The 120,740-nt window shown below is 28.7% G+C and overlaps 13 protein-coding genes across 24 annotated transcripts; 5 read left to right on the forward strand and 8 right to left on the reverse strand.

Moving 5' to 3' along the window:
- Positions 1-771: 771 nt before the first annotated feature.
- On the reverse strand, positions 772-3,811 carry LOC130666352 (putative odorant receptor 92a). The gene is made up of 5 exons (XM_057467246.1): positions 3,453-3,811; positions 2,971-3,369; positions 2,702-2,906; positions 1,013-1,168; positions 772-936 (listed from the first exon to the last, which is right to left on the reverse strand). Exons 1-5 carry the CDS (start codon positions 3,809-3,811, stop codon positions 886-888), a joined length of 1,170 nt encoding a protein of 389 aa, XP_057323229.1. The 3' UTR covers positions 772-885.
- A 1,999-nt stretch (positions 3,812-5,810) lies between these two features.
- On the reverse strand, positions 5,811-8,874 carry LOC130669487 (odorant receptor 46a-like). The gene is made up of 5 exons (XM_057472426.1): positions 8,516-8,874; positions 8,034-8,432; positions 7,765-7,969; positions 6,574-6,729; positions 5,811-6,497 (listed from the first exon to the last, which is right to left on the reverse strand). The coding sequence occupies exons 1-5, from the start codon at positions 8,872-8,874 to the stop codon at positions 6,450-6,452; spliced, it is 1,167 nt and encodes a 388-aa protein (XP_057328409.1). The 3' UTR covers positions 5,811-6,449.
- Positions 8,875-10,026: 1,152 nt separating this feature from the next.
- LOC130669476 (odorant receptor 46a-like) lies at positions 10,027-13,299 on the reverse strand. The gene is made up of 5 exons (XM_057472418.1): positions 12,941-13,299; positions 12,459-12,857; positions 10,981-11,185; positions 10,386-10,541; positions 10,027-10,302 (listed from the first exon to the last, which is right to left on the reverse strand). Exons 1-5 carry the CDS (start codon positions 13,297-13,299, stop codon positions 10,255-10,257), a joined length of 1,167 nt encoding a protein of 388 aa, XP_057328401.1. The 3' UTR covers positions 10,027-10,254.
- A 1,018-nt stretch (positions 13,300-14,317) lies between these two features.
- LOC130669465 (odorant receptor 46a-like) lies at positions 14,318-17,634 on the reverse strand. 2 transcript variants are annotated; one of them, XM_057472405.1, is made up of 5 exons: positions 17,091-17,634; positions 16,591-16,989; positions 16,321-16,525; positions 14,665-14,820; positions 14,318-14,579 (listed from the first exon to the last, which is right to left on the reverse strand). In XM_057472405.1, the coding sequence occupies exons 1-5, from the start codon at positions 17,429-17,431 to the stop codon at positions 14,532-14,534; spliced, it is 1,149 nt and encodes a 382-aa protein (XP_057328388.1). In that variant the 5' UTR covers positions 17,432-17,634; the 3' UTR covers positions 14,318-14,531. The 2 variants fall into 2 exon arrangements, with proteins under 2 accessions (XP_057328388.1, XP_057328380.1); XM_057472397.1 differs by having other exon boundaries at positions 17,073-17,634.
- A 4,171-nt stretch (positions 17,635-21,805) lies between these two features.
- LOC130669494 (odorant receptor 46a-like) lies at positions 21,806-27,227 on the reverse strand. Its single transcript, XM_057472437.1, has 4 exons — positions 26,837-27,227; positions 26,355-26,753; positions 23,056-23,260; positions 21,806-21,943 (listed from the first exon to the last, which is right to left on the reverse strand). Exons 1-4 carry the CDS (start codon positions 27,193-27,195, stop codon positions 21,881-21,883), a joined length of 1,026 nt encoding a protein of 341 aa, XP_057328420.1. The 5' UTR covers positions 27,196-27,227; the 3' UTR covers positions 21,806-21,880.
- Positions 27,228-28,598: 1,371 nt separating this feature from the next.
- Positions 28,599-47,299, reverse strand: LOC130662913 (uncharacterized). Its single transcript, XM_057461885.1, has 16 exons — positions 46,894-47,299; positions 46,412-46,810; positions 46,142-46,346; positions 44,636-44,791; positions 44,508-44,554; positions 44,169-44,185; positions 41,155-41,518; positions 40,673-41,071; positions 40,403-40,607; positions 38,343-38,498; positions 38,211-38,256; positions 31,616-31,994; positions 31,134-31,532; positions 30,864-31,068; positions 29,239-29,394; positions 28,599-29,154 (listed from the first exon to the last, which is right to left on the reverse strand). The coding sequence occupies exons 1-16, from the start codon at positions 47,250-47,252 to the stop codon at positions 29,107-29,109; spliced, it is 3,540 nt and encodes a 1,179-aa protein (XP_057317868.1). The 5' UTR covers positions 47,253-47,299; the 3' UTR covers positions 28,599-29,106.
- A 1,600-nt stretch (positions 47,300-48,899) lies between these two features.
- LOC130669459 (odorant receptor 46a-like) lies at positions 48,900-51,775 on the reverse strand. The gene is made up of 5 exons (XM_057472384.1): positions 51,284-51,775; positions 50,804-51,202; positions 50,536-50,740; positions 49,301-49,456; positions 48,900-49,218 (listed from the first exon to the last, which is right to left on the reverse strand). The coding sequence occupies exons 1-5, from the start codon at positions 51,640-51,642 to the stop codon at positions 49,171-49,173; spliced, it is 1,167 nt and encodes a 388-aa protein (XP_057328367.1). The 5' UTR covers positions 51,643-51,775; the 3' UTR covers positions 48,900-49,170.
- Positions 51,776-57,030: 5,255 nt separating this feature from the next.
- LOC130667492 (uncharacterized) lies at positions 57,031-60,088 on the forward strand. 2 transcript variants are annotated; one of them, XM_057469111.1, is made up of 3 exons: positions 57,031-57,274; positions 57,352-57,850; positions 57,931-60,088. In XM_057469111.1, exons 1-3 carry the CDS (start codon positions 57,161-57,163, stop codon positions 59,283-59,285), a joined length of 1,968 nt encoding a protein of 655 aa, XP_057325094.1. In that variant the 5' UTR covers positions 57,031-57,160; the 3' UTR covers positions 59,286-60,088. The 2 variants fall into 2 exon arrangements, with proteins under 2 accessions (XP_057325094.1, XP_057325104.1); XM_057469121.1 differs by having other exon boundaries at positions 57,154-57,274; positions 57,632-57,850.
- Positions 60,089-62,185: 2,097 nt separating this feature from the next.
- Positions 62,186-65,983, forward strand: LOC130666200 (uncharacterized). The gene is made up of 3 exons (XM_057467012.1): positions 62,186-62,798; positions 62,872-63,370; positions 63,451-65,983. The coding sequence occupies exons 1-3, from the start codon at positions 62,685-62,687 to the stop codon at positions 64,806-64,808; spliced, it is 1,971 nt and encodes a 656-aa protein (XP_057322995.1). The 5' UTR covers positions 62,186-62,684; the 3' UTR covers positions 64,809-65,983.
- Positions 65,984-71,722: 5,739 nt separating this feature from the next.
- On the forward strand, positions 71,723-75,478 carry LOC130664505 (putative ankyrin repeat protein RF_0381). The gene is made up of 3 exons (XM_057464451.1): positions 71,723-71,854; positions 71,917-72,335; positions 72,399-75,478. Exon 3 carries the CDS (start codon positions 72,405-72,407, stop codon positions 75,207-75,209), a length of 2,805 nt encoding a protein of 934 aa, XP_057320434.1. The 5' UTR covers positions 71,723-71,854; positions 71,917-72,335; positions 72,399-72,404; the 3' UTR covers positions 75,210-75,478.
- A 352-nt stretch (positions 75,479-75,830) lies between these two features.
- Positions 75,831-84,627, forward strand: LOC130664514 (cytoplasmic dynein 2 intermediate chain 2-like). Its single transcript, XM_057464463.1, has 9 exons — positions 75,831-76,232; positions 76,828-76,912; positions 77,990-78,208; positions 78,292-78,526; positions 79,533-79,734; positions 79,936-80,135; positions 80,891-81,033; positions 81,108-81,298; positions 84,492-84,627. Exons 1-9 carry the CDS (start codon positions 76,174-76,176, stop codon positions 84,565-84,567), a joined length of 1,410 nt encoding a protein of 469 aa, XP_057320446.1. The 5' UTR covers positions 75,831-76,173; the 3' UTR covers positions 84,568-84,627.
- A 6,058-nt stretch (positions 84,628-90,685) lies between these two features.
- Positions 90,686-95,586, reverse strand: LOC130678325 (proline-rich nuclear receptor coactivator 2-like). 4 transcript variants are annotated; one of them, XM_057485503.1, is made up of 4 exons: positions 94,803-95,545; positions 94,598-94,723; positions 94,339-94,470; positions 90,686-91,868 (listed from the first exon to the last, which is right to left on the reverse strand). In XM_057485503.1, exon 4 carries the CDS (start codon positions 91,785-91,787, stop codon positions 91,320-91,322), a length of 468 nt encoding a protein of 155 aa, XP_057341486.1. In that variant the 5' UTR covers positions 91,788-91,868; positions 94,339-94,470; positions 94,598-94,723; positions 94,803-95,545; the 3' UTR covers positions 90,686-91,319. The 4 variants fall into 4 exon arrangements, 3 of the variants coding, with proteins under 3 accessions (XP_057341486.1, XP_057341485.1, XP_057341484.1); XR_008991788.1 differs by lacking the exon at positions 90,686-91,868 and adding an exon at positions 93,935-94,222 and having other exon boundaries at positions 94,339-94,723; positions 94,803-95,586; XM_057485502.1 differs by lacking the exons at positions 94,598-94,723; positions 94,803-95,545 and having other exon boundaries at positions 94,339-94,488.
- Positions 95,587-97,602: 2,016 nt separating this feature from the next.
- LOC130678327 (E3 ubiquitin-protein ligase RNF38-like) lies at positions 97,603-118,091 on the forward strand. 7 transcript variants are annotated; one of them, XM_057485511.1, is made up of 7 exons: positions 97,603-98,412; positions 100,802-100,857; positions 107,886-108,111; positions 108,931-110,046; positions 111,079-111,443; positions 111,586-111,892; positions 115,111-118,091. In XM_057485511.1, exons 2-7 carry the CDS (start codon positions 100,829-100,831, stop codon positions 115,213-115,215), a joined length of 2,148 nt encoding a protein of 715 aa, XP_057341494.1. In that variant the 5' UTR covers positions 97,603-98,412; positions 100,802-100,828; the 3' UTR covers positions 115,216-118,091. The 7 variants fall into 7 exon arrangements, with proteins under 7 accessions (XP_057341494.1, XP_057341493.1, XP_057341487.1 ...); XM_057485510.1 differs by lacking the exon at positions 100,802-100,857 and adding an exon at positions 104,081-104,538 and having other exon boundaries at positions 107,886-107,919; XM_057485504.1 differs by lacking the exon at positions 100,802-100,857 and adding an exon at positions 104,081-104,538 and having other exon boundaries at positions 115,111-118,090.
- The last annotated feature ends 2,649 nt before the right edge of the window (positions 118,092-120,740 follow it).

Below are 120,740 nucleotides of genomic sequence, written 5' to 3' on the forward strand. Positions count from 1 at the left end.
ATCTAGATTATACTCAGTTTCGTCCCAGATGTCACTCAGTAACATCTCAAATTATACAGCGCTAGATTATACTGGTTTTCATCCTAGATCAGTACTATCTGAGATTTAACTGCCATTTTTTTTCTAGAGCTTGCGTATCTAGTGTACTGAATGCGCATGCGCTAGGAAAAATGACTGAGTTGTAACTGAGTTAAATCTCAGATAGTACTGAGTATAATCTGAGATGGTACTGAGTATAATCCAGATGTATGTGGTTACCATCTAGGATGAAAACCATAATAATGTAGCGCTGTATAATTAAAGATGTTACTGAGTAACATCTGGAATGACACTGAGTATAATCTAGATGCAACTCAGTATAATCCAGAATATACTGGGTACTATCTAAATTTTTTTTTTACCTCAGATATAACTGAGTATAATCTGAGATGGTAGCCAGTATCATCTCGTTCTTTCCGTGTACTAAGAATGCTAGTGTTCTTAGGGTCCGTTCATAAAATACGTCACACAAAATTTTACCTTTTTAGACCCCCCTCCCCCCCTCGTCACACTATGACACATTTTCTGCGACCCTCCCTATCAATACTACGTCACAAATGACAGATTCCCTTCCATTATGACGGAAATATATACGTAGAAATATTTATTTATTTACAAATATGAAACGAATGACTTTCTATCGTAACAAATAAATATGAAAAATTTTTTGAAGGGTTAATACACTGAGCTACATACTTTTCCATGGCAGTATTTTCTTTCAGTGTATTTTTAATGTTTTATTATTGTCATTAATTAATTAACAGAATTTTTTTTTGCTCGGTTTATAGTTTATTCATTATAAATATATATAAATTCTATTAACTATCTGATATATTTGATGAATTGCTATTCTTTTTGATGAAGAAGATTGTACGCCGAGTAAGAAAATTTAATGAGCTGAAGGATAAAATTATGAAATTATATTGATAATTGTCGAAATAATTATTTTATTAACAAAAAAAAAAATACTAACCTTAGTGAATGAGTCTAAGGAAAGTTCAATCAAGTAACCACTGGTAAATTTTATTGGTAAAATAGACTGAGTTTTCATAAATAATAAATCTTTTTTAGTTTTATTTGTCAAAACTTGCCAATTCATTTTATAAATTGCTGAACTTATTCCTGAACTCTTTAAAGAATTAGCTTTATGATTATTATAAATATATATGTAGGGAGGGGGGGCCAGGGCACGGTGCCGCGACTATTAAACCGTGGACAGTTCAACCTAGCGACATTTCAACCGACAAAAAATCCCTGATCAAATATCCGAAGACATTTAATCCGATAGACAAAATATCCCCGGACTAAATATTTAAGAGACAAAAAATCCGTGACAAAATATCCTGTCGATAATCTTATTCAGAAAAATATATTTTAAGTGAAAAAATAATTTATAGTTTTCGATAAACGGGTACTGTACCATTCCAAACATATGTGTTTACCTATTTCCAAAATAATACCCTCCCAAAATCTTTGAAAAAAGGGCACAGTACGATTTCAAGCATATGTGTTGACCTATTTCCAACTGGTTTCGTTCCTGGCGATACCAACATGGTCTGGGTTCGATTCCCAGTTCGAGCTATCTATATTTTTCTCAATTTATCTATAAATTGTCTTATTGAAAAGGTTAATTGTAAGTTTAGGTTTCACTATATTTAAAAAACAATATGATACTGTACATGTTAAAATTTAAAGTTTTCGTTTAAATGTTTGAATATTGTTTGGTTTCATCGTTTTCAGTTGAAATGTCGCTAGGTTAAACTGTCGTTTGGTTGAAGTGTCCACGGTTGAAGTGTCGTTCGGTTGAACTGTCTTCGGTTTAAATGTTACAGAACCCCAGAGCACGATCGACCTCCTCAAAAATTCCGCCAGAAAAAATAATTTTTTTTTTTCACCGTCATATTTTCATGAGTTTGATATATTTTTTTCACCAAGTTTCAAAGCGATAAGAGTTATTCGGGGCACGACGGACCCCCTAAATAATTAAAAAAAAATTCCATAACTTAGATTTATGAGTTCGATATAATTTACAAGTTTCCTCTTTAATAAAAATATTTTTTTGGTTAAAAAAGAAAATTTTTTTCGTTCAATTATTTTTAAGAGGTTGTCCGTCTTGCCCGAAAAAAACTATTTTTTTTTCTTAAAATTATGATGAATATTTTAGAGATAATTAAAAAAAATTTGTACCCGCACAGAAAAAAAGGTTGACTTGGCCCAAGATAATTTTTGTCTTCATTTTTTTATTAACTCTGTAAAGAATCAGCTTCATGATTATTATAAATATATATGTATGAGAGACCAGGGCAAGACGGACCCCCTAAAAAATTAGGAAAAAAATTTTTTCCATAATCTATATATATGAGTTTGATGTAATTTACAAGTTTCCTCTTCAATGAAAATATATTTTTTGTTAAAAAAGAAATTTTTTTGTTTAATCATTTTCGCGAAGATGTCCGTCGTTCCCTGAAAAAAATTATTTTTTTTTTTTCAATCGTTTCGAGCAATCGTTAAATATCAACATTGAGACTTGACCTTGTTATCTCTAATGTTTTATGGAGTCATAAAGAAATTTTGACGGTGTCCGAGTCAAAAATAAAAATTGATTTACACTTGGTCGTCTTAAATATTTTATTAAAAGTATATTTTAAAATAAATGTTTAACCTCTATTATTACTTCGTTGCCATACCAGCAGAACAAGAAAATTTGTGTTAACATGCACCCTAGATAAACGACGATAAATATAAACTCAGGGCTCATGACAGCCAATTTTGTTAGTAGTTGAATGCACAGACAAAGTATCAAAGAACTTGAAAGATATTGCAAGAATATTATTGGGGCAAATAAATCATTAGATTCTTGCGAAAATCTGTATCAGAAAAAAGCAGTTCATAAAACAATTATACTAATAATTGAGTTGGAATAAACTTAACTGTAAAATAATCCAGTGATGATGAATGCATTGTTTGATAAATTTATGTTCGCACTCTCTTATTGTGCAAACCGATCCATTAATTTTATTATTGAGTTTTTCTCTATTAATTATTTCAACAAAATTCTCTAGACGATTTTTCAAAATTTGTAACTGACTGCAATTTTGTAACAAAACGCCGTAAACAACCGTGTCAAACGAAAATCCAATCATTGCGACATAACAATGAGCGATGTTTTGATGAAAATATGCAACCCAAAATCCGGTGCTGTTGTCATGTCGATAAGGGAACCAGCCATTGAAAGGAAGCGTTTTTGTGGGAATATTTTCTAAAATCGAAGCACCTGTGACAGCAAATACTGCACCACATACCAAACCTCCATACTTCTTGACGATGTTTCTATGGTTAAACAAAAATACCTTGAACAGAGATATTAATTTTAAAAAGTAATACTTTAGGTAAGTAGAAAAAATAATACAAACTTTGCTTTTTTATCGTACTTGAATTGTATCTTAGCTTCTTTAGCGCATCGTACTCTGCAAATATTTATGTCTAATAGATTAATGATTTTTATTATTTCATTACGTTTCATTGTAACAAGAGCTAGTTTCGAACAGACGACAATTAATGTAAATGACATTGACATATTATGAACAATATCTTCGATATTTGACGTGTAAAATAAATCTATTATACAAGACATGCAAAAAGTGACTAATGTTACGGCGACTGTGAAAGTATACATATTATATAACTTTCCTTTTATGCTTGTACCCCACTTGAGTGGTTTCCACCCGCCGAAGTACTCGAGTATCATGAAACTATAGGGAAGAATTTTCATGTTGACTCGACGAAAATTTATTTAATAATGAGGGGTAGTGTTACTGGAGGTATATAACTTACAGAAATATATAATAAAATATCAAGGGATAGAGAAAGTTACGGCAAAACGTTTATGAAAATTACTATCTAGAGAAAATGTCATATGTCTATGAATAAATAATGACTTTCTATGCGTAGTAGATACAACCGGTTTTCTATTCCTTCCAACCCTTTTTCTATTTCGACTTTTGTTCTTAGAATAAGAACCGAACATTGCTACCCCGTAATCATAGACAGTGCAGTAGAGAGATCGATGCGTGGTATAGATGATACTTATTATAATGATAGCTTCCGACATTCGCCGAATTCAGTTTTTGTCTTCGACGTACGACAATATTTAACTCTATCATTTTATTGACTTTCATTTCCAGAATTTGACTTCCAAGGGTTTGTATTTATTTTGTTACCGTGGAGACAAAGTTAAATTTATATTATCTATGTATGACACTCATGTATATATTCAGTGTAAGCTCGGATATATTAGATGAAATATAAAATAAATTTCGCAGAGTTTATTCTTATCGAATGTTTTTATGTGTAATATTGTAGCACCACGTACATTTATTGAATAAGATTCAGCATTGAAAGGTCATTAAGTGTTTAACCATCGCTGAGTGTCATCAATAGTAAAAAATTAATGAAATTTGTTCTACAGAAAAAGTTGGCGGTCCAAATATTATATTTTGAAAAACAAAAAGTTATATATTTTATTTGGGTTTTCAAAACTCGGATATCAATTAAGTGCCATCGTTTAAAAATACAATCATCGCCAGCATTATCATCTACAGACTTTAATTCATAGTGTTTTTTCGCTCGATAATAATTGTGCGATATTATAAATAATTAAATAAAATTAGTAATATTATTTTTTATAATTTCACCTAACACACCACGTGTAGGGAGCGAGGTCTCACATTAGATTATAATCTCGACTAACTTCCACAAGTATATGAATCTATAGTCTAGTCGCAAAGAAAAAAACAATATTAATTTAAAACATAACTCGTTTAAATTTTTAAACTGAAAAAGAAAAAAAGACAAGAATCACTTCTTATTAGTATAAACAAACTTAAACAGAATAAAATAAAATAAATATTTAAAATATAATATTTTAAATGAATATTTAAATATTTAATTGATATTTTAAATATTTAAATATTTTTAATAAAATTAATAATAGATTGATTTTTCAGCCACTTATAATATAGCGCGAAAATGTGATAAAAATACTGTCAGCCTTCTGTAGCTTACGACTGGGTTAAGAATGTTTTTTAATCATCGGCAAACCATCGATAATCATTGATCGGTCTACCATCGGCTGGATGACTGGCCGATTGTCTAACCAGTGTCTTTGTTACGAAATCCATGGGCCGGTTATCGAATATTACTGGCTCATTAATGTAATTCGATCATTGGCCAACCAAGGTTACCTCTTGATCGGCCAACCATTGGCTGAATGACTGGCCAAGTGTATCACTGGCGATTTCGATACAAGATCCATAGGCTACTCGTCAACCATTAATGGCCCAAGACTGGTATTTTGATCATCGACCAATGATTGCAAGCCATTAATAGGCATCATCGGCATTGTATGCCTGGTGGTTCCTACACGGGTACTTATTCATTTTTCGGCTGATTGTCTATGCCTGGGGCAAATTTGGCCACTAAAAATATTTGAAAATAATATTTTTTTTTTATTTGATAAATTTTTTAAATAAAGCAAAGTTATATCCATAATCTAAAAAATTAAAAAACACGTTTTTTTGGATAAAAATAATGATAAATTAGAAATGTAGATTTGTTTTTTTTTATTAAATAACAATTAGTACTTCATTAATCTATATAATTTCTAACATTAAACAACAGAGCAATGACATTACCTATAATTTATCATAATTCGTTAAGAACGTAACGAAAATAAAATTTTTAAATGGAATATTAAATTACATGAAGCGTGTAATAAATTAATTCTTACAGTATTCACAAATATACTCATCGGAATAATATTCATCTGCACAGGAATCATGAGACCATTTCTTACAATTTTTACATTGAATCCGCGATTCCTTAGATTCGGAATAAAGTCCACTGCAATAAAGGCAGTTAAAATCTTCAGTTTTAACTTTGAAACAATTTGTTTTATGTTTTAGACATTATTTTATTTTTGCTAAATCCAGGTGTTTTCTACTTTATTTTGGCGGCAATTTTAAATTCAAATTCAATTATATTGCAATAGTTGTGAAAAAATCATTAAAATCAAATTTTTTTTAGTAAGTGTGGGAACGATTTATTACACCTTACGAAATTTTTTTTGAATAATATAAAAGTAGATGTAGTTGTCAAGAGAAAGAAATACATTCTTAACGTTGAAAACAATTTTACGAAACCAAAAAAAAAATTTTTTTCTTAAAGTTTCGGTAAAATATCCGTGAAATTTTTCAAGATAGGACAAAAGTAAACTGATTTGATAGTTGAATGCCACAAAAGTAATAACCGGTTTAGGGGGGCCGTTTCGCCCCTCTGCCCTCCCGTATGTTTATTTCATTATTAATATCTATAAATATTATTAACTATCTGACATATTTGACAAATTGTTATTATTTTTGATGAAGAAGATTGTACGCCGAGTAAGAAAATTTAATGAGCTGAAGGATAAAATTATGAAATTATATTGATAATTGTCGAAATAATTATTTTGTTAACAAAAAAAAAAATACTAACCTTAGTGAATGAGTCTAAGGAAAGTTCGATCAAGTAACCACTGGTAAATTTTATTGGTAAAATAGACTGAGTTTTCATAAATAATAAATCTTTTTTAGTTTTATTTGTCAAAACTTGCCAATTCATTTTATAAATTGCTGAACTTACTCCTGAACTCTGTAAAGAATTAGCTTTATGATTATTATAAATATATATGTAGGAGAGACCAGGGCACGACGGACCCCCTCAAAACATTCCGCCAAAAAAAAAAAAAAATTTTTGTTTGTCATCGTCATATTTTCATGAGTTTGATATATTTTTCCCACCAAGTTTCAAAGTGATACGAAATACTCGGGGCAAGATGGACCCTCAAATAAATCGGAAAAATTTTTTTTCCATAATCTCGACCTATGAGTTTGATGTAATTTACAAGTTTCCTCTTCAATAAAACTATTTTTTTTGTTTAATCATTTTCGGGAAGATGTCAGCCGTGCCCTGGAAAAAATAATTTTTTTTTTTTCTTAAAATTATCATGACTTTGTTAGAGATAATTAAAAAAAATTTGTACCCAGTGCTCAAAAGCCGCAAATATCAATATCGGCTTAGGAGGGCCGTCGTGCTCCGGTCTCCCTACATTAGGGTGGTAATGTTTTTTCAACTTTTTTTTTTATCAAGAAGTTCGCGTGAAAAAATTTTTGACTGAAGTATTTGAAAAGTTCTCTCCAAGCTTTAAGTCAATCAAAAATTCAGGAGAGGTCGTTCAAGAATATTCAAACTTTTGAAAATCAACAAAAACTCACTTCTTTTTTTTTCAAAATCTTTGGTTCCTCACTAGTATCTTTTCTAAACTTATCGTAGAAAAAGAAAATTTGGAAAATACAATACTAAAATATTAATACAAAAGATCACTCAATATTTTTTAAATGAAATTAGTCGAATTTTCCGATCGTATCGAGCGGCTTTTAAATATCAATATCAAGACTTGATCTTGTTATCGCGAATGTTTTACAGAGTCATAAAGAAATTTTGACGGTGCCCAGGTCAAAAATAAAACTTGATTTAGATTTGGTCGTCTTAAATCGTGACTAAGTAAACCAGTTGAGTATTTTTTGCAAAATTGCGTGCGAAAATTTCATCCAAAATGTAAAATTTTAGAAAATTTTGTAGTCCAATAAATATTTTATTAAAAATATATTTTCATAAATGTTTAACCTCTATTATTACTTCGTTGCCATACCAGCAGAACAAGTAAATTTGTGTTAACATGCACCCTAAATAAACGACGATAAATATAAACTCAGGGCTCATGACAGCCAATTTTGTTAGCAGTTGAACGCACAGACAAAGTATCAAAGAACTTGAAAGATATTGCAAGAATATTATTGGAGCAAATAAATCATTAGATTCTTGCGAAAATCTGTATCAGAAAAAAGCAGTTCATAAAACAATTATACTAATAATTGAGTTGGAATAAACTTAACTGTAAAATGATCCAGTGATGATGAATGCATTGTTTGATAAATTTATGTTCACACTCTCTTATTGTGCAAACCGATCCATTAATTTTATTATTGAGTTTTTCTTCATCAATTATTTCAACAAAATTCTCTAAGCGATTTTTCAAAATTTTTAATTGACTACAATTTTGTAACAATACACCGTAAACAACAGTGTCAAATGAAAATCCAATCATGGAGGTAACAGGCAGTGTGATTATTTGATGGAAATATGCGAACCAAAATCCAGTACTGTTGTCATGTTGATAAGGGAACCAGCCATTGAAAGGAAGCGTTTTAGTGGGAATATTTTCTAAAATCGAAGCACCTATAATAGCAAATACTGCACAACATACCAAACTTCCATACTTCTTGACGAGATTTCTACAGTAAAACAAAAAAACCTTGAACAGAGACATTAATTACAAAGAGTAAAATTTTAGACAAGTAGAAAAAATAATACAAACTTTGCTTTTTCATCATACTTTAATTGTATGGTAGCTTCTGTAGCGCATCTTACTCTGCAAATATTTATGTCTAATAGTTTAATGATTCCTACTAGTTTATTACGTTTCACTTTAAGAAGAGCCAGTTTCGAACAGACAAGAATTAGTGTAAATGACCATGACATATTATGAACAATATCTTCGATATTTGATGTGTAAAATAAATCTATTACACAAGATATACAAAAAGTGCTCATTGCTAAGGTAATTGTAAGTGTATATATATCGTATAACTTTCCCTTTATACTTGTGCTCCACTCGAGTGGTTTCCAACCGCCGAAGTACTCGAGTATCATGAAACTGTAGGAAAGAGTTTTCATGTTGACTCGACGAAAATTTGTTTTATAGTGAGGGGTAGTGTTACTGGAGGTATATAACTTACAGAAATATATAATAAAATATCAAGGGATAGAGAAAGTTACGGCAAAACGTTTATGAAAATTACTATCTAGAGAAAATGTCATATGTCTATGAATAAATAATGACTTTCTATGCGTAGTAGATACAACCGGTTTCCTATTCCTTCCAACCCTTTTTCTATTTCGACTTTTGTTCTTAGAATAAGAATTGAATATTGCTACCTCGTAATCATAGACAGTGCAGTAGAGAGATCGATGCGTGGTATAGATGATACTTATTATAATGATAGCTTCCGACATTCGCCGAATTCAGTTTTTGTCTTCGACGTACGACAATATTTAACTCTATCATTTTATTGACTTTCATTTCCAGAATTTGACTTCCAAGGGTTTGTATTTATTTTGTTACCGTGGAGACAAAGTTAAATTTATATTATCTATGCATGACACTCATGTATATATTTAGTGTAGACTCGGATATATTGGATGAAATATACAATAAATTTCGCAGAGTTTATTCTTACCGAATGTCTTGATGTGTAATATTGTAGCAACACTTACATTTATTGAATAAGATTCAGCATTGAAAGGTCATCAAGTGTTTAACTATCGCTGAGTGTCATCAATAGTAAAAAATAAATGAAATTTGTTCTACAGAAAAAGTTGGTGGTTCAAATATTATATTCTGAAGAACGAAAAGTCATATATTTTATTTGGGTTTTCAAAACTCGAATATCTTTTGCGTGCCAACGTTTAAAATGTTCAGAATCGTCAATAATTTTTTTTTTTTCAAATGACATGGTTGTGTTTATATTTGTGCGTCAAGTATAGACATATATTATAAATCATTTTTTTAGTTTAATGTATCTTATTTTCCCGCCTTCTATTTCTCGTCTATACAAGTCTGCAGGTTTATATCTTTTCGAAATTCTATAACAGTAAGTAAAAGTCGAAAATTTTTTTTCCGGTTTGAATACTTTTACCTATTGACATTACGTGCGTGTCACTTTTCGTATATTGACTCCTACTTTCATTATTGTAAAAACTGTATATTTCTATGTTTCATAGAATCCATCACCTGTTCAATAAAGAGGCAGCATAAAATTAACGGCTTTTTATTATTCGATTGAAACATAAATTACAAAATATAAATTTACAGAACATGTCTTTCAAACTACATATTTTTTTTTTCAAACTTCCGCTGTATTTTGTCGCGGTACTTTATAAGTTAATGAACTATTTAGGTCCACCTTTTGATTTATTAGTTTTGGTGCGACGTATAATCGCAACTAGTTATTACTAACATGATTTACAGTTTATAAACTACAGTTTAAATTTTAACTATTTTTGATGAAGAAGATTGTACGCCGAGTATGAAAATTTAATGAGCTAAAGAATAAAAAATATTGAATAAATAAATTACATTATTGAAAAAACTAATTAATTTAATACAAAGAAAAGAAAACACAAACTTTAGTAAAGGAATCTAACGAAAGTTCTATTAAATGACCACTGGTAAATCTAATTGGAAAAATAGCCCGGGTTTTTATTATCAGCAAATCTTTTTGACTTCTAGTTGTCAGAACTTGCCAATCCATATTGTAAATTGCTAAAGGTATTCCTGAACTCTGAAAATAATTGTCTTAATTAATAATACAATAATTACATTTTATATTTGTCAACACGCGAAATAAATTTAAAAATAGTTGGTTGCTTTTTTAAAATTAGCGGATTTCCCAACACTCCCGTACAAAAAAAATTGTTGAAAAAAGGTTAAAAAAGTGTTGACTATTCTAAACTTCAAAACGTGACACAATGACGAACTTTTTTTAGAATAGTCAACACTTTTTTTACCTTTTTTTTTAACAATTTTTTATACACGGGCTGATTTTGAGTTTAATTTTTACAATAGAAAAAATAAATATATTTTCAGTAACAGTCTTGACTTTAAAGTACAGATTTATTTTGATCTAGAATTTTTTGAATTTCCTTTGAAACGAAATGAATTTCCGCAATTTACGAAAGGAAGATTTTGATTAGTAAACATAAAAATGTCGAATTTTATACCTCTAGCGCTACTTCATTGCCATACCAACAAAATAAAAATATTTGCACTAACATACATCCAAGATATATAACCATAAATATAAACTCAGAACTCATAAAAACAAGCTTCGTTGATGATTGAACGCTTAGACAAAGTACCAGAGAACTAAAAGAGTATTGCATAAATATTATTGGGGCAAATAAATCATTGGACTGTTGTGAAAATCTGTAATGAAAAATAAAATGTTCTTAAGTAGTATATTGAGTGACAAGGGATGAAGCAAAATATGAACGCTGACTAGGGTAAAGGTGTCTGATATCACCCGTGCCAGCATTCATTATGAATGATAACATTTTTCATAAGATCTGTATGAAACTTTGAGTTTCAATGATCGAGACCGGTTGGCACAACTCAATTTCAGGTTAATAATGTGGGAAGTTGTTGGCGTATGTTTAAATCACGAATCACAATCAAGACGAATTTTATTTGTTTCTACTTTTAAACTGTCTGTTATTTTGACATTTAAAATACTCTAGTACACGGAGAAAAAAAAACCAATAATTTTTCCTATGTTAGCATACTTACTATTACTATGTGGACATTAGGGTGGGTCAAAAAAATCAACTATTTTTTTTTTACAAGTGACACGGAAAAATGGGTTGCTAGACACCTTAAAAAAATTCTCACCAAATATGAACTCTTAATTTCAATAGGAAGATGGCCCTCACCGCAGTTTTTTATTTTTTTCTCAGTCCAATAGAAAAAAATTCATACCTCATCATTAATTGATTGTACAGAAAAATGTTTGAGAAAAATTTTGTGGAAAATTTAATGCTCTACAAAAAAGGTATCTTATATTTTTCCCGTAAACCTCATCATTTAAATGATATTGAAGATTTAAGTTTGATTATTTTAAGACAAATTTCATTTTTGTTTATGAATTTTATTACTCGACCATAAATGACTATTATAAAATGCGCAATATTAATTTTTGTAGGAAATGAACTGCTCTATAAAAATGGTGTCTTATTTTTTTGCGATTAAATTAAGCCTTCAAAAGATATTTATCATCCAACTTTCATGTGTACCGATTTTAAGAGTTTTTGATTAGATATTCGAAAAATATCAATTTAATTTATGAATTTCATACAAATTTCATTTAAGATACAGATTTACATAAAACTTTCTAAAGAAAATGCCACTAGAAATATAATTAAAGAGTCTGTAGCTTGTAACAATTAATTAGCATGCCGATAAAGTTAAAACACTTATGAATTTACTTAAGCGGGCAGAAATAAAAATTTCTTCAATCCTTCAAGATGACAGCAGTTTCGTTCATTCCGCTAATATATTGACTTCTTGATTTAAGCATACGTCACAATTCGCGTCACAGTATTACCCCAAATTTCGAGTGGCAAAATGAGCATTGAAAGTATATAAGTTCCAGACCTGATGTTATGAAAACAAATGTTATTAGAATCATTAAAATAAACTCAACTGTAAAATAATCCAGTGATGATGAATGCATTGTTTGATTAATTTATGTTCACACTCTCTTGTTGTGCAAGTTAATCCATTTGTTTTGTTATTTAGTTTTTCTTCATTAATTATTTTAACAAAATTCTCTAGACGATTTTTTAAAGTTTTCAATTGGCTGCAATTTCGTATGAAAACACCGTAAACAGCAGTGTCGAAGGAAACTCCAACCATAGAGGTGAAAGAGAGTGCGATTATTTGATGTAAATATGCGACCCAAAATCCAGTACTGTTGGTATGACGATAAGGGAACCAGCCATTGATCGGGAGAGTTTTTGTTGGAATATTATTAAAAATTGAAGCACTGTTTATAACAAATAGTGCAAGAAATGCCAATCCTCCAAACTTTTTAACGATATTTCTATGGTTAAACAAGAATACCTTAAACAGAGACATGAATTGTGAAAAGTAGTATTTTAAATAAATATAAAAAATAATACAAACTCTTCTATTTTTGCGTACTTCAACTGTATGTTTGCTTCTTCAGCACATCTAACTCTGCAGATATTTAGGTCGAATAATTGTAAGACATTAATTATTTCATTACGCTTCACATTAAAAAGAATCAGTTTTAAACAGCCGATTATGAATGTTAATGACATTGACATATTTTTAATAATGTCTTCAAAATTTGTTGTGTAAAATAAATCTATTATACAAGACATGCAAAAAGTGACCAATGTTGAGGTGACTGTTAGTGTATATATATCATATAACTTTCCTTTTATACTTGTGCTCCACTCGAGTGGTTTCCACCCACCTGCGAACTTGAGTATCATGAAACTGTAGGGAAGAGTTTTCATGATGACTCGACGAAAATTTATTTAACAATGAGGGGTAGTGTTACTGGAGGTTTATAACTTACAGAAATAGAGAATAAAATATCAAGGAATAGAGAAAGTTACAGCTAAACGTTTAAGAAAATTACTATCTAGAGAAAATGTCATATGTCTATGAATAAATAATGACTTTCTATGCGTAGTAGATACAACCGGTTTCCTATTCCTTCCAACCCTTTTTCTATTGCGACTTTTGTTCTCGAAATAAGAACCGAATATTTCTACCCCGTAATCAGAGACAGTATAGCAGAGAGATCGATGCGTGGTATAGATGATATTTATTATAATGATAGCTTTCGACATTCGACGTATTCAGTTTTTGTCTCCGACGCACGACAATATTTAACTCTATCATTTTATTGACTTTTATTTCCAGAATTTGACTTCCAAGGGTTTGTATTTATTTTGTTACCGTGGAGACAAAGTTAAATTTATATTGTCCATGTACGACACTCATGTATATATTCAGGGTAAGCTCGTATATATCAAATGAAATGTAAGTTTCGCAGAGTTTATTCTTATAGAATGTCTTCTAGTGTAATATTATATCACTAGATACATTTAGTATATAAGATTCAGTATTGCAACGTAACCGAGTGTTAAGCCATCAATGAGTGTCATTAACGGTAAGAAATTCTCGAAATTTGTTCTACAGAAAAATTTTTCGGTTCAAATATTAGTTTTTGAGAAACAAAAAGTTTATCTATTTCATTCAGGTTTTAAAAACTTGAAATTTTTTCCATCTTTCTTTTTTAACGTCATATATTTTTGAAAGATGGTTTATATCTTTTCGAAATTCTATGACGGTAAGTAAGAGTCCAAAATTTTTTCCCGATGTTGATACTTCTATCCGTTGACATAACGTGATTGCCGCCATTTGTATATTGACTTTTATGTGGAATATTGTAATAACCGAATATTTCAATGTTCCGTAGAACCCATCACCTATTCAATAAGGATGCTTGTGTATATTCAACTGGTTTTTTATTATAAGATCTTGAATTGAGTAACAAAATGTAAAATTACATAGAGTTTCTGTCGGATTACATGTTTTTGTTTTTTTTTACAATTTCATTAGATTTCGTCGTGGTGGTTTATAAATTGATGAAAGAGTTAGGTCCATCTTTTGATTTATTAGTTTTCTTGCGAGGTATATTGACGAAGAGTCACTACTGATATATAATTTCTCATTTAAATTACTTTTGATGGAGAAGATTGAATGCAGAGTAAGAAAATTTAATGAGCTAAAGAACGAAAAATATGGAATAAATAAATTATATTATCTACAGAAACGAGTAATTTAATAACAACAACAAAAAATACACAAACTTTAGTGAATGAATCCAATGAAAGTTCAATTAAGTAACCGCTGGTAAATCTAATTGGTAAACTAGCCCGGGTTTTCATTATCAACAAATCTTTTTGACTTCTAGTTGTCAAAACTTGCCAATCCATATTGTATATTGCAAAATGTATCCCTGAACTCTGAAATAATTGTCTTAGTTAATAATAATATAATTATATTTCATAGTTTTTAACGCTCGAAATGAATTTAAAAATAATTGATTGCTTTCTAAAAATTAGTGGATTTCCAAACACTGACTTGGCGTTTAATTTTTATAGTAAGAAAAATATTTGAATTTTTGTAGCAGTCTTGGCTTCAAATTTCAGATTTATCTTAATCTAGAAATTTTTTAATTTCTTCAAAGCATTGAAATGATCCCGAGTCGAAATTTAGAGCCCATTTAGAGCCTTCTAAAGTCGGACCTATTTCGGACTTGGAGGCTCTAAATAGAGTCTGTTTCCATGTTAAATTAGGTCCGATTTTGGTCCCTGAGGTGCTACAAATTTCCGTTTTCAGCACTTGCGAGCTTAATCTAGGACCTGATGAAAATTAAAATTAGGGCCTGTAAGCCCTAGTTTATTGTAATAATAATAATATTAATAATTATAATATTAATAATAATACTCATATTGTTAATATCGTTAGCATTATTAATATCGTGATTAATAATAATCTATGTTACTCTGGATTTTATTTGCACTTACAATGCTTAAAATAATTTCAATTAAAATTATCAAAATATACAGCATATGCTGTTAATAGTTTAATTTTTTATAATGAATTACAAAAAATCATAACTTCAATTAAAGAAATGAATTATTATTAGTACTTATTATAATTGAAATAATATTATTTCTCTTTGTGTGATGCAGTTTTTATTCTAAAATTATTATTATTAACAATTAAACTATGGTCATATATTTTGAAATTTCAATTGAAAGTTCCCTAATCATCATAAATGCGAATTAAATCTACAGTGACATAATGTAAAAATCTATATATCTCTGAAGAAAATTATCGGTCAAAATTTAGAATTTGAACAAATAACGTTAAGTATATAGAACAGTAAAACTTATTACACCATGCTTTTATATAAAAATTGGCAATCAACATTTAATAACAGTTCCTATAAACAGTAAGGAACGTAAGTAATTATAATATTTATGCGGAGTGATTAAAATTTTGTTAATAAATGCAATTTTATTTTTATATGGTAAATAAATTAAACTAAAATTTTCCTTATTAAAAAGGTTTACAATTTAATTAACCACCTGCTTATCTAACTATTGTTATTAATAAATTTCGTTATATATCAATAAAATAAGGCTTACAATTAATTGTAATTAATTTTTAATTTTTCTTATCATCATAAATTATTAAATTATAATGAATCGAAATTTATTACGGGACTAATATTGTCGGACTTGAAGGCTCAAAATCGGACTTCTCAGTGAATGTTAGGACCTCTGGGTTCAAAGTCAGAGCTACAGGACTACAGGGCTCTAAATCGGATCTATTTCGGGCTAGAGGGGCCTAATATATAGGCTCTAAATTTCGACTCGGGGAATTTCCGAAATATAGAAAAGAGCGTTTTTATTAAATCCAAAGTTTTTGATTAGTGAAAATATTGAATTGTATACCTCTCGTGTTACTTCATTGCCATACCAACAGAATAGAAATATTTCCGATAACATACATCCAAGATAGAGAATCATAGATACGAACTCAGGACTCATGAAGACAAGCTTTGTTGATGATTGAACGCTCAGGCAAAGCACCAAAGAACTAGATGAGTATTGCATAAATATTACCAGGGCAAATAACTCATTGGATTGTTGGGAAAACCTGTATGAGAAACAAAAAGATGTTCATGAAACAATTTTAAGTAATTTTATGAAAATAAACTTAACTGTAAAATAATCCAGTGATGATGAATGCATTGCTTAATAAAATTACGTTCACGCTCTCTTATTGTGAGAACCGATCCATTACTTTTGTTATTTAGTTTCTCTCCATTAATTATTTCCACGAAATTCTCTAGTCGATTTTTCAAAATTTCCAATTGACAACAATTTCGTAAGAAGACACCGAAAACAGCGCAGTCAAACGAGAATAAAATCATAGGGGCAACAGAAAATACGATTATTTGATGTGAATATGCGACCCAAAATCCAGTACTGTTGGTATGGCGATAAGGGAACCAGCCACTGATCAGAAGAGTTTTTGTTGGAATATCATTGAATATTGACGCACCGTTTATAGCAAATACTGCAATACACACCATACCTCCAAACTTTTTCACGAGATTTCTATGGTTAAACAAGAATACCTTGAATAGAGACGTAGATTGTAAAAAGTAATATTTTAAATAAATTTAAAAATTAATACAAACTCTTCTTTTTTAGCGTACTTCAATTGTATGTGGGCTTCTTCAGCAGATCTGACTCTGCAAATATTCACGACCAATAATTGTAAGACATTTATTATTTCATTACGCTTCACATTAAAAAGAATCAGTTTCGAACAGCTGACTATAAATGATAATGACATTGACATATTTTGAACAATATCTTCAAAATTTTCTGTATGAAATAATTCTATAACACAAGACATGCAAAAAGTGACCATTGTTAAGGTGATTGTCAATGCATACATATCATATAACTTTCCTTTTATACTTGTGTTCCACTTGAGTGGTTTCCATCCGCCGAAGTACTCGAGTATCATGAAACTATAGGGAAGTGCTTTCATGTTGACTCGACGAAAATTTATTTAACAATGAGGGGTAGTGTTACTGGAGGTTCATAACTTACAGAAATAGATAATAAAATATCAAGGGATAGAGAAAGTTACGGCAAAACGTTTAAGAAAATTACTATCTAGAGAAAATGTCATATGTCTATGAATAAATAATGACTTTCTATGCGTAGTAAATACAACCGGTTTCCTATTCCTTCCAACCCTTTTTCTATTTCGACTTTTGTTCTAAGAATAAGAACCGAATGTTGCTGACCCGTAATCATAGACAGTGTAGTAGAGAGATCGATGCGTGGTATAGATGATACTTATTATAATGATAGCTTCCGACATTCGCCGAATTCTGTTTTTGTCTTCGACGTACGACAATATTTAACTCTATCATTTTATTGACTTTCATTTCCAGAATTTGACTTCCAAGGGTTTGTATTTATTTTGTTACCGTGGAGACAAAGTTAAATTTATATTATCCATGTATGACACTCTTGTATAGATTCAGTGTGAGGCTTGATATATTGGAAGAAATATAAATTTTGCAGAGTTTATTCTTATAAGATCGGTATACCGAATGTCTTCTTGTGTAATATTGAATTATCATATACATTTAGTTTTTAATATTCAGCATTAAAAGGGAACCAAGTGTTTAACCATCGATGAGTGTCATCAATAGTAAATAATTAATGAACTTTGTTCATCAGAAATGTGGTGATTGAAATGTTTAATTGAAATAAACAAATCGTTATTTATTTTTTTCAGGCTTGTAAAAGTCGAAATTCCATCAACTTTTGACATACAAATGATTTTGTTACCGTAGAAAATTTAATTTACATTATCCATGCATGACTCATACATATTTATTCAGTGTAAGCTCTGATAGATTGGAAGAAATGTAAATTTTGCAGAGTTTATTCTTATCGAATGTCTTCTTGAGTAATGTTGTCTCACCCTATACATTTTGTATATATAAAGTTCAGTTTTGCAAGGTAAGCAATTTTTGACCTGATGAAAAATAAGTTTGTTTAATTATATATAATTATATATGATTCTATATATAATCAGATCTGGAAATCGGCCAGATTTGATCATATATAATTATACATAATCATTAGGGTGTCCGTTATTTACCAACTTGATTTTTTTTTGAGCAACGCCTCCTAAATTTTTCGTTTATAAGCTAAAAAAAATTATCAGATCCATATAAGCCCTTAATATTCATATTAAACCGTGCCCCAAAGACAATAAATTTCCCATTTGAATAACATGGGGTTTTGATGCGTTTTACATTTAATTTTTTTTCTCCTAAGCAAGTTAATATACAGAGACGAGAGATACATAATTTTGTAGGAAATTAAACGCTCTACAAAAAAGGCCTCTTATAATTTTTCGATAAATTTACTGGTTTAAAAGTTATTCAAGGATAAAGTTAAAGTTATAGTAATTTATTTGATTTTTTTCCTGTGACCGCAAAATTATCATTATTTAAATAAATTTATTTTCCCCGTTTTATATTTTACGAGGCTGTAGTTACTAAACTTTAAGAGTTTCGACAAATTGTTTGAGAATAAAAATTGTAGGACATAAAATTTCCTACAAAATTGTTCTTTACATTTTTTATCCATTATCAATAGTTGGGGCGCTAGATGAGATTTAGTGTTATTTTTACGAAATTTTGATCGAAGAAGCGATTTGTGTAGAAATTTCATCGAGTTACAGATTCGACTCAAAGGACCTTTTTTGTAGCAAATTTAGTCCTCTACAAAAGCCTATAAGTCCAAATGCAAAAAAAAATTTTTAATCCGGTGAGCGGAAGGAAAAAGTTATAAAAAATTATTTTTCAATGTTATTTAAATGGAAAAAATAAAAAATGGATCAGCAACGGGTTAAAATCGGAATTAAGAGCTGCCATGCGGCTCAAAATTTTTGTTTTTCCACCGACTACAAGATTTTCAGGTGGGAATTAATAAAAAAAAATGTTGCTCTAAAATGAAGCACCCTAATAATTATATATAATCATTTATACTCATATGTAATTAGATAATATCATTTTTCATCAGGAAACCATCGACGAGTATCATTAATAGACAATAATTAATGAAATCCGCTCTACAGAAAGTTGGCGGTTCAAATATTAAATTTTGAAAAACCAAATGTTACCTATTTTGTTAAAATTATTACGATTTATATCCTTTTTTTTATATGTAATACACTGAGAGAACAATTTATTCGAACCAAATGACATATTTGAATGGACCCAATTAGTGTTTATTTGAGACAAAGATATGGCTCATTTGAATGAAATAATGATTTGTTTATAGTTAACACATCTGCATTGAGATGGTAGCATTGTAGCGCCACCAGCCGTAGTGGAATTTTTTTCAACCAAGATTTGTTAACTATAACCAAATATATATTTGAATGAAATGAATGATTTTGTTCAGTTGAATAAATCTATTCATTTGGCTCAAATAAATTGTTCTCTCAGTGTAGGAAAAAGTTCACAGTTTTTCGGATCCTTGTGTGTGTGTTGACCCACGACCTGTTCAATAAGGAAGCTTGTCTACACATTTAACGGTTTTTTTATTATAAGGTTTTGAGTTAAGTAGCAAAATGTAAAATTATAGAACATTACTGTCAGATTACATTCTGTTAATTTTTTGACAATTTCATTGGATTTTGTCGTTGTAGTTTATAAGTTGATGAAAGATTTAGGTCCATCTTTTGATTTAGGGAAGCGCGGGGTCGCCCCGGTCAGCGGGTCGCCCCGGTCACCCAAATTTTGAAAAGTCTATCATATAATAGATTTTGAATTTAATTTTATTTTACACTCTCATTGAATTAGAGGTAATTAATTAGCCCTAATGTTAAAAATTAATTACTTATTAATAATAATTAATAAAAAAAAAATTGATCGACTTTTGATCTAAAAATCAAGGACATTATCATAAGGTTTTTTTATATATTTTTCAAGAAAAAAAGAGCTTACAATTGATATGTATATAATCTACAGACATTTTTTAATCCATTTTAATTTTTATAAAAGTATAATTTTCAATCCTTTTTTTTTTAAATTCAGTTTACCCAGACAGCATTAAAGTCAGAATGACTGCTTTACGACGTATTTTTGAAGGAGTCTTCAAGAAGTCTTATAATGACTTCTTAAAGGTGTCATTTTTAAGAACTCTAAATTAAGAGTTCTTGAAGACTTCATAAATAAGACGTCAGTTTTGTGACGTCTAAATGTATTCTTTTTTTAACTTTTTTGAAGTCAAAATGAAGTCAAAATTAGGAACTCCTTAAGACGTCATGGTAAGTTCATTCTGAAGTCTTATTTGCGGAGTCAGAAAAAAGAACTCTTCGAGAACTCTTTGAGAACTTTTAAAGATGTCTTACTGAGTTCGCTAGGTGGCGCATTCGACATCTTGAGAACTTCTTAAAGACTTCTTTAACGTGTTTTTAAGACGTCCAAATCATAAATAGGAACTCATTCAGAACTCATCAAGACGTCATTTTGCTATCTGGGATATTTTTTCAAAAATTAGTTGAGGTCGTACCGATCAAACAACGGTCAATTCATTCACTTGTTTTTTCGACTGACAATTCGTGTGTTTGTTTAGTAAAAATATTAACCAATATCTTATTTAATAAGCAATTAATGAATTAAGGTAAGCTTTTTTAAAATTTAATCTAAAAATTTTTTTGTTCATCAGGGGCATTTTCTTCTACAACATCGTAACATTTTTGTTACAATATTAATGAACAAATAAATAAATTATAGATGCCTCGTAAGCGAGTACGGAAAAAAGAAAAAAAATTAAATGTTGTTAATTATTAATTTTACAATTTTTTTCTTTACTTCTTAAGTTTCAGTTGACCAAATAAAATTTTAATTTGATGAAATTTCAGCAATACGAATTTAGATTCTTAATTTTTGATTTGAAATTAACAGTGACCGCGATGATCCACCAAATGACCGAGTCGCCCCGGTCAAACTTACAATTTTTTTAATTCATCAAATATTTCTATTTACTTTTATACTTTCATTTTTAAGTATGCCTTTGGTTCTCTAGATTCTATAGAATAAGATAACGTCCGTTTTACGATCTAATAAGGACAATTCGAAAAATTTTGAAGGTTTATTTCTTAGGTGACCGGGGCGACCCCACGCTCCCCTATATTGACGAAGAGCCGTTACTAAGGTATGATTTCTTATTTAAACTATTTTTGATGAAGAAGATTGTACGTCGAGTAAGAAAATTTAATGAGCTAAAGAACAAAAAATATGAAATAATTAAATTATATTATCAACAGAAACGAGTAATTTAATAACAAGAACAACAAAAATATACAAACTTTAGTGAATGAATCTAATGAAAGTTCAATTAAGTGACCGCTGGTAAATCTAATTGGTAAACTAGCCCGGGTTTTCATTATCAACAAATCTTTTTAACTCCTAGTTGTTAGAACTTGCCAATCCATATTGTAAATTGCGAAATGTATTCCTGAACTCTGAAATAATTGTCCTAGTTAATAATAATGTAATTATATTTCATATTTCTTAACGCTCGAAATAAATTTAAACATAATTGGTTGCTTTCTATAAATTAGCGGATTTCCAAACACTGACTTGGCGTTTAATTTTTATAATAAGAAAAATAATTGGATTTTTGTAGCAGTCTTGGCGAGTCGAAATATTAAAACCCCATCTGATGAGCCTTGTAGAGCCTGAACCTTTTGATGTGGGCATTTACTGACTCGATTTGAAAACTTTTTTCAACCTAACTCGCCTGAAATTCGGGTAAGGAGAAGTAAACTAGGGTTTAGTTCAAAGTTTAATACTCTGTTTCATTCTAGTACGTCTTAAAAAAGTTCGAAAAAGAATGAACCAGGGTTTAATTTGAAATTCAAGACTCTGTTTCAACCTAAACTAGTCGAACCTGTAAATTTTTGTTTAGGATGAAAATGGGATTAAAACTTAGAAACTATTTTTCTTGTAGTAATGATAAGAAACTAAAATTTAAAAAAAAATACAAGAAATTAATAAATAAAAGATAATAGAATAACTGAATAATGACTTTAATGATTGAGTTAATAGAAATTCGAAAGTACATAAAATATTTCATTTTCCAAGTCAAAAATGTTGATTGGCTTGATTACACTGATATTGTGATAAATTATATGTAAAATTGTTAAGAGTGACAAGTATGATGAAAATTTTACTCAAATTCTTTTGAATCAATTGGTTTTAATCAAAACCCTTTCTCAACCTAACTCGCCTGGAAACGAACATGAGTAGGGCCAAAAGGGAGTTTAAATTTAAAATCTCTTTCAACCTAACTCGTCTGAAAACGAATGTATGTAGGCGCTTCTGGACTGAAATAGGGTTTAATTTCAATACACGGAAAAAAAAATAGGTGCTGCAACAGGATTTTATCCTGTCGCTCCCACAGGACTGCGCCCTGTTGCGGCACCTATTTTTTTTTTCCGTGTGGAGGACTCGGGATTATTTTGATCTCGAAATTTTTTAATTTCTTTAAAGCATTGAAATGAATTTTCGAAATATATAAGGGGGATTTATTAAATCCAAAGTTTTCGATTAGTAAAAATATTGAATTGCATACCTCTATTATTATTTCGTTGCCATACCAACAGAATAAATATATTTGCGATAACATACATCCAAGATAAAGAATCATAAATATGAACTCCGGGCTCATAAAAACAAGCTTCGTTGATGATTGAACGCTCAGACAAAGTACCAAACAACTAAAAGAGTATTGCATGAATATTATCGGCGCAAATAAATCATTGGACTGTTGTGAAAACCTGTGTTAAAAGGAAAATGTTCATCAGCAGTATATTGAGTGACAAGCGATGAAGCAAAATATAAATGGCGACTGGGTAAAGTTGTCTGACTTTACTCGTGCCTGCATTCATATTTTTTGCAGTCTTCATCACCCGTAGTATTTATTTAAAATATCTTCCACATGAAACTTAAAGTTTCAATGATTGAGACCGGTCAGTGCAACTTAATTTCAGGTTCATCATGTAGGAAGTTATCAATGTTCTAACACCGAATGGCAATCAAGACGAATTTCATTTATTTATACATAAAAGCGGTCTTTTATTTTGACATATGACGTACTTTCATAGCATTGTCTTAAGCATTGTCAAATTACTTGACGAAACTCCTTCAGCAAATTTCTGGACGAAAATTCAAACAACCCCTGAAGAAAATGGATATCGAAAGTAATCTTTCTGCGGAGTTCGTCGTCTTACAAGAACGGTTATCAGATAATTTCGTCCAAGCTTTTCTCTGAAATAAAGGCCCTAAGCGCAAAATAAAGACACGGACCCAATGCTTTACTCTATGAACTAGCGAAGTGCTCTTCAATTTTTTGATAACTTCCATTTGTTTACGAGAAAAACTTAGACAAAGTTTCCATTTACTGTACAAGTGCAACAAAGATAGTACCGTCAATCCACTTGAGTGCAAATGAAGAAACAAATGAAAACACGTCTTAAGATTCTTTCTAAAGATTTACATGGAAAAATCAATATAGTAGTGGCAACTCTCTGGAATAGTAAGGTAAGTGACCCCTCTATCGGCCGGTTAAGCGTATTTTTTTTTTTTCGAATTAAGAATTAAAATATAAAAAACCAATTCATGTATAAAACAGTGATAGAACAAAGCTTATACATTTAACTTCAAATTAAAAAAAAATATATGCAAAAATATTTATAAGAAATTAAATAATAAATGAAAATAACTTCAATTCCTGATGTCCCCTCTATCGGCTTGCCTAGACCCCCTTATCGGCCACCTTTTAGATAAAATTTTAGCTGATCGGATGTATATAATTTATTTACATCTATTCTAAATATTTATATTTATTTTGAAATATAACTTCATCAATTTGTTCATTTATTTTGACATTAACAAATTAAATTGACTATTTTGCATATAAATGCTGATAACCTCAAAAAAAAATCGGTCTGTCAGTTGACCCTGCGGGCCAGCCCCAAAACTTCCCGCTGTTTTCGAGCTCGCTGAGCTCGAAAACATTATTGTGAATATATTTTCGAGCTCTTCGAGCTCGCAATTACTTTTGTATGCCATTTTTTTGTAAAAAACCATTTTTTAGCATTTCTTTCTTCCACGATATCTCGCGAACGAATTAACCGATTTTGATGGTTGAGGTGGCAATCGACGTGTTTTATCAAGTTCTAAAGCTGGTCGAATTTTGAAATTGATTTATTCAGCCGTTTTTGAGAAATTTCAAAAAAACCAAGGAAAAAATTTTTTTTGAATTCTTTCGTCAACGGTTTCTCTTGAACGAATAAACCGATTTTGATGGTTGAGGTGGCATTCGACGCGGCTTATAGAGTTTTAGAGCTGATTAGATTTTGGAATAAATCCATCGAGCAAATTAAAAGTTATCCAAATAAAACATTTTCGAAAAAATTTTATTTTTGAAATATCTCTGAACGCACCCTACCGATTAAGTTCAAATTTCTACGGCCTCAAGACATTAACAAGCCGCGTCGAATGACACCTCAACGATCAAAATCGGTTCATCCGTTCAAGAGTTATGAATATTTACATACATACATACGTACGTACGTACGTACGTACACACATACATACACTCGGACATCATCGTGAAATTAGTCAGGATAGCTTCCTAGGACCTCGAAACGTCGACATCTGATGGAAATTCGATTTTCGTAAATCGGACCGAAACCAATAACTTCCCGAATTTTTGAAAATTTACAATTTTCTTAGCGGGAAGTTAAAAAAAACTAAGGTGGCCGATAATGCATACAGAGGTAATTTTCTTGTATCTATGTTCTGCCACCCTATTTTTAATATAAATTAGGCAAAAATCATAAAATTTTCAACTCCTAAAATTACTATGAAACAAGCTAATAAGATTACAAAAAAAAAACGGACTTTTATTGTTATTTTTAATTAGTAATCGGTTATTGAAAAAACAAGAATACTTAACCTACCTGATAAGAAATCACCAGAAATCGCATCTGACGCGCTACTATTTTTTTTTTAATTATAAAATGAATTTTTACAATAATCAAAGTATGTTTAATCTAAACTAGTCTAGTTTTGCTTTTTTTAAAAAAACTATTTACGCATGAATGCGTACTTATTGTGGAAATATATCGATTTTTCGACTAAGTGGCCGATAAAGGGGGCCTGGCCGATAGAGGGGCCACTTACCTTACTTAGTACTTTTTGTAAAAAAAAAAATTTCAGAAAGTACTGTATGCTATTTAGACTGTATCCGCTACTGTCTAGGATAGTACTGACTACTATCCAGAGAGTGAACCCTGTAACCCTTTCCCCAAGGTTACTAGAATAGTTCTAGTAACCTTGCCTTTCCCGAAAGTGTGTATCGAAATGTATCAGTGTGAGCTCTATTACTATGGAGGTAGCGCCAATCAGAGTTCGTTGTTAAGGCTGTGTAAGTAACGGTTTAATCGTAGTAGTGCATGCATGCGCCCCCTTCTACTATTTTTTTCTGCCCCTTCTCAACAGGCTAGCGCTCTCTCGCTTTAAGACGAAGACGTACGATTCAAATTGAGAGTAGGGACTCAAGGTCAACCGGGAAAGGGTTAAAAATCCGATAGATTCTTATAGCTGAATGTATAAGGCCCTATACTTAACTATAGCACTTCCCACAGAACTCATTCATTCTTATAAAATCTCTATAGAAATTGATGAGAATCTATTGGACTCTATGAGTTTTTCTGAACAGAGAATTCACGATTTGTCACGGTATTAGCCTAGTTTCGCTTCACCCAAATTTTGACTAAAGGAATGAGCATTGAAAGTTTTAGTTTCAGAGCAGATGTTTGAAAACAATTGTTATTATGTTATTAATTTTATTAAAATAAACTCAACTGTAAAATTATCCAGTGATGATGAACGCATTGTTTGATAAGTTTATGTTCGCACTCTCTTCTTGTGCAAACCGAGCCATTAATTTTATTATTAAGTTTTTCTTCTTCAATCATTTCAACAAAGTTCTCTAGACGATTTTTCAAAATTTTTAATTGACAGCAATTCTGTATCATAGTACCATAAATAACCGAGTCAAAGGAAAATCCAATCATTGCTGTAAAAAAATGTGCAATAATTTGATGAAAATATGCGATCCAAAATCCAGTACTGTTGGTATGGTGATAAGGGAACCATCCACTAATCGGAAGCGTTTTTGTTGGAATATTATTGAATATTGAAGCACTAGTTATGACAAATACTGCAATAAACACCATACCTCCGTATTGGTTGATGATATTTCTATGGTCAAACAAAAAGACCTTGAACAGAGACATTAATTTCAAAAAGTAATATTTTAGGAAAGTAGAAAAAATCATACAAACTTCGCTTTTTGATCATACGTGAATTTAATGTTAGCTTCTCTAGCGCATCTTACTCTGCAGACATTTATGTCCAATAGTGCAATGATATTTATTATTTCATTACGTTTTACTTTAAGAAGAGCTAGTTTCGAACAGACTACTATTAATGTAAAGGACATTGACGTATTATGAACAATATCTTCGAAATTTTCCGTGTAAAATAAATCTATTATACAAGACATACAAAATGTGCTTATTGCTAAGGTAATTGTAAGTGTATATATATCATATAACTTTCCTTTTATACTTGTGCTCCACTCGAGTGGTTTCCATCCGCCCAAGTACTCGAGTATCGTGAAACTGTAGAGAAGAGTTTTCATGTTGACTCGACGAATATTTGTTTAACAGTGAGGGGTAGTGTTACTAGGGGTTCATAACTTACAGAAATATATAATAAAATATCAAGGGATAGAGAAAGTTACGGCTAAACGTTTATGAAAATTACTATCTAAAGAAAATGTCATATGTCTATGAATAAATAATGACTTTCTATGCGTAGTAGATACAACCGGTTTCCTATTCCTTCCAACCCTTTTTCTATTGCGACTTTTGTTCTTAAAATAAGAAACGAATATTTCTACCCCGTAATCAGAGACAGTATAGCAGAAAGATCGATGCGTGGTATAGATGATATTTATTATAATGATAGCTTTCGACATTCGACGTATTCAGTTTTTGTCTCCGACACACGACAATATTTAACTCTATCATTTTATTGACTTTCATTTCCAGAATTTGACTTCCAAGGGTTTGTATTTATTTTGTTACCGTGGAGACAAAGTTAAATTTATATTATCCATGTATGACACTCATGTACATATTCAGGATAAGCTCGTATATATCAGATGAAATGTAAGTTTTGCAGAGTTTATTCGTACAGAATGTCTTCTAGTGTAATATTATAATACCATATACATTTAGTATATAAGATTCAGTATTGCAACGTAACCGAGTGTTTAGCCATCAATGAGTGTCATTAACAGTAGAAAATTCTCGAAATTTGTTCTACAGAAAAAGTTGGCGGTTCAAATATTAGTTTTTGAATAATGAAAAGTTTATCTACTTTATTGAGGTTTTAAAAATTTGAAATCTTTTCCAGTGTCATCCTCTATGATACATTTTACTTTCTGAACATCAATCAGTGAAAAGTATTTCAATCAGTGAATATTCATTGCACAAATAGACCCAAGATTTGCCGGACTTTTCGATGATCTATTTTAAGAGAGCTTAGATATATGTTAACTATTCTATGGTGATTCTGTAACTACGCAATACTTTAAGTAGTAATACAACAATTTGCTACAGAAAATGAGAGTGTGTTCCACCCTCCCCTATCTCATTTTGCCTGGCCTTTACTTCTCTTCTATACATGTCTACAGTTATTACATATTTATGAAACTCTCCGATTGTGAGTGATTTTAAAATTTTTTTCCTGAATTTAATACTTTTACCTATTGACATTACGTGCGTGCCACTTTTCGTATATTGACTCAAATGTGTATTATTGTTAAATCTGAATATATCTATGTTACATAGAATCTTTCACCTCGATCAGGAGGCTGTCTACATTCAACGACTTTTTTATTATACGATTTCGAATTAAATTTCGTTAATGACTGAATGCTGACTGTATTTTATAGATGCAAGTTCAAGTAATTTAACAAGAAGACGAATTGCTTTTTATAACACAATATATTTCTTGTCTTTAAAGTACATACCAATTTTTAGGCAAAACATATAATCAAACATGTTTGAGAGATTCCATATTTTTTCTTCCTGGAGAACTTCTATTAGATTTTGTCATGGTAGTTTATAAGTTACCCTAACGGACCCAAATTACGGTAATCCACCGTAAAATACTGTACTCCACTGTAAATTACGGTAATTCAGTGATCCACCCGAATTTTTACGGTAGATTTACCGTATTTTGCGGTAAATTTGCGGTAAAAATGCCACAGAATACGGTAAGTTACCGTAAAATTCGGGAGATTTGCCGTAATTTACGGCAAACCCACCGAAATTAACCCATTTACTGTAAATCTACCGTAGCTTGCCGTAAATTACGGTAAATCTGCCCGTATTCTACGGAAGATTCACAGTCATTTACGGTAAATCAGGTCTGCTAGGGTAATGAAAACTTTAGGTTCATATCTTGATTAATTAACTTTTAATCGATGTGTTGCTAAATACTAATACCTAATGTAATACTGATAATTTTTTTATAATTTAAACTATTTTTGATGAAGAAGATTGTACGCCGAGTAAGAAAATTTAACGAGCTAAAGAACAAAAAATATGAAATAATTAAATTATATTATCAACAGAGATGATTAACTTAATAAAACAAAAAAAAAAACACAAACTTTAGTGAACGAATCTAAAGAAAGTTCTATTAAGTGTCCACTGGTGAATCTAATTGGTAAAATAGCCCGGGTCTTCATTATCAACAAATCTTTTTGACTTCTAGTTGTCAGAACTTGCCAATCCATATTGTATATTGCTAAAGGTATTCCTGAACTCTGAAATAATTGTCTTAGTTAATAATAAAATAATTATGTTTCATATTTCTTAACCCGTATGAAAATAACATATATGGTCAAAATATATGATAAATATCAGAAAATATATGTGGCCAATTTAACTAAATTTTCTAATATATTTTTTTTTATGTTAAAAAACATGATATTCATCATATACGAGTCCGTATATGTTTAGCATATATAAAATATATATGTCAATCATATACAAAAAATACATTTTTATCATATATGAAAATATACATTCTTGTCATATCCCGATGAAAAAAGATTTTATACAATTGTATAAAATTATATACAAAAAATTGCCCGATTTAATTGTATACAACTGTATAAAAATTGTATACAGTTTTATACAAATTATATACAATTCTATACAAATTGTATACAATCCTATATAATTATATACAATTCTATATAATTGCGATATGTAGAATTGTATGTAATTATATAGAATTGTATACGATTTGTATAGAATTGTATACAATTTCTATACAAATTGTATACAATTGGATCGGGCCATTTTTTCTATCCAATTATATATAGTCTATATATAATTACATATAGTCTATATATAATTGTATAAAATCTTTTTTTATCGGGATACGAAAACTATATATTCATCATACAAAAAAATATATATTTCTATCATATACGAAAAATATATTCTGATTATATATAAAAACATATATTTATATTGTGTATGGAAAAAAAAATTATTTATTCGTATGACCAACTCCAATTAAATTAGATCTAAATTTTAATATACTCTTTAAATTGCAGTCAAAATTTTCAAAATTAGTTAATTTTATACGAATATATAATATACTCATATACATATACATACACCGAATAAAATATATGCTTAAATATAACAAAGAAAATATATGGTGCCATACAAATATAAATTATATGCTACCATATATTTCAGTTCATATAAAAATTTTATATTTTGTAAATATAAAAGGAAATATATCAATACAACATATTATGAGGTAAATGTAAATGTATATATAGCTTAATATAAACAACATATAAGTTACATATATGGAATACATATATTTAATACTGTATATAATTTCATATTAAATCGGCCAAAATCTCTATATGATTTTTTATAATATATCATAAATTTTTTTGATGTAAACATATATGATTTCATATATTTTAACCATATATTATTTTTTCATATGGGAACGCTCGAAATAAATTTAAAAATAATTGGTTGCTTTCTAAAAATTAGCAGATTTCCAAACACTGACTTGGCGTTCAATTTTTATGACAAGAAAAATATTTGAATTTTTGTAGCAGTCTTGGCTTCAAATTTCAGATTTATTTTGATCTCGAAATTTTTAAATTTCTTTAAAGCATTGAAATTAATTTTCGAAATATAGAAAGTAGAGTTTTTATTAAATCCAAAGTTTTTGATTAGAACAATTTGAATTGTATACCTCTTGTGTCACTTCATTGCTGTACCAACAGAATAAAAATATTTCCGATAACATACATCCAAGATAAAGAATCATAGAAATAAACTCAGGACTCATAAAAACAAGCTTCGTTGATGTTTGAACGCTCAGACAAAGTATCAGAGAACTAAAGGAGTATTGAATGAATATTATCGGGCCAAATAAATCATTGGACTGTTCTGAAAAACTTTATTTAAAAGGAAAAATAGTTAATGAAACAATTCCAAGTAATATTGCTTAAATATACTCAACTGTAAAATAATCCAGTGATGATGAATGCATTGCTTAATAAGACGACGTTCGCTGTCTCTTCTTGTGAAAACCAATCCATCAGTTTTGTTATTTAGTTTCTCTCCATTAATAATTTCTACGAAATTCTCTAGGCGATTTTTCAAAATTTTCAATTGACAACAATTTCGTAAGAAAACACCGTAAATAGCGGAGTCAAACGAGAATCCAAGCATAGAGGTAAAAGAAAGTGCGATTATTTGATGAAAATATGCGACCCAAAATCCAGTACTGTTGGTATGGTGATAAGGGAACCAGCTATTGATCGGAAGTGTTCTTGTCGGAATATTATTGAGTACCGAAGCACTATGTATAACGCATACTGCAACACACACTGAACCTCCGTACTTTTTGACGAGATCCCTATGGTTAAACAAGAATACCTTGAACAGAGACATGAATTGTGAAAAGTAATATTTTAAATAAATTCGAAAAATAATACATACTCTTCTATTTTTGTGTACTTCGATTGTATGTTTGCTTCTTCAGCACATCTGACTTCGCAAATATTCACGTCCAATAATTGTAAGACATTAATTATTTCATTACGCTTCACATTTAAGAAAATAAGTTTCGAACAGCCGATTATAAATGTTAATGACATTGACATATTTTGAACAATATCTTCGAAATTTGTTGTGTAAAATAAATATATTATACAAGACATGCTAAAAGTGACCAATGCTAAGGTAATTATAAGTGTATATATATCATATAACTTTCCCTTTATACTTGTGCTCCACTTGAGTGGTTTCCATCCACCGAAGTACTCGAGTATCATGAAACTGTAGGGAAGAGTTTTCATGTTGACTCGACGAAAATTTATTTAACAATGAGGGGTAGTGTTACTGGAGGTTCATAACTTACAGAAATAGATAATAAAATATCAAGGGATAGAGAAAGTTACAGCTAACGTTTATCAAAATTACTATCTAGCGAAAATGTCATATGTCTATGAATAAATAATGACTTTCTATGCGTAGTAGATACAACCGGTTTCCTATTCCTTCCAACCCTTTTTCTATTGCGACTTTTGTTCTCGAAATAAGAACCGAATATTTCTACCCCGTAATCAGAGACAGTATAGCAGAGAGATCGATGCGTGGTATAGATGATATTTATTATAATGATAGCTTTCGACATTTGACGTATTCAGTTTTTGTCTCCGATACACGACAATATTTAACTCTATCATTTTATTGACTTTCCTTTCCAGAATTTGACTTCCAAGAGTTTGTATTTATTTTGTTACCGTGGAGACAAAGTTAAATTTATATTATCTATGAATGACACTCATGTATATTCAGTGTATGCTCGGATATATTGGATGAAATATACAATAAATTTCGTAGAGTTTATTCTTATTGAATGTCTTTATGTGTAATATTGTATCAACATACCCATTCGGTATATGAGATTCATTCGAGTGTCAACGTTTAATAATGTTATCATTTTTTTTTAAATGTCATACTATTGTGTTTTTATTTGCGCGTGTCTAAGACACACATCAGAGTTATCTATTAACTACTCTATAATACTTTTGTGGTCAGAATTTTTTTTTAGTTTTAATGCAACTTATTTTTCCCGCCTTCCATTTCTCTTCTCCACATGTCGACAGGTTTTTATACTTTCGAAACTCTATGACAGTAAAAAAGAGTCTAAAATTTTTTTTCTGAATTAACCCTTGAAATCCTACTGTAAAGTAAATTCATCTATAGTTATCGCTAATTAAATTTTTTTAATTTAGCCCAACATATCAGGCTTGGTCAGACATAGACAGGCATAATTATGTTGAATCAATTTATACCGTCAGACATGATCATGTCGGTTTATGGTTAGTCAGACGAATAATTTGAAAAATTCGATTCGATTTGATACAAATAGTTTGTTAGTTCGAACTATTCGCGCACCCCTAGGGTGAACGTTTGAAAGTGACTGGTCGCTAGTTCCCGCATGGAAAATGGAAATATATATAAATGGAAAATATATGCAAACATATATGTGTTATATATGTCAAAAATATAAAAATATATGTTACTTATATGAAATATATATTCTGACATATTTTTTTTTTGTCGAATCGAGTCGAATAGTTAGATTCGATTCGATATTCGAATCGAATATCGAATAGTTCGAAGCATTCGAAAGATTCGAATAGTTCGAAAGATTCGAATAGTTCGAAAGATTCGAATAGTTCGAAAGATTCGAATAGTTCGAAAGATTCGAATAGTTCGAAAGGTTCGAATAGTTGGAAAGGTTCGAATAGTTCGAGAGGTTCGAATAGTTGGAAAGGTTCGAATAGTTCGAGAGGTTCGAATAATTCGAAAGATTCGAATAGTTCGAAAGATTTGAATAGTTTCGAAACTTTACTGAATCTTCGGTAAATAGGGGAGCCTGGGGCACGAATGCCCCCCTCATGCGGGGTAAACGGGACCACTCGAAAAAAAATTTTTTTTTTCGTTTTCCGTCAAGTTAATTTTTTTTAGTGGTCCGTTTTACCCTACATATCACATATTGGCCTAAAATATGATAAAAACATTACAGAGGTCATAACTTGACGGAAAATAAAAAAAAATTTTTTACCTAATTTTTGAGGGGAGCATTCGTGTCCCAGGCCCCCCTATTTACCGAAGATTCGGTAAAGTTTCGAAACTATTCAAATCTTTCGAACTATTCGAACCTTTCAAACTATTCGAACCTTTCGAACTATTCGAACCTTTCCAACTATTCGAACCTCTCGAACTATTCGAACCTCTCGAACTATTCGAACCTTTCGAACTATTCGAACATTTCGAATCTTCGAGGCAAATCTCGAATCGAATTTTTCGATTCGATTCGTCTCGAATAATTCGAACTTTCGAGTATTCGCACACCCCTACTAAATATGTTTACTTATATAGCCACATATATATCTCCATTTATATAGCATTTATTTATAATATATAAATTATATATTTTTAATTTTATGTAAGCATATATATGTTTTCATCTACGCATACATTTGTCTGAAAATTTAGTTGACATATTTTTTTTTTGCCCACATATATGTTATATAGGTGACATATATGTTGCATATAATTTTCACGTATATATTTTCCCATGCGAGCTAGCTCCGTTACATTAATCAATCGTCCAACTGCGTCAACAAATTGGCATCAAGTCTTTCCATACTCTGACGTCAGTTTGCAACCATGTGACTATTGGGAACAAGACCAAAAATTCAGATCTATTTGTTGAAATGGGAAAAAATCTTAATTTTTCCAATTTTAACCAATGAAGCTGTCGGTAGAAATTGGCAGATGCATATACATTCAAATTTTTAAGTGATGAAATAACTTATTTAAGATTTTTGTAACATGAATTTATTTTTAACTATCATCTGTCGATACACAACTGATTTATCTTTAGGAATTTGATACAAGATATTATATTGCGTGACAAGGCTGAAATAAGTCGATTTAAAATGAGGGTCAAGTTAAAGTTGAAAGCCCGTGAGCTGACATCACCCGACTCTGAAATTATATTTTCTCCTATGCCACGCACTATATTTTTCATATCACCTGCATTGATACTGGATCGTTCAAATGTCTAGAGCCAGTCGCACTAGGTTAATTTCTGACTGATAGCGTGGCAAAAAAATTATACTGTATTTTGAATATGTGAATTCAAGTAATTTAACAAGAAAACAAATCGCTTCTTTACAACTTTTGCCTTTTAAGTACAATATTCGAGCGTCCTATGGCATGAGTAAAATAGCCCATCCTATCGAAAATTGACTAAACTATAGAACGGCGCATAATGAACCGGATGTTCGACTTTCCAGCATGACTTTCCTGCGCTGAGAAATAATTAGCCATAGGAAGTATATACGAATCACTGAGCAATCATAGTTCATTTTAGAAAGAAAAAGATAGTGGAAGCCTTGTCTCTGTATACTCCTAAAATTGTCCCAACAAAAGAGTATTGCTCTGGTGTTTTTGGTTTTTACTCCCACCCTGAGTGTTTTATGTAGTAAATGTTCTCCTAATTGTCCTTCTGCATGTGTAGTTTAAAAATAACCGGACGTGGGAGCAATTTCCGAGGTTCATTCTGTCTTTGAGAGAAGATTACTGCTTTATTTTTTCACTCACGCAGGCGCATTGCAATAATATGTTTGTTATTCTTAATCAGACCAAAATGGTAACCTGTGATTTGTACCTTCTTCGAGTTTCATTGTTGGACTGGCAGAACAGACATTGGAACTTCAAGTTCCAACGCAGATGGTATAAATATATATATGAGATTCAGGAAAATACTACACTGTTAAAAATTTCTATTGTAATTTTACAAAAATTGTATTGGAAGCTAATAGGCAAAACATTTAGCCATAATTCAAGTTAGGTATTGTAATTATACAAAACATTTCCTACTGTATTTGCTTTGGAATATTACAAAGTAATCATAGTAATATTACAAAACTTTTTACAAGGGTTAGTCTACTAATTTTACATTGTGAGTTTTGTAATTTTACAAAACATATGAAGCTCTGTTAGATTAATGATATTGTAAAACAGTTTTGTTATTTCACAAAACATCTAGATGCTTTCTTTAAAGTAATTTTACAATATCATTTTGTAATTTTACACACATTTTTTAATCAGCCAGATTTGTAAAATTACAATATCTCTCTTTGATTTTACAAAACATCTAAATGCTTTCTTTGAAGTAATTTTACAATATAGTATTGTAATTTTACAAACATTGAACATGACCAGATTTTATTTAATTAAAAAATAAAAAGCAGATTGATTTATTTTTTTCATTTTTTGTTTAACCATTTTGGCGATGCTGGGATTATTAGGTATGCGAATAATTGAATTTCTAATTGTATGAGAAATTCTTAATTCAGAGAAAAAACGCTATACACTTATTAACGACCGCACACGAATTAGTGGGATTCGAACCCGGGACCCTACAAACGAAAGACCGACGCTTTAACGACTAGGCTACGCAACCGACAGTGACTACCGAGTTTAGTGATACACTACATAAGACTTCTTTTATTTTTTTAGAAGTTTTTATTAACATTTTTGATTTCAAAATGTAGTCTGAGTCAAAAAGAAAAACATTTCAATACGATTCATGGAACTAATTGTAGAGAAAAGTATTATTATTACTAAATATATTTAAAAAAACTTGAGTATCACATTTTTATGTTTGTAATTCTTTAATTATTAATATTATTATTATCGATGTTTTTTTTTTATTTACTTACTTATTAACAAATTTTTTTTTCATCATATAAAAAAGTTTATGTAGAAACAATTCTTATTCATTGATACTCAGTCTTCAAATTATGTAGCTATCATAAATTTCTTTATTCAACAATAATTTTAATACTAACCAATTTAGCTTCTGTAGCAGAATTTGTTCAGGGTCACTTTTATTCGTAAAATATCGAAGATAAGTTGATTCAATAAAACAAAGCAGACTGGATCATATTGTAATGAAGTAAATGAACGCAGACTACCGGCATCCCATGCCAAAAAAAATATAAGTACATTTTGGATATATCCGCATATACAAACACGTTTGTTCTTAGAGGATCCGATTTGTCCCTACCCTTTTACCCTATTGAAGCGAGGCACAAGAAAAAGTACAATTTTTTTTTTTTTTTTTTTCATTAAGTTTTCTATTTATCACCTGAAAGAACAAAAGTGAAGAAAAAAATTTTTTCTTTTATCATGATTTTTTTCATATTTTTTAAAAATTCTGAAAAAACAAAATTGGGAAAACAAATTTCAAAAAAAATTTTTTTCTTTTTTAGTAATGGATGTCCATCTATAAGTTCAAAATGGATAAGAACAAATTTTTTTCGTTTCTGTACACGTTTAACCCTCTTTTTTTGACTATCCGTATCGTATAGTAACATTACAACTCGATCGTGTTCAATAAATAAAAATGTATGGTAAAATTACAATACACTCGGTAATTCTATGATAAAATTCGCAAAAATAAAATTGAGCTTTGTAAAATTTTAATGATTTGATTGTAATATTAATTACAACATTCTGTTGCAATTTTACTAAGAATTGTAGAAAATTGAAGTACAAGTTTTTTTGTAAATTTCAAACGCTTTTAATTTAAAATCAACGTCCTGTTTTGTAAAATTACAACTCGTGTCCATTAAACAAACATTTATGGTAAAATTACAATACACTCTGTAATTCTATGATAAAATTTGTAAAAAAAGAATTAAGGTTTGTAAAATTTTAATGGTTTCATTGTAATATTAGTTACAATATATTGTTGTAATTTTACTAAGAACTATATAACATTGAATTACAAATATCTTTTGAAAATTTTAAACGCTTTTATTTTAAAATCAAGGTCCTGTTTTGTAAAATTACAACTCGTGTATAATAAATGAAAATTTAGGGCGAAATTACAAGACACTCTGTAATTCTACGGTGAAATTTGTAAAAAAAGAATTAAGGTTTGTAAAATTTCAATGATTTCATTGTAATATTAATTACAATATTTTGTTGTAATTTTACTGCAAATTGTAGAAAATTGAATTACAAATATCTTTTGTAAATTTTAAACGCATTTTATTTAAAATCAAAGTACTGTTTTGAAAATTACAACTCGTGTACAATTTATACACAAAGATAGTAAAATTACAACTCATTTTAGTAGTTTTCCTAACGCATCATGGAAAATTACTCAAATTGTTTTATAATCTTGTATTGACATACATTGATTTGTATTTTTACCACACCACTGCTTTGTAAAAATATTGTAATTTTACAAAAATTTTTAACAGTGTATACTCAACCAATACTTTGACCTACAAGCAAAACATAAAATTAAATATGTCTAAGAGAGTCTATACTTTAGATTTTTGGAGAAATACCATTAGATTTTGTCGTAGTAGTTCATAAGTTAATAAAATTTGAGGTTTATATCTTGATCAATTTACTTTCAAACGAAGTCTGTTGCTAAAAAGTGATAACTAACATACTACTTATAATTTCTTCATAATTAAAACTTATTGAATACTTCTTTGATGAAGAAGATTGTACGCAGAGTAAGAAAATTTAACGAGCTAAAGAACAAAAAGTATGAAATAAGAAATTATATTATCGACAGAAATGATGAATTTAATGAGATAAAAAAAAAAAAAACACGAACGTTAGTGAATGAATCTAAAGAAAGTTCAACTAAGTAACCACTGGTCAATCTAATTGGTAAAATAGCCCGAGTTTTCATTATTAACAAATCTTTTTGACTTCTAGATGTCAAAACTTGCCAGTCCATATTGCAAATTGCTAAATGTATATCTGAACTCTGAAAATAATTGTCTTAGTTAATAATAAAATAATTATATTTCATGTTTCTTAGCACTCAATATAAATTTAAACATAATTGGTACACGGAAAAAAAATTCGACGAAAAATTCCAATATTACTATCGTAATCCTAGACTATACTTTTATTATCTGTAACTTTCAAATATATGATACGAAAATTTACAGTTTGTAAAAGATTTTTTACTATTCACTATCGTAATTTTATTAAGAGCTTGTTGTATAAAATTCAATAAGAAATATGACAATGTTACTATCGTAAATAGTAAAAGAATAAAAAATGAGATTTAATTATAATATTTATTCTTTTATTCTTCCTCTTAATTTACAGTGCTGCCTCTATGTTTTTACAATACAAGTCACAAAAATTACGATAGTTGAATTGTAAATTTTTTGACATGGTATAGTATATGCCATCTGAAGGGTTTCCGTATGAAAGACAAATGTCACAATACCATGATGTGATGCTTGTGTGAGTATATATATATATATACAAATGATGACATCTACTTTGTCTGTATTATTTGTGGTTCAACTATATATATTTATAAATCAGTTTATCTTTATCCACAGTGTAGTGCAGAAATAGAGGTTATTTTTCATGACGTTTTTCGGACAATTGTAAATAAGAAATTTAAAAAAAAAACTGTGCTTTCTTCATTACAAACCTACATAGATTCTGGAATATAATAATTTGGTGGTGTAAGTATAATTTATACTATTCAATTTTTATTAAACTGAATATTCTGTGGGTATTAAAATTATTTATCTGGACATGAAGTTTATTTTTATAAACAATTTAGTAGTATTATGTGGTCATAGGATAAATGATTCTAAATGAATGAAAATTTATTTTTTCTAATAAATTCAATTCTCCTAATTTTCTTACAGGATATTCTTCATTTGTCGACAATAACCTCAAATTATGGACATTTAAAGTTTCTTTATGGATACTGAAGTTAGCAGACGCCTAATAATTTTTGGATTTTTTTAAAAATGATAAATTATAGAAAAAAAGTATTCGAAAAAATTGCACCTATGGTTTTTTTTAATTTTCTACATGTGCGTATTTTGAATACAACGAAATGAGTTATTTATTCAAAAGGAAAAAATTATAATACTTTTGGAATCTGATGTAATATTATAACTTATAAAGTTAAAATAATTAATAATAAATTTTATATATACCGAAAAAATATATTCGAAAAAATATTAAATAAATATTTTATTATTACTACTTCAACATGTTTTATTTTTATTTCAAGATTGTATTTTCCTTCTCAATTTAACTGTTAAAAAAAAAAAAAAATTCCAAATGATAAATTTTTCTTTTCTATTAATTATAAGTTCTACTTTCTTAAGAAAATATATTTTACTCCATTGACTTCTAATTATTATTTTATATTTAAAGAAATTCTACATTACCGACTCATTCATTTTACGATAGTTGTATTAGAATTTATGTTGACGCAAATTGTATAATTTACTCTATAGTATCTGATTTTTTCTTTCAGGTAGTAGTATAAATTATAAAATAAAAATTACGATAGTCTATTGTAAAAATTATTATTGAAAACTTATAGTCCAGCGTTACAATACTATATAATGAAAATTACGATAGTTAAATCGTAAAAAATCCGTGAATTTTTTTTCCGTGTAGCTTTCTAAACAGTAGCGGATTTCCAAACCCGGAATAGCTGTTTAATTTTTATAATAAAAAAAAAAAATGAATTTTTGTAGCACTCTTGACTTCAAAGTTCAGATTCATTTTGATTTAGAAATTTTTACTTTCCCATAAACCGTCGAAATGAATTCCCGAAATATATAATGGAGGATTTTCATTAAAATTAAAATTCATGATTAGTAAAATTGTGGAATTTGATACCTCTAGTGTTACTTCATTGCCATACCAACAAAATAAAAATATTTGCAACAATATGCATCCAAGATATATGACCATAAATATAAACTCAGGACTCATAAAAACAAGCTTCGTTGATGATTGAACGGTCAGACAAATTACCAAAGAATTAAAAGAGTATTGGATAAATATTATCGGGGCAAATAAATCATTGGACTGTTGGGAAAACCTGTATTAGAAAAAAAAAGATTTTCATGAAACAATCATAAGGAATTTTATAAAAATATACTCAACTGTAAAATAATCCAGTGATGATGAATGCATTGCTTAATAAGATGACGTTCGCTGTCTCTTATTGTGAAAACCAATTGACTAGTTTTATTATTTAGTTTTCCTCCATTAAGTATTTCCACAAAATTCTCTAGACGACTTTTCAAAATTTGCAACTGACTACAACTTCGTAAGAAAACACCGTACACAACGGTGTCAAATGCGAATGCAATTATGGCGGTTACAGTAATCGCGATCGTTTGGTGAAAATATGCGACCCAAAATCCTTTACTGTTGGTTTGGCGATAAGGGTACCAGCTATTGATCGGAAGTGTTCTTGTCGGAATATTATTGAGTACCGAAGCACTTTGTATTAGGAATACTGCCATACACACTGAACCTCCGTACTTTTTGACGAGATCCCTATGGTTAAACAAGAATACCTTGAACAGAGACATGAATTGTGAAAAGTAATATTGTCGATAAATTAGAAGAACAAAACAAACTTTTCTTTTTTATCGTACTTTAATTGAATGTTAGCTTCTTCAGCGCATCTCACTCTGCAAATATTTGTGTCGAATAATTGTAAGACATTTATTATTTCATTACGCTTCACACTAAGAAGAAACAGTTTCAAACAGCCGATGATAATTGTTAATGACATTGACATATTTTGAACAATGTCCTCGAAATTTGTAGTGTCAAATAAATCTATTAAACAAGACATGCAAAAAGTAACCATTGTTAAGTTGATAGTCAATGCATATATATCATAAAACTTTCCCTTTATACTTGTGCTCCACGTGATTGGTTTCCACCCGCCGAAGTACTCGAGTATCATGAAACTGTAGGGAAGAATTTTCATGTTGACTCGACGAAAATTTATTTAACAATGAAGGGTAGTGTTACTGGAGGTTTATAACTTACAGAAATAGATAATAAAATATCAAGGGATAGAGAAAGTTACGGCATAACGTTTATGAAAATTACTATCTAAAGAAAATGTCATATGTCTATGAATAAATAATGACTTTCTATGCGTAGTAGATACAACCGGTTTCCTATTCCTTCCAACCCTTTTTCTATTGCGACTTTTGTTCTCGAAATAAGAACTGAATATTTCTACCCCGTAATCAGAGACAGTATAGCAGAGAGATCGATGCGTGGTATAGATGATACTTATTATAATGATAGCTTTCGACATTTGACATATTCAGTTTTTGTCTCCGACGCACGACAATATTTAACTCTATCATTTTATTGACTTTCATTTCCAGAATTTGACTTCCAAGGGTTTGTATTTATTTTGTTACCGTGGAGACAAAGTTAAATTTATATTATCCATGTATGACACTCTTGTATATATTCAGGGTAAGCTCGGATATATTGAATGAAATATACAATAAGTTTCGCAGAGTTTATTCTTATTGAATGTCTTCTTGTGTAATATTGTATCAACATATGCATTTGGTATGTGAGATTCATTCGAGCGTCAACGTTTGGAAGTGTTAAGAATTGTTATCATTTTTCTTTGCAAATGGCATATTAGTGTGTGTATGTGTGCGTGTCTAAGTGGGGCAGAGCGGCCTCCATGGGGCAGAGCGGCCCCCCTGAAATTTTGACCAAAAAAAAAATTTTTTTTTTTTCGACTAATTACTATAAATCCGATATGTTCGCGCATTTTTACCCCTACGCATGACATTTGGGGCAAAATGGACAAGCCCAAAATTTTGAAAAAGTGATTTTTTCATATTTTTATCGTCAAATTAAAAAAAAATTATTATAATTCTACATTTCTAGCCCTACGCATAACACCTGGGGCAAAATGGACCAGCCGAAACTTTCGAAAAAATTATTTTTTCATATTTTTCGGCCGTTTCTTTATGTAAGAGGCAAATTTGGTCACTAAAAATTTATAAAAATTAAATTTTTTTTTTTAGTTGATAAATTTTTGAAATAAAGTAAAATTATAGAATTGATTTTTTTTTTTATTAAATAACAATTAGTAATTAAGGTAATCGAGAGTGAACGATTTTTTACGCTTTAAAAAATTTTTTTCGAGTAATATAAAACCAAAAATAGTTGTCAAGAGAAAGAAATACATTCTTAATAATGAAAACAATTTAAAAAAAAAAAAAACGAAAAAAAAAATTTTTTTTATCACTTTTTGAAGGGGGGCCGCTCTGCCCCACAAACAAAAAAAAAATTTTTCAGATTTTTGGCAAAATGTCCATAAATTTGTTCAAAATAGGACAAAAGTAAAGTGATCTTATGGTTGCAAGCCACAAAAAATAATAATTGGCTTAGGGGGGCCGCTCTGCCCCACCCTCCCCTATATTTAACAAAATTCCAAATCTTTAAGTGATTTTCAACATTCTGTAACTCGAAGGGAACCGATCTCACAGTGAAAACAAGAAAAGCAAATAGTAGCTTTAGTGGGTTTCCAAAATTTATAATCAGGTTATCGTACAACAGCGAGACAGTTTAGTGTCACCTCGTTGTCGCCCAGGTGACGTCAGTTTAGCAGCAAAAATTGTAAAACCGAAAGTTGCTGTTAGTTGCATTCCCGTAGGCACCCACTGTGACGATTCTCGTCATCATTGTTGAATGTTAACGATAACCAGTAGATAGCGTCTATACGAATATATACAAGCGTGCAGGAGTAAAAATGACGGCAGACAGGCAGCGAATTTCGCTTTCCAATTTTTACTAGCCATCTGACGTCCTTTTTTTTGTTTTTTCTTAAGGTATATATTGTTAGCCCTCGGACCCATCCTATATTCGGCCGCCTGAGTCACGTTCAAATTCAAATTCAAATCAAATTCACTTTTTAAACCAGATAGAATTCACTTTTTGAACCAGGTCGAATTCACAGGTCAGCGACAGGACGTATCTTAGGACCGAAAACCTCACACTTTTTGTGTGAAAAATTGTTTCGGCAAACCCACTGGGATTCGAACCCACCCCTAGTCAGTGATCAAAGTTCGAGAGACTTATGTCTTATACCTTATACTGTTCAACTCAAAAATGTTGAGTAATGAAATAATTTATTTGATATTTTTGTAACATGTATTTATTTTTAACTATCATCTGTCGATACACAACTGAGTAATCTTTATGAATTTGATATAAGATATTATACTGTGTGACAAGGGATGAAATAAGACGATTTCAGTTGAGGGTCAGGTTGAAATTGAAAGCCCATGGGCTGACATCACCCGGAGTCTGAAATCGTAGTTACTTCTGTGCCACGCACTATATTGTTCATATCACATGCATTGATACTGCGGGACGTTCGAATGTCTAGAGCCTGTCGCATCAGGCTAATTTCTGATCGATAGCGCGGCATATAAATTATACTGTATTTTGAATATGTGAATTCAAGTAATTTGAACCGGTAAAGGAGCTTGTTAATAATCTAATCAATTACTAATTAGAGGTTCACAACAAATAGATACAAGTTTTGACGGGAATGAAATAAAATCAGAAACTATTTTAGCGGTCAGAAATTAATGAGTACCTTTCTTAGGGAAAAAACTGATTAGTTTATACCCGCTAAATTGCATTGGTTTAAAATTGGCTTTTTTGACTGCCAAAACAGGCACAGAAACTCAATATTTTGATGCCAATTTTATAAATATATATTGGGATGGTCAGGTGAACAGGGTATTGAAGTTAAATACTCGACCAATACTTTAATATATTTTTGTTATGTGGTAATTCCATTAGACTTCGTCATTGTAGTTTATAACTCAATAGAATTTTGGGATCATCTCTTGATTTTCTTAACTTTTGAATGTAAAGTACTGCTAAATTCTGATGAATAATATAATACTGATAATTTTTTTATAATTTAAACTATTTTTGATGAAGAAGATTGTACGCTGAGTAAGAAAATTTAATGAGCTAAACAACAAAATTTTTCATAAATTAATTACACTATTGAGGAAAGTAGTTGATTTAATATAAAGAAAAAAGAACACAAACTTTAGTGAAGGAATCTAATGAAAGTTCTATTAACTGACCGCTGGTAAATCTAATTGGTAAAATAGCCCGGGTCTTCATTATCAACAAATCTTTTTGACTTCTAGTAGTCAGAACTTGCCAATCCATGTTGTAAATTGCTAAATGTATTCCTGAACTCTGAAAATAATCGTCTTAGTTAATAATAAAATAATTATATTTCATATTTTTCAACGCACGAAATGAACTTAAACAACGTTGGTTGCTTTCTAAATACTAGCGAATTTCCAAACCCGCCCGAGTCGAAATTAAAAAGATGATTTGAGCCTCCAAATCCTACACGAGGGTAAGGAGGTTCAAATCGTCCTTTTATAATATGAATATCCATACATCAAAGAGGTGATTTGAACCTAAACTTGGTAACTTTGTCCACTTTTACCAAGTTTAGGTTTAAATCATCTTTTTAAAAATGTAAAATAAGCCTCCAGAGCCTAAATTTATAGACCGAGAAAGTCTCTCATCGGATCGCGTACAATTGGTAAAGAAACAGAAGAGAAAAGTGGGCCACTAATTAAAAATGGCCGCCTTGATCGAAGAAAATTTGAAATTTAAAAATGACAAAAATAATGTTTTAGGAATAAACGTTTTGTCGTACGATTAAAAACAATGAAATCTAAAATATTAATAATAATAGCTAAAGTTATACGAATAGGCGTTCGAATAGAATAGTACTAAGTCATTCGAAATTCGAATTGAATAATTAGAACCTTTAAGTTTTTAGTATATGATTAATTAATCATTTTATGTGAACAATAAATACGAAGGATGTGCTGGATAACGGAAACTGTCAAAGAAATTGAAAAAACCGCTGAAAAATAATCTGCTGCCGCCGGGATTCGAAACCAAGACCTAACGAATATGAAGTATAACCACTGCCACATTGCTACTCGGACGCTCACGATTAGTTGGAAATATCTTTATCTAGTTAGAACGCAGCTATTGTAACAATAATATCATGCTAAAGAATTGAGCTCATTCGAAATTACATATTAAAAGTATGCTAGGCCTTGGAAGGTTAAATCATCATTTTAAAAAGTTGATTTAGTCCTTTATACGCTTCGTTTAGGGCATTGAGGACTTAAACAGCATTTTAAAATATATGATAGGCCATGGAGGGTTAAAATACCATTTTAAAAAGGTGATTTACTCCTTCATACGCTACTTCTATTAGGACATTGAGGACTTAAATACCATATTACATTCAGCGGCAAGTCAAAGATCAAAAGAACTGAGGCTTCGGAGGTTCAAACTACTTTTTTAATTTTGACTCGGGCAGAATAGCTGTTTAATTTTTATAATAAAAATAAAAAAATTAATTTTTGTAGCACTCGTGACTTCAAAGTTAAGATTTATTTTGATTTAGAAATTTTTACTTTCTCATAAACCGTCGAAATGAATTCCCGAAATATATAAAAGAGGATTTTCATTGAAATTGAATTTCGTGATTAGTAAAAGTATAGAATTTGATACCTCTCGTGTTACTTCATTGCCATACCAACAAAATAAAAATATTTGCAACAACATACATCCAAGATATATGACCATAAATATAAACTCAGGACTCATAAAAACAAGCTTCGTTGATGATTGAAGGATCAGACAAAGTATCAGAGAACTAAAAGAGTATTGGATAAATATTATCGGGGCAAATAAATCATTGGACTGTTGGGAGAACCTGTATTAGAAAAAAAAATATTTTCATGAAACAATCATAAGGAATTTTATAATAATATACTCAACTGTAAAATAATCCAGTGATGATGAATGCATTGCTTAATAAGATGACGTTCACTCTCTCTTATTGTGCAAATCGATCCATTAGTTGTGTTATTTAGTTTCCCTTCATTAAGTATTTCCACAAAATTCTCTAGACGATTTTTTAAAATTTGCAACTGACTACAATTTCGTAAAAAAACACCGTACACAACTGTGTCAAATGAGAATGCAATCATGGAGGTTACAGAAAGCGCGATCATTTGGTGAAAATATGCGACCCAAAATCCACTACTGTTGGTATGGCGATAAGGGAACCAGCCACTGATCGGAAGTGTTTTTGTCGGAATATTATTGAGTACCGAAGCACTGTTTATAATAACTACTGCAATACACACTGAACCTCCATACTTTTTGACGAGATCCCTATGGTCAAACAAGAATACCTTGAACAGAGATATTAATTTTAAAAAGTAATACTTTAGGTAAGTAGAAAAAATAATACAAACTTTGCTTTTTTATCGTACTTTAATTGAATGTTAGCTTCTTCAGCGCATGTCACTCTGCAAATATTTGTGTCGAATAATTGTAAGACATCTAATATTTCATTACGCTTCACATTAAGAAGAATCAGTTTCGAACAGCCGATTATAAATGTTAATGACATCGACATATTTTGAACAGTATCCTCGAAATTTGTAGTGTGAAATAAATCTATTATACAAGATATGCAAAAAGTAACCAATGTTAAGGCGATTGTTAAAGTATATATATTATATAACGTTCCTTTTCTACTGGTGCTCCACTCGAGTGGTTTCCACCCGCCGAAGTACTCGAGTATCATGAAACTATAGGGAAGAATTTTCATGTTGACTCGACGAAAATTTATTTAACAATGAGGGGTAGTGTTACTGGAGGTTTATAACTTACAGAAATAGATAATAAAATATCAAGGGATAGAGAAAGTTACGGCTAAACGTTTATGAAAATTACTATCTAGAGAAAATGTCATATGTCTATGAATAAATAATGACTTTCTATGCGTAGTAGATACAACCGGTTCCCTATTTCCTCTGAACCCTTTTACTATTGCGACTTTTGTTCTTAAAATAAGGACCGAATATTTATACCCCGTAATCAGAGACAGTATAGCAGAAAGATCGATGCGTGGTATAGATGATACTTATTATAATGATAGCTTCCGACATTTGACATATCCAGTTTTTGTCTCCGACGCACGACAATATTTAACTCTATCATTTCATTGACTTTCATTTCCAGAATTTGACTTTAAGGGTTTGTATTTATTTTGTTACCGTGGAGACAAAGTTAAATTTATATTATACATGTATGACACTCATCCATATATTCAGGGTAAGCTCTGATATATTGGCTGAAATGTATAATAAGTTTCGCAGAGTTTATTCCTATCGAATGTCTTTTTGTGTTCTATTGTATCGTTATCCACATTTAGTGTATAAAATTTAGCATTAAAAGGTAACTAAGTGTTCCAACATCGATAAGTGTCACAAAGATCAACAGTTAATTAAATGCGTTCATCAGAAAATTAGCGGTTTTATTTCCTTTCAGTCTTGTGAAACTCGAATTTTCATTAATTGTCAACGTACAGCCGAAGTTTATTTAAGCAGTCGTTAGAGACTGTAGGGGAAATACAAGATTTAGGCTCCCCCATCTAAGTTCTTCGCTCGCTTCTGATCTGTGTCAACTACTTATGTGAATCGTGACATTAGCTAGTTTTTCCTCATTAATCTATAAATTGTAGTATTGAGAAGGTTCGCGTGTTTAAATTTCCACTATATTTAAAAATTGGTCTATAACTTATTGAGCCACACCGTCTATTGTACGGTAATCCACCAATTTTATATAGTGGAAGTCTAAACATGCAAACCTTCTCAATAAGACAATTTATAGATAAATTGAGAAAAATATAGATAGCCCGAACTGGGAATCGAACCCAGACCAATTCGGTATCGCGCCGAATGCTCTACCAGTTGAGCTATCCGGCACTGTACTTATATTCCGTTCAATTTGATCTATAACTTATTGAGTCACACCGTCCATCGTACTGTAATATACCAATTTTATATCGTGGAACCTAAACACGCGAACCTTCTCAATAAGACAATTTATAGATTAATTGAGAAAAATATAGATAGCCCGGACTGGGCTAGTTATTCATAGTTTTCCAAATGAATTTTCTATACAGGAATCCAGATTTCCATACTTTTTTCTATGGATGACTATATAAATACATACTTTTCAATGTTGATTCCCATGGATTCTTGTGTAAATCCATACTTCCCTGTACTCTTTCTCTTCATGATCGCTCTGGATCTGCATGTAATGTGCTGCAATTCGTTCTTTAGTTTAAATAATATTATCAACAAAAAATTTAAGAAACACCTTCTTTAACTTTCTTTTCAGATATTTTGTATTAACGCTCTGATATGAGTCAGAACTCATTTAAATCTTAATTTTGATCACTTACATTAATTTTTGTCTGAAAACACTGACTTTATTCATAATAATAATAATAATAATTTTTCCGAGCTCTTTGAGCTTAAAAACAGCAGGAAGTTCTGGGGCTAGCCCGCAGGGCCAACCCATTTCCAGATCTCTTTTCGCGATTCCATTATTTTAGAGTTAGACGTAATTGTATTTTAATTAAAACAATTTAATATTAATCTTTTCATCTCTTCAATTTTGTGCGCAGTGTACAAACTACTAAATACTAACTTAAAATTTATAATTTACTGGAATTTAAACTATTTTTGATGAAGAAGATTGTACGCCGAGTAAGAAAATTTAATGAGCTAGAGGGCACAAAAGATGAAATAATAAATTGTATTGTTAAGAGAAATGATTTAATTATCAAAACAAATAAATTACACAAACTTTAGTGAATGAATCTAATGAAAGTTCTATCAAATGACCACTGGTATATTTAATTGATAAAATAGCCCGGGTTTTTATTATCAACAAATCTTTTTGACTTCTAGTTGTCAAAACTTGCCAATTCATATTGTAAATTGCAAAATGTATTCCTGAACTCTGAAAATAATTGTCTTAGTTAAGAATAAAATAATTATATTTCATATTTTGGAACACACGAAATGAACTTAAACAAAATTGGTTGCTTTCTAAACACTAGCGAATTTACAAACCCGGAATAGCTATTTAATTTTTATAATAAAAAAAATAAATGAATTTTTCATGATACCAGCATCGAAACTCGAAGTTTCAGTGTCTCTACAGCCTGTCGAAACAAGCTAATTTCAACCCGATGCTGCAAAGAACTGCTAGCGAATTCGTAATTCGAAAATACCTTCATACAGCGGGCAGAAACATGCGTGTTTCTTTCCTTGGGAAGAAACAATTGTTTCTGCCCGGTGTCAGTTATATTTAATGTTCATTTGCAGCCTTATTACAATCATTTGTTTACTTGTCAATTCAGTTTACTCATTTCATTTTTTAAGTGACAGTTTTAATTAACCAAATAAAATTACTAAAAAATGAGTGAAAATAATATTTTTGTCTTATTTACTATTTAATAAGTGACTGTAAATCACATATTTCTTATTCTCTAACAGTTCTCCACATCATTGGCTTGAAATTAACTTCACGGAGAGAAATGTCAAGTAAATATGCCTACGGAAGCATAGTAATTATTACATTACTCTATAGTTTGTACAAGCAGTCACATAAGAGCGACGTGACACAAACTATAGAGTAATGTAATTATTACTATGCTGCATAGGCATATTTACTTGACATTTCTCTCCGTGTTGTTTCTTACTGGCTGCTGACACTGGAACTTGAAGTTCCGATGCAGGTAATCATGAAAAAATATAGTGTGTGACTCAGGATAAAACACGATTTCAGACTGCAGTTGATGTCAGCCCTCGCCTGTGGCTCGGGGAGCCAACCGCACCCTAGTCTGAAATCGTCTTGTTTTATCCCTTGTCACACAATATACTATTTGTAGCACTCTTGATTTCAAAGTTAACATTTATTTTAATTTAGAAATTTTGACTTTCCCATAAACCGTCGAAATGAATTCCCGAAATATATAATGGAGGATTTTCATTAAAATTAAATTTCGTGATAAGTAAAAATATAGAATTGTATACCTCTAGCGCTACTTCATTGCCATACCAACAAAATAAAAATATTTGCGATAACATACATCCAAGGTATATGACCATAAATATAAACTCAGGACTCATAAAAACAAGCTTCGTTGATGATTGAACGCTTAGACAAAGTATCAGAGAACTCAAAAAATATTGCATAAATATCATCGGAGCAAATAAATCATTAGATCGTTGAGAAAATCTGTTTAAAAAAACACAAAGTTCATGAGGAAATTCTAAGTAATATTATTAAAATATACTCAACTGTAAAATAATCCAGTGATGATGAATGCATTGCTTAATAAGATGACGTTCACTCTCTCTTATTGTGCAAACCGATCCATTAGTTTTGTTATTCAATTTTTCTTCATTAATTATTTCAACAAAATTCTCTAGGCGATTTTTTAAAATTTGTAATTGACTGCAATTTTGTAACAAAACACCATAAACAACAGTGTCAAACGAAAATCCAATCATTGCCACATAAAAATGTGCGATACTTTGATGACAATATGCGACCCAAAATCCGGTGCTGTCGTTATGTCGATAAGGGAACCAGCCATTGAAAGGAAGCGTTTTAGCGGAAGTATTGTCTAATACTGAAGCACAGGTTATTGCAACAACTGCACCTGACACCAAACCTCCATACTTTTTGACGAGACTTCTATACTAAAACAAAGTCACCTTTAACAGAGATAGATTATGAAAAGCAATTCTTTAGGTGAATTTAAAAAATAATACAAACTCCACTTTTTTATCAAATTTCAATTGTATGTTAGCTTCATTAGCGCATCTGGCTTTACATATATTGAGGTCCAATAACTTAATGACGTTTTTTAATTCATTATATCTCCACTTGAGAAAAACCAATTTGAAAAAGTTAACTATGAAAGTAAATGACACTGCCATATCATGAACAATATCTTCAAAATTTGTTGTGTAAAATAAATCTAACATACAAGATATACTGAAAGTGCCCATTGTTAAGGCGACCATTAGTGTATACATATCATATAACTTTCCTTTTATGCTTCTGTTCCACTCGAGTGGTTTCCACCCGCCGAAGAACTCGAGTACAATGAAACTGTAGGACAGAGTTTTCATGTTGACTCGACGAAAATTTATTTAACAGTGAGGGGTAGTGTTACTGGGGGTTCATAACTTACAGAAATAGATAATACAATATCAAGAGATAGACAAAGTTACGGCTAAACGTTTATGAAAATTACTATCTAAAGAAAATGTCATATGTCTATGAATAAATAATGACTTTCTATGCGTAGTAGATACAACCGGTTTCCTATTCCTTCCAACCCTTTTTCTATTTCGACTTTTGTTCTTAGAATGAGAACCGAACATTGCTACCCCGTTATCATATATAGTGTAGTAGAGAGATCGATGCGTGGTATAGATGATACTTATTATAATGATAGCTTTCGACATTCGCCGAATTCAGTTTTTGTCTTCGACGTACGACAATATTTGACTCTATCATTTTATTGACTTTCATTTCCAGAATTTGACTTCCAAGGGTTTGTATTTATTCTGTTACCGTGGAGACAAAGTTAAATTTATATTATCTATGCATGACACTCATGTATATATTCAGTGTAGGCTCGGATATATTGTATGAAATATACAATAAATTTCGCAGAGTTTATTCTTATCGAATGTCTTTATGTGTAATATTGTAGAACCACATCGAAAGGTAACCAAGTATTTAACCATCGATAAGTCTGATCAGTAGTAAATTACACTGTCCAATATAAGGTACTAACATCAAAGTTTGAGCTCTTAATAGTAATATTAACAACTACTTCATCGCAATTTTCAATTTTCCATTTAAATAACACGGGAAATATTTGTTTTGAAGTTTGGAATTTCATCACTCACCAGTGAATCAGTGTATCGGAAAATTTATAGTCTATTTTAGTATTACTTGGCTCATCTTAAAATGTTATCGGACCTTTTTTGTAGATCATTCATAACAGGGCTATGCTGCTACTCTGGTCGTCCACATTTAAGGGCGCCACTGGAAGTAATAACGGCCTCCCAGAGCCGGATCTTAGATCGTCAGGGTCGTTGTAAAATTGATTTGTAAGAGAAGGAAGAGGAAGGATAATTTATAATTAATTCATTTATTTCACTTTTAACAATTTTAACCTTTATTTATTTAACCTTGACAATATTTTATACCTTTATTTTATAAAGCTTATAAACCTTATTACCTTATGAACCTACTACCTAACGTCAACTACCTTTGACGAATATACACACTTAATATAAGCCAACTACAGTTGGCTATAACACACACACACTCACACTAAGTTCCCTGGACTTATAATACACACACACGCGCGACTTTTCATAATATTTTCCCGCGCGGTCTCCTGGACCCTCTACGCGACTTTTACAACAAATTCACGCGGTCACCTTCACCCTACGTGATAAAACCTTATTTACTTATCCATAAATTTCATAATTACACTATCTACACTCACACACTTTACAATATAAAATTTCATCACACCTATTTTCTGATTTAAATTAATTCCCATATAATTAATTACCACATTTAAAATCACTAATCAATTAACAACAACTACTTTCTTATAAACATTGACCTTCCTTCATCAACAATTTTGTTAAGCTGGTTTTAGGATTTATTTTACCGCTTAACATTTTATTCCATATATCCAATACTCAAACTCGAACACGTTTTACTTAACCACACATTCAACGTTTGTATTTTATTAATTGATTTTTATTTAAATTTATTTAACTTAATTATAATTAATTTATCCTATTATTAATGACTAGATAATTTTGACTAGATCGCAATTGCTTTTCCGGCGAATGCTTTACACAACCTGCCTGGTATTACGGCTTTCCCGTCTGGGTTATTTTACAGAATACTTTTTGTGATTTACGTTGAATTCTTTCCGTCGCTCATCCAGTAATAGTTGTCCTGGTCCGTGTAGTTGTCCTGGTTCGTGTATTGTCTCGTAGTTGCTTGGTCCTCCCAGCTCTATCTTCCCGGTTCTAACTTTGGGCGTCTGGATGTTTGCCTGATCCTACTGACTCTGTCCCTGGGAGCGCCTGGGTCGTTACCCAGTCTTGTCGACTCTGTCCCGTTTTCCTGCTGTCTTCTAGTTTTATTAATTCCGCTCGATTAATTTCGGCCATGATCGGAAAACTCCTCCCATAGTTGATTATGACTGGGCCTAGCGTGAGAGTATTTTCAATTAGCGCGCCCAGCGACAAATCGAAAAACTTAATTGAATGCTCATTTAGGGTAAGGTAGGTGATCATCAGTGACAAATCACGACTTTGGTCGATAAAGTAACCCAATTTACCCCGTTACACATTTCATTTTCTACAAGTTATCTCGTTTCAAATTTCCGAAATTTTTGTAATTTTACTAATGAGACTTATCGATAAATAAATAATACTTGGCTACCTTTTAATGTGGTGCTACAATATTACACAAAAAGACATTCGATGAGAGTGACCTCTGCAAAACTTATGATGTTTTTTCATCAAAATGTCATTGTTGGGTTATTGATATTTAATTGTTGTTCTTAGCATTTCATTGTTCATAGTTTTGATAGCTCAAATGAAAATCGTAAATTTTACAAACTGAAATTAATTGTGTTAAACTTAAAGTTATTATCTATACCTTCTAAAATCTGTAAAATAATTTTTTTCGAAGATGAGTTTTATTATTATACCAAAATATAAGAAACAAAGGTTAAATTAATTACATGTTGAACTTTAAACTCGAATAACTTTTAAAGGAGTAGACTTAGAGAAAAAACATAAGAGACAATTTATTAGAGCGTTCAATTTCCTTCAAAAATATGTATCTCTCACCCCGACATGTTAATTCCAAAATGAGTTGCAAAATTCCAAAGTTAAAAAATTTTTTTTTCCATGTTATTTAAACGTAAAATAGAAATTTGCGACACTGATAGAAGGACTTAGTTGCATTTAATAAGATTTGGTTGTATTTACTAAAAGATTTAGTAACGAACCTTGCAATACTAAATATTTGGTTACAGGTACCAAATTATTTTGTAAAGCTCATTTATTTCCACCAAATAAATATTTAGTAGTATTTAAGAAATGATTTATTGGTGCACAATAAATCATTTATTAGGATTGAAGAACTAATTCTTTTAACTTATTTTAGCGCATAATTTAATTGTTCCAATTAAAATAAATTAAAATGATAATAATGAATAATTTTAAGTGAAAATATACAGTATTATAAAGAAATTCACCTCATTTTATTATAATTTTTTATTTAAGAGAAATAACAAATTTTTAGTTTAATAAGTTTTAATTATACAAATAACACACATAATTTTAATATACATAAGTTAAAAATTTTAAATTAAACTTCGATGAGAAATGAAATATAAGCCATTTAGTAGTAAATGAGTTTGTAACGGTTTGATATATTTTTATTTTGTCTATGTATTAAAAATACTATATGTTAAAAATAAAGATTTTAAGAGCTCCTCCATAATTTGAAATAATTCACGTGAAATCAATTGAAAATTAATGTTTTTAAAATCACTAAATTGATTTGGAAATCACAACACTAACTCCGATTGAGACGAAACGTACTATACTGTGAAAGCGGTGATGTATTCACACATATACGCTACACTCATATTTCCCACAAATACATACGTAGTTTTCAATCCCAAATAAGCCATCTACCGACAAAACTTACCAAAAAAATATTTAGTACCGATTACCAAATATTTAGTTGGTGGAAACGAATATTTATTTTACCATAATAAGATTTAATTGAGACAAAAAAATGATTTATTAAATTATAATAAATTATATTCATGGGCATAAAATATTTTATTCTCCCAAATAAGTGATTAAAAATTTTGTTACTAAATCCATTTAGTACTCAGTATTAAATCCTTCTATCAGTGTAGTCATGATTTCACAAATATAAACTATTATTGCCACGAGAAAGAAAAAAATTTAGAAATAAAAATCCGAATTTCGATTATTTTTGATATTTTCAAAATTCGTGAGCGACCTCTTGAAAATTTTTTATGGAGCTGATTTTTGGAGAGGCTTCTCAAAACATCGTAAACCAACAAATTTTCATGGGAGATTGAAATAAAAAAATAGTCGGTTTTTTTGCACCACCCTAATATATAGCTATGAAAATTAAAGCTTATTTAAAGAGCTTTCAGATGCATTTTGAAAAAATTCGATAAGTTGTCACATTTAATAGTTATTGAAGAAAGAGTCAGTATAAATATGAATTTTTGACATTTTGAAAATTTTTAAATCCCATAACTTCTAAACTAATTGACCGATTTTGCTCATCTTCGAATTTGATCTCGGAAATCGTCTACAGAAAATGTGTGCTGAGTTTCATTGAGATCAGTTAAGAATTGTGGACGCAATCGTCGTGACACGCCTATCATATAAATATATAAATATAATATATATATAAACTTTTGAACCATATTTATTTCCTGACTCAGCTCGCTGAGCTGAGTCGAGAGGCAGCAAAATGTTTCGAAAATTCCGTCATGAAGACAAATTCAATAGTTAGATTTCTATGAAATCTACTAAAAAGCGGCAGAGGCAGCGATTCGCTTCGCGTGTGGCTCGGCAATCATCAAGTTAAGTAGCATCAAGCATATGTTTGCTACTTGGTTGGGTCATTGAGTGACCGCTTAGCCGCCCGTTGAGCTTGAGTCAAGGTTTCTGTGTGCTATGCGCGGGTTGAAGATCCAAGGATCAATAAAATTCATATTTACGTACTGGAATGGGTTTTCTCTGTGGTTTCCCTATACCGCAACACTCCCACCGCAAGGTGAGATGTAGAGTATCACGTAATGATGCAATACAGAAGCACAAATGGTCCACAGCCGCGCGGTAAAGGAAGAGAATAGAAGAAGACAGCAGTTGCGATAAAAGGCACAAGTATAAAAGGCCTATATAGAAGGCTGTACACTGCAGCAATTAATAATAATAATCTAAAGATATAAAAATTAAACAACTTAAATATTAGAAGGTTTTAAAACTGGAAACATGAAGGATCCATTATAATTATTTAAGATATCTAAGACTGAAGCTGAATAATTTCTAGTAAAATAATTGAAAAATATTTTTCATTAGAAAATTTAAGTATCATAATATGTCGGGCAGTATAAAAAATTTTTTAATTAAAATAAGTAGCAAATAATTATTTATTTATAATGTTTGCTTTGTATGGTTGCTCTGGTGATGACAACAAATGACCGTGGAATAGAAAGGGTTGCATATGATTAGAACACGTATATTGTGAATTTCCTGAAAATAAATTCCTAGCGAATGATATTCTAGAAAAATGATCACATGCAAGCTTCTCGATGTATATTGGATATTTACCAATATATGACGTGGCTTTTTTTTCACCAAGGTAGATACTTACGTGTGTAATGATCAGTTGCAATTGTCGCACCAAAGCATAAACACGCATTCGAAAGCTTTATTAGTTATATCGATTTAAATTTTATCGGCATAAACTGATATTTTATATTTATTTTTTGAATAAAATAAGAAATACGAAAACTCTATTTTTTACAATTTAACAATTATGTGGATTGCAAAAATTATTTTTTTATTATTTATTTTCAATACGTGTGGTGATAATCTGTTGTCGCAGAGCATATTCTCTCAACATCGAACTTCTGTCGTTCAGATTCAAGTGGTAACTACTTTTATTTTTTTACTTGGTTTAAAATTACATAAATAAAAAATTAAAGAAGTTAAATAACATTTCAACAGGTGGAACTGATGAAATTATGTTTTTCTGAGAAATTGAATCCAGTAATTGTAACTCAAAATTTGAATGATATAATTAATCAGAAATCATGGGATCCTTTGAGTTCAAACGCTATAATAATTAATGACGATTTTAATCCAAAAATAATTCAGGCATTTTATCCTGCTTACCCCACATACGTCTTATCAACTGAATCACCAGAAAAACTTCGGATAATTTTGAACAAATTGAAGGATTTACCTGTCTGGAATGTAATTTCTTCTTTTTTTATTATTGATCTAGATGCTGCAGAAAACAATTGCAAAGATTCATCTAAAATGCTCCAAGTACTTTGGGAAGATGATTTGATTAACTCATTCTATGTGTGCCAGAATAATAGTGAAGTATTTTTGTACACTTACAATCCTTACACCAACCGAGCACCTGAGCCCTGGAGAAGAGTCAGAAATGCCGATAATCCTGACAAATACTGGACACTGTTTAGACAGTCGCTATCTATTGGTAATTTAATAAACACAATCAATAATTATCTTTCTTATTCCATCGAAATTAATATCGGTGTTAACATATTTATTGTGCAGATGAAGGAATATGTAGCAGTCTTCAATTTGATAAGACGAAATCCCTCGATGGATATCCAGTCAAAGCAGTGGCCTATCCTATCCGCAACCCATCTATGAGCCAGCAGAAAAATAAGACACAACCATTGAAAAGCATAAAAGATAATGTATCAAATATAAGTTATTTATTTTTTGATAGTTTATTCGAAGCTATAAATGCCACACCGATAATCAATTTTGACGAGGCCGGTGATTTAGTTAATAATACAGCCGTAGGATGTTTGCAAGCATTGATTAACGGTACACACGATATCGCGTTAAATTTACGTCAAATAGATGAAGATTCTTACGAGAATATTGACACTATTAGATTATATTATCAACAAGGTTTTATATTATCTACGAAAAATTATCCAATGCGTTTAACTAAGGCTTCATTAGGTGATTTGATATACATAAGTAATGAAGTTATTGTTGCTTTAGTACTAGTACTCTCAGCTACATTTATCATTACGGTGTTTAGTATAGATAGTGTCGGTTATCGAAACTATGTACGAGGTTTTCTGGATATTTTAAGATTGATATTGGGTTTCGGAATTGAGGCACCATTAGAGAGGGCATCAGCGCGTATGATATTCGTCGTTGCCATTTTAGCAACGTATTCAATAATTCCAGAATTACAGAGCCAAATATCCGCTATTTTGTGTTATTCGGTCGGAAAGTCTTATATAGAAAATTTCAACGATACCCGTCAAATAAAAAATGCACTTAAAGTCATCTATTATCCTAACGTTTTATCAAAAGATATGGAAAATTATATATTATCGCTAAATAAAAGTAAAAAATACAATGAATTTTGGTTCCGTGAAATGAACGTCAGCAACAAATTTTGCGATTATTATCTTAATGCTAGTAGTATTAATGTTTGCGTTGATACTGTTGAGAATCAAGTGGAAGCTTTATATAGATATCAATATATGCGTGTTGTCCAAAAAACTGTTTATGATAAGTATTATTCGTACTGGACGCGACGGAATTGGGCGCTTAAAAATAGAATTGATGACGTCGCTCTAAGATTACGGGAATCTGGTATCATAAACTATTGGGATAAACGGGTATTGTATGACAAACTCAATAAACACAAAACAATCATAAAACCTTGGATACTAGAGTATAATCAATTGAATTCTAAATCCTTCTTTCTACTTTATTGGTTAGTTTATTACCTCTTGATGGCTTCTTTGATTGTTTTTATTCTGGAAATAATTGTTTATAAGTGTCAACACGAATATCGAAGAATGTTGAGACGGTGGGAAAGTACTCAACTCATTAGGAAGCCTCCTGAAGTCGATATAGAAATTCAAGAAATTGAATAATAATTTATTATTGTATCGTTATTATCAATTTCTTGCGTTTATTTCAAAAGTTACCAATCAAACAGATTAATCAAAATTTTCCAAATGGGACCGATGTTAAAAAATTTTAAATACCTATATTTTGACACTGTTCTTGCTATATCGTTAATTTAAAAAATAATAATAAGAAATGTTAGTAATTAGAATTGAATTCTCGTCATCGCATGAATAAATTAATTGCAACCTCCAATTATTTGATTCAACATTCAAAAAGTAAAATCACCGCAGATAACAGTTTTCCACCCGTACAGTTATGTAAAAGACCTAGTACTATTTGGAAAAATTTATTATACAGTTTAGAAAATTTTACTATAATAGAATTAAATTGATTGAAATTTAATTTATATTAGTCTTTTATCATTTTATTATTATTATTGTTATTATCTATGTTACCTATATTATGTTGCTGTCAATTTTATAATTTAAAAATCACTTGACTTAACCGAGATTTGAACCCTGACCTCCCGCGTACGAATTCTCCCCCCAGTCTGTCGCTCCGATGTCTTCTTTGAACGAAAGTCTTCGAACTTGTAATACATATTGGTATATCCTATCTCTACTAATGTTCAGTTTTATCGATCTGCTCTGGAAACATTACAAACCTAATACTATACTATTCTCCTGAACTTCAGAAATTACTGAACAGATTGTAATTTTTACATATTCTCTGTATTTAATGCATATTTTTAGTAAATTTTAATATTTTTACAGAATAAAAATCATTGAAGCCGCGTAAAAAAAATTATATATAATTATATGTGAAGAATGGCTCAATATAATTATATAGGGGAGGGTGGGGCAGAGCGGCCCCCCTAAGCCAATTATTATTTTTTGTGGCTTTCAACCATAAGATCACTTTGCTTTTGTCTTATTTCGAACAAATTTATAGATATTTTGCCAAAATTCTGAAAAAAAAAATTTTTTTTGTGAGGCAGAGCGGCCCCCCTCCAAAAAGTGATAAAAAAATTTTTTTTTTTCGTTTTTTTTTTTTTTTAAATTGTTTTCATCATTAAGAATGTATTTCTTTCTTTTGACAACTATTTTTGGTTTTATATTACTCGAAAAAAATTTTTTAAAGCGTAAAAAATCGTTCACTCTCGATTACCTTAATTACTAATTGTTATTTAATAAAAAAAAAATCAATTCTATAATTTTACTTTATTTCAAAAATTTATCTACTAAAAAAAAAAAATTTAATTTTTATAAATTTTTAGTGACCAAATTTGCCTCTTACATAAAGAAACGGCCGAAAAATATGAAAAAATAATTTTTTCGGAAGTTTCGGCTGGTCCATTTTGCCCCGAATGTCATGCGTAGGGGTAAAAATGTGCAAACATATCGGATTTATAGTAATTAGTCGAAAAAAAAAAATTTTTTTTTTTGATCAAAATTTCAGGGGGGGCCGCTCTGCCCCACCCTCCCCTATAATAACTTATGTGAACGTTTTGGACAGTTTTTAGGGATTGAAAAAAAATTAAAAGGACCCTTTTCCTTTTAGAATACATCTATTTTATAGCTTATTTCTATAAAATGGTATGATTATATACATAATTATATGTAGTTGTAGATACGTCATCAAAATAATTGTATTTAACCACATAAAGTAACATCCCTGATTAAACAAAACGATTTGTGACAATTAAAACTGTTCTAATCGTTTCAAATCATCAAGAATCGTCAATTGATGATTAGAGGATTAAAAACGATTAAATTTTTAATCGTTTTAAATCGTTTTTAATCTTCGTGCAGGACCAGAAATTGCTATATATTATTATACGATTAAAGATGATTCATGAAGATTTGAAATTTTAATCGTTAATAATCGTTTTTAATCGTAAAATGATGAATCATCTTTTGACGATATGAGACGATTGAATGTGAAACACCACGACGATTATAACGATTGTAGACGATTAATGATGATTAAATTTTTAATCGTGTTTAATCTCCACAAATCATTTTGTTTAATCAGGGATATTATAACCTATAATTGTATGTAATTACATACACTTTTATATGATTACATACAATCATATATACATTATTATTATATATACATTAAAAAAAAAACCATTATATATATTTTTGTAAAATTACATTTTTCGAATAATTCAGAAATTCGAATTATTCGATTCTAAATTCGAATTAAACATATTAATTAAATTCGAGCCTGATTCGCACATCCCTAATGAATATATACAATTAGATATGAATTACATATAAATATATGTAATTTCGTATAATTTTTTTTATCCAGGAATCGTATAATGAAATGCATTACTCAACGTGACGTAATAATTTAATATTTATTTTATAAAAATTGCTGTTCTATTAATCAATACTAAGAATGAATTAATAATAAAAGTAATCATATAGAAATTTTGTAGGTAATCATATCGTAATAATTAGCATTTTGTGATTTTTACGCTGCATTTAGCAACAAATAGTTAATGTAATGCATTTATTGATGTGCACTAGTATTTCTTAACAAAATAGATGAAATAATATAATTTTTTCGAGATTGGTTTTTTCCGTGTGCGTTCGCGATAGAAATGCATTCTTGGAATGACCGCCACCGATGAAATAATCTAATGATTCATATGCATCTCATTTATGATATTCTTATAGATATGTACTTCTGTTGACAATATATTTATAGACATTGAATAATTAAATAATTTTCTGGTTAGAAAAAGTTAGGTCATGTGACCGAATTAGTACTCAAATTAAATTTTGACCTCTTCTGACAGTGAGTATTTTTGAATCTTTGGCTTCGTTTATTCTAAAAGTAATAATTTATGATATTTGTGAGTGTCTATAACATTGATAACTGTTTGCTTGAATAAAGATATTTACAAAACTAATTTTTTTTCTTGATGAAATTTACTTAATTCAAACCCTTCCTGAAGGTCTTGTTCATTTACAGAGATAGAGACTTTAATTTGTTAAATTAAGGATTAGAATAGTAAATATTGATTTATAGTGTTTACTATTTGCGGTTGCTCTGGTAATGAAATCAAATAACTGAAAGAGAAAGGGTGTGGATCCGAAACGGTTGTTGTGCAATTTTCCGACAGTTCCTGGCGAATGATATTCTAGAAAAATAATCACATGCAAGCTTTTCGATTTTCGATTAAAAATGACCTATATATGACGTGGCTTTTTTCACCGGGGCGAATAATTACAGGTGCTATGATCAGTTGCGATTCTCGCAGCAAAACATTAACATATACCCGGCAGCTTTAATTATTACGGATATTAGAATTCAAACAGTATTCATCGATAATTTATTTTTAAAATTATTCATTTTTTTAATAAAATAAAAAATAAGAAAACTCAATTTTTTACGATCTAATAATTATGTGGATTGCAAAAATTATTTTATTATTATTGATTTTCAATACCTGCGGCGGTAATCTATTGTCACAACGTATACTGTCTCAACATCGAACTTCTGATGTACAGAATCAAGTGGTAAGTATATTTTTTTTATTAGCTTTAAGAATATATGAATAAAAATTAAAGAAGTATAATTATATTCCAACAGGTGGAATTGATGAAATTATGTTTTTCTGATAAATTAAATCCAGTAATTATAACTCAAAACTTGAATGATATAATTAATCAAAAATCATGGGATCCTTTGAGTTCAAACGCTATAATGATTAATGACGATTTTGATCCGAAAATAATTCAAGCATTTTATCCTGCTTACCCTACATACGTCTTATCAACTGAATCACCGGAAAAACTTCGGAAAATTTTGAACAAACTAAAAGATTTACCTGTCTGGAATATAATTTCTTCTTTTTTTATTATTGAATCAGATGCTGCAGAAAACAATTGCCAAGATTCATCTAAAATGCTCCAAGTACTTTGGGAAGATGATTTGATTAACTCATTCTATGTGTGCCAGAAGAATAGTGAAGTATTTTTGTACACTTACAATCCTTACACCAACCGAGCACCTGAGCCCTGGAGAAGAGTCAGAAATGCCGATAATTCTGACAAATACTGGACACTGTTTAGACAGTCGCTATCTATTGGTAATTTAATAAACACAATCAATAATTATCTTTTTTATTCAATCGAAATTAACGTCTGTGTTAACATATTTATTGTGCAGATGAAGGAATTTGTAGCAGTCTTCAATTTGATAAGACGAAATCCCTCGATGGATATCCAGTCAAAGCAGTGGCCTATCCTAATCGCAACCCATCGCTGAGCCAGCAGAAAAATAAGACACAACCATTGGAAAGCATAAAAGATAATGTTTCAAATATAAGTTATTTATTTTTTGATAGTTTATTCGAAGCGATAAATGCCACACCGATAATCAATTTTGACGAGGCCGGTGATTTAGTTAATAATACAGCCGTAGGATGTTTGCAAGCATTGATTAACGGTACACACGATATCGCGTTAAATTTACGTAAAATAGATGAAGATTTTTACGAGGATATTGACGCTATTAAATTATATTATCAACAAGGTTTCATCTTATCTACGAGAAATTATCCAATGCGTTTAAAAAATACTTCATTAGGTGACTTAATATACATAAGTAATGAAGTTATTGTTGCTTTAGTACTAGTACTCTCAGCTACATTTATCATTACGGTGTTTAGTATAGATAGTGTCGGTTATCGAAACTATGTACGAGGTTTTCGGGATATTTTAAAATTGATATTGGGTTTCGGAATTGAGGCACCATTAGAGAGGGCATCAGCGCGTTTGATATTCTTAATTGTTACTTTAGCCATGTATTCGATAATTCCAGAATTACAGAGCCAAATATCCACTATTTTGTGTATTTCGTTCGAAAAGTCTTATATAGAAAATTTCAACGATACCCGTCAAATAAAAAATGCACTTAAAGTCATCTATTATCCTAAAGTTTTATCAAAAGATATGGAAAATTATATATCATCGCTAAATAAAAGTAAAAAATACAATAAATCTTGGTTCCGTGAAATGACAGACAGCAACAAATATTGCGATTATTATCTTAGAGCTGATAGTTATCATGTTTGCGTTGATACTGTTGAGAATCAAGTGGAAGCTTTGAATAGAGGATATAACAATATGCGTGTTGTCCAAAAAACTGTTTATGATAAGTATTATTCGTACTGGACGCGACGGAATTGGGCGCTTAAAAATAGAATCGATGACGTCGCTCTAAGATTGCGGGAATCTGGTATCATAAACTATTGGGATAAACGGGTATTGTATGACAAACTCAATAAACGCAAAACAATCGTAAAACCTTGGAGACTAGAGTATAATCAATTGAATTCTAAATCCTTCGTTCTACTTTATTGGTTGGCTTATTACCTATTGATGGGTTCTCTAATTGTTTTTATTCTGGAAATAATAGTTTATAAGTGTCAACACGAATATCGAAGAATGTTGAGACGGTGGGAAAGTACTCAACTCATTAGGAAGCCTCCTGAAGTCGATATAGAAATTCAAGAAATTGAATAATCATTTATTACTAAACTGTAAAAAGAGCGGTGTTAAACATGGACTCATTTTAACTTCGCCCAGTGTTAAAATAAAATTACACCGGTGTAGGAGGAGTAATTCACCGGTGTTAAATCGGGGTAACCGGTGCAAAAGCGGAGTAAAATCGGTGTAAAAGCGGGGTAACCGGTCTAAAAACGGAATAATATCGGTGTAAAAGCGGGGTGACCGGTGTAAAAGCTGAGTAATGACGGTGTTAAAGCAGGAGAAACTGCGTCTGCTCGGAGTATTAACTTTAAAGATTATAAAACACAAAAAATGTCAGTTCTTTATGAAAATTAATTAAAAATATCATTTATCAACAAGTATAGTAATCGAGTAAGTACAAATATTTACAAATAAAATATTTTAACACCGGTAAAGAATATCTACACCAGCGGCAGCGTTATTTTAACACTGGTCTAGAATATTTACACCGGCAGCGGCGTTATTTTAACACCGGAGATTTTTTTTTAACACTGGTACAGATTATTTACACCGGCGGCGGCGTTATTTTCACACTGCTTTCGGTGTTGAAATTTAACACCGCCGATTTTAACACCTACACTGCTTGGACTTACCCCGGTGATTTTTTACAGTGTAGTATCATTATTATCATTTTTTCTGCGTTGATTTTAAAAGTTACCAATCAAACAGATTAATCAGCGTTTTTGAAATGGAACCAATGTTGAAAATCTTGAAGACGGCTGTCCTTCTGGGCCAATCCCGAAAGTTTCAGCTGTTTTCGAGCTCAGAGAGCTCGAAAACGTTATTATCGGTAAATTTTGGAGAAAAAACCGTCACACCGAACACAATACATTCCGCTACGACAAAGTAATTTTTGTCCGACGATGTCTTTGGATTAAAGTGACCATTTTGCACGTGCTTTGCGGCAATCGAAAGAGTTTATTGACTTGGACTTGACCAATCTTAGAAACAAATTGGTAGGTCACTTTCAGTGTTATTAATTAATTGTGTGCATTTCATTCTACGTCTTAGACGCGATGAACATTTATCACATTAAAGACGCAATTTAGGATGGCTAAAGCTACAGAGTCGCAGATTATACATCTTTGCGTGTAAGCCCTATCGGATCCGAATTACGGTAAATACAGTGATTTACCGTAATTTACGGTGCCTAGCAGAATTACCGTAAATTACGCTAATTTACCGTAAATTACGGTAATCTACGGCAAATTACGGTAAATTGCCGTAAATTGCGGTAATCTACGGCAAATTACGGTAAATTGCCGTAATTTACGGTAATTCTTCTAGGCGCCGTAAAATTACGGCAATTTACCGTAATTTGCCGTAGATTACCGTAATTTACGGTAAATTAGCGTAATTTACGGTAATTCGGCTAGGCACCGTAAATTACGGTAAATTACGGTAAATCACTGTATTTACCGTGATTCGGATCCGCTAGGGAGTTTTGTATGGTGTTGTGTCTTGGGAGACCGAGTCTATTCAATTATCAACCGAAACTTGGATCTAATGAAGTTTCACGTATAAATCCATTGCGAATGGATACACTTCAGGTTCTTTTTGCACATTCAACCTGCTATCAAAAGTCATTTATTGTAGTAGGTTGTACTTTCTGGAACTCAGAACATCAGAATCGTTAGATTTATTTCGTCAAAGAAGTTTTAACTTTTTAATCCATTTAGAAGAATGTAATGAACTATAAATTATTCATTGTAATATGTATTGCTAGGGGGTATCTATTTTTTACAACAAAATAGACAACATAACCGCGTTTCCCCTACATGCTGCCGGAAGTTACTTGCCGACCAGAACCAAGCAGTGATGTCCTGGTACTTATATGTTGTACGGGCGCCACTTAGTTTTGAAAAGCGATAAAAACTAAGAAAATCTTATAGACTAGCTAGTGATAGAGAGAGGCTCAACCAGGAGTTCATAGGTGTGGGTTTTCCGCGACGACTTATTATTATAAACAATATATAATAAAGAAATAGAAATATATTGAAAGAAAATTAATTACACGGAGAAAAATGCCTCTGAAAATTAAATAGTAATTACAACCATGACTAAAAATTTGCTATCTCAAATTAAAAATTACAACCCATAAAAAAAATTACTATGATTTATAGAAAATTAATTTTTGATTTCAATTATTACTATTGAGATCGTAATTTTCATTTATCATAATAATTACAATCCTTCGTAAAGATAATTACTTAGAAAAGTAAGAAATCTCTCATGACTTTGATAATTTTTATTTTAAAACTGTAATTTTTACTTAATTTGAATCTAAAAATGATTTTGTCCCGCTAAATAAAAATTACAATTATGTAAACAAAAATATAATTTTTAAATTTATGTTAATTATCATTAGATATTGAAAAATTTTATCTAAAATTAAAAATTACAATTATGCATAAAAAATTACTATCATTTGTAGAAAATTCAAGTTAATTGTTAAAATTACCTTAAAGCTTTGTTACATTTTCACTTGGAAAAAATCAATATTTACTTATTCAAATAAAAATAGTTCAATCTTACAAGAAGTAGAAATGATTATTAGATTTAATAAAGATTAGTATATTAGTCAGAATTTTTGTTCCGTAGATGATGAATATTAAAACATTTTATTAAAAGTATTGTGAAGTTAAAATATTAACATTTGCTACAGTAATACTGAATATTAAACTACACTTAAAAAAAATTATTATCAAGCCCAAACAAATTTTTTTATTCATAATAAAATTTATTAGATACAGTGGAGTCTCTCTAACGTTGACTGAGACGAATCCAAAATTTCAGGAATTCAAATTCTAGAAGTACCCCTTCTTTTTACTAGAAGGCGTGGCTTGAAAAAAGTGTGAGTCAGTCGAAACGACCCACGAGTTTTTAAATTTTAAAGGTTAAGTTTTTCCAAAATTAATATGTCAATTTTATTGTTGTTCAACTTCTTAAATAGAAAATCAATTTTTCCAGTGAAACTCATTTTTTACTAAGTAATAAGTTTTTTTTTTAATGATTTTCGCAATATTAAAGCATATTTAACTTAAATGTTTATTTACGTATACGAATTTAGGGTTAGAATACTCAGTTTACGCGCAACGCCTATACGCAGAACCGCACTTTACTTTTGCGCATGTACAGTTGAGTGACAAAGTGGGAGAATACTTCCCCTGCAGTCGGAGAAGAAATAAAGGGAAGTCAAAGTTACAGAACGAAAAAGTTATAGAAACTCTACTGTATCGAAAGGGGTGTAAACCTCGCGATAGGTAACTTTCAATAAATAAAGACCTACACATAAACCATTTATGTTCATGATGACTATAACTTTTGAAATTAATCATCGTTTGCTTGTGGATGATTTTATTGATTGTTTGTAAATTTCCATTTAAATGACTGTTTAATAAAAAAATAAAATAATAAAATAATGCGACTGATTATTAATTTATTTCATTTATGTTCATTAATTGGAAAACTTTTTTTATAGTTTTAAAGTCTCCATCATCTGTATCTTTTCTTAAGCGTCTGCAATCATCTGTCTCAGGGAAGACTAATACAAGACACTTCCATAAGATTAGATTAGATTTTATAAGGCTCCGGGTGTTTACCCATTCGACCGTTTTATGCTCTTGGTTTGCTTGTATGTAGTCTGCGTTTAGTGAGACGTGTTTACGTCCAGTAGATTCCATGTTCCATCTGCTACTGCAGTCTCCATAATGTTGGTGATTTTCGTCGTTGGATTTTCCAGAAGAGAAATGACGTCTGTTGATAGAGGGTCATAAGCTTGCGTAGTATTTTAACTATCGTTTTTCGTTGCAGTTGGTAATCTGGACATAAGAAGACATGGTTCAGGTCTTGAGTGGGTGAGCTGCATGGATAAGTCGGAGATTCTGTAAGGTTCTTTCTATCCCTGATTAAAAGAAACGATTCAAACCAATTTAATTTTACTACTATATAGATGTACATTCATCATTGAGTGGATCGTTTTGTTTAATGAGGAATGAAAACTGTAATTGAGGTTATAGTGGTGTAGGCGCATTCTGATAAAAGTGGTTGTGATTTCGATTTCTCTTGCCCTAGTGGAAATATTGATCAATTCTGGAGCAAATCTTGAGCAAGTCAAGGAGAATACAGCGAAATATTATATCTATATATACTGTAATTTCAAGATCTTGACTAAGATAGCTACTACCCTATCCAAAAATTCCCATAGAATCCATTCAAATGCGACAAAAACCGCATAGAACCCTATTGACTGTATTGGTTTCTATGCGGTTTTTGTCGCATTTGAGTGGATTTCATGGGAATTTTTGAATAGGGTAGGGCGGAAGACTGTACTTGGAAGCCTTGAACTAAGTCTTTTTGGATTCTTTCCATAAGATATTTCAAGTATTTTGTAATACTTGGCCAAGATACTTGCATGAGACGCATTAAGCCAGACACTACCGCTACTTCTAAGATTCCCTAATAACAATTTCAACTGCAAATTGTCATCAACTTGAAAATTAAACTTACCTCAAAACTTACGATCGGTATTGGACATCAAAATACCAGCAAAGGGTGTAGAGCGACCCTGGCTATCCGGGTTAACAATAAATTGATTTTTTTTTTTTTTTTTTTTTTTTTTTCGGTATATATATATATGTATATGTCGAATTACCAGTTGAGGTATTAAGGAGACTCGGGTCTACGTTGTTATCTTTGCCACTCATCTTATTCATTAAACAAATTAACGAACACACACAGGTAATTACTACTCACAAATATCGTATACACTAAACAATAAGATTACAAGCAATAATATCAGTACCGGACAACTACACAATGTCAAAGTATCCAAGAAAATATTAAAGATTACAAAAATATAAAATATTACACAATATTAAATACACAAATTATTACAAGCGATTAGTTTACTAGAAAATAACAACTCTTGACAATATTCTAGTTACTGTTGTGAAATGTGCGTGGCGGTAAAGTTAAAATCGAAACGAATACACGATCGGTCGGATAGCAATGTCGTCCGTTCCTTTGCTCAATTAGAACTCACTCTCTGTACCCAATATTCTTGAGTCCCCGAATCGACCAAAAACTATATCTCAGGTAATTTTTACAAACTCATACAATTACTTCCATATGTTTGAAAACTCATTATACCGAAAATATTGCTATCTCTCGATCGTGTCTACGTTGGATGCCCAGACGGGCTCCTTCGACTTAAGTATACCGTCATAAACGTAAATATGAAAACTAACAAAATCTTAAGCGGATTAAATTGTAAAATATTTTTACTAAGTTTTTATTGTCTAAAAACGAACTCAATGTAGTTGGGACTTTCCAAAGTCTCAGGAAAAACCCAAGTATTATTTTATCTCCGACATATATGTATATATATATGTATATATTAAGGCCTTGGGCATTCCCAATCTAGCCAATCGAGTCGAATTCATATACGAATCAAATTCACATCTCAACCAAACCAAATTCAATTTTTAAACCAGATCAAATTCATGGATCGGCGACGGAATGACCCTCAGGGCCGGAATACCTCACACTCTTTGTGTGAAAAATTCTTTCGGCAACCACTGGGATTCGAACCTACGTCTGGCCAGTGATCAAGTTCAAGAGGCCTAGGTCTTACGCCTTAGACCGCTTTTTTTTTTTTTTTTATAAAGAAGTTTATTTGCGATTAGGGAAATACAAATTTTTTAATATATTACAGGCAGCAAAATTAACTTAAAAACTAGCCATACATGTTTTTATTAAAAAGAATTAATAATATATTTTGGCCACTTCGTCTCCTTGATTGGTGCAGCTTAGGGCCAATACTGATTTCTTGTGAGGTTTATAATTATGTGCTTCTTTGAGTTTTATTTATTTTAATTGTTATAGTCAAACACACCTTGTTTAGTTTTATTTTTAAATAAATAAGTGGAAAAGACGATCCCTTTAAAAAAAACCACTTTAACTTACTAGTTTCATTTTTTTTTTTCCTTCGCCTTAGACCGCTCGGCCATAGTCACCGGTTCAACAAAAATGTTGGCCCATCGGTCATGGAGAAGTACCGTAAATTCGAGAGATCCTGCATAAAAGCCTGCTTAGGTAGATACAGATCAGCTGAGTCTAATTACATCAAGCGACTTAGCAACAAAGAAATATACGACTAAGCCGACATTACCAGGTTCGATTGCTTCTGCCTCACTCTCACAAGGAACTACTTTAGTACAATGTACGAAATTGGTAATGACACCATCCACAAACTGAAGGTGGAGAACACTGAACAAGTGAGAAGGATGGCCAAAAGCAATTATAGTCCACCAGAGCTATTTACCAACCTTGACCGTATGGGCTGCATCCAAAATGAGTATAATGTGCCTATCGTATATCACATAAGAAGACACTGTACAAGAAAAGCCATATTTACTGACATGGACCATCTACCACCAGAGTCCATAGTATACTCGACCGCACTCCCGACCAGAGATCACGATAGCCTGAACAGGCTAAATGAAAAATACTGGTGGCTTCAGGGTGAAGCTAAACATCTAGACGAATTACGAAGGAGAGCAAGGTTCAAAAAGCAGCAAAACCAACAACAACAAAGAGTACAACCGCTCTTAAACAGCCGGACATCACATAGGCAGTAAAATATTCTGCACCCGCAGAATTTTGTAAATAATGTATATTATATATGTATTTAGTGTAAATAATTATACCCCTCATCTACCCATACCTAATACCCCTTCCTGATTCCATCCCCACCCCTTCACTCAGCCCTCAGGAGGCAAATTAACGTTGCAATGGTTTTTTATATTTTAAAAATTTTAAAATTTTTCCATAGCATTAAACATTTAAATTATATCTTTAAAATTAATATTTATTAGACTAGAGAAAATTAAGAATTTAAAGAGAATATTTATTTTCAATTACTGTTTATTGATAAGAACATCATTGGTGCCAAATCAAAATTAAAATATAAATTAGTGTATAAGTTTTTAATTAAGGATATTATTACTTATTGATGTATAAGAGAAAATATTGAAAAAGTAAAATCCTTTTTAAAACCAAAAAACCAAAAAACGGTTCAATAAATTGATATTTGTTACAGACCATACACCGCCATCTTGTGCTCAATTTCCACATTCTCTTGTCATTTGGTATCGATTCAATGATAAAAGTTGCGTTTCACTCAGGCTACGATCTATCTTCAGGGCACTAAGAGCCCGACCCCTTTTGATAATTCCTGCTGAGTTCTCCAGCATTCTCTAGATGGAGTAACGGCCTTCTTCAATGTTTTGTTATCAGCTTACCAAATACTGCCAAATACCAGCAGCCTTATCTCTCAGTAACAAGTGTAATAACATAAATATAATATAAATAAATTTTCTAAAACAGTGACAGTAATTAGACATGATGGAGTAGGCATAAATATAATAAGCAAATAACATTTCAAAATATCAGGATTTATACCAAATAATTTAAATAAATATTTACAATTATAATAACAATATTAAATCAACAAATTATGTAAGCATCCAAACAATTAGCTAAAAAAATTACTATTATAGTAATAAGAATATCTTTTTACAGATAAAAATGTCTGATACCCGTAATTTCATAGCTGCCATAAATGAAGTTAATATTGATAAACTTAAATCATTGATAACTTCCACATCGACCTCGCTTTCAACATGGCCAGATAGTTTTGCGATTCTATACCAAGCGGTAAAGCTTAACCACAAGGATATAATAGACTACTTGCTGCACAACAACGCTCACGTTAACAAAGTAAACAGCTATTGGTCCCAATTGATAACCAACAAGAGTACGCCTTTGCATGCCGCTGTCAAAAACAAGAACGCTAGTGTCGTCCAGCAGTTATTAGACAAAGGAGCCAATCCGAATGCTCAGGATGTTTTGGGTAAGACGCCATTACGTTACGCAATCGAGTCTAATGATATCAAAATGGTGGATCTTTTGATTCCTTATTCGGACATTAATTTAGCGGACAATTATGATCAAACTCCGGTTTATATTGCTGTTAAAAAGGGTTATCTTGATTTAGCGAAACATCTTTTGGCTCATCAAGCAACTGCTAATTCTATTAGTAATTATAGGTGTGAAAAACATCATACTCCTTTGCATGCGGCGGTCAATAATGGACAGGCTGATTTAGTAAATTTGTTGATTGCCCATAAAGCAAATATTGAAGCACGTAATGCTAACAATATGACATCATTGCATGTAGCTATTGATAAAAACAGTCTAGAAATAGCGGAATGTTTGTTAGCAGCTGGGGCAGATGTTAATGCAGTTTGCAGATTAAATTGCCGTGAAAACTGTTCAGCGCTCTGTCTGGCCGCGATGAATGGCAATGATGACATGGTTCAGTTGTTGTTAGCTCATGGCGCAGATATAAACGCTAAGAAATCAAGTAGCATTGTTCCGCTTCATGCTGCAGTGCGCAAAGAACATTTGGCGACTGTTGAATGCCTTCTGGCTCTTGGGGCAGATATTCATAAGCGAGGGGTTGATAGATGCACGGTCTTACACACGGCGACTTGTAACAAAAACATTGAAATTGCTGATCTTTTAATTAGCAAAGGCGCTTCTGTTAATGGACGCGATTCCAATGGTGTGACTCCTCTGCATATGGCAGTTCTGGAGAATAACTTGGGATTGGTTGAATTTCTGCTGGATCACGATGCAGACATCAATGCAATGGGTAATTTGTTTTTTAAAGACTGTACTCCGTTGCATTTGGCTGTTACTTATTGCGCCAAGGACATGGTCCAGTTACTGGTGTCTAGAGGCGCTAGGATTGATGGTCCAAGTGCCAGAACATCTGGTCCAACCACTAGAGTTGATGGTCCCAGTTATAAAACTGATGGAACAGGTCCCAGGATTGATAGTTCCGGTCCCAGGACACCTCCAGCTACCAAAACATCTGGCCCAAGTTCTAAGGCTGATGGTCCCGGTTCCAAGACACCTCCCAGTAGTAAAACAGGTCCGGGAACCAAAACGCCTCTACGTATGGCCATTGATGGTAATCATTTATCAATAGTCCAGTGCCTTGTTGAGCATGGAACCATCGATGAACGTACAACAGCAATTCATCTTGCTGTTGAATGTGACAACAATGAAGTCGTAAAACTTCTTCTTAAAGCCGGTGTTTACATCAACACTAAAGACGCAACCGGTCGTACTCCCTGCCATTTAGCAGCAGCCAATGGCTATCAAGGTGTACTGCAAACAATTCTTGAATTTGGTGGTGATGTCAATGCACGTGATGTTGCTGGACGTACTCCACTGCATTACGCCGTACAACGGTCCCAACTTCCCGTTATCTTAATGCTCCTAAAATACGGAGCCAATATAAACTGCCTGGACAATGATAAACAAAGTCCGCTTTTAACTGCCTTCAATTCCAGCGCTTCTAGAGCACTATTTGGTGATACTTCAATCGAAGACTTGGATTTGATGCTACTCCTTGCTCAGCAACCTAAAGAGCCATTGCTTAAGGTGTTACATCTTCTGATAAAGCATATAGTGATGCTAAAAATGGCCCAATTGTATGTTTGCAAAGAGAATCTTAATTCAGTGCCGCGTAAATTCGAAGAAGTATTTGCTGACGAATGCAAAATTGAAGTAGATAAAATGAAAAGAGAACGAGTATGTAAGAATATCACTTGCTGGGATTTATTACGGATTACTGATAACTACTGTGCTAAGTTAGCAAACAAAATTGATTTATTGGGATTACTTAATTCAGGCGAATATAAAACTAAGTTTCCTATTTACTATCCCATGGTAATGAACCAAATTCTTAGAGCAATTGAAAGGAATAAATTATTGAAACGCACTGAAGATTTATGTGAATTTTTAGTTGATAGTTTTAATATGCCTTATCATTGCATTGAATTAATTGTCAGGCATTTGGGTACCGATGATTTGCGAATGCATATCAACACTGCGGAGTTAAGGGCTGAAGATTATCGGCATTGGGAAGAAATGGCTGAAGAATTTCAAGACCGACGAAGAAGACAAGACAATATTATTTTGTTTGGAGTTCCTGAAACGGGAACGGGAATTGACGCACGAGGGAACAATGACGAGGAATTGGTTGGACGAATACTCCATGGGTTGAAGCAAGTGGTACCTGATGCAAAATGCTCTAGGATTGGAGAGTTTGGAACTGGAGTTCCAAGGCCGCTGAGGGTTATCGTTGGTGAAGATAAAGTCGATGCTCTATTGTTGGAACACAGCAGACTCAGAAGATTGATGATGCTGCCGACTGTCTTGCAGGGGATCGTTATCACCAGAGATTTGACGGTGATGCAGAGAGAACAGGGAAGAGTTAAAAGGGAGAGCAAGAGAAAAACTGCACGAAGATCTAGGTGACAGGGTTCGGATTTGATGTTTGAATTAAAATTTTTTGAAATTAGTCCTTAGAATAAAATTTTTTTTTTTTATTTTTAAATCTCGTTATTGGAAGTCATCAATTTTAGGGAGTTTCCGATCCTCGATTTTGTTTTAAAAACTGTTTTTATTATTTTTTTTATTTTTTGGACTAATTTTTTTTTTTTTTTTTAATTTTATCAAAATATTTTTTTTATAATTTAAAAAAATATCAAGATTTGTTTATTTTTTAAAAATTATTTATTATTTATTACAGTATGGAAGTAATATTTATAAGTAATTATTGTTCATATTTATCAAAAATAATATATATATACATAAAACTTTACATATGTATAAAATTTAATTATATATATATGATAATTAATAATATCATGGAATTTTAAATAAAATCGCTTTTTCAATTTAAATAAAATTTGAATTTTTTTTTTTCGTTCCTGTCAAAAACTCGGATTTCTCTAATTCATAATGTTTTTTTCTGAGAATATGTAGACATAGTTGTCTCAACAAAAGAGTGTAAATACTTCGAGTATTATCGGTTTTTTACCTCCACTCTAAAAAAATCGGGTTCTGTAAATTAAATGGGCAAGCGCGTGCGCTTTTCTTATTTTTGGGAGAGGAGAAAAAAACCCGAAGTAAACTGTTGTTGAGACAATTATAGACATGATATATAATTTTTCTGTCATATTGTATATATTTTTATTGATATTTTAATTGTATAGCCGTAAAAAAATAAGAATTTCACTTGAACGATAGATTTCATATTTTTTTTATTTTGAAACTTGAATTTTTTTAAATATCGCTCAAGTCATGTCATAAAATTTTATAAGGTTATGTATGATATAAATAAGTATACAAATTTGTAAGTACTAAATGTACTAGTATACAAAAAAAACAAGTTGACAACAATAGAAATAAATATAAGAATTGAAAAATTTAAATAAAAATGTTTAATAATAAATCAAATGATCCGGAATTTTTTTCATCAACAGTCACTACAGAAACGTAAGTAAATATATATTAGTGTCAGCTATTTTAGTAAATTTGAAATTTCATTCGTTCTAAAAAAATATGTTAAGATTTTTTATCAAATGTCAGAAAAAGTTTAAGTATTTTGTAGTTTGTTGCCGAACAAAATCGTAAAAATGATGATTTTGTAGAAAACTAAACTACAAATCAAGTGAAATTTTTTTTTCTATAGTTATTAGAAAGTATGAACATCATTTTTACGCATCGATATTTTTAAATCAATGCATTATATGCTTAAATTTTCAATCATTTTGGGGGCAGGTCAAACTTATTGGATATCAAGCAGCACAAAAAAATTGACTTCTTGTTAAATTCAAGTTAACGATTGGTTTTGACGAAATGGTAACAAATAGCAGCTTTAATTTTAACAAGAAGTTAACAATTTTTATGTGCCGCGGAGAATTAAATTCAAGTTTTCCAGGAATTTTTCTGCTCTTATTATACACATATTTTTTAGGCCGGCGACAATGAAATTCTTAGATCACCAAAGTAACGGACACTATTATAAATATTTGATTTTATAAATTTTTATTTATGTTCTATATATTCATTATTACTATTATTTTTACAGTGAAAAATCAAGTAATTCATTACAAACAGATGATTTAATTTATAAAAATAAAAATATACAATCTACTGTGCAACATAGTGTTGAGGTAAATATGTAATTAATATTTATTACTTTATATACGTATACATATGTATATATTAGGGTGTATCAAAAAAATCGACTAATTTTTTTTTCCTTCATTATATCGAAAATATTGTTGGAAATGACGAAAAAAAAAATACTGTGAAAGTTTGAGCTCTTAATATTAATATTAACAGCTGTCGCATCGCAATTTTCTATTTCCCGTTTAAATAACATGGGAAAATTTATTTTTTAAGCTTTGAAATTTTGTAGCTGACGGTGGGACCAATACTATTAAATGTTCAAGACATATTCTTCTGGGAAATTTGACGCTCTACAAAAAAGGTCTCTTATAAATTTTCGATATTTTTATTTCTTCAAAAGTTATTCGAAGTTGAAGTTAGATTGACGATAAATTTTTACATTTTTTAAATTTTTTGACGCAACCATCAACTTTATCGGAAAATTTTATAGGACATTTTTTGTAGAGCATTTCATATCTTATAACTTATCTCAGAGAAAATTTTCGATATTTCTCACGAGTCATAAGTTATTTGCAATTAACTGAAAATTTAATATAATTAATTTTAAGTAACAAAATTTAGATTATTTAAGAAAATTTTCAGTTAATTATAATTAGCATGTAAAAATTTACTTTTTCACTAAAAGTGTAATTACTCGTAAGCTGCTCAATATTTTTCAAATTTATACAGAGATCTTTAAAGCTGATTCCTCAAGCTTTCCAAAACCCTATGACAAGTTATAATTATCATAATTAAAACCCCAATTGAAGCTATCTAAATAGTATCGATTTTTTATTTTAAAATGAAATTGTTAATTTTCATTTTTTTTTACTAGCTTCAATTGACGATAATTTTGACTTGTTGTAGGGTTATGGAAAGCTTGAGGAAGCAGCTTTAAAGATCTCTGTATAAATTTGAAAAATATTGAGCAGCTTACGAGTAATTACACTTTTAGTGAAAAAGTCAATTTTCACACGTTAATTAGACGGGAAATTAAAATTAAAATAGCGACCTCTTAGAGTTGAGCTAGAGAGCCCATTTAATCAAACAAATACTAATGATAATAAATTTTAATTAAGACACAGACAGAAGCTGGGCAATCACCGAAAGACGTTGCCGTTGATTATGATAAATTAGCAGCATTTTTAAATAAGGTAACGCCTAAAGTACTTGAAGCACTTGATGAAATATATGACAATCATACTATTAATTCATATGAACCTATTGGTTCACGTGACAATGATTATCAATTAAAATTATTAAATAAATTTTCTACCATTGATGAATTCGACAAACAGGTAAATGATCTGAGACTAATTATCAATCATTAATTATTACAAAGTCTTCGATAGTAAGCTAATTAAAATAAATTGATGTTTAGAAAAAAATAAGCTCATTGAGTTGGAGCAAAAATGGCGGGACTCTTGCTGTGGCGTACAGTAGCAATCACACTGCGTGGTGCGATCATCAATCGCGTATTAAATTCTACAATTTAAATCGCAATGATGATAAATTGAGTGAAGCTGAGCTTAAAAATTATGAAACTAATTCATGTGTTACATGCTTGGCTTATCATCCTATTGAGCCGTCTGTTATTGCCGCTGGTTTATTTAATGGTAATTATTATTATTATCTTACTTTTGAATCTACTCAAGAAACTTTCGCCAGATTTCTTGCTCTAGAATTGTGCAAATATTACTGCAGATCGTTGCTACTTTTAGTCTAAGAGTAGGGTTGCCATCTGTCCCGGTTTATCTTAAATTTTAAAAGTAAGAAGAATTTTAACTTCTTTATTGTCTTCATTCAATTTATATTCAGTAAGAATTTTCATTCTATTTAAATATTGCTCTGATGGTGGAGGCAATACATCTCCTTCTTCTTCAACTTCATCAGCCCAACTGGACTTAACGTCATACACTACTGGCATTTCTGTTGATATAATTTATTATTATTAATTCATTATTTATAATCAAAATATTTTTTTAAATTTTAATTATGGGATTTTCTGGACATCTGGTTTTTTAAGAGTCCGGGGTAATCCGGGCAGGTCTTTTTTGTCCGGGTTTTTTAACGTCCAACTTTTAGAAAGTAAATAATAAAAAACTATTTAGCAGATTAATTTTTTTTTAACAGTAGACAGAAAAAAGTAAAAAATTAAAACCCAGTAAAATTGCTGCCATACTTTTAACTAAATATAATTTTAATATTTATGATTGTTTGAAATATTATTATTATTTATAAAGCAAAGACGATTTTTTAAACAAAAAATTAATAGTGTTGCTAAATATCTGCAAGATTAATAAAATAAATTTAATTAAAAAATTTTGATCAATAAAAAAATAATTATTAGATAAAAGTTTCTCATAATTGTTTAAAATTAATTTACTTTAATAAAAACAAAAATATGTAGTCTGTTTTAATAAAAAAACAAAAAATGTTGTTCGTTAAAAAAAAAAAAACCTGCCCCAAGTTTGTTAATTTTATTAAAATAATTAAAATTTTCAGTTATCCGGTTTTTTTTTTTAATATCCGGGTTTTTGATCTCTCATGTCCGGAGTTCAAAAAAATTGATCAGTTTTTAAACAAATTTAATTATAATTAAAAAAACATTTAATTTAATAGGTGATGTATTACTATGGAATATTGCCGATAATTTATCACAGCCATTACAAATTATCGTACACAACGAGGTCGTAACATCATTAATGTGGCGACGTACAACAATAACTACAGATTCATCATTACTGATAACAACAAGCTCCGATGGTTATATTTATATAAATAAATTAATTGACAATTTTACTGATTCAAAACTTATAAACCGGTACTAATTTTTTTGTAAAACTTAATTTTATATCCTCAATTCAATTATATAATTGGACGTAGATAAGCACTAACGTACGTAAGAAATCATTTGGTACAAAAATATCGAAAATTGATTTTTCGTGGGTCGACACGTTATTGTTCACTTACGTCCAATTATTAAATTGAATCATTTAATAAATAAATTTATTAATTATAACAGATTCAAAATAATAAAAGAACATAATCCAGTTGAAAATAGTCGACCACCAAGTGCCAGTGGACGGTATGAACGGACCATAGAACCAGGACTATCAATAACATGTCTAGATATATCATATAAAAACAATGATATATTTATTATCGGTACTTTATGCGGTGGTTTATATAAATGCAGTTTTAATGCGACAACTCCAGTCCAAGGTGCGTTACTGCGTTAATTATTTGAATCGTTTATTTGAGAAACCCCATAAGTCAAGAAAACAAAATTTTTCAGGAAACACAAAAAACATTTTTTTGGAAAAACTTGACATTTAAATAATAAATAAATAATTGAATACAATAATGTTAGCGTCTCTGAAAAAGATTTCAACAAGAAAAATTTAATTTTTTAACTGAAACTTCTTAAAAAAATTATTTAAAGTTGATTGACTTATGGGGTTTTCAACCAAACGGAAAAAAAAGTTATAAAATCATTGTTTTTTTAATTGTTTCCACTCAAATCATTTATTATACTGATAAAATGAAATATTAAATATGTATTTGAACTCTGAAACTCAGAAATTACAAAAAATTATAATTAATTTCAATATTTTAATTAGTCATATAACAGTCAACAATAAAACAACATTTGAAATTAATTTCCCAAAAAGCGCGAATTTTAAATTAAAAAAAAAAAAATTATTCCTGTAAAACTAAAACTGCATATGTTTATTTGAGTCATTGACTTATGGGGTTTCTTAATTAAATGAGATTGCTGTCACCCCGTTAATTTTTTTTTAAACGCTGATTTGATGCATATCTTGATTGATTTCTATGGAGGGATATCCAAAGAACCCAAAAATGCAAAAAACTCAATTTCATGAAAAACATGACTTATAAGGTTTCTCAAATAAACGATTCATTTATAACAATTATTTATTTTAAATTACTAACAGCAATTATTGTTTTTTTTTCAGGAGACGAGTCATTGATTGATCCAGTTGTCGATGAATACGAACGCTGCAATGGTTCTATTGTTGATTTAAAATGTCTGAGTGTACAGGATACTTTAATAACTTGTAATAGTAACAAAGAAATACGTATTTATAATATTACTGAGGTGATAATTAATTACTTTATTTTACATAATTAATTATTTATTATTTATATTAATGTACAAGTTTATTATTTTAGATGTCGATAATAAGGATCATTAGTATGGAACATACTGTAACAGGATTGAATTTTATAAATAATATTGTAGTAACATATGGCGCTGATGAGATGATCAACTTTTTTAATGTCAATTCTGGACAAATTTGTTCAGATTTAAAAATAAAATGTCAGAATCATTTAATTAGTTCCCTAGATATTTCATTGAAAAGGTAATTTTTCTATTTTTTATTATTACTCAAGTAACACGTATTTAAGCAAGTGCTTTTGAATAAGAGCTCTGTGCAAGGCCCATAGTTACTAGTGTCTCTTTCTACGTATGTGCCTTGCGCAAGATTGTGTAGCAAGGAACTGACTTAAAAATTGTGCATGATTTGCTCAGGGTATCGTAGGCAAGAATATTTAAGATATTTCTAACATGGTGCAGCCAAAAGTTTCCGACGCATTTCTTGCCCAAGAAACTTGCAGCAGATACTTGCGCATGGCTTGCTCAAGATCTGCTCAAGACGCACGATACTCCCTATACTATTCCTTCCCCGACCAGTTTTAACTTGAGCAGATCTTGAGCAAGCCATGCGCGAGGTAGATTCAACATACTTTTGGCGCCGATTTTCCCCTTGAATTGAACAATAACTTCACCAAAATTCTTGTGTAAGGCTAGCATAAGACTTGTAATTCAAATCCGACTCAAATATCTGGAGCAAGACCCATAGGTGAATGGTGACGCTCGCAATTATCGAACTTGAGAACAGGCTTGTACAAGCCTTGAAAAAAACTGCTATATGGGTAGACACAACAATTTTTGCTAAATTTACTCCTTTTAAAGTTATTCAAGGTTATTGAAGTCGTTTCCGTAGTGGGAATTTTTCGGACTTTTCTCTGAAAAACTCTGAAGAAGTCTTTAGAATTTTGAAAAAGTCTTTAGAACTTTAGAACTGAGTTTTGCAGAGAAAATTCCGAAAAATTTCCACCAGGGTTTGACTTAACTTCAACCTTGAATAATTTTCGAAGAAGTGAATTTAGCAATAATTTTAAGTAATTAATTACACCTCAGTAGCATTTTTCAGGAAGTTTTATACAAATCTTGAAAAAATGGGCGTGTTTGGCCAAACTTAATCCTGAGTAAACTTAGTTCGCCAAACACGCCCATTTAGTATACTAAATGGGCGTGTTTAGCCAAACTCAGTTTACTCAGAATTTAGTTTGGCCAAACACGCCCAATATGTTGTATTCCTTGGCTCAGATATTTGCGTAAGACCCATTAGTTCAGACTTGCTGAAGAATTGCTTAAGCTATCTGCAGATGACTGCCTTTACTTTGTTACTTCCTGACCCGTGGGCAATCGGCGTTTTGATCCGCGGACAAAATATTGAATTTTTTGGGGAATTCCTTCATTTTTTATGTACCTGAAGGTCAGAACGTTTTTCGCGAAACGAAAATGAAAAGTTAAAAATCTACTGGATCTAGATTTCTGAAATGTTTTGCACGTCAGCCGAAAATTGCAGCCTACCCCATTTACTTCTTAAGTAAAATTAAATAAGTTTTTTTCATTTTCGTTGCACGAAAAACGTTCCGATCTTCAGGTACATCAATTCTTTTAACATTCTTAACTTATACCAGTCATTTCAGTTACAAAAATTTTCGAAAAAGTATTGGTCGAATTTTTTTTGAATAAATAGTAGAGTACTATTTCAAGTACATGAGTTTATATATTTAATAATTCCATACAAATCGACTATTAATTTTCTAAAATTATACGGAAAATTTTGTTCAAGACGAAAAAAAACTGAAAGTTTATCCAAGGATATTTTGTCGTGGATCAAAAGCCATAGAACCGATCCGTGTATTCAGCATTAGTATAGTAAATTCAGAGCTAATCACTTGATGTTCGAATTACTTTTATCAACCGATAAAATTAATAATTTTTAGCGTTTTTAATTTTAATGAAGACCCCTGGGTCTGCTATAGAAACTGAATTTAAGTCTCGGGCAATGCTAAAAAAATGGTTTACGCCCGATGTCTTAAGGAATTCCGAAGTAATTCTAACTTTACATTGTTGTAGTAACTATTTTGATTAAGAATTGCTGCAGACTGTTTCTGTTAAATCTTTAAAAAGAATCTTAAGTAAGACTTGATGAAATCTACAGAAAGTATACTTACGAAGTATTGTTGGAATCTTCCGTAAGAGGCTGAGGATTCTTGCCAAGTATTTTACTTAACTTTCAAATGACACATGGTTGTAAAATGTCGTATGTGTCATAGGTGACATTTTGACCCTTGCGTGAAAAAATAACCAAGTATTCAAAATACAAAATTTTCTTTTAAATTTAATTAAATTCTGTAACATATTTTATACTTTTACAAAAAAGTCTCAATCTTAATTAAATTTTATGTTCCAGGGTAGTCACAAAGAAATGATTTCAAAATTCCCTGATATTTCCCGGTTTTCCAATAAAGTTTTTCACATTTTTCCCTGATTAAGAAATTTTATTCGTATCATTTAGATATTCAAAGTTTTTATTATATTTTCATTTTTAATAATTAAATTTTATAATTAAATCATGCGAGAAACCAGAAAAAAAGGGCAATAAAATAAATTAATATTGCCTACTTTTGATTATTCGATGTTAAAAATGTATAAGTTAAAATTTTTAATAAGAAATTTTATGATTTAAATAAATTTAAAATACACTAGTTACAAAAATTAAGGGATATTAAAAAAATTTCAAATTTTTTAGTAATTTTCAACAGTTTGTAACTCGAAGGAAAATGGTCGTACAATAAAAACAAAAAGTCAAACTGTAGCTTCAAGTGTCTAGTTTTCTGATCTGGTCTTAAAATTTTTTTATTATGCACGGTTCCGGAGCAATCAAAAATCAATTATAATTATCGAAAAAAATTTATTGAAGCTCGAAGACCGTTTTTAAGACGAGCTAAAATTTGGTAAATTTCTTTTTCGATAGTTTTCTTAGGATTACTCCGGAACCGCACATAATAAAAAAATATAAAGACCAGATCAGAAAACTAGACACGCGAAGCTACAGTTTGCTTTTTTTGTTTTTGTCGTATGACCATTTTCCTTCGAGTTACAATCTGTTGAAAATCACTTTAAAATTTGAAATTTTTTTAATATCCCTTAATTTTTATAACTAGTGTATAATTTAAAATTTTTGAAATTTTGAACTGTTACAATTTAATTCCCGGATACGTTTTGAAATTCCCTGACATTTCCATGATATTTCCCGGTTGCATTAAATTCCCTGATAATTACCGATATTCCCGGTTCGTGGCCACCCTGTGTTCATTAGAAAATAAAAAATTGAAAAATCGTCTAGGGTCAAAATGCCAAGGGTTAAAACAATGCTACTAATGTAAATAACTTATATTTATATATTTTTGTTGCAGAAATACTATTGCTATTGGTGATGTACTTGGTAATTTAGAAGTATGGAAAATTCCACCTCAAACAACAATTAACTGATATTATTTGTGATTGTAATTTTATTAACAGTTTTTTTGCACATTTTTAATAAATAATTTTATAAAAATAAATCTTCAATTTACATATTATTCTTTGGCGTTTTCTTTGGCTCCCAAATTGACTCCTGGTTAAACGCTAAAACAAAAATAAAAACAGACGTTACTTAAATTTGTGATTGAGTAAATTTCAAACAATTTATTATATTCTATTTCTGAATATATATACATATATTTTAACTCAAAAACCTTGTAAATTATCTATAGATCATCGACCTTGGAAATTTAAGTATTCTCACAATAAGTCCTTGGAATTTTTTTTATGTTTTGAAACAAGACGTCACTATCTGAAAGATAAATTTCTTCATCATTTGAAAAAATAAAATATTACATTTATTTCAGTATTACCTTCACATATATATGAGGTCAAAGACCCATTACTTTTTTTTTTTTTTAAATAAATTATCAGTCTTTCAAGTAGGACAGAACAAAATCGTCCTAATATATATAGATTAGGGTGTGCCATTTTGAGGCGACTTTTTTTTTTCAACAAATAAACAGGCTGAAAACTTGAGGGAAGGTGAGAAAAGAAACCTGTTAAAAGTGGAGCTCTTAATATTAATATTTAGAGGTGCCTATTTCTAATTTTCCATTTCCCATTGAAATAACATGGGAAAAAAATTTTTTTATTTTTTTATTTTTCTAGCTCAGCATTCGCACCTCATATAAATAAGTCCATAGAATATTCTTGTAGAGAATTTAACGCTCTACAAAAAAGGTCTCTTATCATTTTTTGATAAATCCATCCATTCGAAAGCTATTGGAGCTGGAAGTCAAATCTATAATAAATTTTCAGATCTTTTTACTTTTCCAGCAAAACTATCAAACTTATCAAAAAATGTCATAGGATCTTTTTTATAGACAATTTTATTCCCTACAAATTATTCTCAATGAAGTTTTTTGAAATTCCGCATTGTTTTCTAGTTATTTTCATTTTAATGTTAACTTCTCAGAATAGATTAGAAGAATATTATTTTTACGAGCTTGGAATTAAAATATTGAGCTTCGCTTTTAACAGGCTTCTTTTCTCACCTTCCCTCAAGTTTTCAGCCTGTTTTTTTGTAAAAAAAAAAAGTCACCTCAAAATGGCACACCCTAATATAGTTATATATTATATGGTTTAAAAATGAGATCAATGACTTAAAAAAAAAAAGTGATTAAAATTTGGAATAAACAAAATAATCTTATTATTTAATATATATGATAATTGATAACAAATATAAAAACAAAAATATACAGACGACCTCAAATAAATTTAAAGATGTACTTGACTGAGATGACCTAACTCTCGAGGTCACACCGGTCATTGGCCGGGTCATAACCGCCAGCTTGAATAAAATTCCCAAAAAAAAAAGTAACTAAATGTTAAAAATAATTCATATCTGTCATCATTTTATGAATATAACATTTTGTTTTTTTCCATAATCTCACATCATTAAATTTCTCTAAAAAAGTAACGAGACCAGTAACCGGACAGCGATCAATAATTATTTTGTTTAACTCGAAAAAATTTGCAGGTATAATTTTTTTTATGATACTGACGTCAGCAGACAATTAAAATTTTTTGGAATTTTTTTTAACAATTAAATTTAAAGAAAAAAAAAACTAAAAATATGCACATGTAGAAAAATAAAACAACTATAAGTGCGATTTTTTTTAATATTTTTTTTTTCATGATTTATCGTTTTTTAAAAAGTCCTAAAATTATGAGACGTCGGCTAATTTCAGTATCATTTTTTTTCCTAATTCTTCATACATTTTTACACACATTAAAATTTTTTAAATTTGTATACAAAAATTTTCAAATTTTTTTCACTGTCCCGCGATTGGTCTCATTATATTTTCTTAAATAATTTATATTTATTACCCGATGATCTTTTTTATTACCGTGCTATCAAAAAAAATCTTCATCTCCTGAAAAATAAAATTATTTAATTTGTCTTTAAAAAGACAGTTTTGTTTTGTTTTCTTTTTTTTTACTGTTCTAAAAAGAACAATTTGTTGTCCTGAAAAGGACATTTTTTTGTCCTTAAAAGGACATTTTGTTGAGTAAATAAAACTCAGGTTGTCTTACGTGTTGAAAAATTTGCGGGCCCTGAAAAGGGCCCTAAAAAAAAAAAATTTACAATTTTAAATTAAACATAAATTCCAATCAATCAATCAATCAAATATATATATATATATAATCTATATAAACGGGCAACTATCATAATATTACACAATTAGAGAAAAATAAACCAAAATCCAAAACATTACAAATTTCCATCATTTAAAAATATACCAAAAATTGAGCCCTTTTCAAAAACAAAAAATTTAATTAATTAATTTAAAATTTTCCCGCTTACAATTATCGATTATTAATGAACGTATTAATTGTTTATTATTGAATTCCAAATTTTTAAATTTATCAATGTACTGGCTCATGTGATTCATTAATCAATTAATTACATACGCATATACATTTAATATTAAATATACATGCATATATAATTAATTGATTAATATATTAATTAAACATATATTAAATTAAATTTGTTCGATGGCTGTGAGAGGATAAGGACGGTTTTATATTTATCTTCATTAAATATATATGTTATTATAGTTCATTATTTTTTTTCCTTCACTATTATTTCTTCTTTTTTAAAAATTATTTTTTCTTTCTTCCCCTTCTCCTTCTCTCTTTTCTCAACTTCTTCATACCCCCTCCCTTTTTATTCTCCTCTACTTCTTATTCTTTTTCTTCATTTTAAATTTAAATTGCCAAAAATTTGAATGTTAAAAAATGTCGTTTTTTTTAATAAAAAAAAAACATTTTTTCTTCTATTATCTCCTTCATTTTCTTCTTTATAAATTTTTCTCATTTTACTTTCATGAAAAACTTTACAATGAAAAATTTTTACAATAAAAAAAATGTTTTTTATTATTTTAAAAAAACATTTTTCGTTATCGTCTTCTTCTTCTTTTTTATTTTTATTTGAACCTCTTACTTCTTATTGATACTCGCCATCATTTTAAATCATTATCATCGTTACTTATTATTTTACTTTCTATTTATTATTTAAAACTCTAAGATCTATTTATATTTTTCATTATTATTTATATTTATTATTTAATATAAATGCAAAAGTTTTGTGGATTCATAAAATTGTTAGAATTTGTCTTTGTGTTTTAGAAAGTATATGATAAGATTTCATTTCTCCCTTTCTTTTTTTATTTCTTCCTCATCATTTTATTCTTATTCTTCTTCTTCTTCTCCTTATTTATCATTCAATCTTATACTTATATATAATTCTTTCTTTATATTTAATTACTTATTTATATTTTTAATTAGACTCGTGTGATTTTTTATTGTAGATTTAAAAAAAAAACAATTTTTTTTCTTGATCATTACGTAATTTATCATAATCTCCATATTTTATGATTTATATTTCATTCAGTGATTGTTAATTTTTTTTTTTTTGTATTTTTTTTTTAAATTTTTTTTTACCACAATCGCTTGAGAAATATTTCAATTTATTTTATTATCGCAATTTATATATTTATTAAATAATTAATTAAGTATTTTTTTTAATTAATTAATTTTGTTTTGATACAAAAAATTTTTTGAATAAAAAAAAAATTCCAGAATTTTAAATTTGAAGAAAATTAATTTTAAATTCAATAAATTAATTAATTTTATAAAAAAAAAAAAAAAGAATTGATTTCAAATTTAAAAATTTAAATTTTTTAAAAATATTCAATTAATTTGTTAAAGTATAAAATTTTCAATTAATAATCAACTTAATTAAAAATTTAATAAAGAATTTTTTTTAAACGTAATGACAAAAAAAAATTGTTTTTTTTTCTTCATATTAATTTCTACAATAATTAATTACAAATTATTAATAATAACACTTTTAAAATAACACGTGTGTTATTATTAATTTAATATTAATTAAACAACACACACTTGTCTTCTAAGAAAACTCGTCATCGTATAAAATTTTTTTTTTTCATTAGTATCATCATCATTATTATTAATTTTTTTTTTCTATTTAAATCCCTCTTTATCGCAATTTCAGTATCTGTATCTCATTAATTTTTACATCATTGTAAATTAACAATGTTATTTACAATTTACAATACTCGATTATATTTTTCATTATTATTTTTATTATTATCATTATTATTATTAATATTAATAATATTATTATCGTTATTAATATTACATTTATATATATTTATATTTATATATAATTATTGTTACTTTAATAATTACATATACAAGTACAAGAGAATCATCTAGAAATTTTTTTTATAATCAATTAATTACACAAGATCACTGACGAATTTTCAATAGAAGTTTCTTTTCTTTTACTCAAAATATTTATTTTTTTAAGCCATTCGATTTTTATTATTATTTATGTTATTATTATAATTATTGTTGATAATTAATTTTTTTTTACCCATACCTTTGTGCACAAGACACAATTTAATGCAATTAATTTAAACATTTTTGTTATTGCAATTCACAATTTTTTAATTAATTTTTATTTTTACTTTTATTTATTCGTGGATTTTTTTTGTCATTACAAACTGATTTAACAAAAAAAAAGTTTACGGTGATTACAATTTTTTATTTCAATTATTTTTGGTAATTTTACTTTTGGATTTTAAATGTTTAAATTAATTTAAAAAAAAAAATTGATTGTAACGAAAAATTTATTTTTGAAATTTGTATAAATAATTTAAAATACGCTTCAATTTTTTAATTATTACAATAATAAAAATAATACTATCAATTTACAATAAAAAAAAATCAATTAAATTTTCTTTTACTCTGTTTTTTCGTATCACTAAAAAACAAGACATACAATAATTGCTAATAATAACTTTAATTACAAGTTTACTTATTGTTTGAGTTGATAAAAAAAATCAATTATTAATGACTAATAATGTAAAATTTTTTTAAAATTATTTTCAATTTTGGTATCTGGTAATATAATAAAAAAAAAATATGATGCAGTAAAAATAATAAATTAGTAAACTTATAAAAAAAAATTATTATTATTCCAATTATCATAATTATTATCTTTGTTTTATTTTTAATAATTTTTATCTTTTTTTATCATTAATCATTAATCATATATAATATATAAATATAAATAGCTTGCAAATACCCAGATTATTGTTAAATAAAAATCTGTTAAAAAAAAAAATTAATAAAAATCAAACAAAAATAATATCTTGTTTTTCAAATTAATCAATAATTCAGCTTCATTTTTTGTAATTTTTTCTCGATTGTCTTTATCATATTTATTCATATATGTACACACATGTGTATATATTTATTATTTTTACGAAATATTTTAAACCGGCCACAACTTATTTAAATTTTAATTTAAATAAAAACAAAAAACGTATATTCTATTTAAATTTGTACAGAGGATTTATTTATATATGTATATATTTTATCTATCACGATTCATCACATAGATATGTAATTATGTAATATAATATATATTAATATTAATTAAATTTATAGTGTAGCTGAATATCTTTAATACTAAAAAAAAAAAACAATTAAAGTATCGGTAGACCGTCATCACAGTTAAATTTAATTAATTAATTTTTTATTTTTTTTTTATTTTTCATATTTTCAATTTTTCATTCTCGTACTGTACTGCACTGCGCATTTTTTTTTTTTCCAAAGTTTTTGAATTTATAGAGAAAAAAAACAATTTCTTTAAAAAAAAAAAGACAATGCACAGAAAATTTAACAATTATTTATAAATAAATTTTTTTTTTTTTTTTTTTTTTTTATTTTTTATATTTTTTTTAAACAATAAAATTAAAATTTAAAAAGAAATTAATTATTTTTCTGATTTATTAATTAAATTAATTTATTATTTATATTTATAATATAAATTAATAAATTAATTAAATAATTAAATACACAGTTATCAAGTACGGTCAGTCTTTAACATATTTTCAATTAATTAATTAATTAATTTTTTTTAAAAATTGAAAAATTTGATGGCCTTGAAAAATAATAATTTTAGTTTAAAAAAAAAAAACAATCCTTATTAATTTTAAAATAAATCCTGTGGCAGTTTAAATTTAAAAGACTCTCGAGATAAAATTACTAATTAATTATAAATTTAAAAATAATTATTTAATTACAAACTAAAATAAATCTCTAAAACAATAATTATTATTATTTGTTGTTTAGATCATCAGTTTGTAATTCGCATATTTATATTTATTGAAATATATATTTATATATTTCTACTGTACGCGTTTTAATTTTCTTTAATTATTTAAAGTCCGTTATAATTAAAAATTAATTACAATAAATGATAATCTAAATTACAATAGTTACAACTTTGTACATATATTAATAAAGTTCACTTGCCGGTATAGATTTCATGTTGTTGCTGTTGTTGTTTTTTAAAACCAATAAATCTTTACTCACGTGTAATACAAATTTGTCTTTGTCTTTGTATTTAATATTTAAATATTTAAATTAACACAGTATCGATCCTTCCATAGTTTTATCAAACGTTTTTTTTCTTTTTTTTTTATTTAAAAACGTAAAGCACTATCACTGGAACGGGAACTTATTTATAATTTTATAGTCTTTTTGATTAATTATTAATCATTAATATCAATAATAATAATTATTATCAATAAATATATGAATTAATAATTAATATATCAAGCCTGGACATTTAAAATCACTTTTAAATGATTGGATAGCAAATTATCGTGTAATTGTTGACATTGAATTGGTGTCCAGTGACTCGGCGGCTGTGGCAATGCCGCTGCTGATGGTGGATCAGACCATTTTGAACCGGCAAAATAATTATTCGTTGGACTGCCATTTCCCGATGATCGCGATGATAATGATGATGATGTTGAGTAACCAGAACTATCGTTACTACGCGAGTAGTATGAATGATTTTTACCACATGGACTGAAGCTTAATCTTCCTGTGGTAATTGAATTGTTGATGTTGGTGTTGTTGATGTTGTTGTTGTTGTGGTTTGGAGTTGTTGAGTTTGAATATTTGTTGTTGTTGAAATACGTAGATCGTGGTGTGCCACGAGAGCGTTTTTTGGCGCTTGAACTGGGCGATGCCTGTCTCTCTACTTTGTTGTTCATTTTGGGAGTTGAATTCGTCATTTTTATTTTTTCTTGATTTATTATAGAATTTATCTTTAGAAAGTTGATATTTTTTTCCTAATCCAGCAGGTCAACTTATGTCTATAAAATAAAAAATTTGAAATACTTAGTTTATTATTATTACTATCGATGTTTCTTAGTTTATGTACCTGAAGATTGGAACGTTTTTCGCGCAATGAAAAAAAAAAATTCAGTGGATTAGATTTCTTAAAGGTTTTGCATATAGATGCTGGTATGTCAAAAACACGGTACGTGAAAAACGCTCCGATCTTTGGTTGCATTTTAGTTCAATTCTTTAAAATTGACAATTAATTATGCAGTTTTGTTAATTATGACAAACTACTGGATTTTAATAATTAGTATAAATTAACTCTCTATTTATTTTTTAAATGGATATTAGTTCTAACTTTTGATTTTAAAATTGAGACACGAAGTCAGTTGTGAGAAAATTATGTTTATATAATTTGATTATAATTTACTTAATGAGCTTTGTATTCAATTTAAAAATCTATGAAATATAAATGTTTTAATGTTATTTTAAATACGTAATTACTATTGAAGTGATTTTGAAATAAATAATCTTTGGAGTCTTGCAGAGAATAATACATGAAATACATCAATAATTATAAGAATTAAATTAAATAATTTGTAATTTCTTATATTAATGTCCGAAAAAAGTATTAATCATAAGTTATTCAAAATATTAATTATTGTAGTTATTGGGATTTTAAATATCCATTAATTTTTATGCGTTATAATTTAATATTTAAAATATTTAAAAACGTCAACACACGTTTTGGTATTGCAATAATCATAATTTTTTTAATCAATTCTAGATAATGATTATTTAAAGAAAATATATACATGTTTTAAAGTGATAATTTAATAATTTTCCTGCATTGATAACAACAATGTAACGAGGGTCTTACTGAGTATGACCCGTAAGTTTAAACACAGAAAAAAAAAAAATTAATAAGAAACTTGAATGATGAATGAGTTTATTGACGAGTTGCAAGCTACGGAAAGAGCCAGCACTTCAAAAATTCTAGTCATTTAGGGCAAAATATCTGTCAGACTTATACCAGTATCTAACCCCTTATCTATTCTACTAATTAAATTATTTAAATACAAATAATTACTTATTATCTTACCGACTACTCATTTCTTGTTAAACAATTTATCCAATCCCACTAAATTAATATTTTAATTAAAAATAAACGGGAGCTAAATTCTGATATTTTTTAGCCAAATAAACTTATTTTTAGTTTTATATTTTTTTGATATATTTTATCGACAATTATAAGCATTAATATAAAACTTAACTAGTCTACAATCAGCTTTAAAATTTCTAAACCTATTTGGACATATAAATTTGTAATAAATAATTTCTCGCGGGCTTTTTTTAAATCTCGACACTGGATTATTTATCCCAGTTATTTTGCAAATAAAACCCGTCTCATACCCTGGCTATCGAAGGATCAAAAAATATAATTTATAAAATTTTTAACTCTGTCAGATAATTCGCTTTCGTTTGAGCCGCACATCGATATATTTATAATTATTTAAGAACTCTTATTATTTCAATTGATTTTCTATTTTTGTAAGAAAATAACTACTAGTACGTAAATATTATTCCGTGAAGTTAAACGAGTACCCACATCAATATCTTCAGACAAAAATTAATTAACATGTATAATACCCACATAGTTAATAATTAGTTAACACATATATTTAATAATAAACATTTTATCGCATTATATCGATGTGAGTACTCATTCCACCGTTAATTTTATCTAGTATCCAAATAAAAATAAAAAAGAAATCTGAAATACGGTTGACCCTGAAAGTCGACCCTACGTCTTCCCACTGTTTTCGAGCTCGAAAACGTCATTATTGATAAACTCTTGAGCTTTTCGAGGAACTCAAAAAACGGATACACCACAAATGTGTACATATTGCCAAAAAAAAGTAATTTTTGTCCAACGATATCTTCGGAACAAATCAACCGATTTTTTGTATAACTTATGAACTACTCGACCGATCGAATTCTAAATTTAATCAGTTTTAAATCTTAGTCAGCCTTTTAATTGCCACATCGGTTGATTCGTTCTAAAGAAATCGTCGAAAAAAAAAAGTTTACACACACACACACATACACACATTTACTTACTCACTCACACGCACGTCTACCGGAAGTAGTCCGAATAAATTCGTAACACCTCAAAACGTCAAGATCTGATGAAAACTCGATTTTCAAAAATCGGACCGCAACCAATAACTTCTCTTTGTTTGACAATTTTTAATTTTCTTAACAGGAAGTTGCAAATTATTTACACCGGAAATTTAAGTAATTAAAAATTCAAATTTTTCTTATTTTTAATCACAAGTCACTTGCTTGTAAAAATATTTAAAATTGTTATCGACTTCGCAACCGTCTGTATAAAAAAAAATCACATTGAGACAAAGTAAAACTGGAGTTCAAAATGGCCGCTCTATAAACAAGTTCACTATAATCTGATAATTTAAAAATAAATATAGTAAATAAACTCACTTCTTGATAGACAAACAATGAGAATGTATTTTTCTTGTCTCTACGGGTGTTAAAACTTATCAGGTGTATTTACTGTCGAATATTTCCACAACTAATGAAGCCAATATTTTTTTTAAATTCAACCAGACAATTCTGCATCAAGTATTTAAATATGTGATTTTAATTTCACTAATTAACAAATAATGAAGATGAAGTAATGAGCTCCAAAATTAGGGGTAAGGGGGTACTCATTACCATAAAATAATTAAAATATAATTACATGGATGCTCATTAAAAGACAATTCCGTAAATGATCGGAAAATCCTGATCATTAGTAAGACTTAAAACTTCTTTACTCCAATAATTTCTTTGTCCCAATATGACTTCTACTGTAAGTATTTAATGACTAAAATGAACACGTGTTTTAAATAAAATCTATTAAAAAAATAAATAAAAATTTAAAAATAAATATTTAAATAATTTACCTTGAAAATCCACGAACTTTGTAACTGCGCAATAATTCTTCATTAATAAAGGAAAAAAAAACTAAAATGGCGTCCTATACATATATATATATGTATATATATATCCGTAACGATTTTAAACAAAAGAAACAAAACAGTTCGAGATCGACGTGTCACACACAGAGATCCGTTAACAAAAAAAAAAAACTCACGAATCAGCAGTTTTTAAAAATGAACTTTCTCTTCTCTTGTAAGTTTCTAGCTCTTGCTCGCTCTCAAAATATCGCCTGGTTGAATTTTATATATTTTTTTTTTGTATAAAAAAAAAACAGACGAGCCAGCTGGGGACGAACACACAATATGGCCACCGCTTGGCTTCACTTCTTCAAAAATATTTACGCCTTTGTTACAAATCCACGTTTTTATTTCTTATATATACATATATGTATATATAATTTTTTTCACTTCAAACTCTTTTCAAAATCTGGCTGTTTAAATTTAATAGCGAAAATGATCATTAATAAAAAATTAATGATTTGAAATTTTAAATAAACTTTTTTAATACGTAATGATATTACGTGATTTATTTATTTAAAATAAATAAAACTTTTTAAAATAATGATAATTATTATCAGTAAATTATTGTAATTTAAATTTGAATAATATAATGAATTATATATTTGTGGTGATTTAAACAATAAAACAGCACAGACTGAACTGTTGTTGTGTCAACTTGTTACCACGGATGAACTAACACTGGGCTCGAAATACAATTGCGCATGATTTCAAATACTGAACTACTCGCCCCCACTCTAGTCAGTCGACGCCATTTTTGTTTTACTTTCCACTCCAATTACTTACTTGTTTTATTTTTATTTATGTATCATTATTATGTTTACTTACGTAATTAAATTTATATAATTTTTTAATCATTTTAAAATTCAAATTTTGAAAAATTTATTCATGATAATCATAATTTTAATGTAATAATTTTATTTATTATTTAATACTGCAATTGATCCGGAAACTGCAGCGATTTGTCAGAAAATTAATTCAAACTTTTTAGCGGGAAGATTTGAATTTTTATGATCCTGAATCAGCTAACATTCAGAAATTTTTTGATTTTTTTTTCAAAAAATCAAGTACGAAAAAATAAAAATATGCACATGTAGAAAATTTAAAAAAAACTCCAGGTGCAATTTTTTGAAATATTTTTTTACAAATAATTTATCGTTTTAAAAAAAATCCAAAAATGATTAGACATCGGTTAACTGCAATATCATGAATATTTAATTCATGACTTGTTTGTATATTTGTCTATTGTTGAATAAATATATCATCAATAGATTGATTAGTTTTGTAAAAAATTAAATCTGATGACCCAAGTACCACATTTGGCTTTGTGAAATCTATAAAATAGCAGTTTTAAGGCTGATTTTTGACTTATTGATAAGACACCAAAATGTTGATAAAACAATCAGAAATTCATGTCACCGAAAAAATATCTGCTTACAAATAATTGTCAAATAAGTCATCACCTAAACGATATTTAAACTGAAATGACTTTTTTAAACGGAAAAAAGAACACAAATTTCCTATGAATCTTAAGACCAACGTCTGTATGTCTTATTGATTTAAATAAACTTGCCTTTGAGGCAAAAAAAAATTTTCTTGTTCTTTTAAATAGCATCTCCATGACAACATAAAGTTGTCTCTGTACTACTTGAATAGTTTATTTGAGAAACCCCATAAGTCATGTTTTTTACGAAATTGGGTTTTTTTTCATTTTTGGGTTCTTTGGATGTCCCTCCATAGAAATCAATCAAAATATGCATTAAACCAGCGTTCAAAAAAAATTAACGGGGTAATTAAAATTAACATATGCAGTTTTAGTTCTACAGAAATGTATATTTTTTTTTTTTTTATTTAAAATTCGCGCTTTTTTGGGAAATTAATTTCAAATGTTGTTTAACTGTTGACTGTTATATGACTAATTAAAATGTTTAAATTAATTATAATTTTTTGTAATTTCTGAGTTTCAGAGTTTAAATACATATTGAACACTGCATTTTATCAGTGTAGTAAATGATTTGAGTGGAAACATTTAAAAAAACAATGATTTTATAACTTTTTTTCCGTTTGGTTGAGAAACCCCATAAGTCAATGACTCAAATAAACATATGCAGTTTTAGTTTTACAGAAATATATATATTTTTTTTTTTAATTTAAAATTCGCGATTTTTTTGGGAAATTAATTTCAAATGTTGTTTTATTGTTGACTGCTATATGACTAATTAAAATGTTTAAATTAATTATAATTTTTTGTAATTTCTGAGTTTCAGAGTTCAAATACATATTTAATACTTCATTTTATCAGTATAATAAATGATTTGAATGGAAACAATTAAAAAAACAATGATTTTATAACTTTTTTTTCCGTTTGGTTGAGAAACCCCATAAGTCAATCAACTTCAAATAATTTTTCTAAGTAATTTCAGTTAAAAAATTACATTTTTCTTGTTGGAATCTTTTTTAGAGACGCTAACATTATTGTATTCAATTATTAATTTATTATTTAAACGTCAAGTTTTTCCAAAAAAATGTTTTTTGTGTTTTCTGAAAAATTTTGTTTTCTTGACTTATGGGGTTTCTCAAACAATCGATTCACTTGGGAACTCTTAATTAAAAATTTCAAAAACTAGCGCGCAAATAAAAATAATTTAAACGAAATTCCCGCCGTGATTTAAAATCAGTGTCACTAGTGTCTAGTTCTTTAAAGTCACGCCTGACTTTCTCGCAAATTTATATTGTCTTTGTCTATCAGTATCAGTACCAACCACAAATCCGGAGCTACGCAATCCGGATTAATTGTTTTTATTTAATTTTTATTGTTTAAAATTATACCATCTAAAAATAACAATTATAATAAACATAAATAAATTACATATTCAACGAAATAATCGCCTCAACCTAAAATATAAATAAAATTTAACAATTTTGTATCGCCATCTTAAAAAATTATTGACTCACGCTTTAATACGTCTCTCACATCAATTAACAAATAAAATAAATTACATAAAAAATAATGTTCAATATATATTATCCATTAAGTAATTATTCAACATCGCGTAAAAAAATTTTAAACAAATAACCCGCGAGTGTTATTTAAATTCAAATTTAAATATTCATTTATAAATTTAAAATTTAAATAATTATTATTATCATCATTATTATTATTATTATTTTGACAGTTGTGTGTCATGTTCCACTTAACCAGTGTCTTAGATCTACATAAGTGATTAAATATATAAATATATATATTTTATTTTATAAAATATATTGTAGACATTTATTAATTTTTTAAAATAAAACAATGACGTTGGGTGGGGCCGCGCAAACTTATTATTTAATCATCTAAAAAAAATTCAAATTTAAATCTAACGAGTACTATTTTTAAATAAAATATACCTTAAATAATAATAATATAATATATGTGAAAATATACATATATATGCATGTATATATATGACTATTTATCAAAAAAAATATATAAATAAACAAGATTTTATAAAAAGGAAGCCATCGCCATTACTGTTCTCTCAATTATCTCTGGGTGTCTCGCTTTCATTTGGTAATTATTGTTATTATTATTATTAATATTAATAAAATAATAATCATTATTAGTATTACTATTTATTATTTATAATAAATATCAATATTAATATAATTTACATGAATTATTTAATTGACATTTATTAATATGCAAATTACACTGACGCGCAGGTTTCTTGCGCATCAATTTTTTTTTACTTCACTTTCTTTTTTTAGTTTAATTGTTTTAAATAATTTATGGATTTTAGTTTTTTATTGGCTGTGAGTAATAGGGTGTAATTATTATTAATTATTTATTTAATTATTGATTTTAAGTTTTTTTTGTTCAGTTTAATTTGAAAGTTTAAAATTCTTATGTACTTTTAATGATATATTGTTATGATGCTCTTGTTTATTTATAATGAGTATTGTCTGACAATTAAGTTACGCATGCGCTGTTGGTAGAGTGAAATGTTTTATCATGCTGTCAAGTTACGCCTCAGAATAATGTTGAGTTGAATTTGAGTTTTTAGTTGGATACATTTTTTATTTTATGGGAAAAACTTGAATTTTTAAAAGACTTTTTTCGTTCTCTTTCAGTGATAAATAAATATTTGGAGTAAGTGGTTTTTAAATTTGATTTTAATTTTTAGTGATGGGTGAAGCGGGTGGTAAATTTTTAAAGTCTTTGTTTAATTGCAGTTTTTTAAAAATTTCTTTTGTTCTGTGGAATTTTTATTTTATGATTTTTTAAAAAGTCTGTTTAGAAATTTTTAATAAAATTTTGAATTTAAAATTTTATTTCACATAGAATTTTAGTCTGGTTCAAATGAATACCCACAGTAATATATTTTAATAAGTTTATTATTTTATATATTTATTTAATAATTATTTATAAAGCGGCCATTTTGTATTTTTAACGGTCGGAATTTAAATATCGTAGAGTGGGTACTAAAATGAAAGGGAATTTCATCTAGAAAATTATAGTAATTTTTTATTTCAACTTAAAAAAAAAAATTCCAGTTCTTTTGTAAAAAAATTTATTTAATTAAATAAATTTAAAATTCGTACAGAAAATTTTTTCTAATTCAATTAATTAATTAATTAATTAATTAATTAATTTTTTATAAAGTATCCATTTAGTATATTCTTATATATTTCTTCAAAATATCAGTGTGGGTACTCAAATAAAATGAAATTTTATCAGTAATAAAATTAAATCATCGCTTTTGTTCTTGAAAAAAAAAAATTCAACTTTTTTTACACAAATGAATATTAATTCTATATAGTTCATAAAATTTCCAGTCAAAAGAGTACCAACAACCCCGTACTCCAAAAAAACCATTAAATTTATTTTTCATATATTTTTTTTTTTATAGTAACAACAATTTTTTCGATATAAATTTCATAACTAAAATATATGCATGTGGGTACTCAAACTCCACGAAATTTTACTCCAAATTCCCTAGTACTTTCTAAAATTCAAAATTTTTTTTACTCATTAATTTATTTAAAAAAAAAATTAAATAAATAAATTAACATCCTTTGTTTCTCTATTCACGAATCAGTTATGTAAAATTAACAGTCACGTACCAAAACTCACTTTCCCAAAGAATTTCAATACATTTACAATTCACCCACACACACCCACACATATATATACATACAAATATATACAACAGCCAACACATGTTAAGAAAGCGTCATAACAGATGTCTCGTTTTTCTTTGAATAAATTTTGAAAGCAAACTGAAAAATAAAAAAATTAAATAAATTTACAGAAAGAAATTTTTAAATTTGAAAAATAAATGAAATAATTTACTGAATAAATAAATAAATAAATAAATAAATAAATAAATAAACAAAATGGGCCCATGTTAAAAATATATACGCGATTGTATCCCCACTTAAAAGTATTACAATCTGGTCGTCCATGCCGTCTGTTCACATCAGAAATTTTTCTTTACTAACCAACAGTATATCTAGAAACTGTAGAGCCTCTAGACCTGAAAAGGCACAACCCAACATTCAGGCTCTCTATTATCAATAATAATTTTTAGTCGAGTACTGTGGGGTTCAGTTAAGGGTCGAGTCTTGAGTAAGAGGATCTACAGACTGGAGCAATTTTTTAAATAATAAATATACGTTACGAAGTTTGTTAACTTAACTTTTAATTATTAAGTTATCAGTGATTAATACTTTGTGCTTATAACTCATTTTATTTATTTATTTATTGTTCAGTGCATATGTTTTTTTTTTATTTAAAATGAGTGTACAAATGTTGTAATGTTGAGTAAACTATGAAATACACGCAGCATTTCGTAATTTAAATTAAATACAATACAATACTTGTTGGTGTTCTTGATAAGTGTGGAAATTTTATAGTGAAATTAGTTTTTTTTTAAACGCATTTTATTTGGATATTTTAGTTGACGTGATTAAGAAAAAATTTTCTTATGGCTGCAGCGGAAGTTTATTTTTTACAGTAATGTTTTTTTTTATTATTATTATTTTTATTTTTATTTGAAATCAATGAACTAATTTTTTTTTTTATCAAAATAAGTTTTTTTTTATGGTTCTGTTGTCGAGTATTTTTATTTTTAAGAAATAATTAAAAATTTTATTATTAATTATTGAGAATTTATTTATAGTTTGAGTTAAATGAAATTTTATTTAAAAATTTTAAATGGAATTTTAATTAAATTTTGAGTCAAAAATTTAAAAAAAAATTTTGAATAAATTTTGAATAAAACTCCAAATGAATACTTTTTATAAAATTTATGAGAATTTTTTATGAAATTTTTACTCATAAATTTTAATGAAATTTCTATAAATAAATTTTCAATAAAGTTTTTGTTCAAGAATTTTGACTAAAATTTTAATAAATGTGAATTTGAAATTTTTCATAAAATTTCTATTGAATAATTTTCCTTAAAATTTTTATTAAAAACTTTTTTATTTTTTTACAATTCAAATATTTCAATATAAATTTTTATTTATCATTGACACATGTGATGACTAATTTTATCTATTTAAACACCATTAATTATTATGGGTTTGATAAGAAAAAGAAAAAAAAAACATGAAAATAGGTCGAGATAAATTCTGAAGAAAAAAAAAAAAATTCCAAAAGATTTTTCTTTCTAATCTCAACCTCAAATTTCTCACTTTTATATTTCCCCTCGTTCTCTTATTCCCATTTTATATATTTTTTTTCTTTCCACTTCTTACTCACTGTCATCTAAATCTCTCACTCACTCATTCTCATACACATGTTCCCTTTTTTCTTGAATATCAGCTGGTTTTTTTTTTAAACTCATGGGCAGAAAAGCAGCAGGTGGTAGGCATACCATTAAACGTTTTCCTTTATATTTTACAGGCCCATAGTAACGAGATATACCTATATCCACATATATTTTTCACTCCCATTAAATATTATTACGAGTTTATATTTCTCGAAATTTTAAATTCCTTTTTCATTTTTCATCACAATACCAGTTGTCTTAAAATTCAAATTTATCAAAAAATAACAATTGTGCGTAAAAATTTATGGAGACCTTTTTTACAGAGAATTAAATTTCCTACAAAATTGTTATCATACATTTTTATCATATCTCTGATAGTTACTTGACAATTTGAATTTCAAATTTGAAGCAAATTCAAAAAACCACTTTTGGAGTAATTTATATATTTCATTATTCAAATCAAATTTATACAAAAACTATTGATCCTACGTAAAAAATCATTGATATCTTTTTTGTAGATAATTGAATTTCCTAGAAATTTATCTCAGACCATTTTTATCATATCTCCAATATTTAAATCACAATTTCAATTCCCCAGTCAATACTTTTTTCAGATAAATTTTTTCCGTTAAAAAGTTTTTTTTCAACTTAAAACTAAGAATTACTGGCCAACTATCGAAGATACGATAAAAAATCATAGAGACAAATTTACAGATAATTTAATTTCCTTTAAAAAATTCCTTATCAAACTTTTACTTAAACTTGCTAGTTTCTGAGTTATCTCAATATAAATAAAGTTCAGTGAAAATTTGATTCCAAACTTAAATAAAAAAATTCAATTTTTTTTTCTTTATTTAAAAAAAAAAACCCAGATTTATCAAAGCACGAAAAAAAAGTTTTTTATAAAAATATATGAACTTTGTTGAGATAAAATTATACCTGAGGATTTAAAAAAAAAAGGAACCAAACTATTGTTGCTTTCATTCTGAAATTCATCTAAGACCTTTTATAGGGGTAGAAATACTATACATATTTACAATGTATATATATTTATGTGTGTGTACTACAGCCATAAGGGCCGTGAGTTTAAGATTTTACAGATTGAAGTAAAGATTTATATTGTACGGCTGTCCCATGAATTTTCCTTATTCCTTACGGTTTAAAATCTTTCATCCCATAACAAAATTCAGTAGAGAAGAGTACGACTGAGTACCCAGTTCTCTAAGTAAAGATGAATAAATTTATTTAAGTACGCCCTTAAGTACAGGATAAATAAGTACACACTATTTACTCAGCGGTGTCCTATAGTTGCCAAGTATTAGTACAAAAAATTTTATTGTCGAAATCTCTTTGCTTAATGATGCGGGCGATGAATTTTTTCTTCAGGTATCGAGCAACAATTGGGATTTCCCTTAACATTCAAGACGTGTAATTAAAAATTATGTCTCAATAAATAATTTTAATATTTTGATTGTTTATAATCTATCGACCGTTAAAATCATTTATTTTTAAACTTTATTACACAAAGACGTGACGATACTTAAAATTATTTTAATGTATTGTGAGAGTAGTTCATTTTTGGGATATTTATAAATTTATAGTTTTAATTCCATATCAATAGATATTCCAACAATGATATTTTATTTATAAAATAATAATTGGTCCATTTATTTACATCTTTTTTTATTAATTTTTTTTACATTTGGATTTTCTTAAAATATATTGATGTGGGTATTCGAATATGTGGATTTTTTACCAGTAACTAGATGTCAATAGTAATTTTCAAAATTTATTACATTTTCAAAAATGATTCAAATTGGAAAAAATCGAAATTTTGAAAATTAATGTTTTTTTCGGAAAAAACTAAAACTATTTTGGAAAAGTTCATAAAATTTCCTCGAGTTTGAGTACCCACATCGATATATTCAATTACGATATTAATTATTCGTTAATTATTAATGATTAATATCCGCCATTTTGGATTTTTAACATTAATCAAAATATATCGATGTGGGTACTCAAATTTCATGAAATTTAACAACAAATTCAACTATACTGATCATTCCAAATTTTAATTGAATCTTACACTACTTCTATTATCTATTCTTGAGCATAGAAATTTTAAATTCAAATTTATTCACCACAACTCTAAATTAATAGTTTATATTATTTATTATTCTTTCTCACGCATGAAAATTAAATTATTTATTTTATTTGCATGTAATTAATCGCTTAATAAATTTACAAAAGTTAATTATAAGATAACATAATAAATGAAAATAAAAAATGGGGGAAAATAAAAAAATTTAATTTATTAATTTTAATTTAAATGTAGTTAATTACTAATTAATTATAATTACTAACAAAAAAAATCAATTTTAATTTATTTAAAAAAATAAATAAATAAAATTAAAAAAATATATTGATAAATATATAGTGCATGATAATGTATCATCACTACAGGTTGCTGTTGTTGGCCCTCGGCAGCAGCTGAAACCGATTAAAAAGTGTGAGAGGGCAACGATATCAACTCGGCATATCCAGGATTTTTAAAAAAACGTCTAGAAATTTAAAAAAAAATCAAGAAAAAAAACTAGACGTAGACATAAGAGAATAGAGAACGAGAGTCTTGGGACAAGGAATAAAATAAAGAAGAAATAAAAATAATAAATAATGAATCCGGGTAATCAACATCATCGGGGCATGAGTATGCAGGGACGGTATCGTAATGTTGGTGGTGGATCAGGATCAGGGCCAGCATTAGCACGTTCAGCTCCAACGAGTCATAGCCATAGTCACAATCGCTCAAGCTGGCATCAACACTCTCACAATTCTCACAATCAACTTAATCAACATAATCAGCAGTACAACAATAAGGAGTACCCCTATCGTCAGGGAGCATCGGCACGATATCATAATGGGTATTTTGTTGCCTAACCCTTATTTGGACGCAGAAAAGCAATAACGTGTCAACCAGCATAGGCGCCATTCTGACTAAATTTCGTTTAAAGAAATTATTTTTAATAAAATTGATCCCGAAATTATTAGAGCAGAAATTGCTTCCATGTGATTTTATTAATCGTTCAGCAAAAAAAATATAATAGTTTGAGGATCTAAAATACGGAGATCCATAAAAAATCAACTAAAATTTTGTATTACGAAATATAAAATAGCGAATCTAATTATCAAAAAAGTTCCATAAGACTTGACTCGGTTTTGCAAAATTACTAATCGAACTTATCTATTAGATTCAATTAATCTCAAGTAACTTGACACTGTACTGCTAAAATAATTACAGCAGAAATATTGTAACGTAAAAAGTTAATTACAAAAAAATTAAAATTTGGAATAAGAAAAGTTTATTTATTATTTGTTGCAATAACGTAGCAAATTACTTGAATTTTAATTCTAGTTAACGACTGGCCCTCTGCAATCTAGTATTTAAACTCCTGTTACTTGACTCGATTGTACAAAAAGTTTTATCCCAGATAATTTATTTGTGTCGATAATTTTTTTTATTTTATGATTTACAAAACTTTTTTTTTAACGCCAAATTACGCAAAAAAATTTTTTGAATTATTTACTGCCACCAGTTACCGATTAATCTTTACGTAATGGATGTCTTTGACGTCATTCTTTATATTAATTTAATATTTTATAAATATTCATATATAATAAATATATTTATAATACTTATATCAATTAATCAATTATTAATAATTAATATAAAATTATTATTTTTATTTATTTTTATAATTTGGAGACTGATTTTTAGCGAAATTTTAAATTAAAATTTAAAAAAGTTTATTTATTATTTGTTACAATAACGTAGCAAATTACTTGAATTTTAATTCTAATTAATGACTGGTCCTCTGCAATCTAGTATTTAAACTCAAGTTACATCACTCGATTTTACAAAAATCTATCCCAGATAATTTATTCTTCAACAATTTTTTTTATTTTATGATTCTAAAAATTTTTCAGTTACTAAGGAATCATATGGTACAAAAATGGTATCAAAAATTTATTTTCTGTGGGTTGACACGTTACTGCTTATCTACGTCCAATTATTTAATTGTTAATTGTTAAATTTTTAATATTTATAAATTAATGCTTAATTTTATCACTGATAATTTTGAATAATTTTTTTATCAATTCCTATTAATAATATAACAGTAATACATATTTATATTAAGTGCAGTCCTCCATTTTTTATTTTTAATTATTTATTTTATCTGATAAGTTTATATTTTAATCGGGGTAAGAATGTTGATTATTTTAAGTAATTTATATTTATATATTATTATTTTTACCCTATTTCATTGCATGTTTACTTTTGTGTGATACTTGAATGCTTTTATCTATTTTTTTACTCTAATCTTCTTTACCGACACAGGATATCTGACTTGTGAATGAGGATTTTTAAGGGTGGAAAGGAAATTTTGTTTATTATTTTACCCTTTGATAACTAGGGTGAGACAGGTTTTGTTTACAAAATAACTAGAATAAATGAACCAGTGCCCGGATTTAAAAATCGCGCGCGAGAAATTATTTGTTGTAAGTTTGTACGCCCAAAAAAATTTGGAAATTTTTATTTTAGGGGTACATTTAATTTTTTATTTGAATACTAGATAAAATTAACGGTGGAATGAGTACTCACATCGATATAATACGATAAAATGTTTATTATTAAATATATGTGTTAACTAATTATTAACTATATGGGTATGATATATGTTAATTAATTTTTGTCTGAAGATATTGATGTGGGTACTCGTTTAACGTCACGGAATAATATTTACGTACTAGCAGTTATTTTTTTACAAAAATAGAAAATCAATTGAAATAATAAGTGTTCTTAAATAATTATAAATATATCGATGTGCGGCTCAAACAAAAGCTAATTATCTGACAGAGTTAAAAATTTTATAAATTATATTTTTTGATCTTTCGATAGCCAGGGTATGAGACGGGTTTTATTTGCAAAATAACTGGGATAAATAATTCAGTGTCCAGATTTAAAAAAAGCCCGCGATAAATTATTTATTATAAATTTATATGACCAAATAGGTTTAGAAATTTGAAAGCTGATTGTAGACTAGTTAAGTTTTATATTAATGCTTATAATTGTCGATAAAATATATCAAAAAAATATAAAACTAAAAATAAGTTTATTTGGCTAAAAAATATCAGAATTTAGCTCCCGTTTATTTTTAATTAAATTATTAATTTAGTGGGATTGGATAAATTGTTTAATAAGAAATGAGTAGTCGGTAAGATAATAAGTAATTATTTGTACTTAGATAATTTAATTAATAGAATATATAAGGGGTTGGATACTGGTATAAGTCTGACGGATACTTTGCCCTAAATGACTAGAATTTTTGAAGTGCTGGCTCTTTCCGTAGCTTGCAACTCGTCAATAAACTCATTCATCATTCAAGTTTCTTATTTACTTTTTTTTTTTCTGTGTTTAAACTTACGGGTCATACTCAGTAAGACCCTCGTTACATTGTTGTTATCAGTGCAGGAAAATTATTAAATTATCACTTTAAAACATGTATATATTTTCTTTAAATAATCATTATCTAGAACTGATTAAAAAAATTATAATTATTGCAATACCAAAACGTGTGTTGACGTTTTTAAATATTTTAAATACTAAATTATAACGCATAAAAATTAATGGATATTTAAAATCCCAATAACTACAATAATTAATATTTTGAATAACTTATGATTAATACTTCTTTCGGACATTAATATAAGAAATTACAAATTATTTAATTTAATTGTTATAATTATTGATGTATTTCATGCATTATTTTCTACAAGACTCCAAAGATTATTCATTTCAAAATCACTTCAATAGTAATTACGTATTTAAAATAACATTTAAACATTTATATTTCATAGATTTTTAAATTGAATACGAAGCTCATTAAGTAAATTATAATCAAATTATATAAACATAATTTTCTCACAACTGACTTCGTGTCTCAATTTTAAAATCAAAAGTTAGAACTAATATTTATTTTCAAAATAAATAGAGAGTTAATTTATACTACATATTAAAATTAATTGGTTTTTGGTAATTAATAAAACTGCTTAATTAATTTTAAACGTAAATTGTAAAAATCCCTTAAAATTAATATAAAAAATAAATTTTAATTATAACAATAATAATAATTTTATTTTTTTGCCTCACTGATTTTTCAGTAACGAAGTAATAAATTTTATTAATAATAAATTTTTGTTGATTTTTCAGAGATTCGGGAGTAAGTTCGTCGTCTAACCCAACGGTAAAAGATGTCTACCATGGCCCAAATAATGCCAACGTAGCTTACAAGCCCCAATCACACACAAATCGCGTTGCTCAGCCACCACCGACTCCGTCATCACAACCGTCATCTTCGTCTCATTTCACATCCGATCTCACTCCTAATCATCGTCGACCTATTTCGCCGCCATTACGTATCAATATCTATAACCAGGTAATTTACATCTTCAATCATCTTCCAATTAATTCTCTCCAGTAATTAATACAATAATTAATAATTAAACCTCCTACTCAAAATCACTTGTACTCTACCCTAATTTTTTTTGTTCCTGTAATTTTTCATTACAAAGTTTTTTTCAAATTAATATTCACATTTAGAAGAAAAATTCAAAGTATCTCTTGTTTTATTTTAAATTTTCATTTTTATTTTAAAAAAATATCAAATTTTTCAAATATCAAACAATCAAAATTTGTTTAAAAATTGATATTTTTATTACCAGATTAAAAAATTTAAATCATTTCCTTAATTCTTAGCTTCTGATCCACGAGTTCAAAATTCAAAAATTCCATATTTTTAAAATTGTCTAATAATTAAAAAAAAAATCATATTATCTCTTCTTTTATTTTAAATTCTATTTTCATTTAAAAAAAAATCAAGTTTTAAATTGAAATTTTTCAAATATCAAACGATCAAAATTTGTTTAAAAATCGATATTTTTATCACCAGATTAAAAAATTTAAATAATTTTCTTCATCTTTAGCTTCTGATCCCCGGGTTCAAAATTCCAAACTTCCGTACGTTTAAAATTGTCTCATTATTTAAAAAAAACTTTTTGTTTTAAATTTCCCGCCGATTTCATACATTCATTTTTTGGCCATAACTTTTTTCTGCGACAATTTTAAAAATTTTTCTCAACAGAATAATATTTTCTAAACTCCGGGAAATCAATTGAAGAAAAAAAATGATCAATTCTATCCCGAGTTACCAACTTTATCACTAGTGAAAAAATCTAACAATAATAAAAATTTACAGGATACATCTACGATGCGGGGTCCACTGATGAATCTAAGCCCAACTCTAAGCGTAAACGCTGATCTCGAGTACCGCCGACCTCCTCAAACAGCAAACCAACTATCAGCCTTAAGTCCGAATGTTTCAATGCAAGCATCTCCAGCTTACTACCGTCAGTCGCCACTGGACACACCCGAGGGCCGTAAAAGTGAATCTCCATCACGTAAACGTCGTCGCATATCTCGGAATGCCGGAGTCAGTGGTCCCAATATCAACGTAGGAGTAGCCAATGGTGGACCAGGTCCAATTGGTCCAGGTAATTTAGAAAATCATCCTGTGCATCATCAGCAGCAGCAAGTCCACCATCAGCAGCCTCCAGGACATCATCAGCAGCAGCAAGAATCAACATCTTCGACTCAATCGCCACCTCTGCTTTCAAACGCAGCACCATGGGAATTATCAGCTCCCCAAAGACGTTCACCACGTAATCATATAGCGACGCGTGGAAGCCCACCAATAAGAAATCGGTACCCGCGATACACTGATTCCTTCACGCTGTCGTACCCATTTCTACCCGGAATGCCGCAACATCTACATGGTCCGCATCACAATCTCCATAGCAACACTTTGCATCATAGTAATATCCATGGGCTACACAATACTCATCACAATATCCATGGACATCATGGTCTACATGGTAACGGACATCCCCAAGCACACCAGCATCCAATTCAACAAGGAACTGGCCACCATCCATCAACTGGTACCAATAACCCAGTGGTTGTTGAAGTTGGACAAGTTGGAGTCTCAGGTCTTGGTGTTACAGTCAGTGGGGAACCCATTTGGCATCCAGCGGGTGCTACTACGGGTTTTCATCATAGGATACCTTGTCAATTACACAGCATATATGCTGCGCCAACTGCTCATGCATTTGCTCACTCGTGTCAGGTTACTCATCATCACCATCATACTCATTATCAAGCTGGACCGCCACCACCTTCTGGACACAATTTAATTGCCGCGACACCGAGAGGTTATGCTGCTCCTTCAGGAGTCGCTGGGTTACATCCTCATCCTCCGCCTACGGTTCACACGGCGCATTATCCTACTCATCATCCGTTACCTCAGCAGGTAATGGTAATGTGAATTTTTTATTTTTTTTTTATTTTTTAATTTAAAGTCTGGTTATCTGTTTAATTCTACGTTAAATGAGTACCCACAATGATATGTTACAATTAATTTAATTATTAATTGATTAATTATTAAACTGCCATTTTTTTTATGACTTCTTTCAAAATATATCTTGTGGGTATTCAAACGAGAGGAATTTTTACCACAAATTTAACCGAATTAATATTATTTTTAATTTTTCAAAAACCAAAAAAATTTTTTTAATTTAATTTTCTAATTCCTGATAAAATTATGAGTAAAACGAGTACCTACAAGACTATATTAAAATAAATAGTTAATTGATTAATTATAATTAATAATTATGCCGCCATTTTGTTTTTGATGAGTTTTTTAAAAATATATCTTGTGGGTACTCATTTTACTCGATACAAAATTTTTTATACAAAAATATTAATTATTTTTTAGAAATAATTATAAAATGTCAAAAAATTATTTCCTTTATAATAACGATTTTAGAAATTTTTTATTTGCTATCCAAATGTATTGATGTGGGTACTCAAACGAGAGGATTTTTTGTCACAAATTTAACCCATCTAATATTTTTTTCAAATTTTTCAAAATTAAAAAAAAACTACTTTCATAATTTTTTTTTGTTATACAAAAAATTCAATTTTCTTATTCTTGATAAAATTCTGAGCAAAACGAGTACCTACAAGAACATATACAAATAAGTAATTAACTGATTAATTATAATTAATAATTATGCCGCCATTTTTTTTTATGACTTTTTTAAAATTATATCTTGTGGGTACTCATTTTACTCGCACTGACAAGCTCTTTCATAAAATATCGATGAAAAATAAAAAAATGTTAACTAAATTTTTTTGTGACGCAAATATATCGATGTGGGTACTCAAACTTCAGCAAATTCAATCACGAATTCATCACCACCGATAACTATGACTTAAATAAAAAAATCTCCAACAAAGTCAATAATTAAATAATTAATAAAAACAAAAAATTTTTATTTCACAACAGCGAGAAGTTGAATTAGAATTAATAGAGAGACCGCATCTCCACCATCACCATCATCCGCACCCACATCGTGTGGGAGGTAATGGTCCACCAGGTCCTCAAGCGCCGCAACCACAGCCGCCGCCCTCACTTACTCTATCCCACTCGTACTCACCGCCAACACTGGCACCTCAAGTATCACCACCGCCAATGTTTCTCTCCGAAACGCGTAATAATCAAATGGAATTGCTGCAATCCCGCACTCGACGTCCTGCAGCACAACGTAACAGAAACCCCCAGCGACCTAATTCCCATACAAGATGGACCCGCGGTGGAGGCGCACCGCCAATGCCACCATCATCTTATCCCGGACTTCTTTTTCATTTCTTGTAAGTAGAAGAAAAGAAAAAAATGATATCTGTCTATCTGTCTCTCTATCCATGGGAAATTAATTAATTAATTAAATTAAATGTTGTTTTTGATTAAATGCAATTAATTTAATTAATTAATTAGTTGTTTTATTAATTTAAGGGCAATGTTTAGTAATCCACCATTATCGTCATACAGCCAAGCAGAATTATCATCACCCGAGTCCGCTGAAACCGAAAATTACGAGGCGCTACTGTCACTTGCTGAGCGACTCGGTGAAGCCAAACCACGAGGTCTTACACGAGCTGAAGTTGAACAGTTGCCGTCATACAAATTTAATGCTGAGACTCATCAAGGTGATCAGACAAATTGTGTCGTCTGTATGTGTGATTTCGAACCACCTCAGTCACTCAGAGTGCTACCATGTTCACACGAATTTCACTCAAAGTGTATTGACAAATGGCTTAAGGTGAGTTTTTCTTATTTTTTTGTACTTTTTTTTTACAAGCAGGGAAAGAATTGATGTAAGTATTACTGGTTGGTGGTTTGCATATAATTATTTATCGCGGTTTAAGGTTTTTTTTGAATGGGCGGAGATTAGCGATGACGTGTCAGCTGACAAAAAATCAATTTTTGATATTTTTGTACCAAATGATTCCTTAGTAACTGAAAAATTTTTTGAATCATAAAATAAAAAAAATTGTTGAAAAATAAATTATCTAGGATAGATTTTTGGAAAATCGAGTCGAGTAACTTGACTTTAAATACTAGATTGCAAAGGACCAGTCATTAACTAGAATTAAAATTCAAGTAATTTGCTACGGTATTGCAACAAATAATAAATAAACTTTTTTAAATTTTAATTTAAAATTTCGCTAAAAATCAGTCTCCAAATTATAAAAATAAATAAAAATAATAATTTTATATGAATTATTAATAGTTAATTAATTGATATAATTATTGTAAATATATTTATTATATATGAATATATATAAAATAATAAATAAATATAAAGAAAGACGTCAAGGATATCCATTACGTAAAGATTCATCGGTAACTGGTGGCAGTAAATAATTCAAAAAATTTTTTTGAGTAATTTGGCGTTAAAAAAAAAATTTTGTAAATCATAAAATAAAAAAAATTATCGACACAAATAAATTATCTGGGATAAAACTTTTTGTAAAATCGAGTCAAGTAACAGGAGTTTAAATACTAGATTGCAGAGGGCCAGTCGTTAACTAGAATTAAAATTCAAGTAATTTGCTACGTTATTGCAACAAATAATAAATAAACTTTTCTTATTCCAAATTTTAATTTTTTCGTAATTAACTTTTTACGTTACAATATTTCTGCTGTAATTATTTTAGCAGTACAGTGTCAAGTTACTTGAGATTAATTGGATTTAATAGACAAATACGATTAGTAATTTTGCAAAACCGAGTCAAGTCTTATGAAACGTTTTTGATATTTCATATTTCGTAATACAAAATTTTAGTTGATTTTTTATGGATCTGCTTATTTTAGATCCTCAAATTAATATTTTTTTTGCTGAACGATTAATAAAATCACATGGAAGCAATTTCTGCTCTAATAATTTCGGGATCAATTTTATTAAAAATAATTTCTTTAAACGAAATTTTCTCAAAATAGCGCCTATGCTGGTTGACACGTTATCGCTTATCCACGTCTATTTATATATAATGGTCGAAAATATCAATATTTGTCATGAATATATATATATATATATATATATATATATATATATCCCATTGCTAAAATTGAGAGGATACATTACAGCATGAAAATAGGAATGAGCTCCAAAAAGACAAATGACAAGATTTTTTTTTGTAGTCCTCTTAAAATGGTGACACGGCAAAATTTCCAAGACAAAATATCTACAGTAAAAATATGATAAATAAACTATTAATTTTATTATTATTCAACGTCAACATTAAAATCCTACTGAGCCCGCTCAGATATTTCTCAATATATTTTGTCTTTGATATTAAGTCCTGTCACCGCTTAAAATTGCTATGAATAGGGCAGAGGTACCGGTTTTGGTCCCTTTAGGGTCAGCTTTGGACATTTTAAAACTTAAAATAATTTTGTAAAAGCCGCAATGACATAATTAATTTTAAAAATGTGTAAACAGATACTTTTATCACACTGTTACAATATAAATTTTATTTCATACTTTTTCATCAATTAAAACAAAGTATTATATGTCCAAAAATAGAGCAGTCGCCACAAATGCTACTTCTACCCTATATAAAGATATATTTACTTCTATTATTTTTTTGTATTTTCTCAATTACAATATTCATTTTAATTGTCAAAAATGACATTGAGGGTATTCTCAGAGAGTGCCCCCACTTTTTAAAAACATGCAATGACTTTCAACTGTCATAACTGTATTAAAATTTTATTAATTGATAAAAAAAAAAAAAAATGAAGCATTAATTGATAAAAGGACAACGTAGAAGTAATTTCGCCGAGATAAAGAATTTAAAAAAATTACTTACAGGTGATATTAATTGTGAGTTAAACAAAATTTGTTGAATAAATTTCAGTAAAATTTTCATGTAAATTTTAAAATTTGAATTTTCAAGTTTTATAGATTAAAATTTATTCAACAAATTTCGTTTAACTTCTTATTGATTTTAACTGAATCGTTTATTTAAGAAACCCATAAGTCAAGGAAACAAAATTTTTTAGGAAACACAAAAAACATTTTTTTGGAAAAACTTGACATTAAAATAATAAATAAATAATTGAATACTACAATGTTAGCGTCTCTGAAAAAGATTCCAACAAGAAAAATTTAATTTTTTAACTGAAACTACTTAAAAAAATTATTTAAAGTTGATTGACTTATGGGGTTTCTCAACCAAACGGAAAAAAAAGTTATAAAATCATTGTTTTTTTAAATGTTTCCACTCAAATCATTTATTAGACTGATAAAATGAAGTATTAAATATGTATTTGAACTCTGAAACTCAGAAATTACAAAAAATTATAATTAATTTAAACATTTTAATTAGTCATATAACAGTCAACAATAAAACAACATTTGAAATTAATTTCCCAAAAAAGCGCGAATTTTAAATAAAAAAAAAAAAAAAATTATTTTTGTAAAACTAAAACTGCATATGTTTATTTGAGTCATAGACTTATGGGGTTTCTCAATTAAATGAAATTGCTGTCACCCCGTTAATTTTTTTTTAAACGCTGATTTGCTGCATATTTTGATTGATTTCTATGGACGGACATCCAAAGAACCCAAAAATGCAAAAAACCCAATTTCGTAAAAAACATGACTTATGGGGTTTTTCAAATGAACGATTCAAATAGCACAGAGACAACTTTAAGATCTCATAGAGATGTCATTTAAAAGAACAAGACAAATTTTTTTTGCCTCAAAGTCAAGTTTATTTAAATTAATTAGACATACAGATGTTGGTCTTAAGATTCACAGGAAATTTATGTTTTTTTTTCCATCTAAAAAAGTGGGATTTCTCAAATAAACGATTCAGTTGAAAGTCATTGAAAATTTTTGAAAAATGGGAGCGCTTTCTTTAAACGGCCTTAACTCCACTAGAATTTTTTTTTAAATCCCGCGGGTTTTTACCAACATTCGAATTCCGTATATTTTTATCAAATCTATTAATATCTTATTGTCCATTACAGTCAAATCGAACATGTCCAATCTGTCGTGGTGATGCTGCTGATTACTTTGGTCCCACCGCAGGAGCTAATGGTGGAGGGAGTAGTAGTACTACAAGCGGGGAATGACCTACAATATCACATGTACTTTAACATTAGCTATCATTATTATTATTATTATTATCATTATTATTATTAATAATACCTCCCAATTGGGTGCCTATTTTTTCATGCTATAAATATACATAAATATATAAATATATATTTATGTATATATATACTGAGTGTCTTTAAATAATAATAAAATTAAAGAGATCAAATAAAATAATTTTTAATTATTGATCAAATAATTAAAAAAAAAACATTAAATTAAATACTAATAATTAATAATAATATAAAATTAATGGTAATGAAAACTAAATAATAATAATAATTATTAATAATTGATAATATTGAATATATATATATATGTGTATATGTTATATATATCATATATAATGTATAAATATGTAAATTCAGCTAAATTTTACGTGCATCTAAACGCGTTCCTCCGTCCGTTTGCAAGAAAAAAGAAAAAAAATACAAGTACTATTACAATTATTCGTGGTTACAAAAAAAAGAGGGTTTTAAACAATGGAAAAAAATATAACGATTTAAATACATTTGTAAATTTCCTTTCTGAGCTTTATTAGTTTTTTTTTTGCATTGTATGTAAATAAATAAATTAATTAGACGATTAGGGTAGATGGTAATTAATGAGTGTGTAAAAAATGTAGCCGTGAGTTTATTAATTATTATTATTATTTTTTTTTGTTTAAGTAGTGAATTTATAAAATATTAAGTAACTAGAGGGACTAAAAATTTTGAATTTTAATTAATAGATTAGAGGTAGTAGATTATCGTATTTAAATGTTTATATATTATATATTAATATTATTATTTTTTTATTTAAGTTGATTTGATAATGAGATTTTTAAATTTTAGACTAATATTTAAGTTTTTTTTTCTTACTCAGAAAGTATGAGGGAAATTAATTTTTTAGAGAGGAAGTTTGAAGGAAATTTAATGCCCTTTCAAATGAGTACAAACAAGCCATACTTATTTTTGATAAATTTTTAGATACACATATATTTTAATAACGGGTTTATAAATGTATGTGAAAATATCAGGAATAAGTATGGCTTGTCGGTACTCGTTTAAAAGCGCATTTAATTTCCTATCTCTCTGCAGTTTTAAAAAAATTTTTTCAGTAATTTAAAAACTAGTTTTTGAAATTGTTATTTAATTTCAAAAAAAAATTTTTTTCATATTTAGATAATTAGAGAATTGAAAATGCTTTCAAACGAATACTAACAAGCTGAAGTTATTTTAAAAATTTTTTAATATATACATATATTAGAGTTTATATATATATATATGAAAATTTTTGAAAGTATAGCTTGTGGGTACTCATTTTAAAGTGCATTCAATTCTCTATGTTTTTATGCACATAAAATTTTTTTAAAAGTAATTTACTAATTAATACAATTAATTATTTACTCACTCGTACTTTCTCTATTTGAATTTTTATTATTATTATTATTATTTAATTGGCTTTATTAGGAACAAATTATTTAGTGGCTATTTTAAAATTGTTTATAAAAATATTAATTTCTTAAAATTGTTATTAATTTTTATATAAAAATAATATTTAATTATTTTTCTAAATATTTTGATATTAATTAATAAAAAAAAAAAAAATTCGTCGCTTTTTTGATTTTTTTTTTTTAATATAATTAAATTATAAACAATTACATATTGTCACTAATTATTATTATTATTATTATTATTATTATTACTATTACTATTATTATTATTATAAAATAATAATAATAATATTATTTTATTACATTGAATCATGATGATATTCTGGAGCGGGTGCCTTTGCATTGAAAAAAAAAAAAAAATATCAATCGAAAAAAAATATCTGACGTTTAAAAACCGTTTAAAAATGAAAATAAAAATAATGAATAATAAAAAATATGTTAATAGAAAAAATATAAATGTCTATTCCAAAACAAAACTTATAAAAAAAAAAATATTGAAAATTAGAAAAAAGGTACAAACGCATATACGTAATATGTAATATAAAAAAATGGATTCAATGGGAAGTTTTTTATTTTTTCTGATTTTTTTTTTAGTAGAAAAAATGATTATATAAATTAGTCATGAAAATTTTGACATTATCTAGGACATAGATAATTTTTCTTTTACTAAATTTTAGTTTGTAGTTAAACTATTGAAAATATGATAAAAATGAATGAGAAAGATTTTGTAGAGAATTTAATTCTGAATAAAAAAGGTTGAGTTCGTTTTTAACCTTAAGCTGATAATATATGATCATATATGATATCGTAAAAAATTATATATGATTATATCTGATCAGATACAAAACATGCCCATGGATAATAGAAAATATCACTTTATCTTCTATCATACATGATTATATATGACCACATATATCAGATATGATCACATACATCAAATATGACCATATATCATATATTTCAGATATGATCATATACGATCACATATTTTATATGAGCATATACATCAGATATTACCATATATCATATATGATCATTTGTGTCAGATGAGATCCTATATGATATATAGTCATGTCTAATCATATATGTCAGATATGATCATATATAACCAGATATATCAGATAGGATCATATATGATATCAGATAATATGATATTTGTATCATACAGGATCATATTTTGTATCTAATCAGATATAATTATTCATATATGATCATATCTGAGTATTTTTTTTTAAATTATGATTATAATCAAATTTTATAAAACAAAAAAAAATTCAAAAATTTAAACATGATATTTTTACGAAAAATTAAACTTAAAAAATTTAAAAATATTAATTTTTATAAATGACTAATTTATATAATTATAAAATATTCTCACAATTTAATTTAAATAATAAATATGCTGCTACTAATAGATTCATGTATGATTAAATTCATATTAAAAATTTAAATTATAATTAAATTTAAATTTAAATTACAATTATTGCAAGTAATCAATAGTAGATAATTAGTATAATTAGTAATGTTAAATAATTATATAATTAATTAAACAAAAAAAAAACATGAACCATTTGATAAAAGGAAATTACTAAACAAATAAACATATCATTTTGTTTAATTTATATAATTAATTTTAATTATTATAAGCTACTCATTTCTTTTGCCATAATTATTAATTACGAGACAAATAATTTTTTTTATTAATTAATTTAAATAAATAAAATAATAAAATGTGGCCTCTTTAATTAATACTGTGATAAAAATAATAATTTTTTTTCTTTTTCGTATTTAAAAAAAAAAAATTATTAAGAAACAAATGATTTACTTGTGATTAATTAAATTAACTTACGCAAACTAATTAAATTGAAACGTGCAATTTTTTTTTTCTTCTGATTAAAAAAATTATTTTGTCTCAGTTGTTTGTTCACTTCAATTATTAATTAATCAATACTGTTAATTATTAATAACTATTACTAATAATAGAAAAAACAATTAAACCAGTGGAATTTTTTAAAATTTATAATTAATAATAATTAATTTGTTAATTAAATACGTATTTGCTTAATGTAAAAAAAAAAAATTGCCAATTACCAATTACCAATTATTATTAGTTTACATACAATTTGTAAAAAAAAATGAAAAAAAAAAAAAAAACGATTAATTGTTAAAAATTTTATTATCATTATTTTTTATTATTAATTAATTGATTAATGAGTTATGTGTCATGTAAACAATTAAAGCTTTAAAAAATAATTAATTTTTTCATTAGTTTTTATGGCCAAGAAAAAAAAATGTATAAAATCATTAAAAAGAAAAAACAATAATTAATTATTGTAATTATTATTATTATTATTATAATTTTGATTGTAGGTGCTTTTTATATATGTATCTATATATATATATTGAGTAGTTATTTTTATTTATTGTTACATAAATAATTAATTACTTTAGTTTTAGTTATTAAGTTAAATTTAAATATTTTAGTTTTTAATTTTTGTTGATAATCAAAATAAAATAAACAACTTTTTTTTTTAATAATTTTTGTCATTTATTATTATTATTATTATTATTTATAATTTTTTTTTAAGCACCCGGGAAAAAATGTTCAGATATGACCATGCCTGTTCATGTATGATCATGTCTGATGCCAGATATGATAATGCCTGTTTAAGTGTGATCATCCCTGATGTCAAATACGATCATGTATTATCATGCCTGATGTTAGGTATGATCATGCCTGTTCATGTATGATCGTGTCTGATGTCAAATACGATCATGTATTATCATGCCTGATGTTAGGTATGATCATGCCTGTTCATGTATGATCATATCTGACGCCAGATATGATCATGTCTGTTCATGTATAATCATCCCTGATGTCAGATACGATCATGTCTGATCATGCCTGATGTTGGACATATCCATGCCTGTTTATGTATGATCATGTCTGGTATCAGATACGATCATGCGTGATCAAGCCCGGTCACTTTTCATGCCTGATCAGGCCTGATAATTTTTTCCCGGGTATTGAATTTTCTTTGTTGATTGTTAGATATATATGAAAATATGATCATATCTAGTGCAACTCATGATCTTAGTTATCTCTGATATATATGATCATATATGAACTCACTCTTGTGCGTACAGCTTTAAAGCAAAATATATATGATTAAGATCATAACTAGATACTTATCAGATTAGACAATTTACCGTATCTGATTAGAGCATTTATGTATGATCATATACGGCCATACATGATCATGTTTAAAACATTGTTGATTATATATGACGATGTTTAATATTTTATATTATTATTTATGGTCATACACGATCACATATGATTGTGATTGAATTTACGTACAATTACACATGATCATATATGACCGTGTTTAAAATCACGAATGATCATAGATCATAATGTTCAAATTGTTTATATATGATCATATTTAAATTTATTTATAGTTGTACGTGATCTATGTGACCATGTTCAATTTCCCACATGGACAAATGTGATATTTAAATTTATAAATGATCTTTTATGGTCATATATGATCATGACCATGTATACGTATGATCATGATTGTATATGATCATGTTTAATTTACTACATGGACAAACGTGATCATATTTAAGTTTATCTATACTTTTATGGTCATAATCACACCTGAGCATGATTATATGATCGTATATGATCATGATCAAATATATGTATGATCATACATGATATTCAGTTTCATACATGACCATCCACAATCATTCTTTTCATATATGATTATATATCATGTTTGAATCTGAACATCGTCATATATGATTATATGTGATTATATATGACCGTAAATGATCATATATCGTCATGCATGCTCATATATGGTATATCATGATCGTAGATGGTAGTTTATGATCATATATGGAGTTACATGCAGTCATATACGATCATACGTGATTAGATATGACCATGCATGATCATATATGGTCATACATAATAGTATATGATCATATGTGCTCATCTATCGTCATGTATGCCCATATATGAAGTAACATGCAGTCATATATGATCATGCGTGATTA

The sequence above is a fragment of the Microplitis mediator genome, chromosome 1 (genome assembly GCF_029852145.1).
Source record: "Microplitis mediator isolate UGA2020A chromosome 1, iyMicMedi2.1, whole genome shotgun sequence".
NCBI lineage: Eukaryota > Metazoa > Arthropoda > Insecta > Hymenoptera > Braconidae > Microplitis > Microplitis mediator.

Bases quoted from the DNA above. Each gene is read 5' to 3' on its own strand.
- LOC130664514 (XM_057464463.1), top strand. From the start codon at position 76,174: ATGTTTAATAATAAATCAAATGATCCGGAATTTTTTTCATCAACAGTC. The intron at 76,913-77,989 runs GTAAATATGTAA...ATTTTAATTAAG, and splicing joins CTGTGCAACATAGTGTTGAG to ACACAGACAGAAGCTGGGCA. The intron at 80,136-80,890 runs GTGCGTTACTGC...TTTTTTTTTCAG, and splicing joins TGCGACAACTCCAGTCCAAG to GAGACGAGTCATTGATTGAT.
- LOC130669476 (XM_057472418.1), bottom strand. From the start codon at position 13,299: ATGAAAACTCTTCCCTACAGTTTCATGATACTCAAGTTCGCAGGTGGG. The intron at 10,542-10,980 runs GTATAAAATTCG...AATTATTTTCAG, and splicing joins GCAATGAAGTAGCGCTAGAG to AGTTCAGGAATACCTTTAGC. The intron at 10,303-10,385 runs GTTTGTGTTTTC...TTTATTCTTTAG, and splicing joins CGTTAGATTCCTTTACTAAA to CTCATTAAATTTTCATACTC.
- LOC130678325 (XM_057485503.1), bottom strand. From the start codon at position 91,787: ATGACGAATTCAACTCCCAAAATGAACAACAAAGTAGAGAGACAGGCA.
- LOC130662913 (XM_057461885.1), bottom strand. From the start codon at position 47,252: ATGAAAATTCTTCCCTATAGTTTCATGATACTCGAGTACTTCGGCGGG. The intron at 44,555-44,635 runs GTTTGTGTTCTT...TTTGTTGTTTAG, and splicing joins CATTAGATTCCTTCACTAAA to CTCATTAAATTTTCTTACTC. The intron at 31,069-31,133 runs GTTGAGTATATT...TTTTAAATAAAG, and splicing joins CATCACTGGATTATTTTACA to TTTTTCAGAACAGTCCAATG.
- LOC130669487 (XM_057472426.1), bottom strand. From the start codon at position 8,874: ATGAAAACTCTTTCCTACAGTTTCATGATACTCGAGTACTTCGGCGGT. The intron at 8,433-8,515 runs GTTTGTATTATT...GTTTTACTGTAG, and splicing joins AAGTATGATGAAAAAGCAAA to AAATCTCGTCAAGAAGTATG. The intron at 6,730-7,764 runs GTTAAACATTTA...AATTCTTTACAG, and splicing joins GCAACGAAGTAATAATAGAG to AGTTCAGGAGTAAGTTCAGC.
- LOC130667492 (XM_057469111.1), top strand. From the start codon at position 57,161: ATGTGGATTGCAAAAATTATTTTTTTATTATTTATTTTCAATACGTGT. The intron at 57,275-57,351 runs GTAACTACTTTT...ACATTTCAACAG, and splicing joins CTGTCGTTCAGATTCAAGTG to GTGGAACTGATGAAATTATG. The intron at 57,851-57,930 runs GTAATTTAATAA...TTTATTGTGCAG, and splicing joins TAGACAGTCGCTATCTATTG to ATGAAGGAATATGTAGCAGT.
- LOC130664505 (XM_057464451.1), top strand. From the start codon at position 72,405: ATGTCTGATACCCGTAATTTCATAGCTGCCATAAATGAAGTTAATATT.
- LOC130666352 (XM_057467246.1), bottom strand. From the start codon at position 3,811: ATGAAAATTCTTCCCTATAGTTTCATGATACTCGAGTACTTCGGCGGG. The intron at 1,169-2,701 runs GTTAAACATTTA...AATTCTTTAAAG, and splicing joins GCAACGAAGTAATAATAGAG to AGTTCAGGAATAAGTTCAGC. The intron at 937-1,012 runs GTTAGTATTTTT...TTTATCCTTCAG, and splicing joins CCTTAGACTCATTCACTAAG to CTCATTAAATTTTCTTACTC.
- LOC130669459 (XM_057472384.1), bottom strand. From the start codon at position 51,642: ATGAAAACTCTGTCCTACAGTTTCATTGTACTCGAGTTCTTCGGCGGG. The intron at 51,203-51,283 runs GTTTGTATTATT...GTTTTAGTATAG, and splicing joins AAATTTGATAAAAAAGTGGA to AAGTCTCGTCAAAAAGTATG. The intron at 49,219-49,300 runs GTTTGTGTAATT...TGTGCCCTCTAG, and splicing joins CATTAGATTCATTCACTAAA to CTCATTAAATTTTCTTACTC.
- LOC130669465 (XM_057472397.1), bottom strand. From the start codon at position 17,431: ATGAAAGCACTTCCCTATAGTTTCATGATACTCGAGTACTTCGGCGGA. The intron at 16,526-16,590 runs GTTAAGTTTATT...TTTCTCATACAG, and splicing joins CATCACTGGATTATTTTACA to GTTTTCCCAACAATCCAATG. The intron at 14,821-16,320 runs GTATACAATTCA...CAATTATTTCAG, and splicing joins GCAATGAAGTAACACGAGAG to AGTTCAGGGATACATTTTGC.
- LOC130678327 (XM_057485504.1), top strand. From the start codon at position 104,291: ATGAATCCGGGTAATCAACATCATCGGGGCATGAGTATGCAGGGACGG. The intron at 108,112-108,930 runs GTAATTTACATC...AAAAATTTACAG, and splicing joins GTATCAATATCTATAACCAG to GATACATCTACGATGCGGGG. The intron at 110,047-111,078 runs GTAATGTGAATT...ATTTCACAACAG, and splicing joins CGTTACCTCAGCAGGTAATG to CGAGAAGTTGAATTAGAATT.
- LOC130666200 (XM_057467012.1), top strand. From the start codon at position 62,685: ATGTGGATTGCAAAAATTATTTTATTATTATTGATTTTCAATACCTGC. The intron at 62,799-62,871 runs GTAAGTATATTT...ATATTCCAACAG, and splicing joins CTGATGTACAGAATCAAGTG to GTGGAATTGATGAAATTATG. The intron at 63,371-63,450 runs GTAATTTAATAA...TTTATTGTGCAG, and splicing joins TAGACAGTCGCTATCTATTG to ATGAAGGAATTTGTAGCAGT.
- LOC130669494 (XM_057472437.1), bottom strand. From the start codon at position 27,195: ATGAAAACTCTTCTCTACAGTTTCACGATACTCGAGTACTTGGGCGGA. The intron at 26,754-26,836 runs GTTTGTATGATT...GTTTGACCATAG, and splicing joins ACGTATGATCAAAAAGCGAA to AAATATCATCAACCAATACG. The intron at 23,261-26,354 runs GTTGAGTTTATT...CTTTTAACACAG, and splicing joins CATCACTGGATAATTTTACA to GTTTTCACAACAGTCCAATG.